At 53.7% G+C, this 140,111-nt stretch overlaps 4 protein-coding genes and 1 long non-coding RNA gene across 5 annotated transcripts; 1 reads left to right on the forward strand and 4 right to left on the reverse strand.

Annotated features, from left to right (window-relative positions):
* Positions 1-6,004: 6,004 nt before the first annotated feature.
* TAMALIN (trafficking regulator and scaffold protein tamalin) lies at positions 6,005-24,139 on the reverse strand. Its single transcript, XM_075902032.1, has 8 exons — positions 23,933-24,139; positions 14,912-14,961; positions 10,846-10,900; positions 9,947-10,049; positions 9,004-9,097; positions 8,416-8,482; positions 8,262-8,328; positions 6,005-7,944 (listed from the first exon to the last, which is right to left on the reverse strand). The coding sequence occupies exons 1-8, from the start codon at positions 24,107-24,109 to the stop codon at positions 7,481-7,483; spliced, it is 1,077 nt and encodes a 358-aa protein (XP_075758147.1). The 5' UTR covers positions 24,110-24,139; the 3' UTR covers positions 6,005-7,480.
* A 10,920-nt stretch (positions 24,140-35,059) lies between these two features.
* On the reverse strand, positions 35,060-68,033 carry ACVR1B (activin A receptor type 1B). Its single transcript, XM_075902034.1, has 9 exons — positions 67,841-68,033; positions 50,466-50,705; positions 47,563-47,811; positions 44,841-45,071; positions 43,093-43,260; positions 40,769-40,925; positions 40,043-40,167; positions 39,256-39,386; positions 35,060-38,236 (listed from the first exon to the last, which is right to left on the reverse strand). The coding sequence occupies exons 1-9, from the start codon at positions 67,944-67,946 to the stop codon at positions 38,111-38,113; spliced, it is 1,533 nt and encodes a 510-aa protein (XP_075758149.1). The 5' UTR covers positions 67,947-68,033; the 3' UTR covers positions 35,060-38,110.
* On the forward strand, positions 47,111-58,647 carry LOC142818939 (uncharacterized). Its single transcript, XR_012896629.1, has 2 exons — positions 47,111-47,221; positions 58,398-58,647. It is a non-coding gene; the product is annotated as an uncharacterized LOC142818939 (long non-coding RNA).
* A 5,486-nt stretch (positions 68,034-73,519) lies between the features above and the next one.
* On the reverse strand, positions 73,520-114,852 carry ACVRL1 (activin A receptor like type 1). Its single transcript, XM_075902033.1, has 11 exons — positions 114,215-114,852; positions 105,368-105,455; positions 101,573-101,644; positions 96,454-96,675; positions 95,329-95,543; positions 94,340-94,439; positions 93,174-93,320; positions 92,809-93,084; positions 91,615-91,812; positions 85,928-86,058; positions 73,520-80,668 (listed from the first exon to the last, which is right to left on the reverse strand). Exons 3-11 carry the CDS (start codon positions 101,637-101,639, stop codon positions 80,534-80,536), a joined length of 1,491 nt encoding a protein of 496 aa, XP_075758148.1. The 5' UTR covers positions 101,640-101,644; positions 105,368-105,455; positions 114,215-114,852; the 3' UTR covers positions 73,520-80,533.
* A 7,087-nt stretch (positions 114,853-121,939) lies between these two features.
* Positions 121,940-128,835, reverse strand: ANKRD33 (ankyrin repeat domain 33). The gene is made up of 4 exons (XM_006131209.3): positions 128,435-128,835; positions 127,326-127,455; positions 125,463-125,603; positions 121,940-123,702 (listed from the first exon to the last, which is right to left on the reverse strand). The coding sequence occupies exons 1-4, from the start codon at positions 128,726-128,728 to the stop codon at positions 122,933-122,935; spliced, it is 1,335 nt and encodes a 444-aa protein (XP_006131271.3). The 5' UTR covers positions 128,729-128,835; the 3' UTR covers positions 121,940-122,932.
* Between the last annotated feature and the right edge of the window lie 11,276 nt (positions 128,836-140,111).

The following is a 140,111-nucleotide window of genomic DNA, read 5'->3' on the forward strand; positions in this document are numbered from 1 at the left end:
TCAGCCCTCCGCTGGTGTCACCACAGTTCAGTCACTTTCTGCTTCCCCAAATCCCTCCACCCCCCTCCACCAGCTTGTAGTGCCCTGACGTGTTGGGGACCTCCCACCAGCCTTGTGGTTTTGTCGCTTTCCTCTCCTCATGGCTTCCCCTGGCCTTATCTCGCCACAGCATCCGCGACAGCAGCACCACCCCACGCCTCTGCACAATGGAACCGAGAGATGAGCAAGAGCTCAGGCGTCACCACCAGCTCTGGGTTCCGGGCCCGGGGACACCCAGAGCCAGCGGAGACAGGCCTGTAAAATCCCCTTGAGCCCAGCAAGCGCTTCCCTCTCCAGTCCCCTCCGGCGCCCAGCTCCTGCTGGGGGCCTGGCTTCAGACTTACGACAGGGGTGGGGAACTTATGAACGCTGCTGCCCCATGCCTCTGCTGGCTTTGGACAGCTACGGATCCTAGAGCAAACCCAGGGACCCCGCCTCAGCCCGGCTTATGGCTGGTGGCATTTGCAGCCGTGGCTGCCCATCTGTTCAGCTAATTCCCAGCTGCTTCGCCTGCCCTTTGAGAGTGACATTCCCCCACGTAGGCCGGGCCTGGTGCAGCCCTTCACCCAACTTCAAAGGGCCAAAAGTCTGTAAACTCCTCAGCTGGGGGCTGTGCTTTCCTGGTGTCTGTACAGCGCCTGGCGCGCCCACATGACACTGCCACCCAAATCAGCGCGAGAGATAGGGCTGGACCAGTACACCACGCCCCCAGAGCAGTGCTGACCCCAACTAGACTGACAGGACACAGAGTTTGGAGGGATAGGAGCTGCTCCTTGGGCTCAGGAGGGGTGGGAAACGCAGGCCCCTTTGCAGCCGGGTTTAGCTGTCCCTTGCTTGGTTTTTGATCTATCCCTCTACGGAGCGGGGAGAAGTTTGGCAGGCAAAAGACACACAAGCTGTTTCCTGTCCAGAACAGGGCTATTTGTCTGGGTTCGGGGCTCGTTAGAGCTTTCTGGCAGGTGATCCGGCCAGAGAGGTCTGTCTCAGGGCTCCAGGGCACTGCAAACTGAATTATAGCTAAAACCATGGCTCAGCTGGATCAATCCCCTCGTTAGGGAGCGTTCGCACATGAGCCAGGCGTGCCAAGTTTATGATCTCCTCTCTCCCCTTAGTCACCCTCCTACGATGTCAGAAGACATTCAGCAGACTGAGTAATGCGGCTCTCAGGGACCCAGGTGATGAGGGATTTTAATATTCATGCTGGAGGTGCCACAAATAAACCTCCCCCGGATCATTGTGTTCAGTGTGCGAGCTGTTCTCCACTCCCTCTTCCAAGGGGTTTCTCTTTTCACTGCTGGAAGGTGGAGGGTGGGGGGAGAGATATAGGAGGCCCTGACATGGCTCCTGGGAGGAGACTGGCTGTCCAGAGGCAGCTCTGCTGGCCCAGAGCCCTGGTTCCTCCCAACCAGTCTCCAAGTGGAGCCAGTGACATTATTCAGAGCAAGGTGCAAGAAGCCTTCGCATCCCACGTGGCTAAAAACCCACCATTTAATCCAGGGGTGGGGAACCTGTTGTAGGTCAGGGGGTTGCTGACCCACAGAAAAATCAGTTGGGGGCCGCACACAAGTGAGAAGCAAAATCAAAACCTGCACCGACCTGGCCCCTGACTGGGAAGGAGAAAGATGCTCCCCACATTCCTCTCACACACCAGAGCCTAGCTGGGCCCAGCCTAGCAGATTTTGTATGTGCCAGCCTCACAGGGGAGTAGTGGGGGAGGGGAGGCTGGGGTGCCAGCATGGGCTCCCCAATGCCGAGGGGGAGCCCAGAACCTCGGGTGCCAGATCCAGGCAAGCAGAGGGCCACATCTGGCCCCCGGGCCTTAGATTCCTCACCCTTGATTTAATCATTTCCCTCACACCTGAGCCTCCACTCCAGCAAGTGGTGTGGCCCATCTACAACGTGTCCCATGCCTCCTTGAGCCTTGTGACATGCGTGACGTCTGAGACATCTTGTGACCATGAGTTCCACAGGCTAATTAGGCAGTGGGTACATGGGGGAAGTCTTCCTTCCTTCCTTCCAGCTTGATGGGTTATGTCCTTCCCCTCCCCCGTTTTCTCCAAGGTGCCCTCACCCTTCAACAGCCCAAAGCTCCTGCTGCCGTGACCAGCTGTGAAGCAGACGCTCCTAGCCACAGCTAAGGCCTGGTCCCTGAAGCTGGTTTTACCCACCCAGGGCTCAGAGCACACGGGGGAGCCGGAACTGTCACTGTCAACAGTACCAGAAAGACTTGGGTTGCACGTCCCTGTCTGCCCGGCCAAGGAGGAAAACGGACCCCACAGGACCACTTGGGTCATGCCACTTCAGGCACAACAAGATAGGCTTCTCCCAGTGAGTGGGGCCAGGAAAGCCCTTGTACAGAGGGGAAAAGCTAGTCCCTGCTCAGACCATGGGCTGGCACCCAGCACAGCAGTGGCAGGCGGCTTCCTGCCTATTTACAAAGCAGCTCCCAGTACTGCAGGGTCCCGCCAAGCACAGCAACAGCCCCCGTCCCAGAAAGCATCTTCCTAGGCACCAAGCCCCGCAGGGGGCCTGCTTGTCCGCCCAGCCCCTTGGCCCCATAAGCCGGCTCTTAAGCCTGCTCTTTGTGCTGTCACCACAGAACGATCCCGCCCAGCTTAGATGCATCACACCTCTGTGGCCTGATACGCCCCCTGCCTTTCCCCAGCCGGAGCAGAGCATCCTGGGGGACTTGATGCTGTCTGCACAGCTGGTGGCGGAGAGACATTCCTCATGGGAAAAGCGGCTAAACTTCACTCCAGCCGCTTGCAACACAGGTAAAGGGACATGAGCCGGCTGGCTGTTTCTAACAAGCCTTCAGCTCCTCGGATTCCAGAGCACGGTGCCCAGCACTGAACGGGAGCCCTTGCACCCAGCGCGGAAATGCAGCCACCTCGGGGGAAGGACGTGGGCAGAGCAGTGCATGACAGCAGCTCAAGGCAGGGAATCTCCTCCGCCAGCGGCATGGAGAAGGTCAGGCAGGCGGAACAGAGTTTCTGAGGTTGGAATTCGGCTTGAGCCCTGGGGCCTTTGCTCTGGAAGCTAAATGCACTAAGGAGGCAGAACAGCGGCATGCGCCTTTCCCTTCCCGGCGCTTGGAGCGGCTCCTGGTGATGCATCAGCTGCCCCAAGATGGAGATTCCAGAACCGCTCCGCAGCCAGCAGCTTAGAAACTCAACTAGCAGCAGCCACAGGGCCAGAACTCAGACTATCCAACTCCAAAAGTCCTTGATCCGAAGGGGAATCTTCATTAGCAGTACAGGGGCCATGACCCACGCCTAAGTTCTACTTCCATGCGTTCAAGTGAAACACAAGCAACAGCCACCTAGCAACCCCCCTCCAAGCCCTCTGGGGGCAGCAGGCCAATGGCTGCAGTTGATTTTCCAAGTGCAGGATAATTCCCCACCCATTAGAGGCTGCAAGTGAAAGGTCCCACAAACATTGCCCTCGCCAGCAGGGGGCGCCAGCTCAGGCCCCCCCTCCCCGGTGCCTCCTGCAGACCCCAGCAAGAGCCAGAGGCTCTGGAGATAACGTCCAACCCAGCCACTCCCAGCTCCCTCCAAGCAGAACCCCTCCTTGAGGTGTTCTCCCTGCCTCAGTGGGCACGCCCACCTCTCCTGCTTTGCACAAGGCCATGTGCAAAGGGGCGGCCACCGTGCGAGGATGCCATTGTGAAAGGCAGCTCTCCAGGGTGCACGAGCAGGGGAGTACCAGGAACAGGGGCTCTGCGGGAGCAGGTCGCATTGTAATTCCCACTCAGGCCGCTGCTCCCTCAGCTCAGGCCTGGTGGTCCCCACAGGGAAGTCGGGTGGTCGCCGGCAGCCCCTGGCAGGGCCCGCAAGCCCAGCTCTCCCTTGTGGCTGGATGGCGCTATTCTGCCAGGTGCCGTAGCTCCCCCCATAGGGAAGCCAGAGGCCGGTAGCTGGCAGGCTCACGCCACGCTGCATGTTGGACAATACCCCCCCAGCACAGCACGGCGTGGCTGCTCCTGGCTCAGCCTCTGGTCTTTGCTGCAGAGGAGGGAGCGCGAGCCGCCTGCCTCCACAGTCCCTCCCCGGCAGGAGGTGCTGTTAGCAGTGCCGCTGGGGGAGCCGCTTGGGGCCTGCACTAAAGCCACTGTCTGCAGCCCCCCCAGCCCCTTGTAGCATCCCCCCCAACCCCACTGAGCTGGGTTGGGCACAGCCTTTCCCAGACACACAGCGCCCAGCTCCATGGACGCATCTCTAGGCACCAAGCGCAAAGGCCCTGCCCAAACAGGGGGCAGGCGGGGGGGGGGGGGGGCGTGCTCACTGCAGACAGCTCCAGGCCCCTGAGGGACAGAGCAGCCTGGGCCCTTAACCCCTCCCCATCCCCCCCCCACAGAGAGCTGGGAACAGCATCAGCTAGGGCACAGGAGGGAGTCAGGGTTCCTGGCCTCTAGACCCACCTGTGACCTCAGCCAGGCCATTTTGCCTCCTCGAGACTCCGTTTCCTGATCTACTTCCCTGCCCCACTGTGCAGATAGGAACCCAGCTCTCCCCAATCCCAGGACCCACTGGGAGGCCCCCGTAGCCGCCGGGGTACGTACCAGCGTGGGAGGCAGCCCCCAGCCGGATGGGTTTGCTATAAAAAGACAGGCCAGGCACCCCCCACGCACACAGCTGCTGCCTCACCATCATTCACCACCCACCCCTCCCCAGCACCCTGCTTGCAGGACTCAGACAGGGAGCCGGACACCCCCCTGCTGGGGCTGAGCAAGCCCCCGCCCAGGGGCCAGGCGGAGCAGGAGCCACCTGAGCTGTTCTCGAGCATGCGCCCCACGGGCAGGGCAGCCCTGGGGTCAGCGCCCTGGCTCAGCTCACCACTTCGACCCTCTCCAGCAGTCCTGCCCACCCCCACTGTCGCTATTGGGGGCTGTGACCTCTGCCCACCCCATACGGCAGCCCCCCCAGAGCCTGCAGCTCCCCCTCCATTCCCAACCCCCCAGGTTCCAGCTGTACCGCCAGCAGGAAGTGGTCAGCTACGGCACGTGGCTACTGTCATGAGCTCAGGGTGTACTGAGTCAGGCTGTGATGCCCCTGGGGCAGAGACTCACTGCTGCACCCCGGCCCCATGGAGCTCGGATTTCAGCCTGCCCCTAGAACAGTGGTTCCCAAACTTTTCGGCATATCGCCCTCTTTTTGATTTTTGAAAAGCCCTCAACTGCCCCCCCCAGCAAAACTTGAACAAAAAAAAAAGAGGAACTTGCTGGGGCAGCAAAACTTGATGGGGGGGGGGGGGGCACAGAAGCTGGGTTGCCTCGTGCCCCCCCTGGAATTTCTTCATGCACCCCAAGGGGGGCACACCCCCCAGCTTGGGAACCCATGCCCCAGAAGCAGCATCCTTGTTATTAGCACCCACTGCCAGCCCTGTGGAATGCCCCCCGCACTGGGAGCTGGAGGGGCCTAGCCTGTGTCCGGCAGGGTGCATGGCTGGCTACGGGGCACCTGGGGAAAGCTCCCTGCCCTACAGTGGCTGGGCTGCCTTTGGCACGGGGCTATTTTAGGGCACAGCACGCATGCAATTAGGCTGCTAACCACAGGGGCGCTGGGAGACTCTCCCGGCTGCAGGAAGAGCTGGGGCCGGCCTGAGGCACCTGCAGGCAGGGAATTGGGGAGCAGACCTCACAGGCAGCAGGACCCCTCCCTCCCCCCAAGAGACATCGCCCCCAGTTCAATCCATTTGCAGGGCTGCCAATGCTGCTGCACGCCGTCAGTGGCCTCGGTGGCCATATGGCTGAGCTGGTGGGAGCTTACGGAAGAGCTGTGCATGCCACAGGCTCCCCTCCCCCATGGGGTCCTTAGCCGCACAGCCCATGCAAGACTGGCAGGTGCGGGGCAGGAGTCCAGATGCCCAGGCTGCTTAGCCAGCTCTGCCACTGACACCAGGGGCGCATCCTTTTGCCCTTGCTCTTCCCGCTCCCACTCCCCTCGGGGCCCCGGCTGCTGCCCCGGCTTGGGAAGGGCACGATCCAAGTGAAATTACAACAGCCACACGCCCATGCAAAACAGTCTCATTGTATTGATCAGCATCTGTGCCAAGCGTTGTAACCGCAATGCCCGTGTCTGTACAACCCTCACCTCCTCCCCCCTCTAACTGCCCCAGTGTCCCAGCCACTGCCCCACCACTGTCAGTCTGCTCTGGGGTGGAGGGGAGACGCTCCATTTTATAGACACGGCCAGCCAGGGAGCTCTCATGCTGAGCCACCCTCTTCCTGTGGCTATTTCCTGAGAAACTTTTCTGAGAAGTTCCAGGGAGGGGAGTCGATTTCTCTCCCCTCCCCCAGCATGGGGACAGAGTGAGCTGAGAGAGGGAGCCCCGTGTCCAAAAGGGCTCCCATGCACAGGCCGGGGCTGTCCCTCCGCGCCAACTCCTCGCTCCAGAGACCCTGGCAAGATGCTTGCTAGCCTGCAGGTCAGCCAGCCCCTTGGGTTTGATCCTGCTGGGTGCTCTGCAGGATCGGGCCCCAGCCCGCCGGAGGCTTCTCACCGTCCATGTGACGGCCGATTGTGAGTCGCTCCGCACCTCCATCTCGCACAGCCAGTCACGAGCACTTTTGCAGGCAGCAGGAGGTTACAGCAGGCTCTCCTCTCTCCACCCACTCGGAGGGCGAGGTGGCACCGGGTGGAGCAGCACGGGGGAGAGATGCAGACAGCCCCACGGTTCAGTCATCTGGGGGCCGAGCCGCTGCTGTCAATAGGGCTGACACGCGAGCACCAACTGCGTGGCAGGAAGTCACGGAGAGCAGTGACGTGGCCGAGACAGGAGGATGCAGCTGGAACAGCAGAGCCGCCGCCAGGGACCGCAGGTGGGGGACCCCACATTGTTCAGGGCCTGGGCCCTCCCCATTGTCAGGGGAAGGGGCTGCCCACTCCAAGAGCCCTCTGGCTACTCTGCCGCTTGGGAGCCCCCCAGGGTAGCACCAGGATCCCGCGACAGCCCCACGGCAGCCCAGCCCACTGGAAACACGAGGCAGAGCCAGCGCCCCGCCCAGGAAGGGAATCGCTGGCCTCTGCTCCCCGAGGCCACTCGCTGCTAGGACAGGCCTGAGGGCAGGGCGGGTTTGGTCACATGAGGCCTGGAAGCAAAGGGCCCCTCCATGCTCTGTTCCCTCAGGACACTTGAAGTCACCCCCAACCACACAGAAGTGCTCAGCTCCCTCCTCCGACAGGCTCACGAGCTGCCGCTGGAGCACCCCCCCATCCCCTCACCCATTTCTCCTTCAGGGGTGTGTGTGTGAGAAACCCCCTCTGCCTCTTACAGCAGAGCCCCCCCAGCACTGAAACCCAGGCTCCGTGTGGGAGCCCCGAGCCCCCCGCGCGGCCAGGCCATGGCCCCACCCAGGACTAATAAATAAATAAATAAACCAAACCAACTTCTAAAACCTGGCAGCTCCCCGGCCCCCGTGGCCCCGGGCCCCCACCCGCTACAGGTGGCTCTCCTCCTCCTCCAGCGAGCGGTTCAGGCCCGGGATGAACTTGAGCAGCCGTTTGCGGAAGCTGGTGTGTTTGCTCTTGCGGGGCGTGGCCATGCAGTTCTTTGGCTCCGCTGGCCTGTCCCAGAAGTGGCCCACGGCCCCGTTGCTGTTGCTGGTGCATTTGACGCTGGCGCTGCGGGTCAGGGCGGGCCGGCGCTGGGAGAGGGCTGAGGGGGCGCTGCCCCCTTCCCGCCCGGGGTGCCCGTCCAGGGAGTCGGCCGAGTCGAAGAAGCAGGTCTGGTAGACGGAGTCCTCGCTCTCCTCCGTGGCGGTGCTGACGCAGCTGGAGGTGCTGCCCGCGCCCGACAGCATCTTCCCGAAGGAGAGGGAGCTGCCTGCGAGCCCGGCGCTGTACAGGCAGGAGCGGACGGATTCCAGCGTGTCGTAGATACTGGGGTCTTTCACCACGATCCCTGGGGGGGAAGGGGGGCGCAAGGGGTGTTAGAACAGGCCTGGCCAGGAGTGCCCTGGGCACCGGATCGCACAGGGCAGCGCCCAGCCCCGGGCCCCCTCCAGCAGCCGGGCGAGGGCTTCAGGGCATCAGCCAGCAGGCTAATCCTCTGCTCAGCTGGGCTCAGCAGTTTCCATCTGGTCCCACTTAGCCAGCCATCTGGAAGGGCAGGCTGGGCGTGCTCCCGCCCCCTCCCAGCAGGGGGAGGTTGCTACCCCGCTCCCGCTGCCTTTCCCTCCCCAGGCTAAGCATGCACCCCCTCCCCGCGCCCCCACTCACCACGCACCAGCCTCTGCTCCTGCACCATCAGCGAGCGATACTCCCCCCACTTCTCATACAGGGTTTGCTGCAAGACAGACAGGCCAGTTAGAGCTGCCGGGCAGGCGGGCGGGGTGGGGACCTGGCTGGGGCAGGCACTCGGTCACAGCCTCACCTTTAGGTACTGCAGCCGGGCCTCCAGCTCCGCTCTCCGGATGGACGTCCCATACAGCGTCTCCAGTCTGCAAGAAAGGAGCCTCTAGTAACGACCAACCAACTCCCAGCCCCCCTCCCAGTGCCCAGAGAAAGGGGATCCCCAGCTGGCCTGCCCCCCCCCCCCAAGCAAAGGGGCACTGGGGGTCTTCCCTGGAGCTCTCTGGAGTTCAATCCAGCAAGGTAATTCGCAGGTGAGCTCTCCAGATCCCTTCGTTCACTTCCTGGAGGGAGGTGCCTGGTGCCGACAGCAGAGGGGAAGGAGACGTCTCGGGGCGATGGGATCGGAGCCGGAGCCGGCTCCTTTGCAGCCAGGAAGAGCATATCCCCAGGAGATGCCCTAAGAGCAACGTGCCAGGCTCCGGGGGCCAGGCCGCACCGGTGCAGGGCAGGGGATAGTTCCAGGGACGCGGGTTCCCATGAGCGCTGGTTGCTCCTGCAGACCCCGCTGCCAGGACACGCCAACCAGTCTCGGAGCACTGGGGCAGCTGGTCGCCACCTCCCGCACAGAGGCTGCCTCCCGGCCCTGGCTCTCCTGCAAGCATCTCACCTGAGCACGTTCCCAGAGGCCTTGATGATCTCCACGATCTCCCGGTGCCGGATGCCCTCCACGTTCAGCCCGTTCACTGCTGTGATGGTGTCTCCTGGGAGGCACACGGGGCACTTAGAGCCGGCGCCAGAGCGCCCCACCCTCAGCTCAGTGCCTGGGCAGAGGACTTACTGACACAGCCGCCCACCTCCCCAGCCCCCGAGATTCCAGCGCTAACCCTGCACTCTGCTTGAGCCTTTCCCCAGTTAAGCTCAGAGGCACAACTGGAAACCCCCCCGGAGTCCAGCCTCCGCAGCTCTAACCACTAGACCTCCCCCCCAGCCTCTCTCCAGGGCCAGGACCAGTCCCCAGGAAGCCCGATTCTGGCTGGAAGCCAGGACGGCAGAGCGCATCCCAAGTAGCAGCCCATGGCAGAGCTCAGCGCTACCCCACACTCCAGCAAAGTTTGGAGAGTCACTTCCTGTGCCGGGCAGCACAGCCTCCCGTCGCGGTTCGTGCTGGGACATAAGGCAGGTGATGCTGCCTGCATGGCCGGGCCACGCCAGGGCTGCGGTCAGCCAGGGGCGATTACGAAGGGCAGTGCTTGGGACTCACCCCCACCCTGCGCCCGAGACCAGTCTGCTCCCGGGGACCCGGAAGCCCAGGCTCACATTCCAACAGTGCAAGACACAGAAGAGGCAGAAGAGCCGGCACCCAGACGCTGCCTTTTCCTGAGCGATTTCTCAGCTCTCCTGCTGGGCTACTCCCAGCTCCGTCTGCCTCGGTTCCATTTCCCTTTACCTCCAGGTTTGCCCCTGGTAGCCAAGACGCCTGGGTCCCCCCATCCCCTGGATGCTTCGGTCTTACCCTGGCTCTGACAGGGCCCCCCTCACCCCACTTCCATGCCTCGCCCTGGTTGGCGAGACGGGAGCGGAGTTTAGGGGAGCAGCCGCCAGGCACTTACCCAGTTTGAGCCCCGCTAACTGGGCTGGGCTCCCCTCGTGGACCCGGCACACGAAGGTGAACATTTCCACGCTGTTCTTGTCCTGGTGGTGGAGTCCATAGGTCTGGAATAAGCAGCTGGGGTCAGTGGGAAGGCCTGAGACTGGCTAGATGCACAGAGAGCCTCCAGCAGCTCCGGCCACCCCAAAGCAGCTGCCTCCCCGGCTCCGTGCTACAGCGGCGGAGCCAGAGACTGACTAGGCTGCATCCCCTCCAGCCCGCGTCTCTGCATCAGCCTCCAGCATGTCAGGAGCCATCACACCCAACGTTCCGTATTTAACCCAGATTTGCATAGTGCTTAGCAACGCGCGGCAACGGGGGCCCCCACATGGGCCCCCGAACCCAGCCCGCTCCAGATGGCTGCTCTGCGTGAGCCGCCGGCCCCCTCCCGCCATCTGAACCGTGACTGAGTCGGGGGCGGTTTCTGCAACTTCGGCATCATCGCTGCTAAAAATAAACCCGGGCTCAGATGCAGTTTAAAAATACCAGACAGGCAGAGCAAGGGCTGGGCTGAAATCGCTCAGAAGCCCGGACGGCCTCTCCGGCCCGCCAGCGCGCTGCGGCTCTGGGGAGCGGGGCTCACTGCAAGAGCCGGGCACGGCCTCAGGGCAACCTCCCTGCAGCGCCTCGAGTCCTGAACGGGTGCAACCACAGTGCCCCCCGGCTGGCACAGCTACACCTGGCCGTGCCGCACATGGGCTGGCCTCTGTCCCCACCAGCCGGGAGGAGCAGCGAGAGAAGCCACCCTTGGTCCCAGGGGCCCTGGCCAGCCAGGCAGACCCATGAACTTGGTTTGTTTTCTTAGAGTGAGCCCCAGCTGATTTCTCTGCCTCGGGAGGGGGGGGGGGGGGGACAACTCACCTGGATCTCAAACCCAAACGTCTCCTCTGACTCCTTCTCCAGCGTAAGCACCTTCCTGGGGAGAAAGGAGCATCAGCAACCAGCCTAAAGGTGCCCCGTCCCATCCTATGCACAGCCACATGCCCAGAACAGAGCCGTAGGCTCCAGGGCAGCATCTGATTCACGTCACTGCAGCGCCTGCATGATTCCCCACCCTCAACACCCCCCCCCTTGCCACAAAATACATGCTGGCCTTGCTGACGCTTTGTTTCCCAGGAGTTTTGAGCCTGGACCTCATAGCACTTTCCTGACACCGCCCGCCAGGTGCCTCCCTCAAAGCACGGGAGGGTTAAGTGACTCGCCCAAGGTGACCGTGGGTCAGTAGCAGAGCCAGGATGAGGCCCGGCAGGTTCTAGCTCTTGGTCCCCCTGCTCCAGCCACTGGAGTGGAATCTCTCCAAGACATGGGGCTCGAAGCCAGGAGTCCCAGAATGAGCATTTGAAGCCAGAGCCATGTTTAATTTTGCAGCACTCCCAGCAAGGGGCCGGAGGGGGAAGAGACAGTGAGTCAGAGGTGAGAACTTCAGTGCTGGCCCGACCCACCATGAGTCTCAGCCACCCCAACTCTACAAGCATCCGGCCCTGCCCTGTGCTCCACCCACAGGCCACCCCTTTTCACAGCCCCTGGCAGGCTGCCCCAGCTGCTCCCCAAAGCCTGTTATTTAACCAGTCGCATAAGCATCTCCTGCCGGCAGCCATTCGGCTCCACATGGGTTTATTCCCACACAATGCGGACAGGCAAGCGGCGGGAAAGCACGTCGTGCCCCCTGGCCAAACAGCTGGCAAATTAAGCCTTTGCAGAACCCCTCTCCCCCACCTTCAGTGAGTCACTGGGCTTCCTCGGGGCATCAGGAGGCGCAGAGACAAAGGAGCAATCAGCAAACCTGGAGGAGCACCCAGGGGAATCGCTGCTGTCAGGAAACAGCAGCCAGCTCTTTCCAGCTCTGCCATTGCTTGGGGCTGTGAACTTGGGAGCATCCCTTAATCTCCCTGCACCTCATGTGCTCCCTGTGGCAAATGAGGACACTGGAGCAGCCCTGGCAGAAAACCTTGGGGTGGGCTGATCCATGGAGAATGTGGCATGGGGTGGCTCACAAGCCCTGACCCCCATGCACTTGCCCATGGGTTAGTCTGTGGGAGGAGCCTGGGTTGACGGCAGTTTCTATAGCAGGGTTTTACGTTTACAAGGAGGTGGCTCATTCAGCGCTTGTCTGGGACATGTGGGGTTCTTGGCTCCACAGCCCCCATTTTGACACTACACTAGAGCAGAATTCCCTCTAATGTTTTCCACCTGAGTGCAGAATAAATGTTGTTCTGTGCACCAAGGCAAGTGCAGATGTGCACCATCAACACATGCACATGCTGGCGGCTGTGGGCGCTCTGCCCATCAGCTGCATCTCTCCTGGGCGGCCACACAAGTGCTCTGCTTACAGGGAGCCCTGCACTAGAGCAAGGCCCCACTTGTGCATCAGTGCAACACGTTTTGTGTGTTACCCACAGCAAGCTGGGCTGCACCCTCCCCCCACCGATCCCTCGGCTCCCAGTGCAGATGGGCCCTTCAGTTTAGAATTAGCTTGGGGGCTCTTTCTCCAAGGGGATGCAGGTTTTCCTACATGGAGCAGACAGGTAAAGAGCTGCCTTTCCAGGGCTCGGCCGGTGACTAGCTCAAGGGGTTCTCAAACTTTCTGGCCCATCCTGCTCAACGCAACCCTTTCCACAGACCCACCAGCCAACCACCCACGATGACAAAATGGGTGCAGGAGGGGTGGGGCCAGGAGGTAGGGTGCAGGAGTGGGCTGAGGGGGGGAGGTCTGGCAGGGCGCCAGAGGGCAGTGAGGGTATAGTGAAGTGTGGCAGGGGGCTGGAGGGCAGGGAGTATAGTGTGTCAGCTGGAGGGGGGTGCAGGAGGGTGAGTGAGTGAGGGTCTGGGCATGGGGCGGGTACTGGACCTGGCTCCATGTTTCCTACTGCTTCCAGGCACCGCCCCCGCTGCTCCCATTGGCTCCGATTCCAGCCAATGGGAGCAGCGGGGAAAACCTCCAGGCAAGCAGTTTCCTGTGCAGCTATTCCCTCTGCTGGGGGCGGGGGAGCGGCTGCACGTGAAGCCACTTCCTTCCCCTGCAAGTCGGATACAGCCCACAGGTCTCCCCCGCGCAGTAGGAAGCTGGTGCTGATGCTCCATCCTCACAGGGCAGAGGAGGGGGCAGGACTGGAGCATCAGCACAGGCTCCCTGCTGTGGGGTAGGGGGACCCATGGGTGAGAGACTGGTGCTCGCTTGGCAGCTGGGGACCTTCTGGCACTTGGATGACCAAACTGGCTTTGAACTGGTTTTACACGTGCCCCGAGGCTGGAGAGCAGAGACCTCCCTGGCTTGGAACCTGCGGCGAGCACAACATCTAAAAGACCCTTTTCCAGCACTGGTGTCTGCAGGGTACCAGCCCCCGTGCAACATGCCAGCCTGCCCCCCGAGCGGGCCTTGAACAAGGCTCCCAGCTGTTCATCTGGCTCGTAACAGGGCGTCTTTAGCTTGGGAGAATTTCACACTCTAGCAAAGAAAATTCATCACTTTCCCCCGCCCCCCACGCAATCACCTGCCATGGCGAGCCGCTCAAAATAGCCTTTATTTATAGACTTCCCTTTGCCGGTCAAAGACACCCATCTCAGCAGCTCATTCACCGCTGCGACGGGCTGATCCTGAAACCCCGGAAGGAAATGCAGCGCTTGCTCGCACCTTCAGCAGGTGTGTCCAGAGCCCAGATGGCCAGCGGGTTTGCCTGGCACACAGCCTTGGCTGCAGGATGCGGGCTGGGTTTCTGGAGGTGCAGGGGACGCACACGCTGGAGTCAGAGGTGCTCAGAGAGTCAGGTCCCCACCCCAATCCCTCACTGACTGCAGACCTTTCAAACCCCTCTGGGTGCAGAACTCCCATCGGGCCAAGCCCCCACAGGGACAGGCAATCATTTTTACAGGGGAGCCACTTCACCAACACTGAAGTGGCCATGGGCCAGCCCCCAGAAGCAACATTCCCTCTGAACTTTTCCATCCATGTGCGGATTATTTCCACTTGTGTGCGGAATATTTGTGTGTGCACCAAGGCATGTGCAAATGTGCACCACCAGCAGAAACAAAAACCCAGCTGTGGGTGCTCTGCTAATCAGCCGGGCAGAACTGAGATCTCTCCTGAGTGGCCACACAAGCGCCCAGCTTACTGGGAACACAGCCCGGAAGGGCCAGTTCTTGCTAGGTGCCGTGCACCCCTAGTGGGGGGTGGGGAGGAAGGGACTTTATGCGCTCCCCCACCCCCAGGCCAATTGGGACCTGCAGGCAGGGGAGTGTGCCAAGTCATTTGCTGCTCAAATGGCTGGCGGTTCCCTCCAGGCACTGCACAATCTTGGCACGGAGAGGGAGCCGCCAGCCTTTTTGACCAGTGAAGGACTTCACACAATCCCCCACCTCTGGATCTCACTTAGCCTGGGGACGGGCAAGCAACAGGGCGCTGCGGGGGTGGGTCAACAGCTCGGTGGCCAGATTCAGCCCATGGGTCTCCCCTGACATAGTGTTTCCCATGCCCCCCGCCAGGGGAGATAGTTACCCATGGAACGTGGCTGAGGACTTTGCACCCCGAGCTCAGCGCTGGCCACAGCAGAAAGGTTCAAATGCCCCTGCTGCTTCAGGAATTAACCACACTTCTCTCTCCCATGCTGTTTCTAAAAAGACAGTCGGCCTCCCTCCCATGCCTGCTGGCCCTCAGGGGCTCTCCCCTCACAGACAGCCAGCTGGGCTGCGTGCCGGACCTGGGAGTGCGAGGAGCGGGCAGCGAAGGCCTGGTGTGTCAGCCCAGCCAGAAAAGCAGCCTTGCCCTTCAGCACTCGGACACACAGGAGCCGGTCAGAAACGGGAGGCTACTTGCTAGGAGCCTGTCGAGATGCTAAGGAGTAGCCGGAGGCGGCTGGGCTTAGAGGGCAAAAGGGGCTTTTGCCGCCCCTGGTGATGGGGAAGAGGGGGTTGAAGGAAGCAGTGTGGTTACCTGTGCTGCTCTGGGGACTGGCTCAGAGGTTTCCATGCGAATCCAGAGCCCTAGGAGAGAAGGAGAAAACAGACATTAGACAGGCCGATCCCTTCCGCCCAGGCCTGCAGTCGCAGACGCGGCCCCCGTGGGACCCCAGAGCGTTTGCTACCAAGTCGTGGCCCTAACTTAGCACCCTCCGGGCGAGCTCAGAACGCCAGACTCAGCGTGGCTGGAGCCAGGACATGGGGTGGGATGGACCCTAAGGTCTGGCCCAGCCTGGTCAGCCACACGGCGAGCCAGTGGCAGGGCCAGGCCCAGGAATCCACGGGCCCACTACGGCTGTCCCTGCAAGGTGGCGCTTGGAGCATGCGTGAGTGTGGGGGTAGGGACAGCAGGTGCTGCCTTCCGTAATGGCCGGGCTCCACTCAGGGGATCTGTGCTGACCTCACTGCTACCCCAAGGTGCCAAAATGACTCCCCTTCACCCCCCTTGTGCCAAGGCACCGAGTCAATCGCAGCACTGGGGTCCTGCCCAGAAAGCACCAGAAATCTGCCTCCCCGGCACTCCAGCCGGCCCGTTGGCAATAATGTTCACGCGGGGGCCACTTAATGAGTTTTGGTAGGTAGTCATGGGCCAGCTCCACCCTGGAAGGGGTGGGGCCTGAGTGGAAGGGGCGGGGCCTGAGTGGAAGGGGCGGGGCCTGAGGACTAACTTCCCACCAGAGTTGTCTGGGGCCAGAGTCTTTGAATGAACACAGCAAACGTTCACAGCTTCCAGATCGGCCGCTACCGTGTTGCCAGGCAGCCGCCCGGGGCTGCTGCAGCTATTTAAAGGGCTCACAGCTCCGGCCCTGCTGAGGCGGTGCCGCAACTGGGAGCCACAAGCCATTTAAATGGGATCCTGCTTCCTGAGCCATCCCCTGGAAATTCGGTGGCTCAGGCAGCAGGATATAAATAGAAAGCGGCCACATGCAGTCCAAGGCCAGATCCAAACGTTCGGTGGGCCGGGTCTGGCCCCAGGGCCGCATCCTGCCCAAGCAGCCACACAAGACCCGGCTGTTTGCTCCTGCAATCCGTCACCTGGCAGAGCAGTAAAATCTGCAGCACCGAGTCTGAGCCTGGGAGGCCTTGTGGTGCTCAGGCCGGGGGGCTGGAAGGAGTAGTGGAGTCACAGGGGCTGCAGCTCAGCCTCTCTGCCCCCCCCCAGGATTTCAGAGCCAGGGCCTGAACGGCTTCCTCCTCTGTACCAAGCCAGAGCCAGCTGACTGGGCTCTGGCCAGACCCCGCCATGGGGCTTTCACTGCAGCGTTGGCACTGCCCAGTCACTATGCGCCTTGGGAAAGCTGCCAACATCCCCAGCTCCATGCTAGGGGAAGCAGGCTGCACTGCACGGGCACTGCCCTTTGGGTGAGATGAGACACCAAGGGCCTGCCTGATCCCACCGTCCTCCTTTGCCAGACGGCCACAAACCTGTGGCAACTAACTGGGCAGTTACACCCTCCTTTCCTGTGCCGCCTCCTCCGGCAGCAAAACAGCGCACTGCATTCCAGACTGCGCCGCGCTGCTGTGTCACTCCTGCAGCAGCGGCTGCGCATCACCCCAGACACAGCCGCATGTTGGGAGAGGAACAAGCGATGTGGGGACAGCGTTGCTGAAGCCCTGGGAACGAGACAGGCTACAGAGGACGAGCAGCAGGCCGCGAGCACCAGAGCTTCACCGGGGGATGGATCGAATTCTGCTTTGATTCAGGCTGGAGCCTGCATCTGTTTAACACTTGTCCCCCGGCTCTGACATCCAGCGGACTCGCTGGCCCGTGTCACGTTCCGTGCATCGCGTGCTGCGGCCAGCGCTTTGTGGGGCTGGGAGATGGAAGCCCCGCAGCCAGAAAGCCCTCTTTGTTCGACCCCAAAATGCAACAATCCCCCTTATTGTCGACCAGTTCAAAATGGGGGAGCGGTGCATGCTGGGAACCAGTGGCCAGGAAGAGAAGCCTAAGGAATTAGCATAAACGGCTCACCCCAGAAGTGGGCGGCCCCAGACCCCACTTGACAGCCGGCCGTAAGAATGCCAGACATCCCGGCCCATGCATATGCAGCGGCTGACTATAAAGAGGGGGCTTTGTCACCGAGTGTCTTGTTTTGCTGCTCTTTGGTTCAACCCGAGCCCCGCTTGGAGCAGCCAAGACGCAGACAGCAGGTTTTTATTAAGCGGCCTTTGAGGATCCCGGCCGCCCCCCCGCCCCACACAAGCGGATTTCTGTTTGAAAATAAACACGTGCTAGCGCGCTGCCGCAACTCCCCCTGGCTCGCCAGCCAAAGCCCCGGCTTCCCTCCCGGCTCGGCTGCCTCTTAGCCCAGCACACCCCCCGCCCCGCTCCCACAGGGGCAGGTCTCAGCAGCCTGCACCAGAGCGCCCTCGCAAGCTAGCGCCTCTTCCTTCCACTGCCTTCCCTGCTCCTCAGGCTGGGGCACAGAGAGGGGCTGTCCCACAGGCTCTGCTGCCGACCGTGGGCCTGGCCAGTCCCGTGGCACTGGCGGGCACAAAGCGCGCCTGTCGGAGACGCCGGGCGAAGCCAAGCGAGCTGCTGCAGCCGTCAGGACGCTCTCTGCTCCTGCCCGGCGGGAGGAAAGCGCACAGAGAATAAATAAACCCTCCGGAGCCTCCCGTCGCAGGCCTTCCTGAGCAGAGCCAAAGCCAGGCAGCTTCAAACAGCAGCCCAACTGGGAGCAGCTGCTTTTAGTGCCAGGGAAAAACCATTAACCCCCTCCCCAGCTCCCGGTTTGGTCTCTGGCAGCAGCCGCCACAGGCCTGGCGTCGCCTTGTGTCATTCAACACAGGCCCTGGCGCGAACGCGCGCTTCCCACATGAAGCCAGAGGCAGCTCTGACAGCAGCCGTGGCCTGCAGGTGGGGCATTGTTCCTTCAGCGGGGGAAGGGGTGTAACAATGGCCCACACCTGCCAGGCCTGCCCCCCAGCTGCGATGTGCTGGAGTCAGGTAATTTAACTCCCCTCCCCCCCAAAGAGGGAGCTTTGAGAAGCCAGGTGTTGGTACCTTTCCATTGAAACAGGCCATGCAAATGGCTCTGCGCCTCCTATGGAAATCCAGCTTTTGAAAGTGAAATGCGCCGCCCTGCTCCTCGACAGCTGACGGCTCCGTAAACAAACCTCGCGGTTCATCCGCTCGCCAGCAGAGCTGGCTTCCTGCCTGGGGCTGGAGGCACCAGCACCGGGGTGGGGCCCGGTGCGCCGCTATCCGGATTTCTTCCCATTTCCACACAGCCGAGTTTCAGCTGGAACATCCCGAGCTGCACACCCGTGCGCTCACAAGCCCCCGTGCGCTCACAAGCCCCCGTGCGCTCACAAGCCCCCGTGCGCTCGGGTTCAGCACTAGGGGCAGTTTCTGGGGCACAGCAGCACAGAGGGGGTTTGGTAGAGGAGCAGGGGAAGGCAGACTGTTCTCATTAGCAACCAAGCAGAAAAGTGAGGGTTCTACATTCTGACCTGCCCAGGGCACACATCTCTGCCTGCTGGAGTTTCGTAGGAGCTGAGTGGATGCAAAGGAGCAAACCCCAAAGCGCTGTGGGATTAAGCTGCAGGCGCACGGCAGCCCTGTTCTGGCTGATGCCAGTGCTGTGTCACATTTCCGTCTGGCATGAGCACAAGGCCTGTGGGCCTTTCGACTGTTCTCTGCCAGCTACAGGCTCTGTGTGGAGTCAGCACTCCTGGGCTTTGAACCCTTTGCTCCAGGAAGCCCGGCCATTTCAAACGTGACTATGGGAGCAGCGAGCCAGCCCCGGCGGCAGGGACCCCAAACCCTCCCCAACGCAGGAAGTGGGATGCGGAAACAATTCCACCCCACCCGGAAACGCAGGAACCGGGGGGGGCTAAGAGTCAAGCTCTGCAGAAGCGGCAGCTGTGACTGCCTAGCTTAACCGAGGCTCTTCGCAGGGCAGCCTCGAGATTCATTTCTCTTCTGAGCATCAGCAGCTTCTCAGCCCCCCCCATCCACCCAGGCCACTTTCAGCCACAGGAAGTTTCCTCTGAGACGGAAAGTCACGCTTGCCTCGAGGGACAGCGAGGGAAGCACGTGCAGCGCCTCTGAAGGCAGCTGGGAGTGACGCCCGGCTGGGCTTTGCATGCCAGCCTGCCGGTCAGCATGGAGGGGCTTGGAGCTGCAAGGAGCCAGAGTCACACCCCAAACCAGTGCGCAGGGACCCTGCGTGGAATACCCGTGTCCTAGAGAGCATAGGGCCACGAGTTGCCTTCAGCTAGTGCATGGCAAAGGGCCCGTCTCGCCGCCTCCCCACCTCTGCTTCAATGACCATTTGCTACTGTGCCCCAGCACTTCTATGCACAGCCTCCTTCCTCCTCTGCCCTTCAAAGCCTTCCTCCTGCCCCCAGGAGTAGAGTCAAAAGCAAATGCCAGCAACTCTCCTGCCAGCCTCCCAGCACGCCCCATCTGATCAGCCTTGCTCAGCAGCCCTGGTATGAAAAACAGCGTCCGTCATCCCCATAACTAGGTGAAAGTTAAGAGTGTCATCAATCCTCATGCTTCTGGGCATGGCTGCCATCTGGGATCAGGAAGGAACATCTCCTTTGCGGCTTGTGACTGGGAAACCTGCACAGCCATGGGGTTTGATGGCTTCCCCCAAAGCATGCTCCAAAATGGGTCCTGGCATCCAGTTCCTTTCCAGCTAGAATTCGGTGTGATGTGACCTGAGCCAAACCCTGCTGGTTGATGGACATCCAAGGCAGCTATTGATGCCAACTGGATTATAGGGATAATTTCTATTGAGAGAGATAGGCCTGCACCCAGTAACACTCCACTTGGGTTGGCTAGAGGGACTTGCAGAGAGCAGCAAGCATTAGCTTGCTTCCCAGATGCAGAAGCCGTGGCAAAGGGGCCACGATCGACTCCACCCAAGAGCCCTGACCTCCACCTCCGCACCCACACACCGGCCGTGCCACAGGGGGCTAGAACCCGAGAAGATGCTGTTAGAATGAGAGGTGGGTGCAGCCGTATCCTTCACTTTCCACGGGTTCAGCTTATGACTAGGGATGTAACAGTGTAGTCAATTAACCGATAAGCAAAAGCGTATAGGTTCATGCTATAGACTACACGCATTCCCACCCTGCCAGTAAATATTTTAGCAGGCTGGCCAGCAGCCCAGCTCAGTCCCAGCTTGCAATGGGTCCTGGACCTACCCCCTCTGCATTTAAAGTGTATTAGGAGCCAGGTGGGCAGGCAGCCCAGCTCAGACCCCTCCCCACCGGACAGGGGCTGCCCGGGGACTCTAGAATAGTTGACTAACCGATAAAAATTCGTGACGTTAACCGACTATTCACTTAACCAGTAAGCAACATCCCTACTTGTGACACGCAATTTCTCTGACAGGGCTGCAAACTCAGCTTGGTACATGGGCATGGGGAGGGGGAGAAGAACAGCCAAACTTCTAATACATAAATCACCAAAACCCATAAGAGATTCCAGGACCCGCACTGAGGCGACACTTTTCTGTCTTGGCAGGGGACGAGAGAATCCGTTTTGCTCTCCTGCGGCTACTGACGCCTCCGGCTTTACAGACAGCACTTCAAAACCACCACCCTCTCCCCAGCAAGTGACACTGATGTGGCTTTGCCAGAGATCAAAAATGCAACTAGACAGGGTTGCTACAGAACCATTCCAGACCTCACACATGCTATCCGCCCTCGCTTAGCTAAAGAACCTGAGAAGCGATTTGTTTCTGTTCTCCCCCCCCATCAATCGTCTCATTTTCCTGGAAAACAGCGTCAACCATGCCCTGAAACAGTCATGACATCATGGTACCCTGGCACTGATCACAGGCTGTCAGATCCCCCCTCCTACAGGTACAACCATGTGCACCTAACAGTTGATCACTTCAGAACTTTCAGCCTCTTGCAGGAGCCAATCCTCACGCAGAGCACGGCATTCAAAGTCACTCAGAAACAGATGTTCTCTGCACACACAGCTGCCAGTGTTCCAGGCTGCCACAAGATATTGTGCGAGGGGGAGCGGGCTGGAAGGGAGTCCTTATTTCTCCAGTCCTGCCTTAACACATAGAACAGTGTTGCAGAGCCTGCACATCATGCTGTAAACAGCACAGACTGGACTTGCGAGCTCCCTGCTAGAGGATATTACCAAGGGAAGCAAGTGATGTCAATGGCTGTCAGAAGAGGACTGGACAGTAAATGTAGCCAACTAAAAATTTAGCCAAATAAAACCACAGACTGTGTGCTGATCCTAGCCCCCATCCCATCCCTTAGATGGCACGTTTTTAGGACCTGTCTTTGCCTATGGTGCTGTAGGAATGGTATGAAAATCAGCATCCGTTGCCCCCATAACTAGGTGAATGTTATAAGTGGTATTAATCCTCAAGCTTCTGGGCATGGCTGCCAACTGGGGTCAGGAAGGAACGTCTCCTCCCCTATTGCCACTTGGAAACCTGCACAGCTAAGGGGTTTGACTTGGGGGTCATATGGCTTCCCCTGAAGCACCTGCCACAGGCAATTGCTTCAAAACAGGTACTGGCCTCTAGTTCCTTTCCAGGTAGAATTTAAGGTGTTTGATGTGACCTGAATCAAACCCCACAAGTTGATAAATATCCAAGGCAGCTATTGATGTCAATTTGAGGATAGGGATAATTTACATTGTGAGAGACAGTGTCTGTCTTGGGGCAGATGGGAGAGTTGCTACGGCTGTCAGTTCCCTTTACAGAGCCCTGGATAAGTGCTTCTGAAACAAATACATGCTGACAAGACAGAAATACACAAACACACAGACTCTGGGCTAGGCTCCTGTAGTTATGCCGACTCGGCCCTTTCTTTCCCACTGACAGTCAAACTTCATGTGCAAAGTTTTGATAACTTGGTTCAGGTCACAGCAAACATATTAAGCCATTTGAAACCCTTCACGTTCCCACCATCCAAATATTCACTTTTTACCATCCTGCCTGCCTAGAAGTTTAAGCCAGTTATCAACTGAGGAATTCTGGACGCCCCAATTTTGAAAGCAACCCTTTGACATGGAACGTTAGGGGGTTTTCACAGGGCATAGAATACACAATGAGCCCAAGGTGTTCTCTTTCCACTGGAACATGTCACGTCAAATCTATGCCCCACACCATAAGCTTCAGATATAATCTGCTTTTACAGAAGTCAGTGGAACATTCATAGAGAGTTTTTTAAAAAAAAAAAAAAAAAAATCAAGAATTTCAGTGAAAAATGTGGCTTGAAACCAAACAATTCCCTGCATTGTTTACAACCCAAGCACCAGGCTAGGGCATGAACAACCAGCAGTGAAACTGCCTAGGAGAGGACTAGAGCAAAAGTAAAAGCAACTTGTCACTTCATTGTCTGTTACGGGTGAGAGGGACACAGGAAGGAAACTAGCACAGAGCCAGCATGGCATCAGATCTTTGTAATCTTCACTTTCCCACAAGCGCTCTTTTTAGAGAGAAGTTTAACTCGTCAGCGTCCCTTTAAGCACGAAGCAGAACATGCCTCTGATTTTTACGCAATAAAGTTACCTTCCCTTCCCCTTGCCAGCCATATAGGGTCTGATGAGCAACAAGGGGGAAAGTTGGGGTCAGTTCAGGCCCCAAAGCAGGAGGGTAAACATGCTCCCAGCAGCACCACAGGCTCCAGACTCCTGATGCTCTTTGAGGGTTGAGCTTCACCCATGAGGGTGGGTGGGGGACATCACAGAACAGGACACGCCCTAGAGGTGAGCAGGCCCCTTGGGGCTATGGGGAACTCGTGACCTTTCCCTGCACCCCACGCACTGTAGGTGGGGAGGTGACACATTGGGATAACAGGGTGCTGGCTGTACTCCAGGGAAGAGCCAAGTCCCTGCTGGGGGGTGGGGGGAGGGAAGGAGATGTGGCCCATAGCTTGAGAGTCCAACGGGATACAAGCCTGGAGGTAGGGGTTTCAGTACCAGTGGGACAGTCCATCTGTACCTAGCCTGTCGGCTGGGGTGGGAGTCTCAGGGCAATGAGGGCTCAGCTCAGTCACAGCCCAGAGAATTCAGTGGGGCGGGCGGTGGGTCCGGGTTCAGCCTGTACCCAGCAGGTTAGTGGGGGCGAGGGCACGATCCCGGTCCAGTCCATACCCAATGGAATTAGGGGTTGAGGGTCTTTGCCCCGATGGAGGGGGTCTCAATCCTGGCTTGCTTAGTGACAGCGGGTCAGTGAGGAGGGAGGGAGAGCAAGCTCGGTCCGGTCCATACCCAGCGAGTCGGGGGGAATGGGGAGGGGGGGAAAGAGAGAGGCTCGGTTCCAGTCCGGTCCATACCCAGCAGGACACTGGGCCCCGGTGCAGGCTGTACCCAGCGGGTCAGTGGGGGGAGGGCAGGGAGAGATCTCGGTTCGGTCCGGTCGGTACCTAGCGGGTCAGAGGGGGAGCTCGGTCCCGGTCCGGTCCGGGCCCAGGGGGTCGGGGAGCTCGGTCCCGGTCCGGTCCGGGCCCAGGGGGTCGGGGGGGGGGGGGAGCTCGGTCCCGGTCCGGTCCGGGCCCAGGGGGTCGGGGAGCTCGGTCCCGGTCCGGTCCGGGCCCAGGGGGTCGGGGGGGGGGGGGGAGCTCGGTCCCGGTCCGGTCCGGGCCCAGGGGGTCGGGGGGGGGGGGGAGCTCGGTCCCGGTCCGGTCCGGGCCCAGGGGGTCGGGGGGGGGGGGGGAGCTCGGTCCCGGTCCGGTCCGGGCCCAGGGGGTCGGGGGGGGGGGGGGGAGCTCGGTCCCGGTCCGGTCCGGGCCCAGGGGGTCGGGGGGGGGGGGGGGAGCTCGGTCCCGGTCCGGTCCGGGCCCAGGGGGTCGGGGGGCAGCTCGGTCCCGGTCCGGTCCGGGCCCAGGGGGTCGGGGGGGGGGGAGCTCGGTCCCGGTCCGGTCCGGGCCCAGGGGGGTCGGGGGGGGGGAGCTCGGTCCCGGTCCGGTCCGGGCCCAGGGGGTCGGGGGGGGGGGGGCCAGCTCGGTCCCGGTCCGGGTCCAGCAGGTCGGGGGGGGGGGGGGGGGGGAGCTCGGTCCCTACCTTACGTGCCCGGGGCAAGGTGCCCCCGGAGGCCGCCAGCGCCCGGTACATCTCGGCCGCCCGGCAGCCGCCCAGCGCCGGCAAGGAGCCGGCCCCCCCGTCCGGCCGGTCCAGGGCGGCCGCCCCCGCCGCATCCTCCTCCTTAGGCTGGAGCCGCCGCAGCCGCCGCAGGGTCATGGCCGGGCCTGGGGCCGGCCGCCGGCGCACGAGGCTATATCGGCCCGCGGGGGGCGGTGCCGCCGGCGGACACGCCTCCTTCCTCCAGGCCCCGCCCCATAAGGGAGAGGCCCCGCCCCTTTCCAACGGGAACTCCGCGGCGCAACGCTCTCTAGGCGGAGAAACCACGCCCCTTCGGTCAAACCCACGATCCCAATGCAGGCAGAGGCCACGCCCCCGTCCAGGGAAACTCCACCCCGTGGCTAACAAACCACGCCCCTTCCACGTTAGCTCGGAGACAGGGAGCAAGAGAAGGGAAGCCCCCTCCTTCCAGGGAACTCCTCCCCTTAGACACAATAACCCCACCCCCTTCGGAAAACTCCTCCCCTTAGACACAATAACCCCACCCCCTTCGGAAAACTCCTCCCCTTAGACACAATAACCCCACCCCCTTCGGAAAACTCCTCCCCTTAGACACAATAACCCCACCCCCTTCGGAAAACTCCTCCCCTTAGACACAATAACCCCACCCCCTTTGGAAAACACCTCCCCTTAGACACAATAACCCCCCCCTTCGGAAAACTCCTCCCCTTAGACACAATAACCCCACCCCCTTTGGAAAACACCTCCCCTTAGACACAATAACCCCCCCCTTCGGAAAACTCCTCCCCTTAGACACAATAACCCCACCCCCTTCGGAAAACACCTCCCCTTAGACACAATAACCCCACCCCCTTCGGAAAACTCCTCCCCTTAGCCTCAATAACCCCTCCCCCATCAGGGAAACTCCTCCCCTTAGCCTCAATAACCCCCCCCCCATTATTTTTACAATGGCAAAAGACAGAGGCTGGAAAAGTGCAGTTATGTGGATTCCTTGAGCCTGGGGCATCTGTCTGAGAGAGGGGACAAGAGGCAGAACCAACTGCCGGGTTTTCTTGTATTTAAGAGAAGACTCCAACTCCAGTGGTCAGCGTGTGACCCTATGGCTGATCTTGCAACACCCTCAGTGCTGTGGCAGCTCACACATTTTTGGACAAGAGTGTTACTGGTCTCCTGTCTGCCAGGGAGCCGAAAGTGATGTCTTTTCAGAGCGGAAGCCTCACTGGCAAAGAGTTTCTCACCAACTCCAGGAGCCATTGCTGCCTTCTAGATCCTGGCCCAGGCTCAGCAGTCCACTTGACCAGAGATGTCACAGCCTTGCACTGGAGTTCCTTCCATTGGCACAGACAATAATCCAGCCCAGGAACTGGAGGACAGGCCCTCTGCAGTGCCTAACCTCCTGGCTGTAGAGACCAGCCTCTGGCTAGAGAACCTAGATGTCATGTTCTAACAGAGAGGGAGAGGTTATAATTAATTATTATTTATTAGAAGGGGATCAGCAATTTGGCTACCCAACTTGATACACTTTGAAGGGAGCTGATTTTCAAAGGGGTGACTCAAGTCAGGCCTCCCACAACCCCGAGGCTTGCCAAAGTACTAGGCCATGGGAAAATCTTGGCTGGTGTATTTCTAGCCATAGCCTGTGACACAGAGGCACGTCTGAAGGGGCACTCTCATGTTAGACAACACCTCTGCTTAGCAATGCAAAACTCCCTCTAAACTTCTATGGCCTGCCGCATTTTCACCAGTTATGCCCTTTTGCTTTGTTCATTTCTTTCAGTGGACTGCAGATTAGGCTTGTCAGTTTCATGAGTAGGTCGTTCATATATGGATCACGGCCCCAATCCTGGAGTGGGGTCCACAGGTCCAGAGCTCATTGCAGGATCAGGGTTTACCAGCTTCTGCACCCAGCCTTCCGCTACAAGGGAATGTTTCAGTCCAGCTCGAACGGCTTTCTTTTAAACTTTGATCAAATACAAAGATTAACTCATTTCTATTCAGACCAGGGGCTGTAAAAAGTGGGCTTGTCCTGGTGGCATCAATTAAACATTTTTCCTTTTATTATTTATGGGCCATAAAGGTCCCAGACAAGCTCAGAGCCTCATCACGGTGGGTGCTGTACAAATCCACAAGCGACAGCCCCTGCCCCAAAGAGATTCACACAGCCAAGTTCTCATCTCTGCTTTGCAGCTAGGGAAAGCAGGCCCTGAGAAATGAAGTGATTGGCCTAGGGCAGAGGCTGGGAGTGGAACCAGCTGTCCCACGTCAGATGCCCCAAAGAGCCATTTTCCTTGAGCACAACCACCAAGCTCAGCCTGTGACCCTTCTAGGTAGGGCAGAGATAGGATCTAACCACAGTGACCCTTGTGCTAATAGTGCAGTGCTGAGCTGGCTGCTCCACGGGAAGCGTCAGAAAGGAGAAGCGAAATGCAGAAGCGCAGGACTGAGGTCTCCCCAGGACACGCACCCAGGAAGATGACGTGAGCTCCACGCTCACACTGAACCCTACACTTGCTGGCATGCCCACAGAACCTCCTCGGTATAGTCTGTGAAGGGGACCCGTTCCACTTGCCTCCTTCATGCAGGTGAATAATCATCACCCCTCCTGGCCCGCAGCGCCCCCTTGGGGACAGATGCAGAAACAGAAGCCTGGAGCACTGCAGCCTGGCTCTCAGAGATGCTGAGAGTTGGCAGGCTGGACTGGAGGGGGAAGAGGGGGGGGGGGGAGCGCCTCTGAATTCTGGGGATGGAGCGACTGGCCCGGGCTTCACAACGAATCAATGAAGAGACTCCGGGTCTTCCGCCCCCGCGCTGGTGAGCTAACACTAGGAGCTGCCACCTCGAGCGCTTTAGTCGCTGTCCTTGACTCCTGGGGTGGAGCCGCACCCTGATTTCCCATGACAGCGGAGTCCCCCGACCCCCTGCTCTTTCTACATCCCCAGCACTAGCGCCTCCGTTGTCAATCCGTGCCCAGGGTGGGCAGCGTGAGCGTGAGTGGAACCAGCTGCTTTAGCAAAGCCGGCCGGGGATCAGAGAGGGGGAAGACCCTTTGCATTTCGGTGGTGCCTTTCGTGCTCGGGGCTCAGCCGATATTCATTGCCTAGGCCTCACTGCATGCCAGGCAAGGGCCAGACTGATAACCCCTCCCCACCCCCGACACTGTGCCAGGCAGCCCATGATACCTTACCCAGCGCAGCCATCCCCACTGGACAGAGCAAAGGTGCCAGGGCTACCCAGCAAGTCAGGGCAGTGGACCCAAGCTCTAACTCCCCATCTTGCCCTGGAGCCGGCTGCCTGCCATCTCCCTTCCCCACTTCCTGAAGCATGGCTGGTTGGTCAAAGGTTCCCCAGCTTAGTGCTGACCCAGGCCAAGCCTGCTGGTTGCCTAGCACGTCCCTGTGAGTCACTTCCCCTGCCTGGGCCTCCATTTCCCCATCTGCAGCATCACGTGTGTCCCCAGGCAGCCCTTCTCAGCTGTCCCCATCCAGCTTTGTAAAGTGCATTGAGATCCAGGAGGAAAACAGGCTGCAGAAGGGAAAAGGTGCATTTATGTCCAGCCCACGGGCGAAATCTCTCCAGCGCAGAAGAGTCTCCTTGAGACCCCAGCGTCCAAACACAACCAGAGCTGAATCTGGCTTCCTCGTGCTGGAGTCAACTTATCTGCAGGCGTGTGTCGCCCTCTCTCGTCCATCTTGCTCAACTGCAAAAGCTGCTTCCTGCCCATTGTGCCGTGTCTATGGATTTAGCCCCTCACCCAGTGGGTTTGTAGGGCTCCCAAAGCAGACCCAAGAAGAGCCCTTTGACGTGATGTGAAGGAGGAACTGGGAAGAAGCGAAAGACCCTGAATTATCAATTTTCCTGGGTTCCTCCCACCCCTGGGGAGAAGTCTAAACCACAGAGGTTTTACATGGTTCACATGACTGTCTATGGCTTTGTATAGTGCCTCCCACCTTGCTGGCCCAACTGAACCCCAGGAATAATGGGGAGCAAGGTGGCTAGCACAGACCTTGGGGTCAGGAAACTGGATGATGTTAATATGGATGCGTTCCCTTGACTTAGAGCCCCAGGAACTACTGGGGAGTAATTAGTTCGAATGACTCCAGGGAGTCGCTATTTCGAAATAGCAGCACTGGAGCGTCCACACTGCCGCTATTTCAAAATAACTTTCAAAATGAACGTTATTCCCCAAGGAAAGCAGGAGCAGAGATTTCGAGAGAACGGGTGTGGCCGTGCGGACGCTCTGCTGATAAATTCGGCCTAAGGGGAGTTATTTTGAAATAATGCCCTAGGGTAGACCAGGGCTGAGGATTTCAGTAGGACACCAGAGCCCCTTGCACCGAGGCAGCTACGGGATCACAGCATGTGTCTGCGTGGCTCTGACGTGCTCTCTGGAAATCATGTAAACACTCTAGCCCTCCCCCAGTCTGCCAGGGCGGGGCAGGCACCACAGTACAACTTTGTGTGCTCAAATCATGGAGATAGCAGAGCTGCTCCACTGAGCGCAAGCGGGTGTAATCCAGGAGTGGGGGGGGCTGGCCGGCAGTGGACTCCCTCCAAAGGCTTTAGCTTAATCTAGGTGAACCCTGCTAGCCACCCCCATGCTGACAAGCTTACCCCAAGATGAAATCCAATAAAGACAAGTGCAAAGTGCTTTGCTGGGGAAGGAGAAAAAAAAATCAAATGCACAGCTCCCAGCTGGGAACGACGGGCTAGGTGGCATAGTGCTGGAAAGGATAGGGAGCAACAGCGGATCGCAAATCACAACGTGAAGGAGGCTAATACCATCATGGGGAGTATTAACAGGAGAGTCATATGTTGGGACTGGTTCTGATTTGGGCAGGGGGCTGGACTTGGTGACCTCCTACGGTCTCCTCCAGCCCTATGAAAGTCAGTTTGTCCCACTCTAGGTCTCAGCTGGAGTACTGTGTCCACTTCTGGATGCCACCCTTCAGGAAAGACATGGACAAATTGTAACGTGACCAGAGGAGAGCAAAGATAGATAACTGGCTTAAAAAACCCAACCTATAAGGAAAGCGTGGACTAAAGGGGGATACGATAGAGAGTTATAAGTTCACGACTGGTGTGGCGAAAGGGAATAAGGAAGAGTTACTTACCTTGGCACATATCACCCAGACGAGAGATCACCCAATAGTATTAATAGGCAGCTGGTTTAAAACAAAACATGAGGAAGCTCATCTTCACACTACACACAACAGACCTGTGGAACTCCTTGCCAGGGGATGCAGTGAAGGGTAAGTTCATGGAAGCTAGGTTCGTCAATAGCTATTGGCCAGCATGGCCAAGTACCACAACCCCATGCTCTGGGTGTTCCTAAACCAGAAGGTGAGGCTGGACAACAGGCGATGGATCACTTATTGCCCTGTTCTATTCAGTCCCTCTGGCGTGGGCCACTATCAGGAGATAGGACACTGAGCTAGATGGACCTTTGGTCTGAGCCAGTCTGGCTGTCCTAATGAAAGGTTAGAAGAACTGAGTGGCTATTGCTACACTGAGTTTTTCTGCAAGAGACAATGCAAATGGAACACAGATTAGCATTTTCCCATGCTTCATTTGCATACTCTTTCGTTCTGTTTTTGCGCAAGGGGTTTTTGCCTAAAAACAGGCAGTGTGGCCATGGCCGCTTTGTGCAAAAATTCCTTTTTCTGCAAGATCCTTATGCTTCTCCAGGACAGGCATAAGGATCTTGCGGAAAAAGGTTTTTTTTTGCGCAAAATGGCCACGGCCACACCGCTTGTTTTTGAGCAAAAACCCCTAATGCAAAAACAGAATGAAAAGAGTATGCAAATGAAGCACGGGAAAATGCTAATCCATGCTTCACGGCTGTGTCTATACTGGCAAGTTATTCCGGAAAATCAGCCGCTTTCCCGGAAAAGCTTGCCAGCTGTCTACACTGGCCGCTTGAATTTCCAGAAAAGCACTGACGATCTAATGTAAAATCACCAGTGCTTTTCCGGAAAAACTATGCTGCTCCCGTTCGGGCAAAAGTCTTTTTCCGGAAAACTGTTCCGGAAAAGGGCCAGTGTAGACAGCACAGTAGTGTTTTCCGCAAAAAAGCCCCGATGGTGAAAATGACGATCGGGGCTTTTTTGCGGAAAAGCGCATCTAGATTGGCCAATCTAGACGCGCTTTTCCGAAAATGCTTTTAACGGAAAACTTTTCCGTTAAAAGCATTTCTGGAAAATCATGCCAGTGTAAACGTAGCCCATTTGCCTAGGCTCTTGCGGAAGAAGTCATAGTGAAGACGTAGCCAGTGTGTTTAGTCTTCAGAGAAGACGACTGAGGCGAGACCAGAAAACAGTCTTCAAAAACATGAAGGGCTGTTACAAAGACGGGGCCCAACTGTTCACCTCACCCACCAGAGGTAGGATGGGAGTAAGGGAGATTTAAGTTAAATAGCAGGGAAAACGTTCTAACTCATAAGGAACAGGCGACCAAGGGAGGGGGTGGAATCCCTGCCATTGGAGGTTTTTAAGAACAAGGTGGACAAACACCTGTCAGGGCCGGTCCTGATCCTTGGCCCTTCCTCAGCACACGGCTGGACTGGAGGACTTCTCAAGATTCTGCTGTTTCTTATTCTATGCTGACAGCCCAGCTATGCTGCCCCGATTTTGACAGGAGCATGGACAGGACCTAAAACCAACCGCTTTTTTTTTTCCCCAGCAGGGCCTGGCCTCACTTTCAGGAAAATATTTCCCCTGCGTACGTGGTTTGGATCCAGCAGCTGGCTTTAATTTTTAGCAAGGAATGAACTGATGCACTGTTAGCTGCAGAACATTGCTCAGTAAGAACACTCAAAAGCCAAGTATCTGAGGACAGCTGGCTGGCAGCTGAGGCAGATTTCACAACAGCTTGATTCCAGCATTACAGAAGCTTCTTCTGGAACGGGGCAAGTTATGCAGAGTCCCTGTCTCTGCCTGGGTTTGTTTTTGGAATTGCCCGTTTACAAAGGGTTGGCAGGGGTCTGCTCCTCCACCTTCCACTACTGAACAGAGAGAGTGGCTCCTAGAGGGGATCAAACCCCTCACACGTTCACGGGGGCAACAAACGCATCACCCTTCGGGACTGGAGAGAGACCCGTGGGTTACAGTCAAGGAGCAGAGCTCAAGCCCCAGATCCAAATGCATCTGGACTTGGGGCAGTTTGGAGCGAGATCCGAGCATGGGGCAGGAACCCCTCCCTCCAGCGAAGCAGGTTCCACCCATTTATGCCAGGTCAGGCTGCCATCATCATGAGCTTCCAGAGCATCTTCCAGCACTGTTAAGAGGGCCTAATGAAGGCCTAATTGATACACAAAGTTTTAGTGTTGTAGCTAAACCGTTACGACCGCCCCAGCCCCCTACATGCTGGGATAGCTTACTCCCCTTCCCATGCGGGAAGAGCCATATCGGTACAAAGCACCTGACACTATATAGTCTGTCAGTCTGTCCAAGAACACTTCCTAAACGGTACGAGTTAGGACCACCAATTTCACTAGGCAGCCTCCTCTTACCACAACTTAAAGCAGGGTGAGGATTTGTTTGTGCCAGAAAAATGGGACGTGCCTGGAAGGGGATTGCTGCTCCTCAAACCTTACAGAAAAGGGGCAGAATCACCAGGTAGGTGAAAAGGGCTGGCTGGGTACATGCCTCTCCATCCAGGACCACCCCAGCCCCGAATCTCCCACCCTCCAGGCCCCCTTTAGGAAGGGTGGGGGGGCTAAAGCTCCCCCAGATTTGTACAGGGACACTCCCCTTGCTCCCTGATGAAGGGGAACAGGCAGCAAGGTGCAGTTTTCTGCATTCCTCACTCTGCCTGGGGAGCACAGGGGGCAGAGCAGTGCACTCTGCTGTTGCTCCCTAAGGTGAGGAATGGGAAGAGCAAGCAGCTCTCCCTGGTATGGCTCGGGGTGGGGTGGGTGCACTCTTCCCCCACGTCCCTGCCCAGGGCCCCCCCTTGCTCCCCAATCCTGCCTCCTGCACCCTCACACCACTGCCCCTCCTTAAGGACCCAAGCAATGCCGGGTAAATGCACCAATACTGATATAAATGCACCCACGCAAGGGGAACTGTGCTGCTTTAACTCAACGGACCCCATCTTTGTGCATGGAGAATGCCTAAGCCAACAGGTGTCTGTCCAAGGGAGTTGCAAGGATTATCTCCCTCCGGGCATAGACAAGGCTAACGTGCCCTGTTGGGGGGAGGGGGGGCGGGAGTTCACTTTTTAAGACATTCAGCTGCTGTGCACAGGCATGAAGAGTGATTCCTGTTGTTACCCCACAGCCTTGCTGCAGCATTCGTCGCCCCTCACTAGAGGGGGCTGCAGTTAGCAACAATGAACCAGAGGCCAGCTCTGCTGATGTCAGTAATACACCACCCAGAGGCTTGTAAGAGGCTTATACAAAGCTCAGGACTTGATCTTATTGTTCGAAAATGAGGCTTAACAGGACATGCTCTCAGCCCAGGGCACAGCTAAGACCTTGTCTTGATTAAACAAAACTTAAGGTAAGAAAAAGATCCGCATCATTTCGGTTTTAGGAATTGTTAACATCTTTGTAGAGGACGTTGATAAGGCACCTACGTCAGCGTGTCTGCCACTAGGGCACGCAGGAAGAGAGCAGGGACGGTGGCACGGATTCAGAAGTAAAGAATCAGGGTCAGGACTCTTGGTTTCTACGTACCTGCTTCCATAACAGACTTACTGTGCGACCTTTGATAAAGCACCTAGGCTGAGCCGGTTTTGAGTTCCTGTCCAGCAGGAATGGGACATAAATGCTCCTCAGACATAGGGTTAAGTAATTCAATTTGCAGCTCTACCAGCCAGCAGCTGCAGCAGCCCTAAACCTCAACAGGCCATTTAATCCACAGTAGGCGCTTCCTTATCACTAGGGCAGAGATGCTCTTGCACATTTTCAGTCGGGAGGGCAGAGCATTTACAAGGAAAGACACAAATGACAACAGCTTTGGAGAACAGGACCACGGAGGAGTTTGCCCCTCTGACTTGGCCCTGATCCGTCTCTGTAGCTAGGAGGAGCAGTCAGGCTTGCTTTCACTCGGTGAGGATTTGGAATTCAGGGTTTTGCTCACCTGTTCAGGATTTTAAAGGACACACACAACCCAATCATTAGTTTTAACCATCCCAATTGCCCAACACCTCTCTTATGAAGCCTTTGCAGGACCAGGCTGTACCTGCCACCTGCTTAGTAGTAGGAGCTCCAACATGGCAGGCATCAGAGCTGGACAATTCTGCCTGTTACTTTTGAGCACACCAGCCTATCCAGCCCCATTTCCTTTGCCCATGTCACAACCAGAGCAGCATCCTGAGCAAGGGGCAGGGCTGTGGTAGAGAAAGGCTATTAGTTTAAAATCCAGGGCATACCCCAGCTGGCAGCTTCCCTAGAGCAAATTAGTCTGACCCCAGAGGTATTCCAGACACCATAATGTTAGGAGAAGACTGGCCCCCTTTATTCTTTCACATGCTCTGCTCAGAAGGGGTCTGAATCAGGAATTAGCTCAGGCACTTTCAACAGCAAATAGTGTTTAGGCCTAACATTTACTCCACTTTGAAACTGTTAGCTTGGAGGGAGGAGGCCCACAAACCCTTCTTGGGGTAGGTTTTTTGGAAAGAAAAGGGGAAAAAAAGGGGGGTAAGCAATTCACAGGCCCATCCCAGTTACATCTGTCTCCATTTAAAATTCCCCCTACTAGGAGGGCCACTTAATGCATGGCCATCCTGAGCAAGGGGGTGGGGTGAAGGGGCTGTGACCCACGACTTGTAAACCCAGCTGTACCATCCAAAGAACTGGCCGATGCTAGGAGTTTAAGTGAGGTAGCCAGAGTTCACTAAAGCTCTGGCTTCACTAGAAAAAACAGCATGTAATGTCTGTGACGATAACTCATTAACCAGTGTTAAAACTGCACTTGACTTTTTAAACCTGTTAGCAGGCCCAGGAGTTCTCCAGCTACCTTCACTGGAAGAGAAACCGTGCTGTAGACAACTTTTATGGCATTCCCTCACCATGTTAGCGGTTCCTGAACTTTTGAATAAAGTGACCCACCCAGTTATCTTTTTCGCAGTTTACCAGGGTCCACCTGTGAAAGAGGCCCCAAAACCAGAGGCCAGCATCCATGTTCCTCTAATCTTTTTCATCCATGTGCAGAATATTTGTAGGTGCTTGGAGGCACATGCGCATGTGGGCCACCAGTAGAAACAAAAAGACCTTGCTGTAGGGGCTCTGCTAATCTGCTGGGTGGTATCGGAATCTCTTGAACAGCTGCACAACTGCCCAGTTTACAAGGAACAGCCAGCAACCTTCCCCTCCACTATGCCCCAGCCTCCATCCCAGCACGGTGCAGAGGAGAACCTCCCCACCCCTCGCCGGGATAGGAAAGACAAAGGACCAGAGAGCAATCCTGCTCTGCACTGACCCCCATCCCGCCAGGCTGGGCCGGACACTCCATGCCTGGAGTGCATGAGGTGATGGCAGCACCCATCTGTGACCGAGGGGGCCAGTCCAAACTGGAGTGGTGCTATGACCCTCTACATTGGGCCTAGCCCCGAGGATACAGTGTGAGTAGCTCCCTCTGGGACTTCTCCATAGCAGGCCCACAACCTGTCTACAACCTGGTTGCAACCCACTGGTTGGGAAACACCCAAGGAGGTCAAGTCAAGGTGTATTGATGTGGACTTCCGCAGCTGGATAACACTGTCACTGGCTGCAAGCTAGCAGACCTGGCTTTACTCCCCAGTGTTGACAAGCCACGTACACAGAAAAACAAGACCAGACTCACCTACTGACAGTAGGATGTGCCCATGGTCACTCCAGGTGAGCTCCCAGGAACAAGGCAGAGCCACCGTAGACAGCACAGATTCTAGGATCCTGTTTGTTTTAAGTGTCCCACAGCATTGGAGTTTTCCCATTGGCCTCTCTCCTGCTGTTCTAGTTCATTTTTCTAATTATCATCCCACTACTGCTGGCTACTCCACCTCCACTCCCTTCCTGCTTCTTGTTCATAGACAGCTATCCCGACGGGTCAGGGCTAACCCTTTGCAGGATACCCACGGCGAGCACGGTTTGAGAATGAGTCCAACAGCTTGTGTGAATAAAACAGACTTTAATAATGTACAGCAGAAATTGGACAGCTTGTTCTTATATTAAACCCAAGATTTCCTATATTACAATGTATTTACATTTGCATACTGAAGAGGTAAAGTGTCTAAGTGGCTATTTTACAGTCCTTTTCTAAGACGACATACAAATAAAGGGCGCAGAGAAGTACCCAGAAAGATCTGTTCCGAAGCCAGAGTACCATCCGTTCACCATGTGTCAGAGACTAGAGGCACAAACTTTGACCCGAACTCCTCCCCAATTTGATCCCATTGATCAAACTGAACCCCCCCCCCCCCGGTTAAACCAAAGGCCTAATTCCCTCCTCCCACCTCTTTTCAACTGATCTGATCTTTTCCTGCCCTGAACTGTTTAGTTACTGTATACGGTTAGGACAGCTGGCATTTCACTTCCAAAAAGGACTGCATCTCAGTGCCAGGCAAAGTGATCCCTAGGTTTGCTACAAGGCAGCTAAGTAAAGTTTGCACCCCTCTCTGGCGCACATACATGGAAAGTGCTGTATAAATGCTACATTGTTATTCCTATCTCAGAGGGTCCAGTGAGGGTTTGACTGCTCTGATCGGTACCTCGGAACTGTGTTTCCACCTCAGTGTGCCACCCCCCCTTCTAGACATCGGGGCCAGTACAGCTCTGGCATGTGCTGTTTGGCATGGTACTAAGGCAGATACGTGTGGTTACTCTGGGGGGTGATGGAGTGGATCAACACATAGAATTAAATGGCTGAATTAGTGTCAAAGAAAGTCTCTGGACAGCGAATGGAATAGGAAACCTTGTTCTCCGAAGGGAGAATGTTTTAATGCTTATGGGACGACAGGATGGCAGCCCCTACTATTCAGCGTGATGGGCCTACGGCCATTGATTTCAGTCACTCAGATTTTCTCCTGCACAAGCCCCATCTTAAAGGTCCCGCTACAGTGGCTGAAGAGTCTAGTAGGTATTTAAGGCACACACCACCTTGGATTCTCAATGCAGAAGGTCTCAGTAAGTAACAAGTCACATTGGAGATGCAGTAATTTCTGGCTGAGAAATACTCAGGACAAATCAGAATGGGAGACTCCATTCACCAGCTACACATGCTGCTCCATGAACCCAGGGTCTGACAGATGCAGACCACTGCCGACAGGGATGCAGCCCTGTCCTGCCTGTCATTTAAAAGCAATGGGAGAATGCAAAATAGCTCCAAACACAAAGCAAAAAAGATTCCTCATTTGAGGAATATAATCAGACGAGATAAGAGGCCTGGGGGAAGACACACACAGACAGTGAGAACAGAAAGTCTGTAAAACAACAGCAGCCTGTGAGCCAGAGAAGAGATGAAAACTCACCTTACAGAGCAGGCTCAAGGTTTGAGTAGAAAGTTCCAGTGTAAATTCAGCTGCGTACATTTGGATTTTCCTTTTTTGCAGTGATTTCTTTACAAACAAAGAGGTTGAGAGGTAATTATAGACTGTTTCTCTTCTCTTATAAAAATTAACAATATTAAAAAAAGTTAAAACCCAGACCCTCCCAATCAAATAAAAAACAATCAAATGCACTCCAGTTAAAAGTTATGGCTTCAGAGTTACAAAGCGCAAACAACACCCTAATCATCATACAACCCGGGCTTCTAATGTTGCCTTCAGTGCTGCATTCGTTCAGACAGGACAGAGCCCTGGGCTATTTCTAACATTCACTAGGCAGCAATCAAATCAATTCTACTTCAACCTGATTGGTTATTCGATTAAAATAAGATTCATGCAGTTATGCCCTCCCATCCCCCACCCAAAGAGTTATACACAGCTGCTTCCAGAATACAAGATATTTATATATGTATATTTAAAAGATGGACACATTTCCAATCCCAGTGGTCAATGGTCAGATCCTGCAGTACGCAGAGTGCTCCTTGAGTGGTGCTGTGCACAACTGTTTCCACAGGCACAGAGCTCTTCACTGATCAGACCTGGAGTGTTCCTGACAAAGCGCTTTGAGACATCCACGGGTTATGTTCTAAAGAGGCAGATATCCTGCATGTCCCTGTAGCTTGGTCCCCTCCACCCAGAGGCAGTGCTGTCTCCAATCTGTCAGACACGCTTCTGTCTCCTTTGCATCCCTCCTGCAGACGGCTCCCCTGGCAAGGCCATCATTACATACTGCCAGACCTTAAAAACCAGGGTCTTCAAAAAAAACCTTGTTTCAGGGACAAAGTCAGCACCCCGTTTTAGAAAGGGGCAGGATGGCAGTGAAGCAACTTGACGAAAAGTTCCTGCAGCTGGTGTACAACTGGCAGGATAGAGCCCCGCTCTGGGAGAAAGAAGGATCTGGCTGTAAGTAGCCCATTCAAGCTAGATAACGCTCACTGCTGCACAGGGAAGGCACCAGCACACATAGCTCAGAAGAGGACACTCTAGCTTTGCACATGCACAGAAAAAACACAAATAGGAATGTGCGACCCTACAAGCAGACACGCTGCACATCTAAGGGGAACCGAACGGCACAGAGCACACGTGACTTTGCACATGCATGCACTGCTGCACGCATGCACACACACTAGCAGCCACTCTGGCTTTTTTACTTTTTCCAAGCTCAAAAAAAAAAAAAAAAAAAGTTTGCTGAAGCCGATGGCTCTTCCATGTGCATGTGCCAGCCCCTGGAAATCCTGCAGGTATGGCAATACCACCTTCTCTTTCCCTCCCCACTCTCAGGCCTTGAACCCTTTCCAATGAATGTGCCATATTCACTGGACTACACCGGGATGTCCATCAAAGAAACGAAAGTAATGGTCATGGCAAGATCCAGCCACACAATCCCTCTCCAGTGTCCATGCTGTCAGGAGGTGGTTATAAAAAGGTTTCCGTTTCATACCCAAACCAGGAAGAGAACATTTATTTTAGCAGGCTTTGTCCTCCCTGGCTAGCAGCCCATAAATCTCCCGGTCTGGTTGGTAGCAGTAGGTCAGGTAGAAACGCGAGGTAGGCCTCAATCACATCTACTCTAGCATGGCAGCTTTTGTGCAGCTTCCTCAAGCTGCAACTTGCAGGCTAGATCTTCACATCTTCCTGGATGCTGAGCTGTGAGAGTGTTTTCTTGATGCGGAGGGCTGTTAGCCGAGCTGCACCATTGGCATACCAGCATTCACGCATCATCTTGCCCATCACGCGTAAAGCCTAGCCAGGAAGCAGGGAGAGAAATGTCAGTCCTTTCCTTCAGAGTTCAGCTCCTTCTGCTAAGACACTGAATCAACAGTTTAAAGTGACTCCAATACTTGTGGAAGATGCTGGTGTAACTGTGCCAAGATGGAAGCTTTCTGCTTATTCCAAGAACCGGCACTGCCACTGCCCATGCTAACTTGCCAGCATACTTCAACTGTAACCTTCTACAGATGTGCTATCCCATCACGGGTCATTTGATTCTTGGCTATTCCACTAAACATGGGAATGCATTACTGCTGGTTTTTGTAATGACATGGGCCATTGGGGACTGCACTAAGCATAGGGATGTAAGAGTTTTAATGGTTAACCGATAAGCTGATGCTTATTGGTTCCTGTTACTGTTCAAACTCTGCTTGGGAGCACAGAGCCAGCAGGGACAGCAGCCCATGGGGCCACTTAAATGGTGTAAACAATGGAAATTCCACCGGTTACACGGTTAATATTTATTAACATTTTTCATGTCCCTAAAACCCAACTGCTTACTCAATCTACATAATAGTGACCTCAAGAGTGTTCTGAGCATTAGTACAGCGCTCTGAAAAACTCAAGCACTAACAGGTAGATGTTTCACAGCCCAAGAGCAGTTACAGGGTAACAAAGTTCACTTGCCATTGATTAATGGGGAATTATTAACCACTCACTGGATTTCAGACACTACATGAGTGGAGCCCAGTGGACTCCAAACAGAGGTGCTACCCCAGCTCTGGGAGCGTCTCCACTGAGTACAGTGCAATAGAGTGATCACCTACTCCTTGTCTCAGATGGGACTTTCAAGTCTCCATGTTCTGTCCCTCTGGGCTTCCCCATGGGCCCCAAAACATTTGGGAGTGGTCGGTCCCTCCAGGGCAGGAATAGGAAAATCAGTAAGCAAGGAGGCTGGAATTAGGAACTCTGCCTTCAGGACTGAATCTAATCAACCCACTGGGTGGATAGTGCTTTTCCCTAAGGCTCAAATGAAGACTGACAGATCCTACCTCGTAGCTCTGCCACCAGTTAGGGATGTTGGGGCGCAGCTTCTGATCACACACAACCTTCCGCATCTCCTCAATGGAGGGGTCAGAGGGAACAAGGTCATAGTACGGGAGTTGATATTCCTCATGGATACCTGACCATGAGAAGGGAAAAAGTCATCCACAGAGAGAGAACAGCGTGATCCCCTCTCACCAGAGCCGCATTACTGCAGCCTGGATTACGTGACTTACAAAAGTGAGGTGTCAGCAGTGCAGGGAAGCAGAAGGCAGTTAGCTGAACTGGGATTAGGCTAGGCCATTGGGGTTAACACCACCTCTCTCCTGGGAAAAGGGGCAGGGAATGCTTACCGACCACATGTGCTCAGGACTGTGTGGCACTTTCAACAACGATATCCCCATCCCCTGAGATATACTAGGGCCCTGATTCAGTACAGATTCATAGGGAAGCAACCCATGCTCTACATCAGCAGCACCACCACTTTCTTCTCTCAGATTTGGCTACAGAAATAGGTGTGCCACCAACAGCACTGCTACCCATCGCCTCTCACATGCCTGGTCTGCTAGCAGTCTTGAGTCACTTCTCCACTCTTCCACCATCTTGGTGGACATACTCCGGGGTGACATTGCATTTACCCCCCCATCCCAGGACTATAGATATCCCCATGACTGCTGGAAGGATAGGTTCTCTTTATGCTCTGGGCTTCAACTAAGTCAAAGACAAGGGGTTGGTTTGTTTGTTTGGGGGAGGGGGGGAGTGGACGGTAGTGCAGAAAAGCTGAAAGCATATTACCTCCTGAACTGCACCTACGAGCAATCTCCCAATAGACCAGGCCCAGAGCATAGATATCAGCACATTTAAATGAATCAAAATGCTTCATGTTAATGGTTTCATCCAAGACCTCAGGGGCCATGTACCTGCAGCAAAGAAAAAACAAATGTCATTTCCTTGTCAGAGGACTTTCTGGAAGGCCTTCAGTGGGGACTTCTCCCTATTTGTTGTATACAACACAAGTTGCCTGTACAGTGCTTGGATGCTGCACAGCAATGAGAGTCATGCTGAGCCCAATGATCCAGACAGAAGCAGGCACTGTGTTAAGAGAGCAAACAGAACGATGATCCAAACAAGGAAGGAAAGAGGAGGGGTCAGCTAGGGACGCAAGAATGGTCAGATGTGCACTGAGCCGAAGACAGCATGACCCCTGAGGCCAGGATGGAGGCGAGGGACCCTATAGGCGAGTTCCCTGAAGCAGAGGCGAGCTACCAACCTCTGCCTTGGAAGCACACAAGCAGAGGGAAGGGGCAGTAGGCTGTGATTGCTTGAGTCCCCAAACCTAGAATTAATTTATTCATAAATTTTTAAAAAAGCCACTAAACATTCTCCTTCACCACCCTGAAAACCCTGCTTATATCTAAGCTAGAAACTCTACCAATTCCCAGTGAGGCTCAAACCCTTTCTATGCCCTCATTCGGTTAGCACTGAGCCTTGACCAGGAGTACAGCTGAGCGCTCTCCCTACCGTTTGGTTCCAACCCTTTGATTTGGTGCAATATCTATGGTATCGGTAACAGAATCATGGCGGACTGCCAGACCCAGGTCAGCGATGGCACACATTCCATTCTTCTTCACCAGGATGTTCTTCGATTTCAAGTCCCTGTGTGCAATGCCTGGTTTTCCTGATGGAGCAAGATAAGAAGTCTCAATAGCAGACTTTTCTCTCCCCTTACTGAGTCTGATCAGTGCAGATGAGCTGAATGCAGAAAATGGGACTGAGGCAGTCATCAAATCCAGAGTGAATTTGAATCTTAACATCTGTACGCACAGTAAGATCTGCAGCCTTGTTCTTTCTTCAGTCTCTTATTTAAACTAAACTCGGTACCAATGAAAGGCGCTAAAAACACTGAAGAGCTTCCATTTACCCCCCACGCACTAGGATTTAAACTGCAGCAGACCCACTGCACCAGGTGTCTCAGACACACAGAGACATGGCTCCTGATCTGAAGAGGTTACAATCTGTTCCGCCCTGCTACTGCCTATACTACCATCTTCTGTGCTCCCCACACCCAACCAGGACCAAATTAAGTATGTGCGCGCGCAATGTGGGTATCTGTCTAAGAAAAGCTAGACTTGACCTAGCTAAACTGGCCTAGATTCAGATCTTGCAGGAGGACTAAGGCAGGGGTCAGCAACCATTCAGAAGCAGCATGCCAAGATTAACTTATCCATTTCTATTTATTGATCTGTGTGCCAGGGGAAAAAGGAGTAGGAGGGACGGGGGCTGGCGATTATATTTTCTGAACCAGCTGCCGCTAGGGAGAACGGTTTAATTTAAATGATTAAACATTTTAAACTCTCTCATGTTAGTTTATCAAACGTCATTTTAAAATCACAGTGGCAGTATCGTAGCCAATGAGATTAATCCGAGGCACAATTATTGTTAATTTATGTCCAACGCAAAAGGCTTCAATGTTTTCTTTCTTAATGGGAGGGAGAACCTTTTTTGGGTCAGGGGCTACTGACCCACAGAAAAAATCAGTTGGGGACCTCTCAAGTAAGAAACAAAATCTTCTCCAAACCTCCCCCGCCCAATCCTCCCTGATGTGGCCCCCAACTGAGACCTCACTCCTCTGGTGCGCCAGCCTCAAGGAGTGCCAGAAAGGGACAGGGAAGACTGAGGTTCAGGGTTTCCTATAGACCAGATTTACTTTTCTGGGGGTTCAGAGTTAGTGGACTTTATGGACCCTCTTAGGCTCTGGGGTGGGGACAAAAAATGAGGTATTCAGTGTGCGAGACAAGGCTGCCAGCGAGTGGGATAGGGCTGGGGTGCAGGATCTGGAAGGGAGGTAGGGTCTAGCCAAGGGGAGGGAGCAGGAGCAAGGAAGCATGTCAGAGCAAGCTGGGGGTATGGGGTCTTGGTGGGGGCAGGAGATTCGGGAGTGGATTGAGGGACACTAACCTGGCTCAGCAACCCTCTCTCCATGCAGCAGGGAGCCCACACAGCCACAAGGCTGCAGCACCAGCTCTGGCTTCCCACTCGGAGGGCATGCATGTGAAGAAAGCCCTGACTTTCCCCTCCAGACCTGGCTCATGGCAGAGAGCAGAAGAGCAAGCGGCTCCATGCGCTGCTGCTCCCACAACGGGGAGGGGGGAGAGCAGCAGCACATGAAGCACACCGGCTGAGCCCAAGCATGCCCTGCCTTGCAGTGCCCCAGCTGGGCTCCGCACAGCCCTTCCTGGGGCTGAAGCAGTAGCTCCAAAATAGTAAGGTCTGGGAGTGGCTCCGCCAGGGTTTGCCTCGTATCTGGCTGGCCGCCCCCCGACTCCCAGCAGTGGCGGTAGCTGTTGTAACAAGTGGGCACCTGGAGATGGAGGCGGCAGTGGTGGTGTGGCTGGACTGGGGCCCCATGTGGCAAAGATAGCCCTGCGAGGGAAGGGAGGAGGCCATGCAGCATGCGGTGGTGGGACAGCTGCAGTGGGCGGCAGGGACTTGAAAAATCCCCAGCTGCCTGGCAGCAAAGTGCCTACATTCTGTGTCTGTGTCGGCTGTTGCTGCTGCACCGTGCTAGCGTGAGCCTGTCCCAGTCGCGGAACTGGGATGGGAGGTCCTAGTGTTCCCCACACGCTGGATCCAGCGGGGAGGCTTACGTGGCAGTGAAAAACTGGCCGTAGATTGCTGACCCCCGATCTAAGGCATATTTCCACTTTCATTTTATGATTAAATTCTAGCTCTCCGACTACAAGGCACCTGTGCATCATAAGCGCCCCATATTAGTCTTCCTGCTTTAAGTCTCTTCTAAAGAATGACCAGTTCATGTTGATAATACTTTTCTAGAACCCTCTTACCCTGGGTCCCCACAATCTCCATGTGCAGATGTGCCAAGCCACTAGCAGCAGACAGGGCCAGTTTAATTGTTCCCTCGATAGTCACTGTGTATCTGTTGAGGTAATCAAATAGTGAGCCATGCTCATGGTAATCGGAGACAAGCCACAGCTGAGTCCATGTCCCATTATCTGTAGCAAGAGAAAAAGGGGAAAGAGCAGCAAAACATCAGCATTTATAATGCATTTTGTTTATCATTAAAAATCACAGAATACTGTAACTGGAAGGGACACTGAGGTCATCAAGTCCAGTCTCCTGTCCTCGCGGCAGGACCAAGCATCATCTAGATCATCTAGGTTCTCAAACTTTTTGGCCTGCAGATCACCTCATAGAATCCTAGGACTGGAAGAGACCTCAGCAGGTCAAGTCCAGCCCCCTGCCCAAAGCAGGACCAATCCCAATTAAATCATCCCAGGCAGGGCTTTGTCCCACTAACCGGAGACCATTGCTCCTTGTTCTGCCATCCGTCACGGAGAACAGCCTCTCTCCATCCTCTCTGGAACCTCCCTTCAGCAAACTGAAAGCTGCTATCAAATCCCCCCTCACTCTTCTGCAGACTACACAGATCCAAATCCCTCAGTCTCTCCTCATATGTCATATGCTCCAGCCCCCCAATCATTTTGGTTGCCCTCCGCTGGATCCTTTTCAAAGTGTTCACATCCTTTCTGTAGTGGGGGGCCCAGATCTGGACTCAATACTCCAGATGTGGCCTCCCCAGTGCCGAATAAAGGGGAATAATCGCTTCTCTAGATCTGCTGGCCATGCTCCTCCTAATGCACCCTAATATGCCGTTAGCCTTCTTGACTACAAGGGCACCCTGCTGGCTCATATCCAGCTTCTCATCCACTGTCATCCCCAGGTCATTTCTGCTGAACTGCTACTTAGTGAGTTGGTCCCCAGTCTGTAGCAGTGCTTGGGATTCTTCTGTCCCAAGTGCAGGACTCTGCACTTGTCCTTGTTGAACCTCATTAGAATTCTTTTCGCCCAATCCTTCAATTTATCTAGGTCACTCTGGACCCTATCCGTGCCCTACCAACTTACCAACCTCCCCCTACCTCGCTCAATGCAGACCTGTCTGCAGACCACCAGCCAACCACCCATGATGACAAAATGGGTGGAAGAGTGGGTAAGGGTGTGAAGACTAGGTGGGAGACTGGATGTAGGAGCAGGTTGAAGGGAGGTCTGTGGGGAGGGGATGAGAGTATGGGATCTGGAAGGGAGTGGGATGGAGAGTGCCTCCCCTAGACTCTGTGCCTCCCACTACTCTCAGGTACTGCCCCGTGCTGCTTCCACTGAGGGGGGAGCAGGGGTGATTCCAGTCAATGGGAGCAGTGGGAAAAGCCTCCAGATGAACAGTTCCTGGAGGAGGGGGAGCTGCAGCATATGGAGCCACCACTTCTCCCACAAGTTGGAGCCAGTCCACAAAGCTCACTCCCCATCCCTCCCCCACAGCGGGAAGCCGGCTCTGACGCTCAAACCTCACAGGTAGCTTGGCACAAGCTAGGGCACACTGACAGTGTTAATAGTTTTTAATTATAGCTGGCTCTTTTTATAATTTGAAGAAATGATCGTTATGCTTTATGAATATACTGATGGTTTTCTTTATCGGTTTCATTTAAAAAAAAAGTAGATCCTGTACTAGAACATGGGATCGCTGAGGAACTTATGACCACTGGTGCTTTGACGCTGAAGATCGAGACAGGATTTTTACCTTTGTTATCTGCAGCAATAAACCCCAGGATGTTCTCATGTCGCAACATGACAGTCTGGTATATTTCTGCTTCCCTGAACCAGGAGCGCTCTTCCCGCGAAGAAAAGATTTTCACAGCTACGTCACCTCCACGCCACCTGCCACGCCACACTTCCCCAAAGCGACCTTTGCCAATGATCTCCTGAAGGACAATGGTTCGAGCCACAGTTCGTTGAACAAAGAGCGGCAAACCTGTGGACAAGAGATTGAAAGAAGAACTTTGAGGGACACTTGAGAGATGCTATGGAGTTTAGAACAGAATATCCAGAGGGTTGTCTGTGTTTGATTTAATTTTATTGTGTTTAGCAGTCCAAAGAAAAATGCAGGATCCACCCTTGTGGTACCCAAGAACTCTCTCACTGCCAGAGATGGAAGTCTTCAAGAACAAATCTTCACAACCCAAAAACTTCACCTCCTTCTCTCTAGAACTGATTTGGGAGCAGTGATTGGAAGAGAGAAGATGCTCTCATCCTTGTCCCTTATTCCAACACTAGACAATTAGCCCGTCATAAGACGGGATTTTCAGGTCTCTCCTCCACGTTGGTCTTCTCTCCTGAGCCTCTGGTCTCTCGCTCCATCGCTCTCTCTTTTTTCCTCCTCCTACTGCCTCCCCCGCCCCCCCCCCCAGCTCTCCTCTGCCTCCTGCCTCCCTCTCTCTTCTCCTCCCCCTCCTGCCTCTCAGTCAGGGGACTGCGGAGCCCAAGTGGCCATTTGGGCTCCGCACTCCCCATGCTACATGGGGAGCGTGGAGCCCAAACGGCTGCTTGCGCCGCTTGCTCCCCTGCAGTGGCCTGGCTGAGCGGCACAGAAATCAGCCGAGCCCCATAGCAGGAGGCGAAGGGGGGGGCGCGCGAGGCGGTGACGTACATGGCCAGGCCCCACCCCCTGGGCATGTACGTCACCACCCTGCCTCCTTTCCCCTTCCGCCGGGGCACTCGGCTGACTTCTGCACCGCTCAGCCGGGCCACCACGGGGGAGCAAGCGGCGCAAGCAGCCGTTTGGGCCCCGCGCTCCCCATGCGGCATGGGCCACCCAGAGGGAACAGCCACCATTTCAGCAACAGCCAGCATTTCGGCGTTACAGACTCAGACACTGGCCTACTACACACACACACACACACACACACACACACACACACACACACACACACACACACACACACACACACACACACACACACACACACACACACACACACACACACACACACACACACACACACACACACACACACACACACACACACACACACACACACACACACACACACACACACACACACACACACACACACACACACCAGATTTCCAACATATGAATCAGACTATTACGGGTTTCTCCCTATTGCCAGTCAGTCATTCACTATAACTGACTGATCACTTCCAAACGCTTCTTTGTGGATTTGAATAAAGTCTGAGTCAACAAAATTCTGTAGACAGATGTTTTGGAGAACATCCTGCCCCAGGTTATGCAAGCAGTTTTTCTGACTGGATCTGAAGTATTACTATTCCATACACGTTCTTTTACTGCATTCATCACTACACTATCTGAGCAGCACTGAGCAGAACACGCACACTGGACTAAGAAATAACATTTCTAACCAAAAGTTACTCTCAATCTACTATGACAGGACCAACACGGAAGGTCTTTTATCAGCAGTGGCAGATTACCAAAAAAAAAATCACACAAGTAGCTACAAAATTAAATGGCTTGCTTTCACTCTACAAGAAGATCAATACATCACACACTTCTTAAGTGCTAAAACATCTCAATGGACCACCACAAGGGTTCTGCAATTTTTCAGCTATTTCAAGTAACTTTGGGCCAAAACCTGGCCTAGCACCTTATGCTGTGATCCCATCAGATCTTGTATGCTGAGCAGAGTCAACGTTCGCAGGGGGAGGGTTCTCTAAGAAACATCTAGAGACTAAACATAAGAAGTGAAGATGGTTAAAGACTAAGAGACAGTGCTAAAATAGGCAACACCCCAGCATGTATTAGGGGGCTATTATGCTGCTGTAGGTGCATTCTTTCAGGTAAAACATAAAGCTTGTCCTGACAAGCTTTAGTCATTAAAGACCCCAAAGCATTTTGCAGAGGAGACACGGCATTTAATGCTTATAACCTGGTCAAATGCCTACGTAGATAAGTTATGTTGCAGGGGTAATCTACAGGCTAGACGGTCGACTGTATATACATCTCAAGTCTCAAACTGTTGCACAGGGCTGCACGGTGTTCAACCATTCACATGAACCAGATGCATCGTATACCAAGTCACAGTAAAGTATCAAGTTCAACAACAACAACAAAAGGGACTGCTGTAGCTGACGTTGCATTTACAGGTATGTGGAATTGTTTCCTGCCTAGGATCTAGATTTTTATATACTGAACTCCACAAAGGAGACTTTACCATAATTGAATCATTTAGCATTTACATAGAGTGCAACATCTCTCATGCATCCTACAGTTCCCAAAGTAGCCAAGTGCTGATCCTGAGCCACTGGCTTCAGCTGAATTTAGAATAAACACCAGTGACCTTACCATTCAGACTGCAGATAAGGAAATGTAGCCAATGGGCTAATATTGGAGCTGAGATACCATGGTGATGAGCACTTCAGAATACAGAATTCCATTACTATTGGACGTAATTTATTATTTCTGAAAAGTAACAGGAGCTTAATACCTGAGCCGGAGCCAGAAGTGGAGAGATCATAAACTAGATCTTGCAGAGTCTTATCCTTGGACAGACACATTTCACAAGAGGGATCTTCCATGTCCAACCGCTGACGATTGTGATAAACTCGTTGGTGATGATGAAAGACAAAAACCACTACAATCAAGATGACAAACACAAGGAAGACAGGCCCTGCAATCACTGCTACCAACTCCACAGGGCCCCAACCAGACTGAGGTTCATTCTCTTTCACGTGACCTGTAGTGGGAGGAGGAAAAAAAACATTTTAACACACAGCATGGATGTGTCTAGACTACAGGGTTTTGTCGACAAAACTATACCTGTGTCTATGCTACCGCCGAGTTCTGTCAACATAACATCGACAGAACTCGGCAGTTTTGACGACGGCGGCAAGCCTCATTCTACGAGGAATAATGTCTTTTGTCGACAGAGTGCTGTTGACAGAAGGTGTTATTGCATCTACACTGTCCTTTGCGTCTACACTCGTGTTGACAAAGCGGCTTGATTTGTCGACAGAACTGGATGTAGTGTAGACGCTCTTTGTCGACAGAAGCTTTGTCGACAAAAGCCTGTAGTCTAGACGTACCCTTTCATTCCTTTATTCATGTTCTCTATATACTGGAGGGAAGAGTCCCTGATTCCTACTCTTAGGGTGTGTCTAGACTACATGCCTCCTTCGACGGAGGCATGTAGATTAGCCAGATCGGAAGAGGGAAATGAAGCCGCGATTAAAATAATCGCAGCTTCATTTAAATTTAAATGGCTGCCCCGATCTGCCGATCAGCTGTTTGTCGGCAGATCGGGGGAGTCTGGACGCGATGCCCCGACAAAGAAGCCTTTCTTCATCGACACAGGTAAACCTGGTTTCACGAGGCTTACCTGTGTCGATGAAGAAAGGCTTCTTTGTCGGGGCATCGCGTCCAGACTCCCCCGATCTGCCGACAAACAGCTGATCGGCAGATCGGGGCAGCCATTTAAATTTAAATGAAGCCGCGATTATTTTAATCGCGGCTTCATTTCCCTCTTCCGATCTGGCTAATCTACATGCCTCCGTCGAAGGAGGCATGTAGTCTAGACACACCCTTAGAGCTTAAACTACTTTAACTCTGTTTCAGGACTTTGAAAAGGACATTCCCAGCTGCAATGCTAATTCACTAGCTATTGCAAAGCAGAAGTAAATAGGCTAAGTTGGAATAACAGATGAGAAAGGTCATGATCACTATTACTAGAACAGCAAGTAGCAGCTGATGACCCCAGTGGAGTGCCCAGTTTAGGGATTACACTACAGTCTCACTTCAGAACCTAAATTACCATCTTGGAGCCCACAACTGTACCCAAATAGTTTCAGAAGACCAGGCTACAATGCATCTTCCATCTGAAACACAGATTCCACTTCACATAAGGAACGGCAGTTGCATTTATTAGGGGGCCTGTGCTCTTGATTTCCCTTTTTATTCCTGCCCAGGAGACAAAATCTGGCATTAACCTAGCTTTCTGCCCTAGGCCTGCACGTGTTGCTCTCTCCTCGCACAGTCACTACTGCCTAGTCGGCCAGATCATTAGAGCTTAACACAAAGCATTCCTTCCCCTCAAAATAAACTGGTCATTGTCTTCGCATAGCACTACAGCTAAAGCATTATGCTAGCTATTAACAAAGCCAACTTAATACAAAATAGTGAAGTAGGAAGGTCCAATCCATGTAACAGCCAATGAGTCTTCAGCTTAAACTGCTTCACCAAATTGATTATGAAGACAAAACAGAATTCACTTCCTACCTTGGTGGATAAGGATACTATTCTGCTGTTCATGAAAATGCATGGAATGGGGGAGGTTAAGCAGCATGTACCTTCTGACAGAATGGGCTGTTGGGTTTAGTGTGACCAGCTGAGCATTACAGGCTGTCAGCTTAGACTGGGCGGGCAATAAATGGTCCGCAAGCCAGACATGGTTCACCAGGGTTAGCCCCAGCAGGCCGCCAGACACTTTATTTAGCTGTTTATCCACAGGTATGGCTGCTAGCAGCTCCCATTGGCTGCGGTTCGCCGTTTACATGGCCAGGAACGGTGAACCACAGCCAACAGCCGCACCTGTGGATGCACAGCTAAATACAGTGTCTGGCGGCCTGCCAGAGGCTAAACCTGGCAAATCACATCTGGTCCACGGGCCATTTATCACCTACCCCGGTTTAGCCAATAGGGTGGTCCCTTCTGGCCTTAAAAATACAACTGAAGTCAGATTTCTTCCAGCTCCCTCGTTCAAGGAAAGGCCTCATTCAGAGTTCAAGCATCATGCTCATTTTACTCAACTGTAAAACCATGCTTGGTGCTCATGACCACAACAGGAATTTCAGTCCCACAGGAAGCAATTCTATCAGATCAAGAGCAGGCTGCAGCACAACTCACTGCCACAAGGGGGATTTTGCTCCTTGTCCTCAGACCATTCTGGGCTTAGAGTGCTAAGCAAAGACAGGCTATCCAAGCCTAAGTGGAAGCAAGGAGAAAGCCTTGTTTTCAAAGTTTCTGCAGGGGGCAGTGCTGATGTGATGGGAGATGTGATATCTTGATCACAGCAAACATTTGAAGGTGGGTGAAACAGAGGACAGATCAGAGAAAAATACAAACCAAGCGCTTCTTCTCACCCTACAAACTGAGTGGTGTAAGTTGATATTTTGCCTATCATCAGACGATCTTAAACAGCTTCACAACCTTCCATGAGGTAGATCACCACTACTTCCATTTTACAGAGCAGGAAATGGAGGTAGATATGAAGGAACTGCCCATGTTCACAAGACAAATTTGTCAAAACTGGGGAAAGGATTCAGGAGCTGTGGTTCCCAGCCCTACTCTATTAGACAGTACTCTCCAACAAAACAAGAGGATTTCTTTACTCACCACTGGGCACCGTTAGGTCAATTTCATTGCAGTAATCAGAGAAGCAGCAATGTGTGTTACGCAGACCTTCTGATTTCAGGCAGTAGAAGGGTTTTCCAGCAGGAACAAGCTCTTTTTTAGGGATGCATGCCCGCATGTGATGTGCAACACCATCCAGGTTAGAGATGGAGACCATGCAAGCCCCATCTGTTTTGCATGTGAAGTTTGCTTGATTGCATCTGGAGCATGAACAGATCAAAGCTGCAGAAATTAGGACAAGGAAAAAGATCTGTGAGCAGGGAAACTCTTCTCTTTGGGCTAGGACACTGGTCTTCCTAAGCTTTGAGACAGAACCAGCTCTAAAAATGGCCAATAATATTTGCTAAATTTACAGACAGAAAGAAAAGCTGAGGAACAGAGTATTGGGAGGGGGGTTTTTTGGGGGGGGGGGGGGAGGAGAAGGAATGGGGGGAATGGGGATTATAGATTGCACTTCTCTCCCTGTATGTCTGTAACACAAAGAGCAACCCCCATAATCTGGTCAATTTCCAGGCCATGCAACAAACAACATGCATTCAGTTACAGAAGATAGTTGCCACTGAATGGTAGAGTCTGCCAATGTGAATTAGGCAAATCCAGTTTCCACCCCCTAATGCAGTACTTAAAAAAAAAAAAGCAGCTAAGAAATAGTAAATGGTGTGTAAAACATGAAAGGTGGGGGTCTCAGAGGGCAGCTAACCTACCAATATATTCATAATGTCTTGGCCTCTATCTTAGTGGCTAATAAGGGGACTGAAAATGGAGTCTGTTAAGCATTCCCTTGTTCAAGGTTCAGAAATAGTTTTCTAGTTGAATTTATCTGAATATCAAAGCCTGTTAATCCTTAGAATAGGTTCTGCTTCGAAGCATACTTCCCCACCAATCTGTTCCAAACCCAACTTGGATGGAGGAAGAATGTATGTGGGGGAAAAGACAGCGTTTGAAGAGAAACTAAACTAGGTTTGAGAAGGAGTTCTCAAGACTTAAGGGCACTGATTACAAACTAGTGTCCAGGGGTAACACAGGCATCCCTTCACTACATATCAGACAGACTCGCCACCTCATTTCACATAACATCAGACAACTGTTCAGTGACTTAACACATGGCTGTGCCTAACCAAGACTCGATTCTGATAAGAGGCAAAGAGCTTTGCATCCCATTAATGTTCCCCTGAGCCTGTCAATTCCAAAAGCAGTTACTATCTCGGGTTAAATACATTTCTGGTTTCCGATATCGATGAAGAGCTCCTTCATTCTTTAGTCAAACAAGTTCCACAGTCAGATTCTCACATCCTAGCCTCCCAGCTGTTGTCATTTCTCGCTCAAACTGCCTGAAAATCTGCTGCCAAATCCCTAGCCAATGTAGCCATTGCCATGCTAGGAAACCAAGGGAATTTAACCAAGGGAGAAGGATGGGAACTGTTTAATAGTACGTAATACTCTCCCTGTCTCCCTGGAGGGATTCAGAAACGTGTACATACCTGCTGCAGATATTTGTTTTTAAAGCATAAAGTCTGAAGTAACATTTAAAGTACATAAAGGAACGCAGTGGTTAATCCCCCTCCACCCCTCCTTCCCCCAACAGCAAATTCCTCCACGTCTTACTTTCTCCCTCACACTACAAATATTGTGAAAGAATGACCACACTGGACTACACTTCGCTTTCAACACTCCAATGTCAGTCACCTTCCTGAGCTGTGATGGGAACTCACAGCCCTCAATCATATAATCTTGGGGGAGGGGGGGAAACGAACAGATTTAACAAGCTAAACAGGTCAAGATTGTGTCAGTATTAGGGATGTAAAAGCCAGTTTAATTGGCAGAAACACATTTAACTGGTTAACCAATTATAGTGGGGCAAGCGGGTGGATCCTTCTACCTGCCTCTGTGCTGGAGTCTCTCCCCCTGCCCCCGTCACAGAGCAGTCCCTGCCAGCTGCTCCAGCTCCCACTGGTCAACCTTAACCAGTAAGTCTCACCCAAAAAGCTCCCTTCTCTTTTATGAAAAAGTCCACTACTCACATACAGGGCACAGAGTAAAATGGCCAGGTAGAACACTTGCAAAAGAACACACTCAGGGCTTAACTACACGGGCATGTTTTGTTGCCAAAAAAGTGCCTTTTTGAGACAGAGTGTTTACATTGCAATGTAATTTTTGTTGAGAAAAACACCCATTTTTGGCAACAAAAGCCTTCTAGTCCGAGAGACTTTTGTCTCTCTCCCCCCACTCTTTGTTGCCAAAGAGTCAGTGTGGAGGTTGGTTTTATTGAGAGAACTTGCTTCTGCCAATATTCCACAATGCTTGCCCTTTTGGCTGTGCTCAGTGTTTTGTGATCTCTGCTGCCCTGCAGGCATGTGCCCCTTTCCCTTTCACAGCTCCTGGGAAGTATCTGACAGCTGAGTGAGCTGCTCCATTTGGGGGAACAGACACATTCCAATGATTTGCTCTTTGTTCTGCCCTGTACTAGGAACATGGTGGCAGGCATACTGCTGCTGCAGGGGGAGGGCTGGAGTGGTTGCTGTGTTTGTGTTGACATAGCCTTAGAACTACAGCAATAACTGCTCAGATGCTGTTAAAAGGCAACTGGCAATCTCTCTGCATTGATGCCTAGAGGGAAATGGGGGAATTAAGGGATGCCCGCAGAAACAGAATTACAAGGCAATTCATGCAGTTCTAACATTTCAAGTTCTTCTTACATAAATAAAACCAGAAACCAAACCCAGTATTTATAAAAGAAAAAACAATTCTTCCACTTTGGATAGTGTTCAAAACCCTACAGGTACTTGAAAACTGAACATGAGCACCTTTTATAGCAAGATGAGAGCAGCTGGGATGTTTGGACAAATCAAAAGGAGGAATGACTGAATGAAAATCTCTCACTAACAGCTTTTTTTTCCCTGAAGAAAGAGCTTTTACTGAACAAAAATATACAAACTATTTTAAAAAGAATTGACTAGGCTACAGAAAACTAACTGGACAAAATGAATTGGTGTCTTTAGTTCCACTAAAGTGTCTAGGGATGTATTTTGCAAGAAAGGTGCTACAGAAGTTGCCAATGGACTCTTATTTCTGTTCAGTATGCTTTTTTTGACATTCTGCTCAAAGACAAACCCAACCCTAAAGAAGCTGTTTAAACAAGTTTAACATTAAGCTGCAGATCCTCAGAATGAAAGCTCTGTTCTCATTCTAATAGATATCAGATCTGTACTTATGCTGAAACGAACTACAGTAAACTTCCAATAATCCGGCACCTTTAGGACCCAGGGGGTGCCGCATTATCAGATATGCCGGACTATCGGAAGGGGGGGGCTATGAGGGGTCTGGGGTGGGGTTGGGGGGGATGCCACCCCAGACCCCTCATAGCCCCCCCTTCTGATAGTCTGGCTCTGCCCCGGGCTTCCCGGAATCAGCTACTGCTTGTCAGTTTCAGCAGCGGCTGAATCGGGGACGCCTGGGGCAGAGCAGCTGGGGTGCTGTCGCTGCGGGACCAACCCGGCAGCACTGCAGCTGCTCTGCCCCAGGCATCCCCAAGAGTAGCTGAGGTGCTGCTGGGTTGGTCCCGCAGCCCCGAGGGACAGCGCTATGGGACCAACCCAGCAGCACCCCAGCTGCTCTGCTCCCTTGCTTCAGCTGCTGGTCAGTTTCAGCAGCGGCTTAATTGGGGAAGCCAGGCGCAAGAGCAGCTCCAATTGTCCGGCTGCCCGGAGCACTTCCGGGTTCCCAATGGTGCCGGACCATCAGGAGTGCCGGAGCATTTGAAGCCGGACCAATGGAGTTTTACTGTAACATTGATTTCATCTGAAACCGAATGCTGGTGGTCATGACAACTGGAGAGATGGAAGAGCTCCTCTAGTTCCATTCCTCGTTACTTTTTTTTTGTAATTGCACTTTTAATCTTAATCAACAATGCAAACAGGAAGGTTTAGAAGAGTTAAGGAATCCTCCCTATGCATCTCTTGGTTCATTAAAGGAATTTTAATCGAGAGCTATTGGCTCTGAGCAACAGCTCATGTTCTTAGGAGGACTGAAAGATATATGCAGAAACACCACCACCACAATCACTCTTGGGATAAAAAGATGGCAGATAACCCCTGCTAGGAAAGATTCCAAGCACATGGGAGGACAGAATTAAAATTCAACTTAAGCTTGGCAAATTGGGAAAAAAAGGCCTGCAATAAACAGGTTGAAATTCAATATGGACAAACACAAAAATACCACCACTAGGAAAAAAATGAATTGCAAAATGGGAAATGACCACCTAGGATGGAGTATTGCAGAAAAGGATCTGAGGGTTAGAGATAAAAAACTAAATGTGAGTCAATGTAATACTGTTGCAAAAAAACCCAAACATTCTAGAGTGTATCAGCAGGAAGTTGTAAGCAAGACAAGAAGTCTCCCATTCTACACAGCATTGATAAAGCCTCAACTGGAGAACTGTGTGCTGCGCTGGGTACCACACTTTAGGAAAGTTGTGGACACACTGGAGAAAGTCCAAACTGGAAAAAATCCAAAGGAGAGCAAGAACAATGATTAAAAGTTGAGAAAACATGACTTACAAGGAAAGAATGAAAAAAACCTGGTCTTGTTTAGTCTGGAGAAGAGGAATCATAGAACACCAGAACTGGAAGAGACCTAGAGAGGTCATCAAGTCCAGTCCCCTGCCCTCATGGCAGGACCCAGTACTATCTAGACCATCCCTGATGGATGTCTATCTAACCTGCTCTTAAATATCTCCAGAGATGGAGATTTCACAACCTCCCTAGGCAACTTATTCCAGTGTTTAACCACCCTGACAGTTAGGAAGTTTTTCCTAATGTCCAACATAAACCTCCCGTGCTGCGGTTTAAGCCCATCGCTTCTTGTCATATCCTCAGAGGTCAAGGGGAACAATTTTTCTCCATCCTCCTTGTGATACCCTTTTAGATACCTGAAAACTGCTATCATGTCTCCTCTCAGTCTTCTCTTTTCCAAACTAAACAAGCCCAATTCTTTTAGTCTTCCTTCAAAGGTCATGTTCTCTAGACCTTTAATCATTCTTGTTGCTTTTGTCTGGACCTTCTGCAATTTCTCCACATCTTCCTTGAAATGTGGTGCCCAGAAGGGGGGACACAATAACAGTCTTCAAGTACATAAAAGGCTGTTATAAAGAGGAGGGTGATAAGTTGTTCTTATCCACAGAAGATAGAACAGGTAGTAGCGGACTTAAATTACAGCAAGACAAATTTAGGTTAGATATTATGGATGACTATAAAAGAGTGCTTCAGCACCCGGACAAAATATCTAGGAGGTTATGGAATCTCACTCTAGAGGTTTTCAAGAACAGGATAGAGAAGCACCTGGCAAGCATGGCTTAGCCCTACCAGTGAAGGGACTGGACTAGATGACCCATAGAGGTCTCCTAGGCCAAGTCTACACTGGTAAGTTACTGTGTAGTAAATCAGCCCTCAGTGCTGTAACTTTCACAGCGTCCACACCGGCAAATCACTTAGTTCGCACTAGATCTGCAGTTAGTGATTTGTGAGAAGCACAGAGCTTGCTGCACTCTTGGATAGTGCGCTGGGGTGCCAGTGTGGACAGCGTGGTGTAGTACTGTAGCCTGACTGGCCTCCAGCACTCTTCCCACAATGCCTGTTCTGGCCCCTCTGGTCATCTGTTTGAATTCTACTTCCCTGCTCAGGTGACCAACACCTGCGCTTGAGTTCTTTTTGAAATTTGAAAATCCCCTTCCAGTTTGCTGAGTGATGCACAGCATTCTCAGAGCATCTCTCCAGCGGACCATGCCTGCCCAGGCACCAGGCGATCCCTGATTTGGAGCCATGCTGAGGTGCTGGACCTCATCAGTGTTTGGGGAGAGTAGGAAGACCAGTCCCAGCTGCACTCCAGCCGTAGGAATTGATCTACAGGCTGTAGGTGCATGACCAAAAGGGGCCATGACTGGGGGACACTGCAGTGTAGGGTTGAAGCAAGGGAGCTGCAAAACCTCTACTACAAGGCATAGGAAGCAAACCACTGCTCTTGTGCTATGCCAATGCCCTGCAGGTGTTACAAAGAGCTGGATGATATTCTTGGAGATGGCCATGCTGCCACTCCAAAGACCCCTACTGACACCTCAGATTAAGACAGGAGGAGGAAGTTGTAGCTGAGAGTGCTGAGGGGAAGAGGGACCATGAGGATTTGGCTTCCTTAGAGCTTGGCAATCAGGAGCGGTTTTGTACCGCCAAACACATGAGCCACTCGCAGCCCTCAGAGGCAGCAGATGATTCTACTGGTAAGTGGTTGGGAAAGCACTCAAGCAACTTGCTGAGTGTGGGAGGATTACATAAAAGAGGCTGGGTTCAGTGTGATGCAGGTACCAACAGAGGGTCGGTCAGGTGGCACACAGACCATTGATGCAACCTCTTATGTCTCAGTAATCTGCCACAGACCTCATCGAACGCTTCATGCAGTGGCTGTGCTACCCTTTCCCTCAGATTCGGTGGCAGAGCAAACATGATATTTGACCCCTCAAGGATCACATTCCCTTGCCACTGTGCCATCACTGGGGGGAGGGGGAGCGGGGGGAGAGGGAGAGAAGGGCACTACCGCTGAGCAAAGACAAGCGACAAATGGTCCTGACCAGAACATGCACTCAAGTAAAAGATCCCCCTTTGCTTCCCTGCTCACAGCAAAGTGTTTTCTAGGTGAATACAGCTGTGGCAATGAGTGGCCATTACTAGGGATGTGATCACGTGCCCACTTACACAATTAACTGACGAGCCTTAATCCTAACAGTTACCTGTCTCCCTCTGGAGCCAGCATCTGCGGGGGGAAAACCAGTTTTTAAACCAGTTCTCCATGTGTAGTAGCTCCCACAGAGCCAGAAGCAGCAGCACAGAGCGGGGAAAGAAGGTGCCCCATGAGTACCAGCTCCCACCTCCCCCCCCACATGTAAATTTAAAGTTCGATGGTTACAGGTTTCCAAAAATAAATGCATTTTAACATCCCTAGCCATTACAAAAAACTTTTACTCCCTCCACCCCCCCAGAACACAAGTACAAACACGCGCAAATGAAAACCGCTGCTTCCCAGCATGCAGCCTGGCTGCATCAAGGGATTCTGTGGCAACTGCAGGAAGTGACACTTCCACCCACAGCAAAGGTTTTCACAACCCTTTCTCCTGCCCTCGGGGTTTCCCTTTGTGCCCTTAGTGGTGAACTCACACTTGTGGGGCTATGCATGCTCACTCCAGGACAAGTGGTGCTAGGTATGTGGACAGTTGAAGTGTTTCAAAGCAGTTGGGGCAGTGCTGTGTCCTAGCATTAACGATGGGCCTTCTGTGACATGTTGCAATTTTGCCCTTGATAGAGCTGGCCTTGGAATGCCAATCTCTCAGGAAGTTCCAACTCCTGCAGAGCATCTGAGAAGGGCAGGAATCAGCCAAGACAGACTCGAGAGGAGTTTTTGCAAGGCATCCCAAAACACGCAGATGCCCAACACACACAAAACAACTGCAGGAGTGGAGGGAAAGTGGAAGGAAAGCACACAGCGGTTCCCAAGTATTACAGAGCAGCAACTGAAAATGCACGCTGGAGGCGTTGCTAGCATTGCAGACAGAGGAGTTGCCCTCCCTCCCAAAGCAGGTGTCCCAAATCTTTAGCCAATAAACCCCACCAATGCAGTTTGGGCACCACCCTGTCCCCGGGGCGGCACTCACTGCACTCCACATCTTCCCGCACAATAGGGGTGCAATGGCACGGTTGATTAAACGATTAACCAATAAGCAGATGCAGTGATTTGGGCTGTGATTTGTGGTAGGGAATTGTGGTGCACCCAACAGATGCCCAAACAGAGCTTCCCCTTCCCCATTTTTGCATCATTTTTTGTTGATTACATGATTAACAAATTATGTGCTGTTTAACATCTCTACCCACACAGGCTCCTGCAGGCTGTGGATCCACTCAACGCCAATCCACATGGGGCTTAGCCCTGATGAACTGCAGCCCCTTTCCACAGCACAGATGGTGGGGCTGCATATAAACCACGGACATATAAAAACCTGTGTAATTATTGGGGCATGCCTCACCTCCTGCCTCCCCAACCCCTCCCTCCTTCCCCTCTCACAGTGCAGATGTTTGTTTCATGCTTCACCCTACATTTACTATGTTTAATAAATGAAATTCATGTGTTTCAAAGAAATCTTTATTCCATTACATGAAAGCAAGCAAGCGTACATCAGCAAAACTACGGTCATTGTAGCACTAAGTGCAGTGCACGGACCAAGAAGAGTAACCCCCTAGCAACGCAGCCACTTGGCTCCCATGCATAGTAACAAGTTTATCAAATTTCTGCCTCAAGGCATCCCCGGTCCTTATGTTCCCACACTGTGCTCCTCTACCAGCCCTGGTCTTTGGCTGTTCAAACTCAGTCTCCAGGCGCTATGCCTCAGCGATCCCACCTTGAGTGAAGCTTTCACCCTTCCTGTCACAAATATTATGAAGGGTACAGCATGTGGCGATAACCACAGGGATGTGATCACCGTCCAAGTGCAGCTACCCATACAAAAAACATTGCCAGCGGGCCCTTAAACAGCCAAAAGCACACTCCAGTGTCATTCTGCACCTGCTCAGTCTGTTATTAAACCACTCCTTGATGCTGTCAAGGTTTCCCCATGTATGGTTTCATGAGTCACAGCATTAAGGAGTTGGCAGGGTCTCCAAGTATAACAATGAGCATTTCAACTTCCCCCATGGTGATATTCTGGTCCATGCAGAAAATCCCTGCTTGCAGTTTCCTGAACAGGCCAATGCTCCAAAACAGGTGTGCGTCATGCACCTTTCCAGACCAGACTGTTAATGTCTGGGAAATGCCCACAATGATCCACAAGTGCCTGCAGGACCATGGAGAAATACCCCTCACAGTTAATGTAGTTGGAGGCTAGTTGGACAGGTGCAGAATTGGAATGTGTGCACCATCTATTGCTCCTCCACAATTTGGAAAGCCCATCCAAGCAAAGCCATCTGCAATTTCATGCGCATTGCCCAGTCACGATCTTTCAGAGCAGGATGCAACTGGTGATTCTGCACTCATCCATCAGCATAAGCCCAACAACGGACTTTCCCACTCAGAAATGTTTGGCAACCCAGCAAAGGCCATCTGGAGTAGCCAGCATCCATAGTGTGATTGCTAAGCACTTCTCCACTGGCAGAGCAGCTCTCCTTTGAATGTCCTTATGCCATAGGGTGGGGGCAAGCTCAGCACACAGTCCCATGAAAGTGGCTTTCCTCATCCCAACACTGCTCATCTTCCCAAGCTTGCATGATGACGTGATCCCACCTCTCAATGCTTGTTTCCGGAGCCCAGAAGCGATGTTCCACTGTGGTCAGCACCCCCGTGAATGCCACAAGAAATCTCATGTGATAAGAACGCTGCTCTGACTCCTCAGTCACTTTGGCTACGTCTACACTGGCCCCTTTTCCGGAAGGGGCATGTAAATTTCACCAGTCGTCGTAGGGAAATCCGCGGGGGATTTAAATATCCCCCGCGGCATTTAAATAAAAATGTCCGCCGCTTTTTTCCGGCTTTTAAAAAAGCCGGAAAAGAGCGTCTACACTGGCCCCGATCCTCCGGAAAAAGTGCCCTTTTCCGGAGGGTCTTATTCCTACTTCAAAGTGCTTTTCAGGCCTTCACTATACACTACAATGAAACAAAAATGGGACACAAAAATCAATGTGTCAGTGAGTCTACTGCAGGACTAGAAACAGAATCCATCTTTCTTATCTGCCATACCAATGCTTAAATTGCAACACACCCATGTATGTCATACATGGGGCAGGATGACACTGGTTGTTCAAGGACACAATCAAGGTTCCATTCTCAAAACGTAAGTATGAGGGATACTCGAGACTGATGTAATGTGAAATTGACTACACTTTTCTAAAACCCAGTGTTCAAATCAATAAACAATTATTCCAGATCAAAATTCTGGTCAGTCTGTCACAGAGCTGGCCAGACCTTGTTAAACAACAATTAAGCAGAAGACTTTGTTGTTGTTTTAAATATAAAGAGTACAGAAAATTCAGTCTAAAAATGAAGCTCACATCCATGCTAGTTCTGGATAATTCTGACTACTCTCATCCGGATCACCGCAACTCTTTGCCCAGAGCAGGCAGTCAAGTACAAGTTCTACAAAGCTTGGTAGGTGAAGAATGCTACTACCCACTCTCTCTCTCATGCTAAGAAACAGTAGCACACCACTGTCAATTTTCAAACCACCTCACTTGTTCCACATTAAAACTCAATTCTGAAACAAATATTTTTTTAAAACAGATATGCATTCTAGCCTACTTCACACAGACCGTGTCTCTTCACTCCTCCAGTAACTGAGTGTCTGTTCTACTACATAATCATGACCATACTGATGCAAGACCCTTTTCTTCTGTAACTGCCACCATTTGGAACAGACTTCCCAAATCTTGATACCTCATCAGCTCTTCAACTACTTCCAAATCTTATCTCCAAATGTCTGCTGTCCCTTGACGTTGCTTCTTAAATCTGCTTTCCTATTGCTATTAATTTTATTTTTCTTTGTAAGCATTAGTTCATGCTGAAATATTTTTTTCATAATATAAAAAATGTTGTAGAAACTTAAAGTTATACTAGGATTAATGAAGTTAGAAATAAAAAGGGCCAACAGATAAATTGAATGCATATCCCTCCAGAACAGGAGGGCAAAATAAGGAAGTCACATCAGATCTGGCCCGTGGCCCAGCAGGAGCCTCAGCCAGGCCTCGCTGTCTGCCCTGCCCCTGTAGGCTGCTCAAAACTGCGGGAGCATGGGGAAAAGAGGCTTCATGCGCTGTTCCCTGTCCCCAGCACAACCTCACAGCTCCCACTGGACTGCCTGTTTGCAGGACAGGCAACTTGTGGTACCCTCCCCTGGGACTCTCAGCAACCAGGGGAGCACATGATCTCCACAGCACATGATCTCCTTGTGTGAAGGCAAGGAACCTGGCTGGTTGAGGGAACTGCTGGGCTGCTAACTGGGAGATGCACCTCTTAGCTACAATCTGTCTCTGGCATACCAGTCTCCACCCCAACCCTCTGTTTCCCCTCCTGCACATCTATCCCACATAATCCAAACCCTCTGCACTCCTGCTCTTGCATTCATTCCATGTACCCCGATTCCCTGCCCCTAGTCAAATTCCTGCATCCTCTCCTGCACTTCTGCCCCAGGTCACAATCCCCTCCCAGATCCTATACCCTTACTGCACCCTTCCATCAGGTCAGAATCCTCTCCTGCATCCGTACGCACTCCCAGATCCTGGACCACAAGCTCCCTTCAGTACCCAACCTCCATCCCAGACCCTAAGAAGAGTGAGGGCCCTTGACTACTGACCAAATTCTTGGAGTGCCCCGCCATCAAAATTATTGCCCACTCCTGCTCCGGAAAGTGGTTACAGTACTTGGACAGAGGCTAAATTGGATATTAAAGCAATACTATGGAATGGAAAACATACAGGCGAAAAATACAGTCGGCATACACTTTCTTCATTACAGCGAGCAGCTGTCACTGTTCAGTACCAACCTCTATCATACAAAGTGACAGCCTCTGAGTGGAACTGGCTTATTTCAATTCACCTCTTTAAAATTCATTGTTATTTGAATCCATGTGATGTTAATTAAAATAAAGCTTGATGTCTCTATCATTGCTGTTCTTCAAGTCAAAAAATGAATGCTAGATTTGTTACCACCTCCTGTTCTAACCTTAGCACCTATTAACTCATTTTACATTTTAAAATTTTGTTATGAGAGCAGTAAGTTTAACACAGCCCAAATCTGTACCTCAGTATTCATAGGGATGTTAAAATGAGTTTATTTTGGTAAATGTGTAACTGCTGAATTTGTCAACAGTTAAAGGTTTACACGTGGGATGGGGGAGAGGATGGCTCTGCAGGAGCCAGTGCAGGTGGGGCAGCAGCTTGGGTGGGTGGGCAGGCAGCTCCCCATGAGCACCAGTTCCTGCCTGCCCCTTCTCCTGATATAGGCTCATCAGTTAACCGTTTACACTATCACATCCTTAATTAAGAAAGCATCTTCCAAAAGTCAATTCCATAGCAAAGCAAAGATGTTGATCTGTCACTGACAAAGTTCTTTGGGCTCAAACTGTGACATTTATTGATGTGAGCTATTAAAAATGTTGTTTACCGTTGCCAGGCCCAGCAGCTTAGTCAACAAGCATGCGTTTTAAGAGTTTAAATAAAAAGGGTTATTGCTAAAATAAACAAATCCAGAGAGCCATCCTACTACTGCACAACTACCCACACTCCATGACCGGACTTACAATATTCACTATTAGTGGGGGGTTTCAACAAAGAAATTCCCCCCATCACAGCTTACTCCACTGGAATGTGCGTGCACGCACACACACACAAAAAAAGAGAGAACTTAATTATCTTGTTTCAATCAGATAACTACTCCCTGGACACACACACAAACCATTCCCACTAGCTGACACCCTGTGAACTTTGTTTGCTGTCACAGAATTGACGTTTCATTTTACTCCTTTCGCGACAGTAGTTTCCTGTGCATCCACTGCAGGCAAAAGATTGTGCATCCAGAGACATAAAGTTTGAGTTTTCTAGCCAAAAAGTTTAAGAGTTCACGAATGCCTGATGGACAATGTTTTTAAATTTCTAGTTAGAAAAATCTTTTTTGGAGAATTATAAAACATGAATTATGGGCCATTCAGAACTGGTCTGATTTAATTGGGTAAATACATATTTTAAGCAGGTGTTAGTCACAGAATTTACCAGTGGAAAATTGCTTCCTTTGAATAAAGCACTAAAATGCACAAGGGGTAATAAACAACCCCCGTATATATAACTACACTATCATGATAACCATGGAGAGAGAAGGAGGAAGTCTTTTTAAGTCTTATTTACTAATGCATATAGCACTTTACATCTTCAAAATGCCACGTGAATTAGGGTCTTTTTATAATGCACAATGAAAAAAGAAATGATTTGACTTGCAATAAAACACATAAGATGCAACAGAAAGCTTCTGAAGACCTTGTTTGCTAAGGCACACGGAGTTTACATAATGGCTTCTTAAGATGCAAATAGCGGATTCTACACTCCCTGCCATTTCTTATTCCACCCAGAAAAACCTGTCTCCTACAACCTTCTGTGCTCTTCTACAGAATTAGTTGCTTGTTCACATCTTCCACAAACACCAGGACCTCTTTCTTCCCTGCCCACAAGACCATAGTGCATTGACACCTCTCACACAGTGTGAATGAAAACACAAAAGATGCTTAAGGGGGACATTAGCCAGCTATACAACACACAATATCAAAGCTACTTATCAGCTTAATTTCCACAAGACATAGGAAGTCAATTATTCATTTCCTGTTTATTTTTATATACACACACAAACCTTATGGAAGAAACAAAATGAAGATTTCAGAACAGTATTGAGAGGGGAAACTTACCTTGATATTCATCAAAGGTCTAAGAGGGCAGCTGATGCAAATTTTTAAGTCATTATGATTTTTTTTAAATGTATCTATTCTCTACCCAATTGTGTCTGTATTATTAGCAATTTCATCAGAAATGTTAAATACATCATCATCTGTTGTCTCATTGGTTGGCAAAAAACAGTCTGGGCCAGAAAATACTCAAGTCTTACAATCTGATATGCAAAATTAGCTGTGGCTCTCAATTCTCACTGGACATCTGTTCAAATTACACAAGCCGCTATGCCTATTAACATTCTTGTAAGAAATTTTCCAGAGACCAAGGACTGAATGGGCCATGAAGATGATGCTACCCTTTGCCTCCAGCTTAGAGGCAATCAGGGCAGAGGAAGATTGGCAAGAAAGCTAGTACTCTACTAACTCTATGAATAAATAGAAGGCATCAGACTTCAGCTCACTCAAGCTGATGCCTTTCACCAGCACAAGCTTCAGTTTATTAAATCAAAGCAGCAGCACTTGGCCCTAAGTAAAAAAAATCCCACAGGTTAAAAGAAGCAGTAACACCTGATAAAACTGCACAGAATCAACAAGTGAAAATAGGTTTCCTTTCCTCCATCCCCACAATGGAGGTTTACAAATGTTGCAATACTGAAAATGGTTTAGAAGCATCTGGTCTTCTCTATAAAGGTACTATTCTTCCCACAATTACTGGGAGCTGGTACCCAGGAGTTAGAGAATTTGGAGAGGAGCCATTTTAAAATATACTTAAAAAGACATAATATTAAAACCGCTTATTTTAATTCCTAAAAAAAGGAAGAAGCTGCGTGCCTTAATTTGCATAACAATCAGACCACCCCACACACACTGCACAGACTCCAGAACAGTGGTTCTAAAACTTTTTGGCCAGTGGACCACCTGGCTCAATGCAAATCTTTCCGTGGACCACCATTTGCTAATGGAAACTCACCATCAATTATATAATTACGCCCAAGCCATTTTGCTAGTGCTGCAGCTAGGGAGAATGGTTTAATTTAAATTATTAAACAGATTAAGCATTTTAACTCTCTCATGTTTGATAAACTAACTTCATTTTAAATAAAGTAAAATATTAATTTATGTAAACACAGAAGGTTTCCATGTTTTATTTATGATGGGGTGGGGAACCTTTTTTGGACTAAGGGGCCACTGACCCACAGAAAAATCAGTTGGGGACTTCTCAAGTAAGAAACAAAATCTCCTCCAAACCTCCTCCCCAACCCTCACTGATGTGGCCCCCAACTGAGACACTTCACTCCTCTGGTGCTCCAGCCTCTCAGGGTAAGGGGAAAGGACAGGGAGGACCGAGGTTCAGGGTTTCCCATAGGCCAGATTTACTTTTCTGGCGTTCTGGAGTTAGCGGATTTTATGGACTCCTTAGGTTCTGGGGTGGGGATAAAAATGAGGGGCTCAGTGTGCAGGATAGGGCTGCCAACGAGTGGGATAGGAATGGGGGTGCAGAATCTGGGAGCGAAATGGGGTACAAGAGGAGGTGAGGTTGAGAGGTCTAGGTGATAGGTAAGATACAGAAATAGGCTGGGAGTAGGGTGTCTGGCCGGGGGAGGGAGCAGGAGCAAGGGAGGATGCAGGTGTCTGGCCAGGGAGGAGGATGCAGGGGCAGGCTGGAGGGAAGGTGTTTGGCCAAGAGGGAGGTGTTGGAGCAAGCTGGGGACGCAGGGTCTTAGTGGGGAGTGAGTGAGGGGGATTAGGATCCAGGGATCTGGCTTGAAGGGGGACGCTTACCTGGCTTTGTGCCCCCTTGCAAAGAGGGAAAGCCTCTGGACAGCGTCTCACCACGCTGAGGTTCTCCCAGCGGGATGGGGAGAGAGCTCAGCCACCCGCCGGCCCCCACGAAGCGGGGAGTCTGAGCAGCCGTGAGGCGTCTGTGCAGCCGCGAGGCTGCAGCACCAGCTCCGGCATCCCACACAGAGGGCATGCAGGGGATGGGGAGCTGAAGAAAGCCCCAACTTCCCCACTAGATCTGGCTCGCAGAGAGAGGCAGATTCAGTGAGCTGGGTCTGGCAGGAAAGGCTGGGGCTTTTTTCACTCTCCCCTACCCCTGCGTACCCTCCGAATGGAAGCGAGAGCTGGTGGTGCGGCCTCGTGGCTGCATGGCAACGATGAGCATTGAGAGGGGCTGAGCTTGAGTTATGAACCCCCTGGAAGGTGGTCCGCACACTACACTTTGAGAACCACTGCTCTAGAGGAACATGGGTATTGCCAGATATCAGAACCCCTCACGCTAGTCATGCACCAGTCCTGGAAGGCTACCAATGGAATGGAAGTTGTAGAAATGCCATAGATCAGCGATATACAGTTTTGAGACACTAGCCTACAATGTGTGGTAGAAGGGGTTGCCTATACACAAATATCTGTCCACTGAGAACAAGAAAGCCCACCCCCTGAAAAGCTCCCCAAATTTCCCTATTCTTTAAAAGAGGGTAATCTGAGAGCCCTCTGGTAAATATTTTCCCATACCCGGAATGGAGACAGCCCTCTCCCCTCTCCTATAAGTCTTCAGTTGCCTTCTATTGTTCCCAAAACACAAAAAAAGCATTCCAAGCCTCTCACACAACAAAAAGCAGAACCTACACCTATACAGAAGGTCGATCAGTTGAACACACACACTTCCTATTGCCTGCCTAGACAATGTGGCTCCCCAAATGTCCTTTGTAAAATACGCTCAGTCCCCTCTAGGATGCCAATGGTTAATTGGTAAACATCACCCTTACAACATGATGCTTACCAATTAGAATTAACCAGTGGACTAGCCAGCCCCGCAGCAGGAGTAGGGGGCCACTCCAGCCAGCCTCCCCCCACCCACCCTCCCTGCCTCATTTAAAGTTAACCACCTAAACAATGTTTAATCGGTTAACTGATAAAATGGGATTTCACATACCTAGCCCCCACAGCCTCCTGCCAGCTTCTCAGACAGCAGTTCCTTCTAGAGTCTCCTCCTAGACCTGCACCATCTTAACCCTACATCCATGAGAATAAGGCCCCCCTCAGCTAAACCTGTACGCACCTAGCCTCTTTCCCAACCTCAGATCCCACCTATGGAAGTTAAGCCAAGGTGCCCCAATCCCTTCCTCCCAGACATCCCCCCCATTCCTCCCTGCCAGGAAATAACAGACCCAGGCACCCCTACCCATTGTCCCCCAGAGACCCTCCTCACTTATACCTCCCCCAAACCCCAGCACCCCCTCAAAGAAAAGAGACACTTGCAGCTCCTTCAATTACCCTCTGGAAAGAGATCCCCAAATATATCTCAGACACCGCACAGGAAGGTAACCCCATTCCCTGCAGCACGGGGGGAAGCTCCTGAGCCCCCCGCATCCCTGCATTCCAGACAGGCAGCCCTCAGGTGCCCTGTAGGTAGGCCCCCAACCTGCCAAATCCCTGCACTTTCCTGGAGCATGGCCCCCAATCAGGGGGCCCTTCAGCCCCTCCCATCTCTCCAAAGCTCCCCAAAGAGCAAGGGGGCCCCTCAACCCCCCCATCCTGGCCCCCCCAGAGCGCAAGGGGGCCCCTCAACCCCTCCCATCCTGGCCCCCCCAGAGCGCAAGGGGGGCCCCTCAACCCCTCCCATCCTGGCCCCCCCCAGAGCGCAAGGGGCCCCTCAACCCCCCCATCCTGGCCCCTCCCCAGAGAGCAGGGGGGCCCCTCAACCCCCCCATCCTGGCCCCCCACAGAGCGCAAGGGGGGCCCCTCAACCCCCCCATCCTGGCCCCCCCAGAGGGCAGGGGGGCCCCTCAACCCCCCCATCCTGGCCCCCCCCAGAGCAGGGGGGGCCTCACAAGCACCAAGCCCCCCCGCAGCGGGAGGCCGCCGCCCCACGAGGGGGCTCCTGGGCCGCCGCACTCACCCCAGGCTCCCCCGGGGCCGCCCAGCAGCAGCAGGACCAGCGCGAGCGCGGCCCCCAGCAGCGGCGAGCGCGAGAAGGGGCCGGCAGCGCGAGCCCACTCCGCCATAGCAACCACCGCAGCCTCGCTCCCGTCCGGGCCCGGCCAGCGCGAGACACCGAGCGCGAGCGAGCAGCGCCGCCGGGGCTGCCGGGCCTTAAAGGGGAGGCCCGCCCGTAAAGGCGAGGGCGGGGGAGCAGCTGTCCGCCGACACTAAACAGAGCACGTCTGGGGCACTGTCCTCGGGAGGGAGTGAGCGTGCGGCTGCACGTGGGCTAGTCGGTGGGTGTGGACAGGAGTGTGGGAGCCATCGGTGCACAGTGCGTGTGCAAATGTATGTGCAAAGGCCGCTGGGGCTGGAGGGGTGAGGATGGATAGTGAGGCCAGCGGGTGTGCACATGTGCAAGCACACGGGTATGCAAGTGATAGGGAATGAACGTGCAGCGGGTGTGCAAATGCAAGTGGTGTACAATGGTGGTGCGAATTGGGGCAATGTGTGTGCCAGGTGTATGCCGCGTACCCAGTAGAGAGCTAGTGTCCTTATAAGGGCCAGTGTGTATAGTGCAGTGCGGGTGGGAATGGTCAATGGGCGTGCAGTGCAGTGCCGGAGAAGCCAACACCGTTCTGTGTGCCCTGCTCATGGAGTAGTGTGCGGTTTTTGTGCAATGCACATGGATGTTACATCCTAACTGAGAAGCACACCTGGAAAGAACTAGTGTAGTATTCACAAAAAGAGAGAAGAGCAATAGGTGTCACACAGACATGCCGTGCAACCAAGAAAAGGCTGCATGTAACGTGTGGGCAATACACAGGGGGATGCATCAGTCATCTCTACAATGCATATGGGATTAGTCTTCATGTCCTTGGAGGGAGTCAATGTCACCCAAGGCACTACAGGTAGAGGCGACTCTAATGTGGTTACACATGAAGCCTAGCATTGCAGACACAGAAATAATCTATTTTTCCCACCCTCCAATTCTGCTCTGCCGACACAGTGATACTGGATCCCCCTGCTCTTGGCTAGAAGGGCTATTTTCAGACCCCAGCATCCAGCAAACCTGGCAGCGGAACATGCTAAATGCAGACAGACTGAGCAATGTGAGCTTGAGGCTGGCTGGCTGGACATCCCAGACCATTTCATTGCTACCCAGAAAGGCACCAGTGGAGTCTCTGGCATTCCAATTAAAGCACATTCATTGCAAACTGCTGGCCTCTCTCTCCCTCCCTTCTCCTATATAGAGAACATGCCGCCAATCTATTGGTCCCTTGGGACTTGGTGTGCTGGGTTTACTGATTGTTGCATTCCAGAAAAAAAAATTCCGTCCTAAATTCTTGCTGGAAGCCAAGCCAGTGATTAATTTTCTGAGTTCCTAAAGCATGTGTGTATGTGTGTGCAGACACACAAAGATCCCAAAGCTACAGTAATAAAAAACTCCAGTCCCAGAGGGTGCTGAGATAACCCATATGTTGTAGGATCAAGCTCATAAGCAGAAAGATCATATAAATCACGGGGAAAAATGTGTAGATGAGGATATAGGGAAAGGTCATCTGCTGTTTGGGGGATATTAAAATGAACATTTATGGCTGGGGGATATTAAAATGAACATTTATGTCTATTGATCATTTGATGAGTTTCCTTTAAGTCATTCCCTATGTCTGCTTTTGGCTTTGAGTCTGCTAGCTGGTGCTTCATGGAGCTTTTTCAGAATGCATGGGGCTGCTGGATCTGAACTAGGGATGTAATGTAATCGATTAAACAATTATCAGATAAGCAAAAGCTTACAGGTTAATACTATAGTCCAGTGATTTTCAGCCAGTGGTACGAGTACCCTTAGGGGTACTTGAGAGAAGTCAATACAACTGAAATCTGGAGAAAACTGAATTTTTGTTTTAAGTTTTACAGCGCTTTATTATTTTTGTACTTTTTACACCCACAAATTTCATCACCCGCCCGGCAATGATTAAGTTGTTTAAACAGATGTGTTGCAATAGTAGAAACATGTTTTGTGTGTCTGAAAACTGTAGGTATTGGAGGTACTTATATATATATTTTTAAAAGGGGTATTTTACAAAAAAAGGTTGAGAAACACTGCTATAGACTACAGGCATTTCCCTCTCCCTTTTCCCCCTCCCCTCCCCCCGACAGGGGCTGCTGCAACCTGCGCTACTGCTTCTGTATCAGAGGGGCTGGTTTTTAAACTGGCTCTCCTTGCGGACCAGCTCCCGCCTGGCACCCCCCGTGGAGTGGCAGGGGACTCCTCAGGCATGGGGCCGGAGTGCACTGGCTGCCAGCCCCACTCCCAGGACTATAGAATAGTCATCTAACCAATAAGAATTCCCGGGTTTACTCAATTATTCAGTTAACCGATATTTAACATCCTTAGTCTGAGCACTTGAAAATGTGACCCTATTTGTCAGGGGCCAAATGGGATCTGAGCGCTTTGAAAGTCTGGTCCCCTGGATCTTCCTCATATGAAGGGTTCGACAAACAATGTAATCTACTTGCCCGTGGCGAGTAGATTACATCCCGGAAGAGCCGGCTCCGAGCGATCTGCACATGCGCAGAACACTGAACCGTGCGGCTGGCGAGTGGGGCTCGCCATGGCTCGGCAAGCCCTGCTCATATGAGATAAAAGAGAAGCCAAGGCTGGACAATTACAAAGGAATATGGGGTTGCAGTAAGGCCCAGACCTGTATAGCTCTTGTACCTGTTCACTCAAAGGTCTTTAGGCATCTAACTTCTGAAGAAGTAAGGCACCTAAATATCCTAGAAGATCTGGTGCCCTCCCTCTTTTCTAGTTAGTGAATTGCTTGAGCCAAACTGGGTTGCTGTGAATAGTGGCTGGTCCTAAATATCTATGGGTATGTCTACACTTGCACCCTAGTTCGAATTAGAGATGCAAATGTAGGCATTCAAAATAGTAAATGAAGCTGGGATTTAAATATCCCGCGCTTCATTAGCATAATCTCGGCGTGTGCTGTTTCGGAACTCAGCTGTTTCGAAAGTGAAAGTGCGCTCCGGGCTGCGTTAGTTCGAATCAAACCCCTTGGTTCAAACTAATGTTACTCCTAAAAAAATGAGGAGGCTGAGATTATACTAATGAAGCGCGGGATATTTAAATTCCGGCTTCATTTACTAATTCGAACTAGGACGCAAGTGTAGACATACCCCCAGCTGAAGAATTGCAATGACATATTTTTAGTCTATTTTCATTCTTCAAATATTCGCTATGGGGAGTACAGTGGTTTAGCACCTCCGTTGCATGGTATTGTTGGTGCATCTCAATGGAGACCTCAAGTCACAAAACTTTCTGTCACCCAGGAAAGCATTCGGACACATACTTGCTGATGAGGTGGGGCGGGGGGAGGGGGGAGGAGGAGAGGGGAAGTATTTAAGCATGCACTTAAGTGGTTTCCAGAGTGACAGAAAGTTTATAAACAAGTGAATGATGAATGCCAAGCAACTGAACATTTGCAACAGATTGTCAGACCCATCATTGTTCCGCCTACAATGTCTGTGACATTTGGGGGGAATTGGGCGCGTGTGCAGAATACTTGGCTGACTGTGAGCAGGGTGGCAGTTAGCAGCAGTTCAGTTGTTATTATTTATTTATGCCCACCAAATGCTAGGGACTGTCCCGACATTTAAGGCCAGTCCCCAGCCCAAGATGCTCTCAGGCTTGATAGAGAAGTTGGGGAAAGGGGAATAAATTGGCGGTTTGTTGGCTGCGCTTTGCAAGGCCTAACATGACTGCTTTGCTCCGTTTATCTCTTTAGCTGGAACATCTTAGCTGTAGAACGCATCATCTGACTCGGTCCCAAAGTGAAGGGAATATTTTAAGCATCAGCGGACAGAACCCTAATGATTTCCCCTAAGAAGGGAGACATGGAGCCCTTGACATCTGTTCATCAGAACCTCAACTTTAAGCACCTTGCACTGCTCTAGAGAGCACAATGAAGTGGGGAGTTGGGTGGGGGGGAGCACACAAAGCCTACGGCATGGAGGAGAAAGAAGGAACCGGGCATGGCAGGAGGGGACAGAGGAGCACACAGAGCCCCAGTCTTGGTGAGAAAAACGTGCAAGAACATGAGACCTTGGGATAGGGGAGGAGGGAATGGCAGGACACACCCTTGGCACAGAAAGGCCCTGGGGGATTCTGGTATAGGGGAGAAAGGGAGGATAGCTGTGATGACAATTCAGTGTCAGTTTTGTTCACTATTTCTTTGAACCTAAGAAAACAGTGGGATGACCCTATCATGCAGATCAGCACACACTGCTCTGACGTCACGTCATGAGTGGGCGGGCCTGGTCTTGTGGGTGGAGCTTAGGAGAACATCACAACTTCAAGTCTGAGAGACCAGCCAATTGCTTGGGACATGTTTCGCAAGGCTGCCCGTAAAAACCAAAAAGAAATTCCAGGAAAGGTCAATCCACCCCGTGGGCTTTTATCAGGGGAGCGGAAAAAAAAATGATTGCAACAAAATCTGAGCAAGTTCCTCTTTCATCTGTCTCCGGTTTTTTGACTTATGCAGTCTTGCTATCGGCAGGAAACTCCTGTGTGCTTGATGATGTGGATCTGCTGATAAAGGAGCTGGGTGATGCAGGCGAAGCAAGCCCTTAGTATCCTGTTGAAATAATGTTATTCAAGCCATTTCCAGTGGTCGCAAACAAGACCTGGATTTTTTTGGTGCATTTTTTTCCCTTTTTTGGCATCAGTTTTTAGGAACAGTATAGGCACATAGCAGATCTGATTCCAGTGGCTAGATCTTGCTCTTTGTAAAAGAGATTTCCACCCAGGCAGAAAGAGAGAAAGCCTAGCTCTCTTCCCTCTCACGCAAGCTGGGGTAACTCCCTTGGCCTGCAGCTCCACTGCCCTGCACCGTGTGTAGCCATTTACAGCCACGTCATGCTGTACATAGAGATACAGCATACAGCTGTACACAGAGATGCATCGAGATATGGTGGTACATCAGGCTCAGGGCAGCTACATCAGTGTAAAAAGGGTGAAGGTGAAAGCAGAATCAGGCCCAGCAGTTTTATATTATCCCCCCGCCCCCATCCATGGCTATGATTTGCTGTGGTCCTGCTATAAATTAAGGAGCCGTTAACCAGTCCAGTATGTGGATGGATCTGGAAGGAAAAAGGAAGATGCTTGGGAAATTGCACGGGGAAGCCCTGAGACATGGGAAATCCAGGGTCTGTTTCCAGCTCCGCCACCCTCTCTCTGCCTCTGTTTGTACACTGAGGGCTACAACGGGTCCCTCTCCCGAACATGGTGCGTGGGGATCTTGGGAGGGTAAGTGCTACACAAATGCTGAGTAGTACTACTCCTGGGGAGGTGGTCGCTGAAACTGAATGAAACCAGGCCACGGCACGGGGAAGCTCTCGTGGTGCTGTGTTTTGACTAGATGTAAAACCGACGATGGCTTGTGGGTCATTAAAAATCTTGTGACAGATTTTTGGTAAGAGTCAGGGCCAGTAGCCCTGGCCAAATCCTCGCTTGTGAATTACACTCTGACACATTCACTTTTTTTCCAACTGGGCTGGCAAATCCCTTGGGGCTTCATTTTGCAGCCAGGTGCTGCAGCACCAGCCCTCCCCTTTCTGGCCCCCCCAAAATCTGTAAAGAAAAGCTTGTAAATGGGTGGAAGCAAGGTTTATTATAGGAGCTGGATGCAAACAAGATATATGACGTTATTCACAGGAGTGTAACACTTGGAACATAAATAAAAACCATGCATGAGCTCTGGACTGCAGGGCTTTCCCTGTCTCCTGACATCTCATTTTGGGCAAAAGACAGTGATTTTGCCGCCTATAGCAGCTTTACGGTTTTATTGAATATATTAACTTTTATCAGATAAATAATGATAGAAGAGGGCCTCAAATTGCTTTTCTGGGCATCATTTAACCTGGTGTTATGATGAGACCAAACTGAGCCCCAAGATCAGAGCAGCTTTAAGCTCTGGGAAAACTTTTGGATTCAGGTCACAACTTTAGGGACTAAAAGATTCATCTTTAGCTTTAGCGGAGAGGGCTGTGCGTTGCTGCACCGCAGGGAAGAAAGGAGGGAGGAGAATGAGGCAGGTTGTAATAGGAGCTGTTTTTCAGCCTGCAATATAGTGATGGTTGCCCAGTGAGCATCACAGGAATGGTCATAAGAAGAGAGTATGTCAGGCCCCCATTACAGCACGTGCCTGTTTTTAAGCATGTGAGTTGTAGGGATGCCAGTTAGTTTCACAAAAAATACCGAACATGGCAGGGGAAAAAAAGAGAGTCACTCATGGAATCCTAGAATCCTAGAGATGGAAGAGACCTCAGGAGGTCATCAAGTCCAGCCTCCTGCCAAAGGCAGGACCAGTCCCAACTAAATCAACCCAGCCACGGCTTTGTCAAGCCGAGACTTAAAAACCTCTAGGGATGGTGATACCACCACTACCCTAGGGAACCCATTCCAGTGCTTCCCCACCCTCCTAGTGAAATAGTTTTTCCTAATATCTAACCTAGACCTCTCCCACTGTAACTTGAGACCATTGCTCCTTGTTCTGCCATCCCTCACCACTGTGAACAGCCTCTCTCCATCCTCTTTGGAACCTCCCTTCAGGAAGTTGAAGGCTGCTCTCAAATCCTCCCTCACTCTTCGCTTCTGCAGACTAAACAGACCCAAATCCCTCAGTCTCTCCTCACAGGTCATGCGCTCCAGCCCCCTAATCATTTTGGTTGCCCTCCACTGGTCCCTCTCTAATGCATCCACATGCTTTCTATAGTGGAGGGCTCAGAACTGGACACAATATTCCAGATGTGGCCTCACCAGAGCTGAATAAAGGGGAATAATCACTTCTCTAAATCCTCTGGCAATGCTCCTCCTAATGCACCCTAATATGCCATTAGCTTTCTTGGCTATTGTTGACTCATATCCAGCTTCTCATCCACTGTAATCCCCAGGTCCTTTTCTGCAGAATTGCTACATAGCCATTCAGTCCCCAGCCTGTAACAATGCTTGGGATTCTTCCGTCTCAAGTGCAGGACTCTACATTTGTCCTTGTTGAACCTCATGAGATTTCTTTTGGCCCAATCCTCTAATCTGACCAGGTCACTCTGGACCCTATCCCTGCCCTCCAGCATATCTACCTCTCCCCCTTGCTTAGTGTCTTCTGCAAACTTGCTGAGGGTGCAATCCATCTCCTCATCCAGGTCATTAACAAAGATGTTGAACAAAACCGGTCCAAGAACAGATCGTTGGGGCATTCCGCTAGAAACCGACTGCCAGCCTGACATTGAGCTGTTGATCACTACCCATTGGGCCTGACAGTCTAGCCAGCTTTCTCTCCATCTCACAGTCCATTTATCCAATCCATACTCCCTTAACTTGCTGGCAAGAATATTGTGGGTGACCATATCAAAAGCCTTGCTAAAGTCAAGGTATATCCCATCCACTGACTTCCCTATATCCACAGAGCCAGTTACCTCAACATAGAAGCTAATCAGATTGGTCAGGCACGACTTGCCCTTCCTGAATCCATGTTGACTATTCCTGATCACTTTCCCCTCTTCTAAGTGCTTCAAAATGGAGTCTTTGAGGATCCCCTCCATGATTTTTCTGGGGACTGAGGTAAGGGTGAGTGGCCTGTAGTTCTCTGGATTGTCCTTCTTCCCTTTTTTAAAAGATGGGCACTGCATTTGCCTTTTTCCAGTCATCCGGGATCTCTCCCGATCTTCACGAGTTTTCAAAGATAATGGCCAAAGTCTCCGCAATGACATTTGCCAGCTCCCTCAGTACTCTCGGATGCATTAAATCCGGGCCCATGGATTTGTGTGTTTAGCTTTTCTAAATAGTTCCTAACTTGTTCTTTCCCCACCAAGGGCTGTCCACCTCCTTCCCATACTGCGTCGCCTAGTGCATTAGTCTTGGAGCTGACCTTGTCTGTGAAGACAGAGGCAAAGAAAGCATTGAGTACTTCAGCTTTTCCCACATCATCTGTCACTAGGTTACCTCCCTCATCCAGTAAGGGCCCCACACCTTCTCTGATCACCCTCTTATTGCACCATTAAATCCCCATGCTCCTCCCACTCCGCGCCAGATACTGCAGGGGAAGAATGTCCCAAGCGGCCTTCCATCCGAGAAAAACCAAATATCGAACATTTTGCATGTCCGGTATTTTCTGTTTTTTTTTACCGGGCAGAAGCTGCAAATACTGGACTATCCAGGCCAATACCAGACACTTGGTAACCCTCGTGAGTTGTCTAGTTTCTCGTGAGTTGTTCCATCCCCCTGGCCCAACCCCAGGAGCAGACAGAACTGGAGTGGGCGCCGGCAGGGGGAAGGCAGGATAAGGGGCACCCTGAACATGGGGTATTGGGCTGGGTTCTGGAGTAGCTTAGCAACCAGGGCCTTTGTCTGGGGAGTGCCGGACTGTGGGTTCTAGTTCCCCAATCCCAGGGGCAGATGGATAGAACAGGAGCCAGCCCTGGCAGGGAGAAAGCAGGCTAAGGGGCACACTGAAAGTAGGGGAGTGGGGTAGATCCTGGTATGCTTTAGCAGATAGGGCATTTGTCTGAGGAGCATAGGGTGACGGGTTCTAGTGCTGTTCTCCCCAACCCTGGGAGGAGACAGACTGAACAGAAAAGCTCTTTTGGGGCTCATTAGCATGTGAAATCAATGCTATTGCTGTACTCCTGTCAGAGCTCCTTTCGGCACGCATACCTTATCCGTATATGCCTGTGTGAGTGAAGGAAGGGTTGGCCACAGTACGGATTTGGTGATGGGGCAATTTATGTCCCAGCTCAGGAACAACTGAGCTGTATGAGAGGCTCAAAGAAAGGGGCTTGGGGTCACCCAGACTGTGCACTGCAGTGACAACCTGCCAGGAGACTGTGGGTCACTATGGCAGCTACGTCCTGCTGTGCCCCATTGAAAGCCATTGTAAGACTGCAGTGGGAGCATGCTCAGGCCTTTAATTTGCCAATATCTGTTCAACAAGGGAGCTGCCCCCGTGAATCACTGAGCATCTTTGGCTCCAGGCAAAATCAAGGGGAGCTGCGGGTGCTCAGAATATCTCCGGGCTCAGCCCTGGCAGTGTTAATCAAAAACAAACACACGCAGCCAGCCACAATATTTTGCTCACGCTTGTATCTTCTTTGATAGCTGGGCAGCTGAAACCACCAGCAAGAAAACAGTGCAGCCGCTCAGGGCTGTGTTTGCACTCCTGGGACAGCAGCAGGGCAGCTGTAGAGGGGGTTGCGTGTCCTCCCCCCCTCCCACTCTAAGTAGTTCAGGATGTGGATAAACTGGAGAGGGACCCCCAAGAATCAGCCCCGCAAAGTCTGGGCGAGTTCAGACTGTAAAATGAGGGTCTGGCTCTTGCATCCCTTACAGGTCTGGATTGTCACACCGGACTCCTAAGGGCATATCTACACTAGGGAATTATTTCGAAATAACTTATTTTGAAATAATAACTCCCGAAATAACTATTTTGAACTAGCATGTCCACACTACAGGGGAGCCTCGAAATCAGTTCGAGGCAGGCTTCCTTAGTACGTCTACACTGCAAGCTTATGTCGGAAAAAGCTTTTCCGGAAGATATCCTCTGGAATGGTTTATTTCGAAATAGCGTGTCCACACTACAGGGAAGCCTCAAAATTAGTCCAAGACAGGCTCCCCTAATGTGGATGCGCTATTGCGATTTAGAGCCCTAGGAACCCCTGGGAGGAATAACTTTAGAATAGCCCTGGTGAGGAGCTATTTTGACATAGCAGTAGTACAGCGCCCACCCCGCCCCCCTCCCGAAAGGGTTTTTCTGGAAGAGGCGTTATTCCTCATGGAATGCGGTTTACCGTCGGAAAAAGCCCTCTGTTATTTCGATTTTCTTTTGAAATACACAATCGGTGTGTGGACACAGTTGTTTTTCCAGAATAACAGCTGTCAATGTCAGCCAGAATAACAGCTGCACCCTTAACGTGGACGCGCTACCTTGACTTAGAGCCCCAGGAAGCACTGGGGAGTAATTACTTTGAATGACTCTGGGGAGAAGTTATTGGCAATAGCAGCAGTGGAGCTCCCACATGACCGCTATTTCGAAAGAAGCGTTTTCCTCATGGAAAGCAGGAGTTATGATTTCAAAACAACCAGCCCCTTATTGTGAAATAAGAGGCTTGGTAGTGTGGACGCTCCGCTTGTTATTTTGAAATAACTCCCTAGCATAGACCAGGGCTAACAGACAAGGGAGTGTCAAACGGCCCCTCTTGTGGCTGGGAAGTCTGGACTGATGTTAGGGAGATCTGGGGTCTTATTCTGCCCCGCTTTGTCCCCCTACGTTGTCATTTCCCTCCGTGCACAGTGCGTGGGAAAAGATGCCCCATCAGAACAGCCACATCGCACGGCTAGTGTGCACAAGTGGAAAAGTTTCCATAGGAGACAAGACGGGGGCTGTACACAGTGGTTCAGACCCATCTTTAGCAGGTCTGCATGAAATACGACGATGTGACACCCCCTCGCCACGCACACTGAAGTGAATACATCCAAAAAACCTAAAGGCACATCTACACCCCAGGGCAAAAATCAACACAGCAGGGAGTTGAAGGATGAACACTCTTCCTTTGACTTCCCTTACTCCTTGGCTACGGAGTTTTCCGTTAAAAGCATTTTCGGAAAAGCACGTCTAGATTGGCAGGATGCTTTTCTGCAAAAGCACTTTTTGTGGAAAAGTGTCCGTGGCCAATCTAGACGCGGTTTTCCGCAAAAAAAACCCCGATCGCCATTTTCACGATCGCGGCTTTTTTGTGGAAAACAGTACTGTGCTGTCTACACTGGCCCTTTTGCGCAAAAGTCTTTTGGAAAAAGACTTTTGCCCAAACAGGAGCAGCATAGTATTTCCGGAAAAGCACTGATGATTTTACAGGAGATCGTCAGTGCTTTTCCGGAAATTCAAGCGGCCAGTGTAGACAGCTGGCAAGTTTTTCCGCAAAAGCAGATGATTTTGCGGAAAAACTTGCCAGTCTAGACACAGCCCTCGTGAAATGAGGGTTACAGAAGTCGGAGTAAGAAGTCCTCCAGCTCGCCGTTATTTCGAAATAATGGCTCGCAGTGTAGACGCGCTCTTTGTTATTTCAGAATAATGACAGTTATTCCAAAATAACGCTGCGGTGGAGACATAGCCTAAGAGAGGAAGATACGGGAGGGAGTATCTATGAGCTAGCACAGAATCAGGGATCTACAGCAGCGTGGTGAGGCAGGGACACTAACCCGGACTTAACCCAGTACCGTCCTTGATGAGAGAAATGAAAGAATGCAAATACGAGAAACACACTATACATTGCACCCTGGCTGGGGGATTCCTGGCTGCTGTCGCCGTAGGAGCCATGGGCAGGGAGTGCTGCTGGTACCAAATTCACAGGGAAGCTCAGATCCGGGCAGAGCCCAGATTCCTTCATGCTGCTTGTATCCGTGTGGAGAAGGCAGGAACTCACCACTCCAGCCAGGGCTGGCTTGCCAGAGAGTGGCAGCTGGAGATGCGGGGGAAACAAGGGAAACCCACTGAAAGAGGGCAAGGTTCTTGCCCTTCAGTGCTGCCCCTGGGGCGGAGGAGGGTAGATCAGGACATGCTAAGTTGGCAGCAGACCTCCAACGGCTGCTTGCACCAAATTCCAGCCGGGTGTAAGCTAATGAAAGTCAATCAGAAAGCTCCCAGGCCCACCTCCAGGGAGTCTTGCTCGCTCTGCATGATGACGAGGGAAAAGCTGCTGGGCATGAAGGCTGGAACTCCATGGCAGGTAGGAGGAATCTGTCCCCCCCCCCCCGCCCGTTTCTCGAAATTTTCTGTCTAGCAACATTAATTAGTGGTAAAGAACTGCCTATTCGTTTCCTTTTCCTGTATGCCAGGCTGGGGTGGGCAGGCTGTTCCCTGGGACTCTCTACTGGCATTGAGGACAGCTTGAGTTCTCAGTAGGAGACTACATTGGTGCATCCCAGCGGTTCCAGCTGTGCCCTCTACACATGCACCGAGCATTTCATCAAAGCCAGTCCCAGCTCCTCGTTATCCAGGGCGTGTGTATTTCACACATGCCCACAGACAGACACGCGTGCACACACGCTCAGCCATGCGCACCAGCAGATGCGTGCACGCAGACGCAGAAGAGTCCTGAAGGCTAAACCATGTTGGTTTCACATGGTCCTGATGTAGCCTTCGGAGACCACGCCCCGCTCATGGGGCGCGGACAGGGGGTGGCACTCCCTACTGCTGCTCATGTTCCCGTCTGGCTTGCAAGACAGGCTGGCGTCAGCTCACAGACCCAGCGGGTATTTTTACAAAGGGGTTGGGTGGATTTTTTTTTAATTAAAAAAAAAAAAAGTCCAAAAAAACTCAGCTCCGAGGACACTGGAGAGCGACTGCGAGAGACAACTGGCAGCTGCTCGGAGGGGTTTTTCTGCAGCAGGTTGGAATGGTCGCTGGGGAGTGGAGGCCAATTAAAATCCGCCTCCCGCAACGGGGCTGGACTTAGAAGGAAAAACCGGTTTGTTACACAGCCAGGCAACAAAGAGCCCTGGCCCCGCCCTGCACATAGCATAAACTCAGTGACCTTGAACCTCTTTGGCTTTTCTGCTGCTTCAGAGCCGAGTAAGTGAGTCAGACACCCGATCCCAGCGCTCTGCGGCCTGCAGTTAGCAGTCTTGTTTAGGGTTTTCTAGGGAGCTGCTCAGCTTCTTTAGTGTCTTTTTAATCCTCAGGGCTGTGAGGCGAGTGGAGGGGTTGTGGTACCAGCATTCCTTCATGATCTTAGCCAGGGCGGTCAAAATCTGGTGGGGCCAGGAAAGAGAGAGAGAGAGAGAGAATTACTATCAAATGGTTCAGGGCCAGATTCGTCACAGGCGTAAATCAGCAGTGTTCCATTGACTTCTGTATGCCCAGCGATGCTTGCAATGGCTCTGGTCCCCGATATCAACCGGTGACCCCTCCCCCCCAGGAGAATGCAGAACCCCCCAGCTGCTTTGTCTCCCTCTCTTGGCAGGCTCCATGAAGAAGAATGACAAGCAATAACGGCTGACCAAAGGAAGGCGGACACGGTGGGTGAGGTCAAAGCATTTCCTGGAAGCCACTCCTGCAAAAACTGTAATATTTGGACAGCTTCTCTGGCCCTCCATTTTCCCATGTGTGAAGTGGGGATGATAAGATGTAGAACACACTTTAGGCCTCTCACAAAAGGCCCCTTTATTGGCAAACACTGATGCACAGGCTGAATGCTAATGCCACGAGTTAGACCCGTGACTGTTTGCAGTAAAAAAGTTAAGACCACACATACGTGTTTACACGATCCCCCTCTGCAATTCCTCATGAATTAGCTGAAGGCCATTTATTGAAAAATTGTAAGTCATAGAATCACAGAACACTAGAACTTGGCAGAAACTTCGAGAGGTCATCAAATTCGGTGCCCTGCCCTCGCGGCAGGACCAAGCACTAGCTAGATCATCCCTAGGGTTGCCAGCTGTTCGGTATTGGCCTGGACAGTCCAGTATTTGCAGCCTCTGTCCAGTAAACCCCCCCCCCCCCCCCCCCAGAAAATACTGGACATGTAAAATGTTTCTCTCGTTTTTTTTTTTTTTTTTTTTGCTCAACCAATTTTTTTCCCTGCTATGTTCAATATTTTTGTGAAAGTATCTGGCAACCCTATGACCCTGACAGGTGTCTGTCTAACCTGCTCTTAAAAATCTCCAGTAATGGAGATTCCACCACCTCCCTGGCAATTTATTCCAGTGCTTGTCTAGGGAGGTCGTGCAATCTCCGTTTTCACATGCACACACATAGACACAGAATTTCAGGCAGAGGTTCTCCAGCATGTCCATGGCATGACCAGTTTTCCTAGAGACCCCCCCACTTCCCAGCTGCAGCAACATTGCTTGGATCCATGGAAGCCAGGGAGCACAGGGACAGCTTTCGAGAGGAAGATGGAAATAAACAGGCTGCTGTGTAGAGGGTGGGGCTGATCCAATGAGACTGAGGAAAATAGCACGGAACACACACTCTGGCAAGTCCAGTGTAATTAGACAGGCCAAAAAAGAGTGAATGATACAAAAGCTAACAGAACAGCCATTATTTTGAAGTACATCAGGAGCAGGAAGTCTGCCGAACAATCAGTGGGGCCACCGATCGAGGTGCTAAAGGAGCACTCAGGACAAGGCCAGTGCAAAGGAACGCAATGAATTATTTGCATCCGTCTTCACTGCAGAGGCTGGGTGGGAAATTCCCACCCCTGGGCCATTCTTTTTAGGTGGCAGATCTGAGGAATTGTCCCAGATTGAGGTGTCAATAAAGGAGATTTTAGACCAAACTGATTTTTTAAACAGTAATAAGTCACCAGGACTAGATGGGATTCACCCCAGAGTTCTGAGAGAACTCCAATATGAAATTGCAGAGCTACTAACGGTGGGGTGCAACCTAATGCTTAAATCCGCCTCTATAGCATCGACTGGAAGATACTGCAATGCTGATTTTTCATAAAAGGTTCCAGAGGCAACCCTGGCAATAACAGACTCCTAAGTCTAACTTCAGGAGCAGGCAAATTGGTTGAAACTATAGTAAAGCGGTGGTTCCCAACCTCTTGGCCCGTGGCCCGCAGCCCGCTGCTGGGTCCAGACCTCTGGCTGCTGGGCCGCTGCGGCTTTGGGGACTGGGGTACACCTCTCTCGCTGCAGCTGTTGGGAGAGGCATGTCCTACTCTGCCTCTCAGCCAACCAGTGCCGGGCAGGAGTGGTGTCTCCTCCTGGCTGTGGAAGACTGCTTCCCTGTGCGGTGAGAGGAAGCGCAGCCCTCCCTCCACACAAGGAAGCTCTTTTCCACAGCTGGGAGGAGACCCTGCGAGGCTTCCTGCCATGCAGGGAAACACTCTTCCACGGCCTGAGCAGACTGTGCCCCTGATTGGCTAAAAGGCGGGGCAGGACACACTTCTCCCAACAGCTGTGGCTCAGGTGCTGGGTAGTGTAGGTATATTATTAGCCACAGGTTAAACAAGTCCCTGTTTCCCTGGTAACCAAACAAGATCTACCTCAGCTTAATTAAGACACCTGGAGGCAATCTAGAATCTGCTAGAACCAGCTGAGATAGTTAAGTTTTGATTGGGACACCTAGAGCCAATCAAGGACCATGTGGAGCTGGTTAAAAGCCTTCCCTGTAGACAGTTTAGTGATGCATCAGGAGTGGTGGGGGGAGAATGTGCTGCAGGAGAGTAGGAACTGTAGAGATGCTTCAGGTACTAGGAGGGAACCCTGCAGGTACAGAGGCAAGGGGCAGGGAGAGCCCTACTAGGGAACCAGCCTCTTTGGGCCCCAGAAATCAGAGGGAGGTAAACCCTGCTAGAGGGGGGAGAGGCTAGGTTAAGAAATCCAGTTTATTGCCTCCACATCTAGAGAGACTACTAGAGACTTAGGCTATGTCTACATTGTAGTCTTCATTCATTACAAGAGTTCTTGTGCAAAAGGTCTTCCACAAGAGTGTGTCCACACTGCCATGTGCTTTTGTGCAAGAGCATCCATGGCAGTGTGGATGCTCTCTTGCGCAAGAAAACTTTGATGGCCATTTTAGCCATAGGGGTTTCTTGTGCAAGAAAATCATGTTGCCTGTCTACACTGCCTTCTTGTGGAAGAGCTGTTGCGCAAGAGTGCTTATTCCTCGTGGGGAAAGGAATAACTCTTCTGGAAGAAGCCCTGTTTTCTGATGCTGTGTTGTACATTTACTTGTGCAAGAATGCACGTGCAATGTAGACACCTGGCAAGTTTTTGCACAAGAACAGCTGTGTAGATGTAGCCTAAGAAATTTCCTCCCTCCCTTTCCCTGCTGCTATGCCAATGGTGAGAGTGGCTAAATCGGTCTACAGTTTGCCCCTGAAATAAAGGGGTTAGATTGAGAGCTGTAGTGAGCTACTGAATGAGCAATCAGACTGGGAGTTGCTGTTTTGGGAGAGAGAAAATACTTAGCCTACTGCTGCCCAGGAGTGCAGGATCCCCTGTGTGAAATTCGAAGTGTCATCACCAAAGTAGTGCATGTTGGAAAACGCAATCTCAGCTATACCTACAAAATGATAGGGTCGAATGTAGCTGCCACTAAGAGTTCTTGGAGCCATTGTGGATAGTCATCTGAAAACATCTGCTCAGTGGGAGGTGGCAGTTCCAAAAGCTAGCGGAATATTAGAAACAATCAGGAAAAAGGGATAGATAATAAGACAGAAAACATCACAATGCCACTGTGTAAGCCAGTGGTATGCCCGCACCTTAAATACTGAGATTTGGTCATCCCAGCTCAAAAAAGATATATTAAAATTGAAAAAATATGGAAAAGGGCAACAAAAATTATTAAGAGATGGAACATATGAGGAGAGGTTAAGAACACTGCGACTGTCCAGCTTAGAAGAAGAGATAACTAAGGGACTATGGCAAAAGTCTAAAAAAAATCCCACACACCTAAAACCCATGACTGGTGTGGAGAAAGTGACTAGGGAAGTGCTAGTCACCTCTTCACATAACACTAGAGCAAGAATTACCCAGTTAAATTAATAGGCAGCCGGTTCACAGCAAACAGAAGGAAATACTTCTTCACACAGCACACGGTGAACCTGTGGAACTCCTTGCTAGAGGATGTTGGGGAGGCCAAAAGTATAGTTGGGTTCAAAAAAGAGCTAGATCAGTTCATAGAGGTCCATCGATGGTTATTAGCCAACATGACCAGGGACACAACCCCATGCTGCAGGGTCCCTAACCTCAAATCACCAGGAGCTGGGACAGAACAACACAGGTGGATCACTTAGAATCATAGAATCATAGAACTGGAAGAGACCTCAGAAGGTTGTCAAGTCCAGCCCCCACCCCTCCGCACTAGGCAGGACCAATTACAACTAAATCAACCCGGCCAGGGCTTTGTCAAGCCGAGACTTAAACACCTCTAGGGATGGAGACTCCACTACTTCCCTAGATAACCCATTCCAGTGCTTCACCACTCTCCTAGTGAAATAGTTTTTCCTAATATCCAACCTGGACCTCTCCCACCACAATTTGAGACCATTGCTCCTTGTTCTGCCATCTGTCACTACTGAGAACAGCCTCTCTCCATCCTCTTTGGAACCTCCCTTCAGGAAGTTGAAGGCTGCTATCAAATCCCCCCTCACTCTTCGCTTCTGCAGACTAAACAGACCCAAGTCCCTCAGCCTCTCCTCATAAGTCATATGCTCCAGCCCCCTAATCATTTTGGTTGCCCTCCGCTGGACCCTCTCCAATGTGTCCACATCCTTTTTGTACTGGGGAGCCCAGAACTGGACACAATACTCCAGATGTGGCCTCACCAAAGCCGAATAAAGGGGAATAATGACATCTCTGGATCTGCTGGCAATGCTCCTCCTAATGCACCCTAATATGCCATTAGCCTTCTTGGCTACAAGGGCGCACTGTTGACTCATCCAGCTTCTCATCCACTGTAACCCCCAGGTCCTTTTCTGCAGAACTTCTACTTAACTGGTTGGTCCCCAGCCTGTAACAATACTTGGGATTCTTCCGTCCCAAGTGCAGGACTCTGCACTTGTCCTTGTTGAACCTCATCAGATTTCTTGTGGCCCAATCCTCCAATTTGTCTAAGTCATTCTGGACCCTATCTCTGCCCTTAAGCATATCTACCTCTCCCCCTAGCTTAGTGTCACTTGATAATTGCTCTCTCTGTTCATTCCCTCTGCAGCACCTGGCATTGGCCACGGTGGGAAGAGTGGACACTGGGCTAGATGAACCGTTGGTCTGACCCAGTGTGGCCTTTCTGAGGTTCTTATTTCTGGGTTTATACTGGTGACTAGTTAAAGAAGAGTGACTCCACTGGAGTCTGTGCCAGTGTTCCCTGTAAGATGAGCACTTGGGAAGTTCCCCAGGAGAGATTTGAATGCTGCCCAGCTTCCACAGTCATCAGAATGTGTTTTCTTCTGGTGGTGCCCATCTGCACATTCCTTGATGCATATAACAACATTTATTCTCCACAAAGATGGAAAAAAATGAGACAGAATATTGGTCTGTGCTGTGGGCTACACTTACCAAGTCAGAGTACAAGTAGTTAGGGATCCTGGGCGTTTGCTGGTCAGTGCAAACCACCTTCTTCATATCCTCGAAGCTGGGGTCACTTGGGACCATGTCGAAGAACGGAGGCCGGTAGTCCTCCACTAAACCTGCCACAGGAAGACAGGAAAGCAGGTGAGGAAAGCTGGCAGGGTCACAGGGCATGGAGCACAAAGTGACCTTAACTCACCAGAAGCCACGGACTGAGAGAAGGAACGTGCACCACACAGGCATGCGCACGTGTGCGTGTGCATGCACATGTGCACCACAGGGGCCTGCGTACATGCACACACACACATTTGCACCATTTGCACCACCACCGTCTGCTGAATGGCCCTGCACCATGTGGGTGCTTGTTTAAAAGGCGCTCATCCTTGTTCCTAAGTACTATACGAGGGATGTGAGGGACCCCCGTGCAGGAGCTCCAGTGTCATGCCACAGACAATTAATCCCATATGTTTTTGCCGGGCCTGAAGACCAATCAAGACTGTGGCCCCTTTGTGCTAGGTGCTGTACAGAATATAGACGTTGTGTCTGTGGAGGAGCTGAAGAGCAGGGGGGAACTGCTCGTACCAATGCCAGTGGAAGTTTTGCTAATGAGTGGGGGCAAGATTTCACCCCAGGGATCCTTTCCCCATGAGGTAGGTGCATGTGGCTGCAGAGCATTACAGACCTTCTGTGTTATAGGAACATGTATAAACGTGGGTGGGCGTAGCCAATCAATGAGGCACTAACCCCAAGCATGACACCGTTCTATATCCTGGGAGACACATGGGCGCTGATCCGCAGCATGACGAGACGTGTGCCACAGATGGGTTTGCACATCGGGCAGAGTGCTAGTCTGTCGTGGGAGCTGGCCCAGAAACTACCGCGCCATCAATGCAGAAAAAACAACAAATAGTCTGGTAGCACTTTATAGACTAACAAAACTTGTAGATGGCATAAAATCATAGAGCTGGAAGAGACCTCAGGAGGTCATCAAGTCCAGCCCCCTGCCCAAGGCAGGACCAATCCCAACTAAATCAACCCAGCCAGGACTTTGTCAAGCCGAGACTTAAACACCTCTAGGGATGGAGATTCCACCCCCTCCCTAGGTAACCCATCCCAACGCTTCTCCACCCTCCTAGTGAAATAGTTTTTCCTAATATCCAACCTACACCTCTCCCACTGCAACTTGAGACCATTGATCCTTGTTCTGCCATCCGTCACTACTGTGAACAGCCTCTCTCCATCCTCTTTGGAACCTCCCTTCAGGAAGTTGAAGGCTGCTATCAAATCCCCCCTCACTCGTCTCTTCTGCAGACTAAATAAACCCAAATCCCTCAGTCTCACCTCACAGGTCATGCGCTCCAGCCCCCTAATCATTTTGGTTGCCCTCCACTGGACCCTTTCGAATGTGTCAACATCCTTTCTATAGTGGGGGGCTCAGAACTGGACACAATATTCCAGATGTGGCCTCACCAAAGCCGAATAAAGGGGAATAATGACATCTCTGGATCTGCTGACAATGCTCCTCCTAATGCACCCTAATATGCCATTAGCCTTCTTGGCTACAAGGGCACACTGTTCACTCATATCCAGCTTTTCATCCACTGTAATCCCCAGGTCCTTTTCTGCTGAACTGCTACTTAGCCATTCAGTCCCCAGCCTGTAACAATGCTTTGAATTCTTCCCTCCCAAGTGTAGGACTCTGCACTTATCCTTGTTGAACCTCATCAGATTTCTTTTGGCCCAATCCTCTAATCTGTCCAGGTCACTCTGGACCCTATCTCTGCCCTCCAGCATATCTACCTCTCCCCCTTGCTTAGTGTCATCTGCAAACTTGCTGAAGGAGCAATCAATCCCCTCATCGAGGTCATTAATAAAGATGTTGAACAAAACTCCGCTAGAAACCGACTGCCAACCTGACATTGAGCCATTGATCACTTACCTGTTAGGCCTGACAGTCTAGCCAGCTTTCTCTGCATCTTACAGTCCATTTTTCCAATCCATACTCCCTTAACTTGCTGGCAAGAATATTGTGGGAGACCATATCATTGTATATCACATCCACTGACTTTCCCATGTCCACAGAGCCAGTTACCTCATCATAGAAGCTAATCAGATTGGTCAGGCATGACTTGCCCTTCCTGAATCCATGCTGACTATTCCTGATCTCACTTTCCCCTCTTCCAAGTGCTTCAAAATGGATTCCTTGAGGATCCCCTCCATGATTTTTCTGGGGACTGTGGTAAGGCTGACCGGTCTGTAGTTCCCTGGATTGTCCTTCTTCCCTTTTTTAAAGATGGGCACTGCATTTGCCTTTTTCCAGTTTTCCGGGATCTTTTGTGGGTGGTGGTTGTGGAACCCCCATCTTTAGGCCTGCGCATCCCATGACTTCCAGGAAAATCCATCTCCCCTATTTATTTTGGTCCTAGACATCCAACACTCCTGTCATCTGCAGATGTGGGCTGTGCCCACGAAAGCTCATGAGACCATCTACATGTTTTGTTAGTCTATTAAGTGGTACCAGACTATTTGTTGTTTTTTTAGTTTACCTGTACAGACTAACTCGGCTACTCCGTGAAGCATCAATCCAGAGTTTCCCCAGATTCAGGCCGGCATAGCTCAAATCAGATGCAGCCTGTGCTGCTTGCATTGCCAGATCAGACCCCGGAGGGATCCTGCCTTGGATGCCAAATGCTGTACTGGAAGATGCACCAAGCCTGCAATGAATATCTCTGTGCTGCTCATAAGTGAGCCTCCTTCCCTTCCTTCTCCCCAGGTCTCCCTTTGGAACTGGAGATCATCTGGGAACCTTGTCTTCAGTTGCAGCTTCGCCGCCACCTAGTGGTGCACTGGAGGCCAGGCAGCTGCTCCCAGCAGCAGGGGGCCCTGGCTAATTAATCCCCATTTAGTCTGTCTCTGTGCTGGAGATTTAACCCTTTTTGGCTGCCAAAGCCCTTCCAGTGTCCCATCAGCCCACCGCAATGGGAAGTTCCTGCCTGGTTCCGCATGAGGGATCGGAAGCCTTGGGACAGAGGGTGCAAGCCCCATGTCACCCTGCCCACCCTGGGGTGCAGCACACGGTGGGGAATTCCCCTTGCGCTGGTGTCTGACGGGAGAGAGGCCTGTGGCCCATCGGGGGTTAATGGGTGGCCAAGTCAAGGGCAGGAACTAAACCTCTCCTGGGTTAGTTAAGTGAAGTGTTGAATCCCAGAGCCCCTGGGAGCCCTCAAAGAGATTAGCCGGGCCAGACTGCACCTTGGGGGAGCTGCCACCTTGCCTCCAACTTCCACCTTTTAATTAATGGCTTTTAATTAACTTTCCTGCTGGACCCCCTGGAGACCACGGGCCTCCGGGTGTCCCCTATCCTGCCTGTGTCCCTTAGCCCTGCTCTGTGGCGCTCATTCGGGCTGCCACGGAGCAGGCCACGATGAGGGTGGGGGTGTTCCCTTGCCAGGGACCCCTGGAACATTGACTCAGGACACCACATCTGAGGCCAGGCTCACTGTCTGCAGAAGCTGGCAGAGGGCGAGAGGGCAGTGTCGGTGGAGCATCCTAGCTACAAAGCCCCGCCCCCCCGTTCTGACACTGCTATTGGAGGGGGAGAATGGGGCGGGGCAGGGCAGGTGAAGTCCCCCCCCCTTCAAGCCCTGCCACTGGAGAAGGAATCTGCATCTGGCCCATTTGCTTTTGGGTCCCTTCAGTCCCATTGCCCTCCCTCATCCCCGTCCCACAACAGCTGCCTCTGCCCAAGGCCAGCACCAGCCCATCCCTGAGGCAGGCCCTGGGGGAAACGTGCTGGGTTAACCAGCCCGTGCGCCGGAGGAGCCGGAAGTCCCCAGCATATGGCCAGGCTCCAAGCCGTTCTCTGATGCTGCTTGTTTTCTAATCAGTGCTGAACAAACAAAGCGCTGATTGAGTCTAATGGGCCCTTTAATCAGGGAGCCGGGCGCTGACACTAGATTACAGTGTTTATAATTTACAGCTAATCTTTGGGCAAAAAACACTGAGAGCAGCCGAAAACCTTCACAGCCCGGAGCCGCGATTATTTCTGCCCTGGGAGCCTCACTAGCGCACACAGCTCGCTCCGGCCTCTCTGCTGTGGCTGCAGCCACCGCCCGTGCCATGCTCCTAAGCCAGGGGTGGGGAAACTGTTTTTGGATCGGTGGTCGGGGGCTGCTGACACACAGGAAAAACAGTCGGGGGCCGTGTACAACTGAGAAACAACCCCCACCCCCAAACAAAAACAAAACCCGTCGCACTGATGTGGCTCCTGACTAAGAAGGAGAAAGACCCTCCCCACAGTCCCCTTACACACTAGAGCCCGGAGGGGGGGGGGGTGCTGGAGCGCTAGGCTCCCCAATGCCGGGGAGGAGCCCTGAGTCTCAGGGGCCAGATCCAGGCAAGCTGCGGGCTGCATCTGGTCCCCAGCCTCGGCCCCATCCGAATAGAGCCCCGGTGCTTTCTGTGCAAGCTAGGATGTATTCCTCATAGTGAGATCGTGTGAGGTGCCCCGGGACACATGCGGGGTGCTGTACAAGAAGGCTGTCTGTGCCCCAAAGAGCTCACAGTCTGAGTATAGAAGATTAGCAGAATAGACAAGGGACCCTCTCAGGTGGCCGGGTGGATGTCTTTGGGCCTGTGGATGTCAAGATATTTGGTGCCTATATACAGATCAGGGCAGTCTCTGGGTACTAGTGAAGGACAAACAGATGTGCACGTATCTATGGATTCGGGCCGAGATATCCACATTTGTGTGCCCGTGGATGTGGCTAGAGCAGTGGTTCCCATTTGACCCGTGGCCCACCCTGCTCAATGCAGACTTTCCACCAACCACCCATGGTGACAAAATGGGGGGAGGAGGGAGGTCTGGGCAGGAAGTAGGGAGCAGGCAGGCCCAACAGGGGGGAACAAGAGCAATTGCTCTGGGGCCTGGCCATTCAAAGGGGCCCAGAGCCCCTTTGAACTGCTGTGGGAGTGCCGGAGAGCCACTCCACATGGTTTTGAGGGCTGAGGGAGGACCCGCTGCGGTAGTCCAGGATACGCTAAGGGCCAACTGCCCTCGGCCCAGCCTCTTGCAGGGATGTGGAGCTGGACCCTCCACCATCTTGCCCCGGGGCTCATGGCTGCTGTCGGCCCTGCTGGGTGCAGGAGCGGGCTGGGGTGAGAGGTCTGGGCAGGAGGGAGGGTGCAGGAGTGAGGGAGGGTGCAGGAGAGGGCTGGGGCTGCAGGGTCTGGCCCTGAGGGAGATGGGGGGCGCTCATCTGGCTTAGCGCCCCTGATGCCTCCCACTGTTCCCATTGGCCACAATTCTGGCCAATGGAAGCAGCAGAAAAAGTCTCCAGACAGCACTCCCCTGTGTGGCTGGTCCCTCAGTTGCGGGAGGGGTAACGGCAGTGCATGGAGCTGTGAATGGATCCAGCCCGTGAGGCTCGGGGCTCCCCCTGCAGCGAGAAGCTGGTACTGGCGCTCTAACCTCGGGGGAGGGGGGCGGGTGCGTGGGGCCCGAGCACCAGCATGGGCTCCCTGCTGCAGGGCGGGGGCTGAGCTTCAAGCCGCAGCCCACCGGCAAGGTGGCCACGGACCACCAGTGATCCACAGACCACACTTGGAAAACCACTGGGCTACAGAAATAGGAGTGCCACCTCTCACTGCCCACAGCCTCCCAGACTGCCCCTTACCATTTACAACCGTCCTCCTGATGATTTCCCAGAGCACCAGACCGTAGGCCCAGATATCTGTCTGCTTATAGGACTCGAAGCAGTCGGTACGGATTTGTTCGTCCAGGACCTCGGGGGCCATGTAGCGTTTGGTGCCCACCCGAGGGTTGTTCCCAATGTCCAGGTAGTCGCTGCCCTGGGAATGCATGACCGCCAGCCCTGAAAGGGAGAAGCATCATGAAGGCTGAGCTGGAGGACACGGGGTTTTCACTTCTCTCTCCATTAGGGAAAGTACCCTGGAATTTGGAGCTGGCAGAGTTTTCTGCTTACAGCCCAGGGAAATCCACCTTGGATCAATACAGCCTGTGTGTACCTCTGTCTCCCATGGCGATATGCTCTTTCGTTCCATCCCTGGCTTTTCCCATATGCCTCTCTTCTGCTGATCAGTGGGGCTGTGAAGGTGAGTGTGGGGGAGGTCAGTATTTATGGTTACATGGGGTCTGATACCTCCCAAAACACTATGGCTATGCCTACACTGGCACGATCTAGCGCCAGAAGTATGCAAATAAGTGTGGAATATTGCCGAGCCTCATTTGCATATCTAATGAGCTGCCATTTTTGTGGAAGTGGCTCTTGCGTTAGAAGGAGCTGTCTACACTGCCCCTTCTGGCCCAAGAAAAACCTTCTTGCGCAATTCTGTTATGCTGATTATTTTCAGGAATAACGGCATTGCTGAAGAGGGTTTTTCTTGAGCAAGAAGGGGCAGTGTAGACTCTCTTTCTGGTGCAAGAGCCTCTTCCGCAAAATGGTGGCTCATTAGATATGCAAATGAGGCTCGGCGATATTCCACGCTTAGCCTTATTTGCATACTTCTGGTGCAAGGTCACGCCAGTGTAGACATAGCCTACCACTTTGTTCTGTGGAGGAAAAAAAAGAATTCCCTGGAGTTACCCCACACTGGGATTTGAACCCATGACTCCAGGGAACTAAATATTTAAGCTCTGAGAAGACAATGCCCTCCATTGGCCGGAGTAACAGCTTTTGCTTTCATCCTGCCCTGCCCCCAATGCACCTGCCCTTTCCCCACACGGAGCCCAGATAAAAGGGAATCCAGACATTGGCTAGGTGCAGACAAGACAAAGGTCAGATCTGGTCAGTTGCTCTGCTCCATGCAGCAATGGGCTCCAGTCCTGGCTCCATCTGGTAGACTCTCACCCAAGTCTGCGATGCAGCACTGCCTATTGGCCTTCACCAGGATGTTCCTGCTCTTCAGGTCCCGGTGAGCAATGGCTGGTTTCCCCTGGGTCCCGAAGATCTCCACGTGCAGGTGGACCAGACCGCAGATGATGGAGTAGGCCAGCCTCAGGCAGATCTCTGTGTCCAGCACCGTCCTCTGCAGGTAGTCGTAGAGCGAGCCATTCTCGTGGTAGTGAGTGATGAGCCAGAGCTGGGTGCTGGAGTTCCGGGACGTCATGTCAGAGGCAATGAAGCCTACAGGGGATAAAGCAGAAGGGGCCATGGAACAGGGAGGCCCCAGCAGGCTGGGCACCAGATAAAGACCCAAGGGGGCTGCTACTCACCCAGGATGTTCTCATGCCTGAGCAGCACCGTGTTGTAGATCTCCGTCTCACGGAACCACGACTGTTCGTCCCGGGAGGAGAAGATCTTCACGGCCACGTTCTCCCCGTGCCACACGCCGCGCCACACCTCTCCGTAGCGCCCTTTCCCTGCCAGGACACGGACACGGCGTCACGTTGCCCTGCTGGTGCTCAGGGCTCATGGGGTGAATCCCTGTCCCTGCTGTAGCAGGTCGGGGTCGGAGCACAGGCCATTGCAGCCTCAGCTGGAGGTTTAGCGACCTCAGCCACCCCAAGGATAAGGCTTTATGTTCTTTGTGGACTTGGGGGCAGCCTGGGCCCATGATGGAGCCAGCGCACTGCACCCTTTGACAGCCGGGGCACCCAGCAGCCTAAGGCCCAAGGCCATCTGAAAACAAACCTATTCCCCAGCAAATTGCCAGGACTTGTCTTTGGCTTAATAGGGCCTACAGGCTATTATTGGCCCTATTGGCTTAATAGGGCCACTGGGAACTTCATGCACAGGCCTGGCTTCAGGATTGTCCCTGGTAGGATCCAGAGCAGAAGCAATGACTATGTCACTTCTGGGACCACTGTGCTGACCTGTCATGCTGGCCCCGGGGGTCCCCCAAAGTGTGAGATCCAGCAGGGGGCTACATGGGGACCTCAGTGCCCGGGCCTGTCTGGTAAGGGAAAGGCCCGTTCTCTCAGGGCATACCATGAAGAGTCAGGCCAAAAGCCCCATAGCCAGAGCCTAGCCCATCGGGGATCGGGGATGGTCTACATCGATCAGGGATAGTGTTGGTACTGGGTCCTGCCGTGAGGGCAGGGGACTGGACTCGATGGCCTCACGAGGTCCCTTCTAATGTTCTATGATTCTACAAACAGGGGCTAAGAATAACCCAGCAAGTCCAAGACGTGCTTGTCCTTCCCCACGCCTACATGAAGCAACTCCAAAGGCCTGGGTTAGGGGGTTGGTAACAGAGACCAAAATTTGCCTGGCGTGAGGGTCGGGATTCATGACCTCATCTCCAGCTGCTGTTGGGACGGGAGCCTGGCACAGGCCTGGCTGAAGGGCTCAGGTGGTAGCTGAGCCAGAGGGACCCTCCTGCGCCAGGGGCAGATGTGCAGTCAGCTGCAGTGCCTAGCCCGGAGCTGGGTTTTCTTACCGACACATTCCACCAGAGCGATCTGTCGAGCCACAGTTCTCTGGACCAGAAAGGGCAGGCCGGAGCCGCTGCCCGTGGTGCAGTCCTCGTTCAGCAGGTCCTGAGGGAAGTCAGCGAGAGAGCTTGCAGCAAGGTAACCTTGCAAACTGCTGCTGGCATAGCAACCCCACCAGCGACATTAAATCCCTCCGTCTGGGCCTTCCACCTCTTCTGTTACCACGGCGATCAGGAGGGGGAGCTGGGAGGTAGGGTGCACAAGGGTGCTGAGACTGCTGGGGGCTGGGACACGTCGTGGGCATTGTGAGGGGGGCAGAACGCCTGGATTTTGGGGGGGGGGATTGGTGCACCGTGGTAGGCTGGCTGGAGGCAAAGGACATGGAGAGGGGGTGAATGCTGGCCGGAGGAGTGGGGTGGAGATGGGGCACAGGGTGGCAGTGTTGTGGCAGGAGGGCAGTTGTGGAGATGGAGGGGAAGCTGCAAGGAAGAGTGTGGCGTGATGTGAAAGTCCAATGACATGTTCCCCGCAATGGGGCAGAGACATCCGCCTGCTACCCATGGGAGGTGGGGGTGGTGGAAAGAGACTTCTGAAGGCCATATGCATCCATGGCAACCCTAACCCTTTCCTAGTCATTGCGATAGCCTAGCGGTTTCCAACCTTTTCCAGATGGCGACCCATTCAGGAAGACTTGGTGACCCAAGGCAATTCAAAAACGGGGGGAGGAGGGGAGACAGAGCCACCTGGGGAGACACTTGGAGTCCCTTTTGAAATGTAATGGCGACCCATATGTGGGTCCCGACCCATAGGCTGGGAAACCCTGCTATAGCCTCTTAGTTAGAGGGAGACCTTGACTGCGACCCAGAGTCAAAGGTTTGAATCCTGCCTTCCCTGATTTCTGCTATTCAGACCTGAGGAGGGGCAGGGCGGGAGGCCGTCTCTGGCCAGCTCCGTGTCTTGGCTGTAGCGTGCAGGCGGTGGGAGGCCCTCTCACCTCTAAGACGCCGTCTCCGGCCATGGAGGCTTTCAGCATGAGGTCGGTGTCGCCCAAGTTGTTGTGTTGGAAGAGGAGCCGTCTCCTGCGATGCTGAGCCAGCTTCCAGCAGGAGAGCGCAAGGAGCATCCCGATGACCAGGAAGGCCAGCAGGGGGACAAGGATCATCAGGAGAAGGTTCTTCAGAGAGGTCGGCGTTTCGGGCTGCACTTCAGCTGAGGTGGGGAAGAGGATGAGCTGAGATGGAGTCCTGGGGCAAATGCAGTAAGGATGCCTCTGCCCGGCTCTGGCGCATGGAGTCAGAGCAGGCTCTGGGGCATGGGCGTTATGTATCTTACACTCTAGGACAGGGGCGGGGGGACCGTTGGGGGGGAGGGCTGCTGACCCACAGAAAAAACAGTCGGGGCCGCACACAAGCAAGAAGCAAAAATAAAAACAGCCCTGACTGACGTGGCCCCCGACTGAGGAGAAAGATCCTCCCCACGTGCCCCTCACACACCAGAGCCTGGGGGGGCCCAGCCTGGTAGATTTTGTGTGCTCCAGCCCTGCGGTGGGGCAGTGGGGGAGGCTGGAGCCTTGGGGGCCTGAGGTTCCCCACCCCTGCTCTAGAGCCATGCAGGGCCAGCCTCAGGACAGCCAGGGTCTGAAGGGGCCAGTGCTACTCCCCTGGAGCCCTGAACAGTTGCTGGGCAGCCGGCGGAGAGTCCCAGGGCTCCAACTGGCGGGCGAGCTGACAGCAGACGCCACCCACCCCCTGCGGATAGCTCCCTCCCGTTGAAGGAGCAGGGCAGAGCCTGCGGGGCCCCAGGGAGCACCGACTGCGGGAGGCAACAGCCCAGCGCCTGAGCTCAGGGCTGGGAGGGGGGCCCAGGCAGCTGCGGTGAGGTGCAGCTGTGCAAGCAGGCAGCGTATTGCACTGGAGAAAGGGCCAGTGTCCAAAAGGAAAGAGGCCTGCATGGACCGGGGTGGCCTCCGACTGATTTCTGAGGGAATTCCGGTCTCCCCAAAGGCTGCTGGAGGGTTCCCCAAGGCAAGGGGTGAGAGCCTGGGGCAAACAGCCAGTGGGGGAGCCCCCTGCTGCCAGCCAGCCTGGGCACAGTCAGGGGAGACACAGCCGGGCTGTACCTTCCAGGAAGATATTCATGTTCTCGTTGCACATGTTGGAGTTGCAGCAGCGCGTGGCGTATTCCTTCTCCGAACTCGAGCACTGCAACTGGGTGTCTTTGCCCAGGCAGCCCTTCTTCTTGAATACCTTCCCGCTATCCAGATTTTTGCTCACAAAACACACCTTCCCCTGGCAGGTGTGATTGTTACACGACTCCAAGTCACAGGCACATGTGACCTTCTCTGTGGGACACAAATGAGGCAGCACGATTCACGGACGGAGCGGAGCCGGGTGGGGCACATTGGGCTCTCTCCACATTCCAGCAAAAGGCGTTATTCCTCGTAGAATGAGGTTTACCGCTGTTGACAAAACTACCACGTTCTGTCGACTTACTGTTGACAGAACTTGGCTGTAGTGTAGACGCAGGTATAGTTTTGTCGACAAAACCCTGTAGTCTAGATACACCCTGAGGGTATGTCTACACTACAAAGTTAATTCGAACTAACAGACGTTAGTTCGAATTAACTTTGATAGGCGCTACACATACAAACCGCTAGTTCGAACTTAATTCGAACTAGCGGAGCGCTTAATTCGAACTAGGTAAACCTCATTCTACGAGGACTAACGCCTAGTTCGAATTAAGTAGTTTGAATTAAGGGCTGTGTAGCCCCTTAATTCGAACTAGTGGGAGGCTAGCCCTCCCCAGCTTTCCCTGGTGGCCACTCTGGGCACCACCAGGGAAACTCTTCTGCCCCCTCCCGGCCCTGGAGCCCTTAAAGGGGCACGGGCTGGCTATGGTGCCCGTGCCAGGTGCAAGCCTGCCAGCACCCAGCCAGCAGACCCTGCACCTGGCATGGCTCGAGCCAGCCACCCGCTGCCACCCAGCCCTCCGCCTCTTCCCGGGACCAGGCTGGCGGCTCCCAGGACCCTGCCCGGGGCTGCAAGAGGCGGGCGCCCGCCTGGTCTAGTGCGGAGATCGTGGACCTCATCCACGACCTCCGCACTAGGCACAGGAAAGTGGCCGTCTAGGGCAGGATAGCTGCCAGCCTGGCCACCCAGGAGCAGGTTTGCATGAAAATCAGGGTTGTCCAGTGAGACCCCCGACCCTGAGCCCTGAGCTTAGAACATAAGAACATAAGAATGGCCGTACTGGGTCAGACCAAAGGTCCATCTAGCCCAGTAGCCTATCTGCCGACAGCGGCCAACACTAGGTATCCTGGAGGGGATGGACCGAAGACAATGACCAAGCCATTTGTCTCGTGCCATCCATCTCCAGCCTTCCACAAACAGAGGCCAGGGACACCATTTCTATCCCCTGGCTAATACCACTCCATGGACCCAACCTCCATGACTTTATCTAACTTCTCTTTAAACTCTGTTATAGTTCTAGCGTTCACAGCCTCCTGCAGCAAGGAGTTCCACAGGTTGACTATTTGCTTTGTGAAGAAGAACTTTCTGTTATTAGTTTGAAGCCTGCTACCCATTCATTTCATTTGGTGTCCTCTAGTCCTTCTATTATGGGAACTAATGAAGAACTTTTCTTTATGCACCCTCTCCACACCACTCATGTTTTTATAGACCTCTATCATATCCCCCCTCAGTCTCCTCTTTTCTAAGCTGAAAAGTCCCAGTCTCTTTAGCCTCTCTTCATATGGGACCTGTTCCAAACCCCTGATCATTTTAGTTGCCTTCCCCTCTCCCACCTCCTTTTCCCAGTCTCCCCGAGTTTTGTTAAATAAAGAGAGTTTCTATTTTTGACCACACATGACCTTTATTTTGTACATCAGGAAGGGGGCTAGGGAGGGGTAAGTGGAAGGATGTGAGGGAGGAATGGGGTACGAGCCCCCGATGAGGAGGATTGGGGTGGCTCTGCGGGCTCCTCGGGGTGGAAACTCTCCTGCAGCCCCCTGATTGACCCCCCCCAGATGGCAGCCTGCGGCAAGTGCAGCCGGGCTGATGGCCGAGTGCTGTGATGTGCCGAGTGTGGGCACTCAGGGCACTCCAAGCCAGGACTGCTTTGCAAGCGGAGAACCTCTGAGAACTGTCTGTCCGGGGTGGGGGTCGGGTCCCTTTAAGCACAGCCCTCGGCTAGCCTGAGACAGCAGCTCCACGCTCTAAGTCCTAACCTGATGCCCTGCCGGCACTGCTTCTGGCCAGCCTTAACCTCGGTTCAGGGTCCACTCAATGTGGACATGCTAGTTCGAATTAGCAAAATGCTAATTTGAACTAGTTTTTAGGTCTAGATGCACTAGTTCGAATTAGCTTAGTTCGAATTAACTAATTCGAATTAAGTTAGTTCAAATTAGTGCTGTAATGTAGACATACCCTGAGATACTAACAAAAAATATATATATAGTATCATAAGCTTTCTTTGGCAAAACCCACTTCATGAGGTGTAATGCTCAAAAAGCTTATGATAATATATATGTTTATGATAGTCTCTAAGGCTATGTCTAGATTGCAAGCCTCTTTCGAAAGATACTTTTGAAAAAGAGTGTCTAGACTACAACCAGTACTTTCGAAAAAGCAAGCCTCCTTTTCGAAAGAGAGCACCCAGGCAGTCTGGATGCTCTCTTTCGAAAAAGCATAGTTTGCATGACATAGCGCCTTTTTTCAAAAGAGCACTTTCGAAAAAAGGCGTTATTCCTTGTAAAACGAGGTTTTCCGCAGTCGAAAAAACTGCCACGTTCTTTCGATTTACTTTAGAAAGAACGTGGCAGCAGTCTAGATGCCCGGGAAGTTTTTTCGAAAAAAGGCCACTTTTTTCGAAAAAACCCTATAGTCTAGACACACCTGAAGGGTACGTTTAAGCTGCACTCTAAAATTGAAATAAGATACGCGATTTGCGCTACGCAAATTGTGTATCTTATTTCAATTTTATTTTGAAATAGGCTATTCTGAAATTTGGCATGTCTACAAGGCACCAAATTTTGAAATAAAGCACTATTTTGAGACATCCCTTATTCCTCATGGAACAATGTTTACAAGGATGCCAAAATAGCGTGTCTGTTAATTTAAAAATTATTTTGAAATAGCGGATGTGTTCCTTGGGTGTGGGGTAGCTATTTCGGGATACCTATGGGTACGTCTACACTGCATGGCTATTTCGGGATACCACAGATATCCTTTTTCGAAATAACAGGCGTGCTATTTTGCCACGAGGGATAAGGAATGGCTCGAAATAGTGCGTTATTTTGAAATTTGGCACTGTAGACATGCCAAATTTTGAAATAGCCTATTTCCAAATTAGATCGAAATAAGATTATGCAACTTGTGTAGCGCAAATTGCGCATCTTATTTTGAGTTTAGGGTGCTGTGCAGACGCATCCTAAGGTGCAATTTGTTGTTTTTAAAGTTACAGACCAGCAGAACTATCCCCCTTTGACTTCAATATCTGTATGAAATTTAAATTACTTTTATCTCTGGCCTCTTTCATAGCTTGGGCCCATCTCTAACATGCCCCTCCAGCTTTCTGACAGTGCTGAGCGTAACAACAGGGCCTCACATCTTGCATCCTTGGTTTGGCACTGGACAGCTGGGAGCAGAGGGAAGAACCTAACCCTGGGCTGGGGCAGTGTAGACATAGCCTAAGAATTTCCTCCCATGAGCAAAATGAATTTTGTGTTGTGCACCAGTACTGAGTTCATGTGGCTTGTTTGGATGTGCCACTGTGGCACCCAAGTTATTAATAAATATTTTTAAACCTTTCCCTTTTCTCTCTGCTGCCATGTCTCCTCCCCTTGTTCCATCATCTCCCCTGGTGCCTGCTGCCCCCCAACTCCTCACCCTCCTCTGCTGTCCTGACTCCTGCCCTTCTCACTGCCCTCAGCCCTCCTGTAATCTGCCCCTCTCCACCAGCCCTTCTCTCCCCCTTGTGCCCACTCCTCCAGTAGCCCCACTCTGATCATGTGAGCTACCCCTCCTCATCCCCTCTTCTAACACCTCCCTCTACACACCTGCCCTGCATCCCTCCTCTGGTGCTGGTCCCTCCCCTGCAGGTGTCTGCCATTCTGCTTCACCCCCAGAATCCCCTGGCACCTGCATCTTCTCTTATTCCTGCATCCTCCTGGTGCCTCCCCCTTTCCTCACTGCCTGCCCCCTTTGCCCTCTTTTTCCCTGATGTCCACCCTCTCCCCTCCCTCTGCCCCCATTTCCCTTATGCCCTTGTGCCCTCACACATGACTTGCTCCATCCCTGCCTTCCTCATGCCCACCCCTCCTCCTCCATCCCCCAATGCCCTTACCCTCTTCCCTCCTAGCATCACCCTGTCCCCCTCCCACTGACACCTCCCCTCCTGCCCTTTTCCTCATTGTCTGCACTTGGCCCCCTGGCATTTGTCTGTCCTCTACCCTGTCCCATTGGTGCCTTCCCCTTTCTTCCCCCTCTCTCCTCCCCCTCCGCACAAGCCCCTTCCTCCCCCCTCCCTCCCCTACCTTCTGCCTTCCACTTTGTGGGGCCAGAGTCTGCACTCCGTCCCCAGACTCCAAACCCGCAAAGCAGTGCCCAGAAGTTTTAAAATCCCGGGCCGTGATGTTACGTCATGCTCGAGGGTCTCCCTGCCCACCGGTTTGAGCACGCCGTGCATGGCAGCAGCAGCCGACAAGGGGGAGCTCAGTGAAGGTTGTGCACAGCAGGGATGCTCTGGTGCTGGGATGGGAGTTCGCGTGGGGGGGCCAGAGCCTGCTCCAGCTCCAAATATTGGTAGAGCATGGGCACCACGAGCCCATGCAACTCGCCACCCATGAAGAGGAGCCCATCTGCAGGAAAAGCCCTCGTTATTTAAGACTATTCCAGACCTTCTTGTCTCCAGCCCTTTCTTAAAGCATGTGACTTAACACTGGAAGAGAGGTCAGTGACAAATGAGGGGAAACAACGCACCCCTGGTCATGTGAAATAGAACCCAGGAATCCTGACTCCCAGCGCCCGTCTCTGACCACTAGGCAGTGCTGCCTCACCAGGCAGACACTCAGTGGCCTGAATAAACTGCCAGGGACAGTGACTTATTTTGAGAGGCGGAATATAAATACATCTCCAAATCGCCAGCCATTTATTTCAGCTTCCTGTATGCTCCCGAAAGAAACAGCCGTCCTCTGGGAACCCGGCATTTTTGTTAGTCACGCTGGCTTTTCAGCTACGTACCTTCTGGAAAGCTCTGTGCAAAAGTCAGAACGGCCAGGAGGAAGCTCCCAATGGCTCCTTGCAGCATTTTCTCTGGAGAAAAGAGAAGGAATGAATAGCGCAGCCTCACAATTCTGTCACGTCTTTCCCCTGGGGGATGCAAACGCCCTTTGCCACTGCAAATTGGTATTATCGTGGTGCAATTCTATTATATCGGGGGGGGGGGGGGGAGTTCACGTCATGTGTCCCTGAGAGGCAGCCACATCACATCTGGGCTGGAATGGGTCAGCTGCTTAGCAGTCGCTCAGCAAAGCTACACAATGGCCTTAGAGGAAGTAAAGGATTTTGCAGTCAACTGGAATTGGAGGGGAGGGGAGGGACAGGATGGAGGTAGGTAGGACAGAATTATCCAGAGTGGAACTTAGCCAGGACATCCCGGTTATCACCTCTTCCTGAGAGCGATTCCAGGAGATCTTTGCAACATATAACTTCATGGAAACCCATTCCAGCTAAACTCAGTCTCCGGGAGACCAGTCTGCGTGGGTAATGTGTGTACATAAACACAGCACAATCCCTGCATTCATTGACAGTAGTCCATAGTTACACAGAAGGGTAATAGACAGGAACGGGGTACTCTATCTTTACATGGTTTGCGAGTCTGCTAGAGGCGTTTACTGTGTTGGGGACTGGAGAAGCCACCACAAATCAGCCAGATCGGCAGGATCTTTGTAGCTAGGTCTTGCGTGTGTGTAGTAAGCATGGTTCTTTCCATGGGACTCAACCGTGTCCCGTGTTGTATTGTGGGTAAAGCAATGGACACACCAGCCTCTTTTCGTTCTAACAACTTGTGCTGCTGCTCTTCCTCTTATCCCAGGAAAAGCTGCGCCGAAGCATTTTAGAGGCTGGGCGGGCCTCCCCATCACCGAAATGCAGCCATCTCTGGAGTGGAGCACAGCACTCGATGTCCTAGAATCATAGAACACTGGAACTGGAAGGGATCTCAAGAGGTCACCAAATCCAGTGCCCTGTGCTCACGGCAGGACCAAGCACTGTCTAGCTCTGTGGTGTCCAACCAGTTCTGAAGCAGTAGCCGCTGCATTGGCTACTGCTATAGTGAACCAGCCACATTATTCTGAAGATTTAAAGAATATAGTGGCTACTGCTATAGCCAATTAGCCACACTCAGCTGGCCAATAGCCACATGTGGTTAATGGCAAGTGTGTTGGACACCCTCGATCTAGCCCATCCCTGACAGGTGTCTGTCTAACCTGCTCTTAAATATCTCCCCAGGCAATGTATTCCAGTGTTTCACCATCCTGACAGGTAGGAAGTTTTCCCTAATGTCCAGCCTAAATCTGCAGTTTAAGCCCATTGCTTCTTGTCCTATCCTCAGAGGCCCAATTTTTCTCCCTCCTCCTTGTAACATCCATCTAGAACATAAGAACATAAGAACGGCCGTACTGGGTCAGACCAAAGGTCCATCTAGCCCAGTATCCTGTCTGCCGACAGTGGCCAGCACCAGGTGCCCCAGAGAGGGTGGACCGAAGACAATGATCAAGCGATTTGTCTCCTGCCATCCCTCTCCAGCCTCTGACAGACAGAGGCCAAGGACACCATTTTGTCCCCTGGCTAATAGCCTTTTATGGACCTAACCTCCATGAATTTATCCAGCTTCTCTTTAAACTCTATTATAGTCCTAGCCTTCACAGCCTCCTCTGGCAAGGAGTTCCACAGGTTGACTACACGCTGTGTGAAGAAGAACTTTCGCTTATTAGTTTTAAACCTGCTACCCATTAATTTCATTTGGTGTCCTCTAGTTCTTCTATTTAGGGAACTAATAAATAACTTTTCTTTATTGGCCCTCTCCACACCACTCATGATTCTATCATATCCCCCCTCAGTCTCCTTTTTTCTAAACTGAAAAGTCCCAGTCGCTTTAACCTCTCCTCATATGGGACCCGTTCCGAACCCCTAATCATTTTAGTTGCCCTTTTCTGAACCCTTTCCAAGGCCAAAATATCTTTTTTCAGGTGAGGAGACCACATCTGTACACAGTATTCAAGATCTAGGTACTTGACAAAGCACAGCAGTACAGAAACCAGGGCCTGGGCTCATCCGTCACCAGCACAGCTACAGGTTTGAAACAGGGAGCCAAAAACATGCTACGTGACGTGTTCACTACCAACGTGGGGGCAGTGTCAGTGGCAGTGTCGGTGCCTGGGGGACTCAGGAAAGTCAAAGAGGGTGGTAATGCGATGCAGCAGGGCCAAAGGGGACCAGTGTAGCTAGTAGGATTTAACCAGTGCCGGACCAAGCTATACTTGACCCTGGGCAGTGGGCGCACGGCCTTGCCCCCGGGCACCAACCTATGGGGTGCGCTTGATTGAAGTGGTAAGGGGCACTGAGCGCCCGAGCGTGCGGCATATGCATGGCCCCGCCCCCGGGCACGTGGAGCCCCTTACCACTTTAATCAGGTGCCCCCTATAGGTTGGCGCTCCGGGCAGCTGCCCGGCTAGCCTGCCCCTTAATCTGGCCCTGGATTTAACTAGGTCTAAACAATAAGTCTTGCCAGATCAAAGCGCAATGGCTCGGAAAGGCCTTGTGAAGATGAGCTGAGCTTCCCTTCACCCAGGCCAAAGCTGTCCTTACCCACAGGCAGATATGCAGCAGCATCGGGCACCCGAAAACGGGGGGCACCCCTGGGTCTTAATGTCCACCCACTGGCCTCTTCCTATCCTTGGTCTATGGCTCTGTTTCCTCCCGAGTGGATCTAGTTTCTGTCAAAGTGACAAAGCCTCGCCAGGGCTGTTCGCAGACACTGAAACTGCGAAAGAGCCATTCGAGTGGTGCTGAAGTCACGTGTGCCAACCCCAGGTCTGCACTGTCGGCCTCTGAATTCAGCATGTGAGTGGACGGGCTCTGAGTTTAAAATTTGTTCTCCAATATTTCACGGGTGTGTTGCTAAAGACGATGAAATCACAGCTCTAAACAAACATCCTCCCGCGCTGCAGCCATCGGACACAGGGGCTCCAGTGTAGTAGTACTCAGGGGCGGTCCGTGACTTTAGGCGGACTTGGCTGCCTCCTAGGGCCCCGCCACCTGGGGCGCCCGATGATGATGTCAGTCCATTGACGGCCCTGCAGGCGGGGGCGCCAATTGCGCATTTCGCCTGGGGCGCCAGCTGCCGCAGCCAGCCTTAGACCACTCCTGGTAGCACTGCCTTGGGCCCCATCAGTCCTAAAGACAGCCCTGATCCAGGCTACCCCGCACCATTCCTCTATGCATCACGGTCACAGCGTCTGAGGCCAGAAGGAACCACCAGACCAGCTAAGCTGCCCTCCGCTCTCTCATGGCTGACTCGACACCGTCCAGTGACGCTGTGCCAAGCCCAATAATCTAGAGTAAAGGAGACCAAAGGGGGCTGCGCCCTAGGCGGAGAAATAGGAGAGCCCAAGGTGCATGGATTCCTGGCCATGGCTGGGAACACAGAGCTCTATGGGCCAGCGGAGGCATGCGGACCAGGCCTTCCAACGGGGTTTGGTATCAGGCTTATCAGTGATACAAATAAACGGGGAGCCGGCAGCCAAAAGTTTCCCAGCTGTTCCTGTGGAGCGGCAGGATTTTTTTTTTTATTGTTTGTTTTTTAAATTCTTCCTTGTAAAAAGGAAATTCTTGCCAAGCTAAACATGAGGAAGACTTGACCTCACCCCCTCCCCAAGTTCCCCCCACCCTCCCCCGCAGTGCAGCCGTCTCCTTCGCTTCTGGCCCCCTTTCTAAGTGGACAGGCCCCCCGGGAGCCCCAGGGTCTCCACCCACCTCCGTTCTGGGACGTCTGCGATTTCCACGTAAACAGGCTGATGGCTCCGTTTCCTGCAATTCACCGAGCCCTGCCCAGTGCCTGTTGCTGCAGACAGAACAGGAATCAAGATTGTTTAGATTCTGGCCTTGATGGGAAAAGGGAGTCATGCAAAACCGCCCAGCTCCAAGCCGCACAAACGGCTATCAGGCCCAGACAGCAGCGCCCTGGCTCCAGCCATAGGGCAGCCTCTCGGGGACCTTTCCTCCCCAAAATAACTCGGTTTGTTGTGGCTCCCCGAGGGGAAACAGTCTCAGCCCAGTGGGATGCAGGCCGGGGTGGGAGCAGGAGCTGTCTCTTGCCCAGGGGATCTGTAGCTTTTGTGGATAAAGCAGGCAGAGGCCCTTACAAGGGTGAGCAAAGTGGCTGGATCCATCTGCAGGCTGAGCGAACAGGGATCCCGAAGCCGCGCCCTCCAAATGCTGGCACAGAAGGGGCAGTGTTGCTGGGGGGAGAGAGAGGTGCTGCCCCGCAGCTGCACCCACATGTGGGCAGCACCCCCATCTGGGATCCAGTCCCCATGGCACAGATTCAGCACCAGTGTAAGCAGAAGCCACTGCTGGTGAAATCAAAGTGCCAGCACCACCTGGCCCTTCGTCTCAGACAGTTTTGGTCCTCCCCATCCTGGAATAGGCACTGCAGGCTCCCGGTGCACGTGTTTGGTTGGCAGCTGTCCTGGCAGGCTAAGCCCCATCCAGAGCTGGGCCTAGGGCTGTAGCCGAGAGACAAAGGAAGCTTCTGGGAAGTCGGCATTGGGCTGAGAGGTACCTCCAGAGAGCTGGGAAGGCTCTGTTTAGCACCATCCATTTCTTTTCTTTCCCTCCCCCTGTCTCATCGACTCTAAGGCCAGAAGGGACCATTCTGATCCTCTTAGGCCAGGTCCACACTACAGCCGAAGGTTGGCTTAAGGGATGCAACTCCAGTTACGTTGGCTCCTGCTATGTATTTTTTACGTATCTTAAGCCAAGTTTGGCGCCGTCCTTACAGCAGGAGTTTGAGGGGAGAAATGCTCTTGTCGACTTCCCTGACTCTTCGTGAGGAGCAGGAGTGCCGTCATTGGTGGGGGCACCCTCAGCGTTTGATTGAGCAGGCCTTTACTAGACCTGCTAAATCAAACTCCAGAAGATCAATCGTCACCACTCCGTCTATCGCCTTAGTCTGACATCGCAGGCCAGAGAATCTCACCCACCCTCTGCTGACCTCTGGCTGAGTGAGCCTCATGCTGAAATAATGATTTGCAGACTATAATGAATTATACAAAGTATAATTTGTATAAACCCCCAATCGGACCCCCAATCTGGTGATCAATTAGACTCTTGACACTTGGGCAAGATCCCCCCTATCCAGACACCTGGGAAAGAATTCCCTGTAAACTCAAGAGTCCCCCATTAGTGTCTCACCGCCGGCTGCCGGAGGTATTTGCTATTGGCAGATGTGGCTGGGCCATACGCCATGGGTCAGGGAGGCTGGGGGAGGCCCATCAGCCAGGCATGGCCCCACCCACACTACAGTCCCAGACCCCCACTTCAGCTGTGCCGCTGGGCTCCAGGGGCTGGCGCCACGCCGCCAACCTTCCCAGGGCTGCGGTAGTGCCACATGCTCTCCCTCCCGGTGTGTCGGGCCTGGAGGAGCTGAGGGCACTAGCTAGCCTGGGACGGGGACCAGCGGTTATGCTGGGGGGACCTCTAGGCTGCAGGGGGCACATAAGGAGCAGGGTCTCAGGCTTGGGGGCTAGTGGTCCGTTCATACACTGCCCATGATACAACTGAGCTTCTTCTGTCCTTCATTTCCTTCCCTTCTCTCTTTCTTCCTCCCTTCTCTTCTTTCCCATGTTCTCTGATCCCTTCCGCCACCTCCATCTCCCCCTTCATCTGTGTTCCCTCTCTCCCTCCTATGCTAACACAGATGGCTCATGGGCTCTTTAAGCCCCTCAGCTTGGACTGCAAAGACCCAAAGCATCTCTGTCACAAGTAGCCCTGTGACCCAAGCCTGAGCTTTCTGGTTCTCATCAAGGTCTGCGGGAGGGGGAGGGGTGTCCCGAGAGCAGCTGAGAACTCGCTTTATTCTGCTGCTTTCCCGGCAGCTGCTTCGAGAAGGAAGCTTCTGCTCCAGAAACGGAGACTTTAATTTCCTGCACCCTCGGCACGTGTGCCACCGTTCACATGTTCTCTGTAGCTCTCTAACCTCGTCAGGTCTCCACAGCCTTGGAGCCCTGGCTGGTACCAACTACACCCCTAAGATCAGAACCAAGTGCAGGGCTTGGGATGGAGTGCCAGGCTGTCAAATCTGCCTCTACACCAATCCCTAGTCTTAGCGCTGAGCTACAAGGTCAGAGGCTGAGCAGGACTGAACTTTGAGAAAGCCCAGCTGGGAACATCGTCTCTGCATTGTTTCTAGGATCAGCCCCCTGGATCCAACCCTCCAATTAACCGAAGTGCTTTGATTTCATCACCCACCTTTTGTTTTAATTCACAGACTATCCTGCAGGCGCAGGACACCCCAAGGGCAGTGCCTGGAGCAACATCCCCTCCTCCTAAGCCAACTGACGCACAAAAGGGTCCAACAGGCAGCAGCAGCAGTGGACAGAAAGTCAATCCCAAGTGTCAAGTCCTTCCCATTTTAGCCTCTGGAGTGAGTAACACAGGGAAAATTTTTTTTTAAAAATTGTTGCCCTGCTGGAAGAGTTGATGGTACCATCAATCACAGCCCTGGTTAAAAGAACATAAGAACGGTCACACTGGGTCAGACCAAAGGTCCATCCAGCCCAGTGTCCTGTCTGCCGACAGTGGCCAGTACCAGATGCTCCAGAGGGAGAGAACACAACAGGTAATCCTCACTATCATCCATTTCCAGACAAACAGGGCTAGGGACACCATTCCTACCCATTCTGGCTAATAGCCATTGATGGACCTAACCTCAATGAATCAATCTAGCTCTTTTCTGAACCCTGTTAAAGTCCTAGTCTTCACCGCAGGAGCTGCCAGGCACCCAGGCTGCAAAAGGATAGTACAGTATCTGTAAGGCATTTTAAGTTACTTTCACCTTTGGGTGTAAGAGCATAAGAACAGCCAATCTGGGTCAGAACAAAGGTCCATCTAGCCCAGTGTCCTGTCTGCCAACAGTGGCCAATACCAGCTGCCCCAGAGGCAAGGAACACAACAGGTAATCATCACGTGATCCCTCCCCTGTCATCCATTTCCAGACAAACAGAAGCTAGGGACACCATTCCTACCCATTCTGGCTAATAGCCATTGATGGACTTAACCTCCATGAATCCATCTAGCTCTTTTTTGAACCCTGTTAAAGTCCTAGTCTTTACAACATCCTCTGGCATGGAGTTCCACAGGTTGACTGTGCGCTGAGTGAAGAAAAACTTCCTTTTGGTTTTTTTAAACCTGCTGCCTATTAATTTCATTTGGTGACCCCTAGTTCTTATATTGTGGGAATAAGTACATAACTTTTCCTTATTCACTTTTTCCATACCAGTCATAATTTTATAGACCTCTATCATATCCACCCTTAATCTCTTCTTTTCTAAAATGAAAAGTCCAAGTCTTTTTAATCTCTCTTCATATGGAACCCGTTCCAAACCCTTAATCATTTTTTGTTGCCCTTTTCTGAACCTTTTCCAATGCCAATATATCTTTTTTGAGATGAGGCGACCACATCTGTACGCAGTATTCAAGATGTGGGCGTACCATGGTTTTATATAGAGGCAATAAGATATAGGAAAACACAAGGCTGTGCCAGCCACCTTTCATTCATACCACACAGAAGAAGCCAAGCCTCTTATATGTAAGGATAGCCAGACACAAGAGAAGCTACTGCCCAAGTCACTAGGCTGTGTAGCAAGGCTGGATCAAGAATGACCCCAGGGAGATCAGTGTGGTTTCGCTCTGGCACATTGCAAATGTAGGCGCTAAAGGGTTTTCTGACATCTGAGAAAAGCAGAGCCCACAAAACCAGGAGTCAGCAAGAGAAACAATCATGATACTAACCCGGGGAAGCAGACACCTACTGCTTGGTGCGCAGGACTGGCTTGAGACGCTGGCTTGGAAATTCTGAGTAAAGAAGCCGCCTGCTCTTTTTTCCTTCATTCATTATAAATAAACCAAGTTATAGCAGAGAAATCCCTAAAGTGCATCGTTAATTTCTCCCTTAATGCAAACAACTAGGTGAGGCGCCGCATATTGGCAAGCTAATCAGGACAGAAGAGGCGACCTTATCTTGTCTTGACCCTTTGCACCGCACATACATAAATAGAGGTACCAGGTCCTCAGCTTCCGTAAATCATCGTAGCTCCGGTGGAATAAATAGAAGCACATTCGTTTACACAAGCTGAGAACCTGGGTGAGGATAGTCAGTTAAAGGAACGTCCATTCCACCTCTTCCACACATGTGCTGGACTCTCATTGCTCATTAAAAGTGCTGTCATACGGGTGGAACTCGGGTAAATATTGCATTTTATTAATACCAGCAGAACTGACTTAAATGGGGCCTGTGTATTGTGCAATCTTGCCTTAATCTTTGTATTCATGCCCGTCAGTGTAAAAGAAGCTCTTTGCATATATTTATTTATATATATTAAAATCCCGGGGCTATGAAATCGCCCAAAATGGACGGTGAATTTGGCAGGACCTATCACAGATGCATCTCTTAAGAATGTGGGTGGAGACTGCAAAGTTAGAAAGCTGGAAGAGTGCTCCGAGCTGCCATTCCCCACCGGCCACTGTGGCTCAGAGCACACAAGGAAGCAGGGCTCTGAATGCAGGCAGATGACTTGCTGTCTCTCCTTGGCCCTCTTGGCCCCACTCCCGTCTCCCACAAGCAATGGGCCGGCCCAGGATCTCACTGTCACTGTAAGGCCAGCTCCGCTCTTCGCGCAGCACAGAGCTGGTTTTATAAATCTGGGGTGTGCTTAGTACTGGGGAAAGGCGTCAGATAGAAACCCCCGAGGTCCTCTCCGTACTGGACCAGCCTGTAGGCATCCTGCCTGCCTGCCAAAACCTGGTTCCAAATCCAAGTGCCCCCTTGGAGAATTTTCCTTTAATGGAAACAGTTGCCTCTCCAGTTCTATCAGAAGCCCTAATGGTGCCATGGGAGGACCATCTGAGCATGTGACAGCTCAGGCTTTGTGGCTCATTCAGGCCTTGGTCTATCTGCCTTCCATGATGGTGGTTTCTGGACTTGTGTCTGGAAGGAACTTGACTGTGTCTCACCAAACTCCTGATGCCAAGAGCCTCCAGCACGTTCTGTTCCCATCCAGCGGGCCTGGATTCTAACCAGCCCCTGGGCTTGAGACACGCGCGCCCGGTGCAAAGCAGGTCTCCGAATGGCAGAAAGGCAGCGCCTTGCATTGTGTAACCACCCAGCGCGGCCAGGAATTGTCCCCAGAGGACATGACCGTCCTGTGCTGGGTCTCAGAGTTGGGCTCCAGCATGGGCCTGGAGAACTACACTGCCATTGGACAACCCTGAAGCCTGAGTCTGCAGACCTGGCTAACCCCGGCTGTGCGGCATGCCCTCGATCGCAGCGTAGATGAGCAAGACAGATGTCTGGAAGTCTCCGTTTTTGGGATCCTGATCTTGGGCCTGATTTTCAGAGGTGCTGAGTGTGGCAGTGTGTCAGGGACCCCCCTAATCCTGCACCCCATCTACAGCATGATGAGACTCCACCAGCCAGTAGAATAGAGAGGGTTTATTGCTTCTCCAGGATACAGCACAGAATAGACGTGACATGGACATAAGGAGTTGGGGGCTGGCAGTCCTAGACCCCTTGGGGCAAGGGGACATAGGCCCCTCCACTCCCAGCCCTCTGCTTAGTCTCTTCTCTCCATGTTTTCCCAGTCAAATTAGCTCTTCCCCAAAACCACACCCTTCCTTTGTTCAAACTCCTTCCCTCTTCAGTAAGAGCTGGTTGGGCCATGGTCTACACATCAGGGCCCTCAAGGCAAACCCACGCTGGGCAGTGCTTACAGACAGAGGCCAGTAAGGGTCATCCACAGCCCAAGCATAGCACCCAGCTTACCGCAGGGACACCCCTGATCCTACCTGCCCCAGGGCCGCCAGCTTTCTGCTGTTTCATCCCATCCAGGCCTGACTTGAACCCACACCCCTGTCCTCCTCAGGAGAGCACCCTAGGCCACACAGGAGTCTGCCCCACTACCTTATGGCACTCACCTGGGAAGGATAGGGTTGTGGGTTCAAGTCCTGCCTCCCCCAGGTCAGGACCATACTACATTACACAGAGCCCCCTAACTCCAACTGAAGTCTGGGAGCTTTGGGTGCTCAGCACCTCTGAGAATTGGACCCCAGAGGGTTTGGCGATTGAGACCTAACTCTTTCTCCTCTTCCAACACCCTTCCTCACCTGAGCTACTAGCTCCCTTTGCACCATGTGGGCCACACTGGAGAACAGTTTAATGAACTGATGCGAAACCAAAGCAGGAACAAGACTCCTCAACAAAGCAATCCCCGTCCCCCCCAGTCAAATGAGATGCACGGTTTGTGCAGTCCCAGGCGCACCAGGGCGAGATCTAGGGTTAGCGCCCAGCAAACCCTGAGCAGAAAAGCCTCTTTTGTTTATCGCATGACCTGGTTCCTTATTTTTCTTCCCTGAGAATCAGTAGCTCCCAGCGCACATGAGCGCATGGCCCGCAACCCGTGTCAGCCCTGTGCCAGGAGGCAGCAGATGTAAGCAGTTTCCTGGACACAGCTGCTTTCGGCTGGTGTTGGAGGTGCCGAGGTTCCCCCTGAGGTCAGAGGCAGCCGGGGGAGTGCTCAGCCCTCGACAAACCAGGCTAGATTTGTTGCTAGATCATGGGTTGCTAGATCAAAAGCCCACTGAACTCAGTGGGAGTTTTTCTGTTTAGTTCAATGGGCTTCGAACCTAAATCGGAGACCTGCAGAGATTCCCCTCCTCCCTCCGGCCCATCAGTACAGCGCTGGCCGGGGGCACTGGGCAGTGACATCTACCACTGACGCTTTCGGGAGCTGGTCACTGGTGTGCTCCAAGGCACATGCTGTATCCCTAGGGCTGCAGACAATGCAGAGTTGGAGCCAGAGATCCGATTCACCTGGCTCCGAGGTCTAGTTCAGGCCCATTTCGGAGCTGAACGGAGCCCTAGAGGCTGCCCCGGCATTTGTTCCAGAAACATTGGCATGCCTGGTGCAACGTGCCCAGAGCCAGCAGATGCCTTGAGCAGCCGTGTTGCACAGCACGGGCTCTGTGCTACCCTGTGCTCCAGGCAGTTGCTACACTAGAAATCAGAGAAACAGGTTTTGTTATTTAAAAAAAAAAAAAGAAAATTAGCCCAGACGCCCCCTCCCCACCCACATGTTTATTTTCTCTTAAATTCTCTGTGGGAGAGAAACAGGAGGACCAGGCTGATTTTTGGTTTGTGCCGAGAACGGGAAAGGGATTTTTTTCGAGCCTGGAAGCTTTTTAGAAACAACAAACGCTGCAAAGCTCTCTGACCCCCTCCTGGGATGCGTGCCCCCTTCCAGCCCCGAATATCCTATCCAGCTACAGGACAGCAACAGCCCCTTCCTTGCACACCCCAGTGTTCCATTTGCTTTCTCCACATGGCGGGACATTACGCTAAGGCCGAGCTACCTGACTTTCTTTCCTGAGCAGTTTAGGAATTCTGTGCAGGGGAGGCGTTCTATCCTAGGCTGAATTTCATTTGCTACCATGTTGCCCGTTCCCTCAACTTGATTAGGTCCCTCTGGAGCTCCACACGGTCTTGCCTAACCTAAATCATTTTGTGTTCTCTGCAAATTGTGCACTCTGCCTGGTTTCCTTCGTTCCCAGATCAGTAATTAATATAATTAAATAACATCAGCTCCAAAATAGCCCCTGCTGGTAACTTGCTTTGGTGACCATCTCTTTGTAATCTTTGTTTTTCCATCTCTTACCCAATTTCTGACCCAAGATAGCCCTTTGCCTCTGATATCTGGGCTACTGAGCTGCCTCAGTAACCTCTTATGAGGAACTTTGTAAAAGGCCGTTTGGAAAGTCTAAATGAATCGTGTCAATTGGTTCTCCTTTGTCTGCTCTTTTATAGAAAACGGTCAGGAATTTGAATAGCTTGGTGAACAGAGTTTTCCTTTTCAGAAGCCGGGGTGCTTCGACTCTGTCATATCAATCATTTCCCAGTTCTTTGTAATTCCATCATCTCAACTAATTTACCAGAATTGAGTCTGCACTTTGCTACATTTCTCCTAACGCCTTTTGGAAATAGCTGCAAAACATTTGCTACTCTCCAATCCTACCGTCTGGCAGCAAGATTTTATTGCACGACTTGTCCCGCGCTAGATCCATTGCACAGCCTATCATGGTCGTTTACATAGTGTGTCATCTTCTGAAAAGGGACTCAGGGCCCGTTTCTGACTTCAGTTACCATGGTGTCAATCCAGAGCTATCCCACTGATGGCAACTGAGACAAGGCCTGATTCTAAGCGCAGCAGTGCAAGTCCTGCAGGCTTCAATGTGGTTACTCTGATTTATCTTCAAGCCACAGAGCATATCTCAGAAGCAAGCAGTGCCTGAAAGTGGATCTGAGTCTAAAGCGGAGAGTCTCTCCTCCATCGTGGAGAAAGGGGGACCCAAAGAACAGTCTGATGCAGGAAGCCAACTGGGGACAAAACAAAGGGGGTGAGGCCGGGGCTACAATATGGGGCAGCTGCTGTGAGCGAGCAGCGCTCTCCCGAGAGCTGAGGAGCGGCCCATTTAGTTGCACGCGTTCCGCTTTTGGTAGCAACCTGAGAATAGCCCGACACCCCCAGAGAGCAGTTCATTCCAACTCACCTACGGCTCCTTCCCTCTCATTGACAGCACCGGCCCAGAGGAGAGGCTGCGTGTGGGCGGGCAGGCTCTGCAGCGCCTCTGGAGACGCAACGGAACCCTGCCTGACCCAGATCCGGGCGTCTTCTATCCGGCTGTCTGTCTGCTGCCAGTGGGGCGGTGCTGACCGGTTCCCGGGGCCAGAGGCAATTCTCCTTCGGTTACAGAGTCTGGATCCCAGGCTTCGACGGACACGGTTCCAGCTCCCCCCAGGCGCTGCGAGCTTCCGCCTGAAGCAGATTCACGGGTCAGCCTCCGTCCTCCCCTCTCCACGCAGCAACCTTGCCAGATTTGCAAAGGGACGCTGGCCCGGCAGAGCTTTGGCTCTGGTGGTTACTCCAGCGGCTGTCGCCTGCCCTAGTTGGCGAGAGGGGAGTGTGCCTCTAGCTTCCCTCCCCAGTCCCAGGGGCTGGCCTCTCTCTCCCTGTGGCCCAAACGCGGCGGATTGGCAAGATCTCTGAGTTCTGGATGTGGGAGAAGTCAAAAAATGTTTCTTATTACTGCCTCTTCCTGCCTGGCTTTTCTCCACCACTCCCAGCTAATAAAGCATTTCCTATTGCTGAGCCTACAGCCACAGCCTAGCTCCCTTCCTCCTGCACACACCGGCCCCTGCTCCATCACGATTGTTCTCCCTCCCTCCCAGGCCCCGGCCAAACAACTCCCCCCCCCCCCCCCCGCCAGGGTGTGTGGCTAGGCCGTGTTCCCGGCCCTGCCTCAGTCTCCCGTCAAAACCAGCTCTGGGACCTGTGTCTGAACCCAGCCTCCTCAGGGAGCAGCCAGGAGCCTAGGGTTTGGCAGCAATCGAGCTGACTTAGTTTACTTGGCCGGAGTGGGAGCAGGCGAGGGCATTCTGGGAGCGATTCTGGTAGCTCAGGTGGGGCCAGTGTAGGGGTGACTTGTGAGTGGGGCTGGGAGGCAACTGGGGAACGTGTTAGTAGCAACGTATTGGTGAGAAGCTCTGCTCCTGTCACTCTAGACTGCAGGGTTTTTTTGAAAAAAGTGGCCTTTTTTCGAAAAACCTTCCCCTGCGTCTAGACTGCCGCCGCGTAAATGGAAAGAACGCGGCAGTTTTTTCGGCTGTGAAAAGCCTCGTTTTACGAAGAATAATGCCTTTTTTCGAAAAAAGGCGCTATGTCATGCAAACTGTGCTCTTTCGAAAGAGAGCATCCAGACTGCCTCGGTGCCCTCCTTCGAGAAAGCAGCTTGCTTTTTCAAAAGTACTAGTAGTCTAGATGCTCTTTTTCGAAAGAGGCTTGCAGTCTAGACATAGCCTCTGTGCTGAGCCCAGTGCCGTAGGGCAGGGCTAGGGGGCGCTGTGCTGCAAGTGACTCAGCAGAGGGCGCTCTGCCCTCACGGTCAATGCGGACCCCAATGATCCCTAGGGGGCGCTGTGCTGCAAGTGACTCAGCAGGAGGCGCTCTGCCCTCACGGTCAATGCGGACCCCAATGATCCCTAGGGGGCGCTGTGCTGCAAGTGACTCAGCAGGAGGCGCTCTGCCCTCACGGTCAATGCGGACCCCAATGATCCCTAGGGGGCGCTGTGCTGCAAGTGACTCAGCAGGAGGCGCTCTGCCCTCACGGTCAATGCGGACCCCAATGATCCCTAGGGGGCGCTGTGCTGCAAGTGACTCAGCAGGAGGCGCTCTGCCCTCACGGTCAATGCGGACCCCAATGATCCCTAGGGGGCGCTGTGCTGCACAAAAGTGCAGGGGTGCTCTCCCAGTGCCCCAGGGCAGGGCTAGGGGGCGTTGCGCTGCAGAAGTGCAGGTGCTCTGCCCGTATGAGAATGCTGCCCCCAGACGCCATTAGGGCTGGGCGTGCTGTCGTTCACAGGGGATGCTGAAGCCTAGTCCCAAAGACTCCAGGGCCCCTTTTGCAAGAGTCACATGTTAACCCTGGTGTTCAGATTCCCACGGGGGGAGGGGGGAGAGCTACTTCCGGCCTAACCACAAATGTCTGTGAAGTTGCTCTGTAGCACCAGGCTTGTGTGGGTGGCTGGCACAGCTGGCAGGGGCTCGAGGGGGACCGGAAACACCACTTCCCCTTTAGCCTTTTTAAATTCATTTTTCTGGGTCATTCTCAGTCAGCTGCTTCTCACTCTTCCTCTCTCCCATTCAGGGATCTCTCCTCCCACCTCGGGCCTCTCCCCGACTGCTCCATCCTGGCCTCGTAGCTCATCCATTGGGGTAGGAGCAGGGGGCGGGGGGCCACGGCTGGACCGGCATCGCCTCCTGTTTTGTAATGAAGTCACTGGCTCTCCCTCCCGTGTGACCGTGGAACAGCCTGGTATAACACAGTGGAGAGAGCTGTGCTAGGTCCCAGTGTAGACACAAAACTGAGCTGCAGAGATGTGATCTCTACAGCGATATCCTGGGCCCACACCTTGATAGCGGAGGGAAAGATGCTTACTTACAGTCACGCGGTGCTGGGACCAGAACCCAGGCATCCTGCTTGCTGTAGCCACTAGGCCGCCATTGCTCCCAGAGCGAGGAACAGAACCCGAGGGTCCCGACTCCCATCTACTGCCCTTATCCCCCTGTAACTAAAACTTTGATGCATCAGTTGCCTGTTTGGCCCTGCCCGCTCGTTTTTCCAGATCCCGTTTCATTCTGGTTTTCAGAACCTGCTGTTTCGGTCACAGGCAAATGGCCACATTTGACTCTTTGTCTGTGAAAGACTCTTGCCTGTGGGTAACCATGTGGCGCTTTCAGTTCCTTGCAGGTTGGGGGGGGCCGGATTTGTGGCCCCAGAGTCCCTGGAATTTGTGCAATAAACGGGGCCGCTGCTGTGCTGAGGGGGAGAGGAAGGCTGGGCCTGCAGAAAGCTGCCTGGGCCGCCTCTGGTTCTCCAATCTCATGCACTAGCTTTGCTCCTGCTCTGAAATCCCAGCAGCCTGATGAGAGCAGTGCCTCCCAGGGCTGTTCCTCGCCCGCCCGTGTCCCAGGGCGGCAGGCGCATCGTGTCCTACCTCGCTCAACGTGGAGCGCCCGGGAAATCCGACGGAGTCACGGGGACGGCCCGCCAGCTAACGGGAAGCTCAGCGCCGGCCGGCCTGGGGGTCTCGGGCTAGAAGGCCCAAAGGGAATGGGGGGCTGGGGGGGGGGTGGGGGGAAGGTTCAGACCATGAGAAAGGACAGCACAGTCTGGGCGGCGTAAGGAAGCAATTCTTGACTCTGGTTCTAACCAGCCAATGGCTGGAGCCGCTCCCCCTCCTCCATGCGGCCCTCTGGGAGAGAGGAGTTTGGCTCTTATATAGCACCACTGGATTCTTTTTTAAAAAGGTCGAGTTCAGGGCTCGTTAACTCATTGTTTGCTGGAGGAATGTATATAAATAGAGAAAGCCTCTTCAAAGGCATCAGGCCAACATGCCCACAGCCAGATAGACCATCCGGATGGGGCCAGCACGAGGGGGGCGGGGGCAGAGGGGGACAGGGAGATGTGGGGTGTTCAGGAGTCAGGCCACGCCTCTTCCTGACCCTGTTCCACCCCTGCCCTCCCACCCACATTGCACCCTCTCCCCCGAGAGATACGACACAAGAAATTACTGGGGGGCTGGTGCAGGGGGCAGCAGGGGTCGGGGGCTCCCCCTTTCACTGCGGCATAAAGCAGAGTGACCCAGCAGCCTGCTCTGCTCCACTGCCATCTCTCAGCTGGTAAATGGAGCACCCTGAGCCCTGCCACCTGAGAATGGTTGGAAATTGCATCAGGGCAGGGCCTCAGGGCCAAATTTCTGCTACACTCTGCCTCCAAACCCAGCCTCTCTTTGGAGACTCCCCCGCTGCTGGGAGAAGCCCAGGGCCTAGGATACACATTGGAGCCGTGGACAGCAGAGATGCACACACACTAGGGTGGCCATCGAGGTACCTCCAGAACAGAGGACACTTGCATAGAGTGCATAGGGGGCCCTGGACAGGGAGCTGTGGGGTGTTCAGGAGTCAGGCCGCAGGGGTGGGAGGGGGGGCAGGGCTGGGGGCTGTAAGTAGCGTTTCTAGATGATTTTGACAAAAATACCAGATACACCTGATCTCAGATGGGGGGGGGGGAGGAGCAGGGCTGGCGCGGGAGATCGAGGGGAACCGGCCGGTGGGGAGCAGGGCTGGCAGGGAGGAGGTTGGGGGGAACCGACTGGTGGGGAGCAGAGCTGGATGTGAGGAGGTCGGGGGGAGCAGGGTTGGTTGTGAGGAGGTCGGGGGGAGCAGGGCTGGTTGTGAGAAGGTCGGGGGGAGTGGGGGGAACCATCCAGTGGGAAGCAGAGCTGGCAGGGAGGAGGTCGGGGGGAGCGGGGCTGGCCAGGGGAGATCGGAGGGAACCATCCGGCGGGAAGCAGAGCTGGCAGGGAGGAGGTCGGGGGGAGCAGGGCTGGATGTGAGGAGGTCAGGGGGAGAAGGGCTGGTTGGGGGATATCGAGGGGAACTGGCCGGTAGGGAGCAGGGCTGGACGTGAGGAGGTCGGGGGGAGCGGGGCTGGCCGGGGGAGATCGGGGGGAACCGACCGGTGGGGAGCAGGGCTGGACGTGAGGAGGTCGGGGGGAGTGGGGCTTGCTGGGGTAGATCAGGGGGAACCAACCGGTGGGGAGCAGGGCTGGCAGGGAGGAGGTCGGGGGGAGCGGGGCTGGCTGGGGGAGATTGGGGGGAACCGACCGGTGGGGAGCAGGGCTGGCAGGGAGGAGGTCGGGGGGAGCAGAACTAGCTGGGTGGGGGGAAGTGGGGTGGGGAACCGTCCGGCGGGAAGCAGGGCTGGCCCGGGCACACGCAGATCCCAGGGCACTGCCCGTCCCACGCACGGTCCTGGCGGAGTGCACGGGTGAGTCTGGCCCAGGGGATTCCAGCCCACCCCGCCCCCGCCCCCGCCCCCACCCCCGCCCCCTCTCTACTGCATAGCTGTGCACTGCCTGGCTGGTAGACATGTTCATGCAGTGTGAGCGCGGCTACCAGCCAGGCAGTACACAACTACATAGTGATACTCATGAGAATAATAAAACTTATTTCACTAGAAAATACCGGACATTTATACGTTTGGTATTTTCTCTATTTGTTTCCTGGACAGAAAGCTCAAAACCGGACACCCTGGTGACCGTAGCTGTAGGGGTGAGTGCAGGCGGGGGTGCCCTTTTGGGAGGACGGGCGGGAGGCGAGGGGAGGTGGCAGCTGCCCATAGTAGGTCGCTGCTGCTCTTCTTCCTCTTCCTCTTCCTCTGACTCTCGGGGAGTGAGGGGAAACCTCACAGCCTGCTGCATCCTCTTCTGCCCCGGCCCTCCCCGGCAGCTGGGAGCGAGAGGAAGGCACACGCTGAGCATTTTCCCCTCGCTTCCTGATAGGGGAAGAGGAAGAAGACCCTGTACGTGTGGCTGCAGCCCTCCTACCCCCCTGAAAAGGTGCCGGGGGGGCAGGGCCGGGGCAGCCCTGGATGGGGGCAGGGCACGCACACACCCCAAACCCTTTCTCCTGCCTGGCTACCTGCCGCTTAACAAGGCAGCCTGCAGAGCCCCAGCCGGCTGCTTCTTGCCGGCATGCTACACCAGGGCTCACCGGCTTCCGTTCACCTCTGGTCTTGAGAAGAATAGAGGACATAAAGGCACCCTGCTTTGCATGCATACAGGACGGAGGCCAGAGTCGCACGTGCTAGTCAGCCCGATAAATCCCCTTTCTTCAGTGCAGCCAGAATCCAAGTGTCCCCCTGATGCTCCTGTTCTTGCTGGTGCTCCCTTCCCCTGCCCGCTGTCAGAACCAGGCGAGCTGCACGTGCGGAGCAGCTATCCGCCTGCTCCATGTGCCGCCCGCCCCCAGCCCATATGTGTGCGGAACCAGCAAGCTGGCAAAGGAAGGAAACCACACAGGGAGGAATCTGAGAATGAGCCAAGGGAGGAAGGGGAGCAGTGTGAGCTGCTCTCCCTATGGCTGTAGGCCTGTCCCTCCAAAACGCCCCACCAAAGGTCAGTCGGAGCCTCTTGACACCCCTGTTCTCACCACTCCTAGGCAGCCACCTCTGGGGAGGAACACAGCAGCTGTGTCGCATCCAATAGCAGCAAGACACAAAACAAGCATCCAAATCCCCAAAGGGCTATTTTAGCCTGGCAGGGAGACAGAGGGAGCCTAAGGATTTAGAGTCTCAAGGCCTGAGGGCAGAGGCAGCCTGCCTGGCACCCAGCAAAACGAGACCTAACCCCCCAAATCAAAGGTTATTCTACATCCAGACTCAGAGGGCTCTGAGCACGGGGCCTTTTAACCCTCCCCCGACCGTGGCTGGTAGCGGGTGGAACAGCCTTGCTAGATACACCCCCGTGTCAATGGGAAGCTGCTCCCTGGGTTCTGCCTGGCCATCTCTGGGCCACCTAGAACAATAACCAGTCCTGCTTTGAGGGATTCAAGATCCAGCTGCAGGAACCTCTGCCGGGCGCTGGGCACGGAGCTGTGGTTTGCTCAGGGCCTGCTGCTCGCCTGCTCTCCCCTCTCCAGGTCTGAGACCCCAGGGTCCCTCCGGTCCATGTTTCTTTGACCCTTTTACAAGGCAGTGGCCCGGCTTGCTTAGGCATCTCTAGATGACAGACAGTCTGTTACCGCCGCATGCCGAAAGCGCTGCCCGCCCAGCGATAGCTCCTCCCCAGGCTCCCAGAGCTCCTGCTGCAGGACTGGCAGGGTGCGTGGAGAGCTGTCGAGAGGCTGTATTTTATCTGCTGCTGGGGGATGGGATTGGGGCAGCTCCAACTGGATGCCAATTGAGCGTGTTACCTAATGCCGGAGAGCAGGCCCTGGTCCTTGACTGCAAAATCAATGGTTGCAGGAGGAGACTGTAAGTTTAATGGTTCCAGCAGGGAACTGGCAGCCAGGGTTCCTGGGTTCTATTCCTGGTCCTGCTGGGAAGCCGCTGGTGGGGTCTAAGGGTTACAGCAGGTGACTGGCCTCAGCTCCTGTGTCTCCTGATCTGCAAATAGGACCAGACTTGCCTCTAGGGGGCATTGGAGCAGGGGTGCCTGCAGGGAAACCCCTGGTTCCTTCCAGCTTGTCTGTGTCAGATCCTTAGAGGCTCTGCCAAGGCAGCTCCAGCATTTGTGATCTAGCCTCAGGCCATAGCTCAGTGGGATTAAGCCGGCTAAATCCAGACTGGGGAGGGGCAGGAATTTATCCCACTGGCCACGCCAGAAATCCGACCTGCCTGGATAAAGCCCGGGTGAGGGACTGCTAGGGATCTTCCTGGGGTGCTGTTGCTCATGCCCAGCTGGAGTAGGGGGTGCTGGGGCAGGATATTGGTTTGTCCTCTTTGCTGTGGTTGTTGGCTTGTTTTAACTGTGTGTGGGGGAGGGTCCAGTGTGTGGGGGAGGGTCCAAGATGGGGGGAGGGGGGATCCAGGTCCTCTGGCTTCTCGGCAGCTGCATGAGTGACCTGGGGCCGACGCTGGAGTAAGGGAGGGTATTACCCGCCACGCACTTGGATCGCTCTGGCCAGGAGATGCCAGTGCAAAGAGCCCAAGGCCCAGGGGGCCGGTAGAGCTACACACTGATTGTCCGGCAACTGCTTTCAGTTGAATTTAAACATTCACGCCCCACGAAGTCTCTGCCTGACGAGGACCTAAATCATAGGGGAGAAGGGTCAAAAACCAACATATCTGGGGAAGGCTTTTCCTGATTGTTTTTTTCCTCTGTACAAACCCTAGGCACAAGGACCCAGAGAGGCTCAGTACAAGGGTGTGATTCCCAGCATGCCCTAGGGCTGGCGGAAGGGCCGTGTACCGTATGCTGCCAACTCCACCACTAGGTGGCGCCCTCAGCAGCCATGTCCTGGCTCGTTTCGAAATACAGCGTCTCGGATGCCAAATGTCTCTGAAACAACAAATGCGTCTTGTCTCCCTGCCACCCACTTGCCCTTCTCAGGCCCCTAGCCCCAGCTCAGCTGCCTCCTCTGGCCGACCATCGGGCTCCACATGAGATCAAGTCTCTGGTGGCCTTTTTCCGCCCCCATTTTGTCGCTCCCAGTACTTTCTGGCTCGGGTGGCAAGAGCAATACACGTGAGCCGGTGAAGCTGTTCCTGAGGCCAAGAAGCCGCCACTGGCGGGGCCTGACCAGGGATAGAGTCCAAGAAGTGCATAAAGTGCAAGTTCTGGGCATCAGCCCTGGGTAGTGGGTGGAGGTAAAGGTGGGGAGGCCGCAAGGGATTCTGAATAACAGGCTGGGGCTGGGCAGGGCTTGGGGGGAGGAGGGGGCTGGAGAATAGACTGGGGTGCTGGGCAAGAGCCTGGAGGGGTAACAGGCAAGGATGGGCAGGGCCTTGGGGAGGAGGGGTCAGGTAACAGACTGGGGAGCTGGGGTTGAGCAGGGCCCCAGCAGGGGGCGGTAATAGGCTGCGATGGGCAGGGCTACGGGAAGGGGGCGGGGGTCAAGTAACAGGCTAGGCTAATGGCCTGGGGGAAGGGGTTCAGGAAACAGACAAGGGCACAGCTTCTGGGCCTGGGGGATCTGGGGCTGGCGTTCTCCGGTGGGTTTAGCTGATCGCTCACATGCAGTTTGCGGCTAGCTCCCTGTGTCTCTTTCGCACGGCAGAGCCCTCTGGGCGCTCTTACCTGTCCGCGGGGGAAATGCTCTTTCAGAGCAGGGCAGCCCCCCAGACAGCAGACAGGCGAGCGTGCCCTGGAGGCGGGGCCCAGCTGCCGTACCCACTGGAGCTGCCAGGCTGGGAACGCCTCCCGCCCTACGACGTCTTCCCTTTGCTCTTCTTTGTGTTCGTCTCCTTCTGCTTCTCCTCCGCCGCTTTCTTCTTCTCCTCCTTCAGCTCCTTGTACTTCCACTTGGGTGGCTCCAGCAGGTTCTTGTTCTTCCTCGACCGCCGCAGCTTCTCCTTCCTGCAGGCCGGCGGGGAGGAGGCCTTGACCAGCTTGATTTTGGGGACCTGCCCCCCGGGGAAGACGCTGTTCCTGCGCAGCAGCCGCAGGGGGAAGAAGCTCAGCAGGCCGGTGGTGCTCTGGTACGGCACCAGGACGCGGAACTCCGATGCAGCCTGGCTGTTGCAGGAGGACGAGCCGGGCTCGGACTTGGTCTCAGGATCTGGCCTGTACTCCTTGAGGATCTCCGGCACTGATAGCCTCTGCTTGCCCACCTCTGGCGGGCTCCCGGGGCAGATGGTTTGGCAGGCAGTGGTCACAAAGGGGCTGGCCAGGCACGTGGTCATCCGCACCATGTGGTCCATCACCCCGTCGGCCTCGGGATCGTGGGGGAAATTGAGGCTGAAGGCGGAGCAAATCTTTTCCATCAGCCTCTCGCATCTGGATTTACTGGCCAGCGCCTTGGCCACCAGCTCGGGCAGTGCCGGCCACTCGGGCCGGTACCGGTCACTGAACTGCTCAGCTCGGGGGCGCTGCAGGATGCTCCGGATCTGCACGATGGTCTCAAAGCGCCCGGTCAGACCTGCCCACTCCCGGGCTGTCTTCTGCCGGACAGGATCCACCGCCGCCAGGTCAGCTCCTGAGACCACAGGAGGGAGAGAAAGGGCCTGTGATAAAACCTGAGCCGCTTGGACGTGTGGCTGCGAGAGCCTGGGTCAGAGCCCAGGAGTCTCCTTGTTCCAAGCCGCCTCATCGCAGGCCTTACGGATGGGAAGAGGCTTCTGGGGCTAAAGTGAAGCTGTGAAAAAACCCTCCCATTGCTGACCGGAGGCCATGTGAACTAGTGCACAGTGCTCCGAGCAGAGACTCAGGAGGCCTGGGCTCCGCTGTCAGCTCGGTCACTGGCCTGCTAAGTGACCACGGGCCACCTCCCTGCCTCGGTTTCCCCATCTGTAAAACGAGGTTAACGAGCTTGCCCGGGTTGTAAAGCACGTTGAGATCTGCGGCTGGAGTGTGGGATGGGCACTAGATGGCAGCAAAGAACGTGGAGCTCCCACACACTTGTGCTCCCTGCTTAGAAAGAGCCCCCCGGGGAGAGGCCATGGGCCTGTCTACGCAGCCGTGGAAGGTGCGATGGCAGCCAGTGTGGACGTGCTCACGTTAGCTGTAAGCGATCTGGCACAGAATCAGGCCCGTACGCAGGGTGTGTGTGAAGGGTGTGAATTCACCCCCCATCGTCCGCTAAGTAAGCATGCTCCGGCCAGCTAGGGGAAAGCAGGAGCGGCGCGTTGCCTGAGTCTCCCTCCCCCGTGCTCTGGCCGGCCGGGGGAAGGCTGGGGCTGATTTCCCTGCTTACTTTGGGGGACCTTGGGGGGTACATTCACACCCTTGTAGTCCACATTTACAAAAAAGTCCCCCCCCCAAAAAAAAATGCGTACGGGCCTGAGAATCATCCTGAAGCTCAGCGCCATGGTCCAGGCTCCCCTGCTATTGCTACCCAAGTGACGTGAATTAATTTTGCTCATTTGGGTACATCTCGGCCATCAGTGTAGACCTCCTCCCTCGGGCTGTGGACTCCACCCCATGCCGCGGGTTTCAGAGCCTGGCCTTGAGCCGGAGCCCAAACAACTACACGGCCATTTCAGCTCTGCCGCGTGTGCCCGAGTCAGCTGATCCAGGCTCTGCGGGTTGCCGCCTCAGGGCTTTTTTTACAGTGTAGACGTAACCTACCGGGCTAGCTGAGGCCCACCCTGTACGCCTCCTTTCGGAATAACCTTGATTGGCTGCATCCAGGTCACATTCGGCGTCTTGTCTCCCTCGGATTTTACGTGGCGGGGGTGATCTACGTGAAAGCACCTTCTGGCCACGAAGACGTAGCCGACGGAAAACGTGGCTTTGACCCACGTGAAAATCGTAGGGCAGACGAGGCTGCTGTCAGTTTTAAAGTGAGTTCCCCAGTAACCCTACGAGGGGCGGGGCTAAGTTAAAGTGTGAACGTTACAATTACGTTACTGGGATTCTCAAACGAGTCAAAAACCTTTTTCCCTAAGCGAGGGCCTGGTCCAGCAATTCCCTGAAACTATGTCTATACTGCTTCCTTCTTGCGCAAAATCCTATGCAAATGAAGCACGGATTAGCATATTGCCACACTTCATTTTCATAATTAATTAGGGGCCGTTTTTGCACAAGAGGAAGAACGGCTCTTGCACAAGAGGGGGTTTTTGCGTAAAAAGGAGCCGTCTACACAGCTCCATTTTTCACAAAAACCTCTTGCGCAAAAACAGCCCCTAATTAATTATGCAAAACGAAGCACGACAATAAAGCTAATCCATTCTTTATTTGCATAAGCTTTTGAGCAAGAAGGAAGCAGTATAGACGTAGCCTGAGAAAACAACGCACCTGCCATGAGCAGTGCAGTGACGCACTCCTTCCGCCCCTGCACTGCCGCCTTCATCAGCGCCGTCAGGCCCCGCACATCCCTCTTCTCGATCTCCAGCAGGGGGTAGTAGTTCAGGAGATAGTTAACGATCGTGATGTGTCCTGGACAGTCAGAGAGAGAGAAGCCGCGTTAGAGTTTCAGAACATCGCCAGAAGTGACTATGGCGCGCCCACTCAGGAAAGGCTGCATGCATTAGCGGGGTGCCTGGGCCGTGTGTTTCTGGAGGCACCAGTGCGGGGCATGCACCAGAGTGATTGTGGGTGGAGTTCACTTTTTAAAAAACTAGGAAACACGTAGTTAATGCATCAGGCCCTGTGCGGGTAAACCAGGAGAGAGTCCAAGCATATCCCTTCTCGCACTGTTGGAAAAGCTGCCCGTTTAGTAGCAAGGGCTGTGTCTATACCAGCGGTGCGCAACCCATGGGTGTCTTCTGGGAGGGTCACAGCGCCAGGCCGGCTGCCATTTTTTTTCCTGGCACATGGTGGGGGCAGGAGGAGTGGCAGGTGAGCGAAGTGGCATTTAAAGGGGCCACACAAAATTTTCCCGGGGGTTACGCCACGAAAAAGGTTGTGCACCACTGGTCTAGACTGCAGGCTTCTTATGGAAGAAGCTTTTCCAAAAGAGATCTTCCGAAAGAAAGAGGTTTACCATTGTCAGAAAACCCCCTCACTTCTTTTGATTTTTTTTCCAAATTTGTGGACATAAGTGAAGTTTTTTCAGAAAAAACGCTGTTTTTCCAAAAAAACCTCTGTAGTGTGGACGTACCCGAGGTGGGAATGTGACATCCTGAGGCCTCGATGTAAGAAGGCCCACACCATACAAAAAGGAATGTATTATTTTCACAGAAAGGAAACTCTAGGAGTCTCTAGGAGACTCTATAAACATGAATGCTTGATATTTTCCCAGGAAAACAAAGGAGGTCCTATAATTTTTTTACATCATGAATAAGGAAAATGATCCTTTCTCTATGAATAAATGAAAAAAAAGTGTGATTAATTTTCTTAGGGAAATACAGAGTTTATCCAGACTATATAACAAAATATATTGACAAATGTTTATTCTGGTTTAAATTTCACTATGAAAGAACAAATTGTTTCTATTTTTCTTTTGTCAACAAGAAATACTTCCTGAAACTGATGGGGAAGTCAACACAAATGTATCCTCCTCAAGATGTATGTGAGCCAAATCCGTAAGGGTATGGATTTAGTGGCCTGCAGCCATGGATAACGCATGAAGCAGAAAGTGGCGTGTGCCCTAAAATATACCACGGTATGTATGTACGGATCGAAAGGAGAATGACCACACTAACACTTAAGAAAAGCAGGAGTGAAGGCGCTATACGACTGAGCATATTAGACCGTACACAGAAGATGGCAGCCTCCCAGCTATTACCAGCATTGGTGGGACCCTATACAGGACATCCCCTATACACGGTGATGCCAGCCGTGGTTTCTGGGGGTTTCTGCAAGCTGTGGTTTCTCCTCTGCTGCAGAGAGGGAGAGTGAAAGGGGTGTTGCATTTTCTATGTCCAGTCACTGCTGTTGAGCTATTTCTTCTTATTTGTCCCAAGCAACTAGTCTGAGGGCCTGGTCTGTCTCTTAGGTAAGAACATAAGGGTGAGAATGAGCAACAAGTTTGAAATGGGACATTATTGGTCATGTTCCCATCATTGGGTAGCTAAGATATACTTGTGGAACTCCCTGCTGCAGGATAACTGGACATTGCCTCTTTGGCTGGCTCTTAATTTCAGTGACTGCTTCATGCTCCTGTATCCTGGGAAGCTCCTGGGTGAAGCTCCAGCATTGGCACACGGCAGCTCCTACCTGCTTGAGCAGCAATCATGAGTGCCGTGTTCCCATCGTTATCCTGGTGGTTGATGTCTAGGTATGGGCATTTGCTCAGCAGGGTCACAATGTCCACGAAGCCCTTGAAGCAGGCCACCATGAGCCCATTCTGGGGAGGAACATTCAGAGCCAGTGTGTCAGTGAACGCCAGCATCTTCCCCACCCTGCCCCTGCACCCCACCCCCATGGCATTTGCCACTGTACCCCGCAGGGTCTCACCTGTCCTCTCCCGTGCTGCCAAAGTGCATGATGGGAAAACAGTTTGCAACACTTGGGAAGTTACTGTGCTAGGGTTCCAGGTTAAGGGTCTGTCCAGTCTGTCTGCTTCCAGGCTGCGCTGGACTGGTGTGTCTAGCGCCCAGGGCTGCTATCCGTCCTCTAGCGGTGGGAACCCTTCCTGCCCCTCCCATGAGGCACCTGGTCAGGACATGGGGTTGGGAAGCGGTGTGGCGTATGGGCTAGGGATGTTACATTAGATTAACTGGCTAATTGAATAGTCGATGCAATTTGCATCGACTATTCGATTAGTCGATAAGGGGGCCTCCACCTTTGAAGTGTAGCAACAGCCCCTGGGTGCTGCGGGGAGCATGGGGCCAGCGGGGGACACAGCAGTGCTCTGCTGTCCCCGTGCTCCCCGTGGTGTTTCAAAGTGGCAGCACCGCATGGAGCCCAGGGTCAGCTGGAGACTCTGAATACCTAGCTGACCCAGGGCTCTATGCGGCGCTGCCACTTTGAAACGCCGCAGGGAGCTCGGTGTCAGGCTCTATGTGGCGTTTCAAAGCGGCAGCGCCGCATGCAGCCTGGGGTCAGTGGGAGAGTCCCCAGCTGGTCCTGGGCTCCACGCGGCACTGCCTCTTTGAAGCTCGCTCCCTCTTCTCCCCCCCGCCCCGGTGCGTCTTTCTGATAGAGGCAGCAAGGGCAGGGGAAGCAGCTAGGCGACTAGTCGTTCACATCCCTAGTATGGGCTGGGGACCAGAGATTCAGGGAGCCACAAAGTCTGTCCAGCAGCTAGGATTCCTCACTGTTAGCCATCCCGGTCTCGCCCCTGGGGAGAGGCCCCCGGCCTCCCCCAGCACGGGAATCCTTACCCTTCCGTTGATATCCAATTCCATGACCTGCTCCGGGCTCACCCCGCATGCCAGCACCTCCTGCAGCAGCTTGGCCTTGTTCCTGGCACAGCTCTGGTAGAAGGTGAGCTCCTGCCCACCATCCGTGGCCGGGGCGGGCTCGTAGCAGGGGTAGACAGAGTCATCGGAGAGGATGCTGCTGGTGTCAGAGAGCTCCGCCTCCTCCTCTTCCTCCTCCTCGTAGTGCAGGTCTGGGTCCGAAGCATCCGGGCTGGACTTCCAGGTCTGCAGCACGCTCTCCTCCACTGCTGTCATCTGTCAAGCGGCCCATTCAGAGGCAGCAGGGCCTGGCGTGGCACCACGTGCCCACCCTGGTCCAGGAGCCTTCTTCCTGCCTGAGAAGGGGCGCCCGGCCCGTTAGGTGCTCGTCACCCGGGGCGATGACTCTGCAACGCAAGGCCAGGTCAGTGAGGCCGGGTCAGGCCCAAGTCCACCTGCCCCATCCAGGGACCGGTTGCTCTGCCGTGAGGCTGGGAGGAGTCCTTGCTTCTCTGGGCTGTTGGCAGAGGCAGCTGGGACTCCGGGCACAAGTAGCTGATGTGGGCACATGGCTCCTTTCGCCCTTGAGACCAAACTGTGACTGGCCCCCTGCCCCTCATCCCCAAGTGGCTCACTGCGCCCTGGTCTACACGAGGGAGTGATTTCGAAATAACAAGCGGCGCGTCCACGCTACCAAGCCGGTTATTCTGAAATAGCGGCTCCTGCTTGTCGTGAGGAATCACGCTTATTTCCAAACTGGTATTCCGGGAGTTATTATTTCACAAGAAGTTAGTTTGAAATAATTTCCTAGCGTAGACAGGCCCTGAGGCCGGGCTCCAGGTGTAGAGCTGGCTGTAAAGTCATCACCTGAGGGCAGCTTGAGGGGTGCCAAGCAGCGCCCCACGCCCCAGCTTCTGGGCCATGTGAACCAAGCATCGAGTCTCCCGTGCCACAGCGGGCCAGAGGGACCCAGCCAGGGCAGGAGGGGAACCTGTGTGCCTCTCCCAAACTGCCCCTTCCATTAGCCTCTTAACCATAATTCCTCCGCTGCCCGGGGCAGAGGGAGAAGGAAGTGCAGCTTGCCCACCCAAGTCCCTGCAGGGCTGGGCCACCACCCCGCTGGTTTTGCTGCACCCCAAAGTCCTCATCCATCCTGTGTCCTGGCAGCGGCAGAGCCCCTGTGCTGCCCCATGTGCACGGGCAGGGGGGGAGAGGGAGGGCGGGTGCCGCACTCCTGGCTGTTCCCCTTGCCCCTACCCGATCCCCACACAGGGAACGTGGCAGCCACAAAGCCCATTTTCCAGGCAGAGTCCAACACTCGAGCAGTAAATTATAGCCCCACATCCAGGTCTCCTCCCTGCTGGGGAAAGGGAGCCGACCCCAGACCACCAGGCCCACCAGCCCCTAAGCCCCACGGGCCTCGCGGGGGGAAGGGGTCTCTGACTGCTGGTCATGCGTGAGAAGGCTCCACCCCCAGCTTGCTGGCGTAATGGGATCATTGTGATCCCTGCAGCCAAGCCTCCCCGGCGGTTCCTATGCCCAGAGCCCTAGTGAGGTGGGGGGGGGGGGGGAGAATACGGGGCACAAAGGGACCCCTGGACCCCTGCTCAGCCCCTAGCACCTTCGCACTAGTCTAGAGAGCGCCGAGCCGGGCGCTGCCGACCACAAACACGCTCCTGCATAAGGATCCCCCATCCCTGCCACCGCCCCCAGAGTGCAACATGCTGACACCTGCCGGGGGGGGGGGGGGGGAGGGGACACGCACAGCCCCTGGCAGGGGGAGATCGGAGTCAGCTGCAGCAGAGGGAGGGTGGCTCCCAGGTGTGCTGGGGGTGGTGGTGGTGGATGCAAAGAGGCCAGGGTGTGTGTGTGTGTGTGTGTGTGTGTGTGTGTGTGTGTGTGTGTACACATAGAGAGCTGAGGTGACAAAGTGCAGGTGCCCCATCTGGGTGTGGGGCTGGTGGACGTGACGTGTCAGGGAGGAAGCGCGTCTTGCTGTGGGGAACAGTGGTGCTGGCCTTGCAGGGGCACTTGTCCTGCAGGAGGGGCTCATGGCAGGGGTGCTCGCTCTCTGTGCCTGTCCCAGGAGGGCTGGTTGTCCAGGGCATCCCTCTGGGACCTTCCATCTGCCAGAGGGGGGAATTGGGGCCTGGCTGGACCTTGCCCAGCAGTGGCACAGTCAGCAACACAGCAACCCTCCCCAGTTTGGCAATTCAGTCAACGAAACTGGAGCCAAGAACCCCCCTGCTCTGGGAGTGGCCCAGTCCCCCCGGCCCAGCATCCCCAGGGTATGTGGGACTGGTGCAAGTGCTGCTGCCATGACAACCGCCCCTGACATGGACCAGCCAACTCTGAGCCTCCCCTTGGCCCATGCAGTCCGGTGTCCTCTGGCGGGGGGCAGCCCTGGTTCTCTGCTCTTGGACCCCAGCCTTGTGCATGATGGGCTCACTGCAGCCTCTGCTCTAAGTCATCCCTCTCTACACCCATCCTGGAAGAAACACTTTACACAGGGCATCACTAGCCTGTGGGACTCCCTGCCACAAGGTCCCGAGCGGGCTGGAAGGGGAGGCCTGGCACCTACCGCTCTGGCAGTATCGGGGAGATAAAACAAGCTCCATGCCTACCTAATGGTTAGAGGTCTCCTGCCTCTCCCCCGATGCACATGACGCGGGTCCTTGCAGGCTGGAGGAAAGTTCTGCTCCGGTCCAGCGAAGCTTCGAAAATCCCTGGAAAGGCTGAGCTGGTGTTTGCCTCTCAGCCAAGCCCAGGGGAAACTCTTTTCTCCTCCCCAGGGCTTATCCGGGGATGCTCCGCGCTTCCATGGCCGTCCCTCGCCCTAGCGCTGCTCCAGTTGGGCAGCCCAGCTCCCTGAGACGTGGAAAGTTTCCTCTTCTCCCCTTGCCCCCCTGGGAAAACAGGTTCTGCCCCGGGGCTGCCGAGCTGTGACAGCTGGCACGTTGCTGGGGGCTTAGCCAGCCAAGGCATCTTAATTTAAACTGCTACTTAAAACGGCTCTGGCTGCCTTAGCAGGATCTGGCAGGCGTGTGCGGGATTTGGTGTCCTTAGCCGGAGCAGGGGGTGCTGGGAGCCGCCATGTTCCCATTGGTGTGTTTTTACACTTGCCTCGCACCGAGAGCAGGACACTGCGAGCCCGCTCGGAGCTTTGGGGGGCCGAAGGAGACAGTGCCTGGAGCGTGAACGTGGAGCCTTCTTGGCACGGGCCATGCACGTGGCTGAGCGGATGCACAATGGGTCGCTTGCATCTGTACAACTGCACGTGCAAAGGAAACGCCTGGGTGCACCCACATTTCCTGCATGAACCCAGCTCATCCTGGCAAAGGTCTGTAGCACCCTGTGGGATGCCAGGTCCTGCTGCCTGAAGGAAGCCAGTGGCTCCTCTTTCACCTTGCTTTTTCAAAGCTTCTCTTTCCCAAATCAGGGGGCCAGGGCAGCTTGTGAGGGCCCAGCAGATGGAGGGTTCCCCCCAGAAGCTGTTAGTTCAAATCCTGCTTGGGGCAGACCAGAAGCTGTGAGCCTCTCGTGGCTAAAAGTGCACCTCATGTGTGACTTGAGCTTGATGGGTCTCAGTGCAGACAAGTGTCTCCACTGGTCAAGTGACTGTCCCATTCAGTGCTACTGGGTCCCCTTGTTGGGTGCTTTGGGGGTGAGGGGCAGGCCTGGGAGATGAGACTCATGAGGGCAGGCTGAGCTAGGGGACGGGGCAGGGTGTGGGGAGCTATTTCTGTTCCTGTCACTGTTCCAGGGTCCTACTGACAGCTAGAAGGGGGGATGTCTCCATGAGGAGGGAACGGAGCTGAGTCTTGGGCTTGAAAAAGGTCTCCTAGCCCCACCCAGCAAGGCCCTGCCCCTATGTGCTTTGTAGCCCCGGGCTGGGAGACAAGGGACCCTCTGTCCCTGGGATTGGGGATGCCGAGTGGCGCCCAGAGGCACAGCCGCTCACTACGGCATTGGGCAGGCTGAGGAGACGAGAGGCGGCCCCTGAGCCGCCCAGGGTCCCTCCTGTAACAACAGGAGGCCTCTGCAGGCATTACGTAAGGCGGCAAAAATAGCGCCTGGCTGCTGCAGCCCCTCTGGCCTGAGCCGCCTGCCTCCCAGCGTAGGAGCCTGGCCCGGGTGACGCAGGCCCCTGCCTGGCGAGCCGTGTGCTGCTGTCAGGCCTTTGCCTAACCTTCCCCAGCCCTCTTATCACAAGAGCAGGCCTGGAGCGGCTTTAGGGCTTATGGGGTTATCGCAGGGAGCTGCGTGTTATAATCTGCAGGCAGGAGTCTCTGAGCAGGTTATGTCACAGTAGAGACCTTGGGAAGCCTGGCCTGTCCACCACCCACAGGTGCATTTGCTTATTATAGCTCCGGCACTTGCCCTGCTGCAGGCCGGCCATTGCCGGGCGCTCTGGCAGCCTGGAGCCAGTGGGGAGGGGCACCCGGAGGGCTTGCTGGTCTGCACGGATCCTGACACGGCCCTGGAGACTGCTGCAGCGCGAGGCAGCCGGGGCAGCTCCCAACAGGGACTCAAGGATGTGGTGGGTGCCAGTCTCAGTGCAACCGCTGACTTGCCTTCACACCTCAGCTCCCCCGTCCGAAGCCAGGGGGGACGATGACGCCAACTCCCTGTGTTTGGCCTGCGCCCACTGTGCCGGCACACAGCGGGGCAGCTCGGAACCCGAATGGGAACAGGGGGGGCGATAAAACGGCACCATGTCCAGGAGAGAAGCAAGCCTTTCCCTGCCCCAAGTGTATTGCGTGACAGTGGCCACGAAGGGGTGCCACAGGACAAAGCCAGAGAGCCAATCAGCCAGCTGATGGACTGTGAATAGGCAGTGGCTGGATAAGAGGCAGCGTCATGCGCCCTGTGACTTGTCCATCCTTCCCGGTTGTCACGAACAGACCTCAAGCCACTTGCAACAAGAGATCCTTGGCAGGCAGGCTGGGCCTTCGCTGCCCGGCCCTGCTCTGCCCCCTTCCTCCCTCAGCGCAGATACAAACATGCAGGGCCTGAAATATTCGCGGCCTTGTTACAACCGGCGCCTCGTCTGCCCCAGAGGGCGCTGGGAAGCCGAGCACCGAGTGCGTTCGGGCCAGCGCTAGCGTGCAAACAGGAAAGCTTGGCAAAGGTTCAGTCAGTAGTGGAGGCGGATGGAAGGGGCTCAGAGGAGCCCAGACATTGTGGCTTCTCTCCCCCTGTCTGGGAAGCTCCAAAAGGGGCCTCTGGGGATGGGAACACTGAAAACCACAGAAAGGGACGGCCTCTGCCCCACGGAGCTTCTCCACTCCATGAGGAGAGACGTCGCAGCCGGGCCGAACTGCTCCTTGTTTCTTGGCCCGTGACACGCTGACTCTGCGGGTCTTGGTCCAGGGCTTAGTGCACGAGTCCCCATGGGACAGTTTGGTGAGAAACCAGGGGCAGGGCAGGCCACAGAGACTGATCTTCCCGCCTGTCCCTCGTGGCTCTCAGGGTACGCATAGGGCATGATGCCTGGAGCGTGAGCGGCTCGAGAGAGCCATGAATAGCCCCCCCCTTCAGCCCCTGCGGGCGTGCAAGGGTCAGCCCCTAGCAGGGCTTTGCTCTGCACACTGGGGAGGGGAGGCACAAGGGGCGTGTGATGAGGGTCATTGCAGGGCCGTCGTTAGCCAGGCAGATTACACCCTGTGCTAGCAATTGCGTATTGCAAAAGAAGTCAGAGCCAGTGGTGGCAGTGACAGAGCTCACAGCAGCCACAAGGTGGCGCCAATCGCCAGCCACAGGAGAGAGCATCCTCTGTTGTCTCCTCCACGTGCTCAGGGACCCCACTCCAGAGCCCTGGTGCTAGGCGCTGTACAAACACGGAACAAGCCGACGGTCCAAGCTCCGAGGAGCTGACAGGAGGCCGAAAAAGGAGGCTGGTCTCAAAGCTCCAGAAAGTCCAGCCTCACCGGGAGGTTGCCCCAGCGTCGCTCCCTGACTGCAGCTCGTCCGTGGAATCCCCCAGGACAGACCATGTTGCACCGTCGTGATTTTTCCTGGTAATACCCCGGGGAAATGCCCTGGTGCAAACCGGGCCTCTGCTTTAGGGGTGTGCATCGGGGTGACCCAGACATCTGTAGCCAGGAAAATTCCCCTGGCTCGTGTTTGGAGCAGCTGGGACCGGCAGGCTGCATCAAGGGAGAAGGAACGGTTCTGTGGTTCTGAGGGGACAGTTTGGTCTGTCCTCGGCATTGGAAACAAAGCCCAGCCCGGACCCTCCCAAGGCCTAAGGAGCAGGAGGGCGTTACCCCCCTGTGCAGGCCGAGGCACCATGAGGTGGTGAGCAGTGCAGCCCTCGGCCCCTGCCTCCCCGCCCTGTGCTCCGACTGCTCCCTTTTGCCAGCTGTCCCCTTGCATTCCCTCACGCTCCGGGCAGCCCTACACACAGCTGCCTCCGCCTCGGGGTAAGGGGGAGGGAGCTGTGCCCCCCCCGCCTCATGTCTCTTCTTTCACACGGGCTGCATGGCCAGGACTCCGGGGACCCGCTTGCTCCAGTCCCCGCTTCTCCCTTCCAGAGCAGGGTGCGTGTGTGTTAGGCTCATTCTCCTGCTTACCACAGGCATGTCAATTTCCCTGACGTGGCAGCTCCCACAAGTTGGGCCGGGGGTGGAGCCAGGACACCCGGGGTGCAAAGAGGAGCAGCCTGGTGGAACGTGCGTTCTAATCTCCTAACTGAGCGTGACTGACAACGCAGCAGCTACCTGGCAACCGGGGCCTTGATTGGCAGCGCTGCTTGCTCAGCCCCCCAGGAGGTGGGGGGGGGGATGCACACACCACATTGCAGTGTGTGCTTGGCAAGGAGGCACCCTGTGCACTCCCTCTGGGTGCGGGAGGGGCAGAGGCAGCAGCACAGATGGGAAGTGTCGACCCGCAGGGACGTGCTGGTGACAGTGACAGGCTGGAGGTTCCCCGGCGTGATTCTCTCCCTGCGGCAGGGAGCAGTGTCGGGGGCTTTACAGTCGGAATTAAGACCATGAGGGTTTTAGAGGGAGGCTGTAGGTTCTGCCCCGTTCTGCCCAGTGCCAAGCACAACGGGTCCTAGGCTGAGTCCAGCAGGAATGTGCGGTGGGAGGCCTTCCCTTGGCTTTCCCGGGTGTTTTTAAAAAAAATTTGCCTGTCCCAGCTGTGACCAAGCCCCTGCTCACCGCTGCTGGCACCACGGTGAGGAAATGAAATTTGGGACCAAACAAAATGTGAAGCCGGCAGGCTTGGTTTCATTGTCCCAAGCTGAGCGAGAGGCCCAGAACTCAGTACAGCAAGGGGACCAGCCCAATGGTGCAAAGGAAGCGTGTGGATTTTAATCTCTCAGAAATGAAGACGGCAGGCTGGATGTCTGGCTAAGTATATGCATGGCCTCAGCGTTGGAGATGTTTCATCAGTCCATGCCCCTGTGACATGGGGAAGTGTGAGCCTTAGGCACGGCGTAGGTTGGGTGATGTGGTCAAGGTCCCACAGAAAGCCGATGGCAGAGACAGGGGTTAAGTGCAGCTCTCCTAGGCCTCTGATCCACTAGACCACACTGGAGGGGGCATAAGCCCTTCCTCCAGTCTCTCCAGTAATCCATGGAGCCCTCCATCAAAATGTGAGGAACTGACCTCACCGGCTGTACTAAGGGTGTATCTGATTCCCAGCGCAGGGAGACAGGCGCACGTTGGCTCTGTGTGTGTTAGTGCCTGAAAACAGCAGCGTGGCCGCTGTGATGCAGGCAGCATGGCTGCTGGGGTTAGGTGTCCAAGTAGCATCCTGCCCATACCCCTGGGTATGTCCCCAGGAGACTAGCCAAGGACCAAGCCCATCACGCTGCTATTTTCAGGCTAGTGCGTGTCCCTCTCCCTGCCAGCTGCTCTGCAGATGCACCAGGCGCAGACCATATCGATGTCCCAGCTGTGGACTGACTGGTCAGAGGGGACCCCGGGGTGGCCCCAGGAGGGCAGTGAGGGGTACGCTGGGGCTGGGGGTCCAGGAGAGGACGGGTCTTTATCCATGCTGCTCATGTCAGACCTGCAGAAGGAGCTCAGGAGAAGAGTCAATGCAACGGCAGCCAGCCCTACCTGGAAAGAATGGGTGCGTGGGAAGGCTGGGCCCCTGATGCTGGCGACCAAGGGCCAGGCAGCTCCCATTGCTGGGGTGATTCCAGCTAAGCAGGGAAGCCCTCCTGCCCAGGGTCTCGCCTCACCATAAACCCTCCTGCTTCAGGGCATGGGTCACGCACCGAGGGGAAGCTGCCCATGCCGAGTGAGTTGCCCCTTCTTCGGCAGGCTACAGAGCCACCCGGATGTGACCGGTCTTGGGGCGTCTCTGTATTATAGAGGGGGAAACTGAGGCACAGAGCGGGGGCAAGTGACTCGTGCGAGATCAGATGCTGAATGCGCAGCTGAGCTGTGGTGTCCGGGTGTCCCAGGTGCGTGTGCTGACCACTGGGCTGCGCTGCTCCCCCCGCTGTGCTGACAGAGGGAGCCTATCTCTGCTGAGTGGCGTTCGCTCCCAGATGGACCCCACAGGCACTAAATCACGCCTGGGAGCGGCTGAGAAGCGGGGCGGGGGCTGAGCTGCATTTGGAATAAAACCCTGATCTTTCACCTCCCACCCCGCATCCGATGGGAAGCCCCGAGCCTGGTGGTCTCGCCCGGGTCAGGTGGCCCTGGCTGCCTGGTCATCTCCATCACAAAACCAGGGCATAATAACTCAGCCCTGAGAGGATGTAGGGGCATTGATTTAGATCCGAGGATGGGCTCCTCTAACCCTGGCCCTGCTCGTGCCAGGTCAGGGCTGGGTCAGCGGTTGAGCCCAGCCAGGGTCCGCCTTGCACCTGTCTGCAGCTACAGAATGTGGGCTCCGTTGCCCCTGCCAGCACCGGCAGCAGGTGACCGAGGGGCTCTGACCCCTGCCTGGCACTCACCACGCCTGCCGGAGACATTGCTAGAGGAGGCTGAGCACTGGCCTGCTCATGGCAGCAGTGGGAGTCCTGAAGAGAGCTGCTGCTAGTACAGGGATTGCGTGAGGAGCTGCCCCGGCTTCCTCGCCCTTCCTGGGCGGTGCGGCTGGTGCTTGGGAGAGCTGCATTTGGGTCCTGGCTCCGCTGCAAGGTCTGTGGGCACTTCAGACCCCCGGTGGGGGGACGGACCCCAGACAACATCCCCTCCGGAGCAGGGAGACCCAGGAACGGTCTGCAAGCAAACGAGTGGCTTCCCTGAATTTTACCCGTCAATCGCCCTTCCTCGCAAGAACCCTTAAAAACGGAAGCATTTGGATTTTTTGGTTCGGAACCACTTCCTGTTTCTTTGACCTTCATTTAAAACCAGCCAACATGTTTGTGAAATGGTCAAAATGGAAACATTTTGTCTGACTCAGTACAATCTCCCCCCCCCCCATTTGCATGGCTTTCCCCTCCATTTGCATGGTTCCCCCCATTTGCACGGCTCTCCCCATAACTCCCCCCCAGTTGCACAGCTCTGGTCCTGCGCATGAACGTTGGGGCGCTGCTCATTCACCGTTGGGCTGGTGCAGGAAGGGGTTCAAAGCACCAGAAGGACGGTGGTAGCAGGAAACGCTGCCAAACAGCTGTTACCCCCTGGATCCTGGCGTGTCTAGATCTAGGGGAAGTAGAGGCACGAGTGGAGGATGGAGATGCTATTGGAGCACTTCAGAGCCAATGGGGCCCAGATAGGAGCTCCTACCCCCCAGCTCCTACAGGCTTTGGCAGAGCTCCGTGGCTCAGGCCCATCTGAATCCAGAGCCGCCTGGTTCTGTGCCGGAGCCCCCGTGCTGTCACTCAGGGTATGTCTACACTACCCCGCTAGTTCGAACTAGGAGGGTAATGTATGCATACCGCACTTGCTAATGAAGCCCGGGATTTGAATTTCCCGGGCTTCATTAGCATAAGCGGGGAGCCGCCATTTTTAAATCCCCGCTGCTTCGAACCCCGTGTAGCGCGGCTACACGGGGCTCGAACTAGGTAGTTCGGACTAGGGTCCTATTCCGAACTACCGGTACTCCTCGTGAAACGAGGTGTACCGGTAGTTCGGAATAGGCACCCTAGTCCGAACTACCTAGTTCGAGCCCCGTGTAGCCGCGCTACACGGGGTTCGAAGCAGCGGGGATTTAAAAATGGCGGCTCCCCGCTTATGCTAATGAAGCCCGGGAAATTCAAATCCCGGGCTTCATTAGCAAGTGCGGTATGCATACATTACCCTCCTAGTTCGAACTAGGAGGGTAGTGTAGACATACCCTCAGACACCTGAGTCTCCCCAGCTCCCCCAAGCTGACGAGGCCCTTGTCCCACCAAGAGGGGTCTGTCTCCAGCTCCAAGGGCAGCTCCCCCCACGTACCCGCCCTGTACCGACATCGATACTCCTGAAGGACAGACTGTCTGGGCACATCCCCGGCAGCCTGGCCCCTCACTGGGACTCAGGCAGCCAGCTGCTCTGGTCTCTGGCAGGGGCGCGGGGACAGGCGAGGCTGGGCTGGGGAAGGCCCACAGGGCCGAGGCTCAAAGGCGGAGGGTTGCCCAGCATGACTAACAGATTTATGGGGGTGGGGACCGGAGCACGGGGGTCTCACAATCACCGAGCACCGATACAAGTCGCTCTTTGTGGAGCACAATCCCGGGGCGGGGCGAACACACACCGGCCGAGCTCCCATTGTCCTGCCCCCCGACGGCCTCGGCTCACCTCCCCTCGGTTGTGGGAGACCAGGACAGGGGCGGACACAGTCCCCTAGTGACCTGGCCTCTCCTGACCAGGCATCTGGCAGGCCCATGAGGCACAGTGCTGGGGTCGCTTGGCCTCCTCTCCAGGTGTTGATTTGTGGTAGGGGGGTTGTTCGAGGGGCATTCCCCCATCTCACGGCCCATCCCAGGGATAAAGGAGGCGAGCCCCCAGGGCGGGGCGGGCAAGCCCATCTACAGACTGGGGTGATTAATAGCTTGGGGTGCAAGTGGCTGCCTGGAGACAGCCTGCCTGCCCTGTAACCCCCTGTGTGGAGCAGCCCCCGGCTCCTCCTCCCTCTCCCCAAGCCCCCCTGCAACCATAGCCTAAGGCCCTGGCCCAGCAGGCTGGTTCCATCCCTGGCTCTGCTGTCGCTTGCTGCCCCATCTACTGGGGTTAACTGCTAGGTCCAGACTGTGGCGGGCTCTGGGTGGCAGAAGCCTGGTGGCCCCTTTGCTGCGTACGGCAGTGACAGCCTCGGCAGCTCCCAGCAAACCAGTGACCCAGGCTCGGCCCCCCCCCGGCCATCTCCTGCAGGGCTCTGTCCTACCGCCCCGGCTGGGCGACAGGCCTGCCGACCCAGGGCTGGGCTGCTGGGGTGGCCAGGCCTGTCTCAGGACAGGTGCTAGGAAACCCAGCCGAGCAGGGGGCCCGGTGCTCCGCAGATGTGGGGCTCCCCATACTTGTTCTGGGAACATGCTGGCCCCAAATCTGGCTCAGGGACGGCTGCTTCCTGCTGCATGAAGGGCCGGGGCCTGAGGGGACCTTGGCCACAAGAAATGGCTCCTGTTTTAGTGGCTTGCAAGAGCCCCCAGGGCAAGAAGACTTGCTGCTAAGCAAGGACCATGGTGTGGCCAGGAGAGGTCCACCAGGCCCCAATAGGCCCCTCAGCTCTGCTGAGCTACGAGCCCCACCGTGCAGGGTGCGGTACA

The sequence above is a fragment of the Pelodiscus sinensis genome, chromosome 19 (assembly GCF_049634645.1).
Source record: "Pelodiscus sinensis isolate JC-2024 chromosome 19, ASM4963464v1, whole genome shotgun sequence".
In the NCBI taxonomy this organism is placed as follows: domain Eukaryota; kingdom Metazoa; phylum Chordata; order Testudines; family Trionychidae; genus Pelodiscus; species Pelodiscus sinensis.

Coding starts and splice junctions, on each gene's coding strand:
- TAMALIN (XM_075902032.1), bottom strand. CDS start 24,109: ATGACCCTGCGGCGGCTGCGGCGGCTCCAGCCTAAGGAGGAGGATGCG. Junction 10,050..10,845: donor CGTTTGGGTTTGAGATCCAG/GTGAGTTGTCCC, acceptor TGCTTATTCCAG/ACCTATGGACTCCACCACCA. Junction 8,483..9,003: donor GCCTCTGGGAACGTGCTCAG/GTGAGATGCTTG, acceptor CCTTTCTTGCAG/ACTGGAGACGCTGTATGGGA.
- ACVR1B (XM_075902034.1), bottom strand. CDS start 67,946: ATGGCGGAGTGGGCTCGCGCTGCCGGCCCCTTCTCGCGCTCGCCGCTG. Junction 50,706..67,840: donor CGGCCCCGGGGGAGCCTGGG/GTGAGTGCGGCG, acceptor TAATTTCTGCAG/CTTTGATCTGTTCATGCTCC. Junction 38,237..39,255: donor ACTGGTGGCAGAGCTACGAG/GTAGGATCTGTC, acceptor CTTCCTGGCTAG/GCTTTACGCGTGATGGGCAA.
- ACVRL1 (XM_075902033.1), bottom strand. CDS start 101,639: ATGCTGCAAGGAGCCATTGGGAGCTTCCTCCTGGCCGTTCTGACTTTT. Junction 91,813..92,808: donor GTGCTGCATCGCAGACTTGG/GTGAGAGTCTAC, acceptor TCTCCCTTTCAG/GGCTGGCGGTCATGCATTCC. Junction 80,669..85,927: donor ACTACTTGTACTCTGACTTG/GTAAGTGTAGCC, acceptor TGGCCCCACCAG/ATTTTGACCGCCCTGGCTAA.
- ANKRD33 (XM_006131209.3), bottom strand. CDS start 128,728: ATGACAGCAGTGGAGGAGAGCGTGCTGCAGACCTGGAAGTCCAGCCCG. Junction 125,604..127,325: donor CATGATTGCTGCTCAAGCAG/GTAGGAGCTGCC, acceptor CTGACTGTCCAG/GACACATCACGATCGTTAAC. Junction 123,703..125,462: donor CACTGCACTGCTCATGGCAG/GTGCGTTGTTTT, acceptor CTGTGGTCTCAG/GAGCTGACCTGGCGGCGGTG.